Source organism: Schistosoma haematobium, chromosome ZW, assembly GCF_000699445.3.
Source record: "Schistosoma haematobium chromosome ZW, whole genome shotgun sequence".
NCBI lineage: Eukaryota > Metazoa > Platyhelminthes > Trematoda > Strigeidida > Schistosomatidae > Schistosoma > Schistosoma haematobium.
This window is the reverse complement of record NC_067195.1, coordinates 38,012,626-38,156,804: the sequence shown is the minus strand read 5'-3', so window position 1 is coordinate 38,156,804 and position 144,179 is coordinate 38,012,626. Positions and strand designations below refer to the sequence as shown.

The 144,179-nt window shown below is 39.0% G+C and overlaps 4 protein-coding genes across 11 annotated transcripts; 2 read left to right on the top strand and 2 right to left on the bottom strand.

The window, feature by feature from the left end:
* Positions 1-5,736: 5,736 nt before the first annotated feature.
* On the bottom strand, positions 5,737-25,987 carry CKL1 (Casein kinase 1-like protein 1). 2 transcript variants are annotated; one of them, XM_035732586.2, is made up of 4 exons: positions 25,385-25,987; positions 24,871-25,350; positions 13,108-16,166; positions 5,737-8,066 (listed from the first exon to the last, which is right to left on the bottom strand). In XM_035732586.2, the coding sequence occupies exons 1-3, from the start codon at positions 25,589-25,591 to the stop codon at positions 15,570-15,572; spliced, it is 1,284 nt and encodes a 427-aa protein (XP_035586943.2). In that variant the 5' UTR covers positions 25,592-25,987; the 3' UTR covers positions 5,737-8,066; positions 13,108-15,569. The 2 variants fall into 2 exon arrangements, with proteins under 2 accessions (XP_035586943.2, XP_051071345.1); XM_051211305.1 differs by having other exon boundaries at positions 13,108-13,240.
* A 19,146-nt stretch (positions 25,988-45,133) lies between these two features.
* FBXW9 (F-box/WD repeat-containing protein 9) lies at positions 45,134-83,929 on the top strand. Of its 2 annotated transcripts, XM_051211304.1 has the most exons (10): positions 45,134-45,371; positions 45,723-45,950; positions 50,965-51,208; positions 51,248-51,387; positions 51,425-51,544; positions 64,368-64,483; positions 64,936-65,512; positions 71,801-71,917; positions 72,700-72,870; positions 82,826-83,929. In XM_051211304.1, exons 3-10 carry the CDS (start codon positions 51,013-51,015, stop codon positions 82,925-82,927), a joined length of 1,539 nt encoding a protein of 512 aa, XP_051071344.1. In that variant the 5' UTR covers positions 45,134-45,371; positions 45,723-45,950; positions 50,965-51,012; the 3' UTR covers positions 82,928-83,929. The 2 variants fall into 2 exon arrangements, with proteins under 2 accessions (XP_051071344.1, XP_012801919.3); XM_012946465.3 differs by lacking the exons at positions 45,134-45,371; positions 45,723-45,950; positions 50,965-51,208; positions 51,248-51,387; positions 51,425-51,544 and adding an exon at positions 53,207-55,546.
* A 23,861-nt stretch (positions 83,930-107,790) lies between these two features.
* USP14_2 (Ubiquitin carboxyl-terminal hydrolase 14) lies at positions 107,791-116,483 on the top strand. 4 transcript variants are annotated; one of them, XM_051211301.1, is made up of 10 exons: positions 107,791-107,971; positions 108,007-108,093; positions 108,143-108,558; positions 109,769-109,875; positions 111,931-112,243; positions 112,614-112,770; positions 113,556-113,737; positions 114,200-114,359; positions 115,104-115,271; positions 116,023-116,483. In XM_051211301.1, the coding sequence occupies exons 5-10, from the start codon at positions 112,136-112,138 to the stop codon at positions 116,184-116,186; spliced, it is 939 nt and encodes a 312-aa protein (XP_051071340.1). In that variant the 5' UTR covers positions 107,791-107,971; positions 108,007-108,093; positions 108,143-108,558; positions 109,769-109,875; positions 111,931-112,135; the 3' UTR covers positions 116,187-116,483. The 4 variants fall into 4 exon arrangements, with proteins under 4 accessions (XP_051071340.1, XP_051071342.1, XP_051071341.1 ...); XM_051211303.1 differs by lacking the exon at positions 109,769-109,875 and having other exon boundaries at positions 107,791-108,093; positions 108,143-108,321; positions 108,356-108,558; XM_051211302.1 differs by lacking the exon at positions 109,769-109,875 and having other exon boundaries at positions 108,007-108,558.
* A 381-nt stretch (positions 116,484-116,864) lies between these two features.
* MS3_00003482 (uncharacterized protein) lies at positions 116,865-138,476 on the bottom strand. Of its 3 annotated transcripts, XM_051211298.1 has the most exons (10): positions 138,189-138,476; positions 132,619-132,707; positions 132,313-132,578; positions 130,877-131,194; positions 129,811-130,715; positions 129,072-129,133; positions 124,946-125,004; positions 119,229-119,366; positions 118,242-118,318; positions 116,865-117,532 (listed from the first exon to the last, which is right to left on the bottom strand). In XM_051211298.1, the coding sequence occupies exons 5-7, from the start codon at positions 130,655-130,657 to the stop codon at positions 125,002-125,004; spliced, it is 912 nt and encodes a 303-aa protein (XP_051071338.1). In that variant the 5' UTR covers positions 130,658-130,715; positions 130,877-131,194; positions 132,313-132,578; positions 132,619-132,707; positions 138,189-138,476; the 3' UTR covers positions 116,865-117,532; positions 118,242-118,318; positions 119,229-119,366; positions 124,946-125,001. The 3 variants fall into 3 exon arrangements, with proteins under 3 accessions (XP_051071338.1, XP_051071337.1, XP_051071339.1); XM_051211297.1 differs by lacking the exons at positions 124,946-125,004; positions 130,877-131,194 and having other exon boundaries at positions 116,865-117,419; positions 117,454-117,532; XM_051211299.1 differs by lacking the exons at positions 124,946-125,004; positions 132,313-132,578; positions 132,619-132,707; positions 138,189-138,476 and having other exon boundaries at positions 130,877-132,210.
* Positions 138,477-144,179: the final 5,703 nt, after the last annotated feature.

The window sequence follows — 144,179 nt, the reverse complement described above, 5'->3', positions numbered from 1 at the left end:
ATATTGGCTACTCTACCCCTCGTGTTTTCTTTTACTTGCTCCCTCTTTCAGCCCCCTTGTGATATGGAACGAAAGATTTTATCCTGCACCATCCTCAAAGCCTTAGACATTCCAAAGGGACATAAGGTTGCGACATTTAGAAGCTCCCACCTTCAATGGACCTATCCCTGACCATCAGTTGCACATTCGCAACGCAACTTTCGTGAAGCGCGCCAACTGTGATACTGATTAAAATCATCTACATTTATATCTTATAAATTATCAACCCAGTTATGGAATTTACTACAGTGGATATTGTATCATTTGTATAAATTTGATCTTGCCTGTAAACTGGCATGCCTCATGTAACAAACTGTTATTTGAGAATAAATTATTATTATTATTGCTATTATTAGCTTCTTTTGACTGACTGTCGGGACGTCACGAAAATCGATTACATGTCAACCCTAGGTAAAGTTTGTTATAGAGTTCTGACCTTTGTATTCCATATGGGTGACAAAAGTAAGCACGCGTCAGCTCAACTCAGACCTAACGTCTGAAAAGCAAATACGGAAGATCTTAATCACTAAGCATCTTAATTAAACTAGACTATGGAGCCAGAGTTTCCAAATTAAACAGCTTGGGATCTATTTAAAAATTTATAATTAAGGTTTACTGCACCCTGCATCCCTTGAACTACACCAAGGGATCTGAGAAACTCTCCACAATGTTTCTGTAGGGAGGTGTTACGGGAGAACTGAAGACATTTGGCAGATTAAAACCTTTTGTTGTACATTAATAATTAACTGTGATTTTGGATGTAATTGTTTTACTTAACTTTTGAACTTGTTTGTTTATATCATTATTTCGGACATTTTGGGTTTGGTAATTTGGTGTTCCCTTTGTCTTTGGTTTGGTATTTGGAAGTTTTGCTCCGGGAACCTACAAAATTGAAGAATGACATTTGGTCGATTATTTGTGAATTACAAATAAATTTGGTATCTAAGTTGGAACTTGGTTCTGTTGTTAATTTGGGTTCGTAATTTGCAAGTAGATCGATAGTCCGTACTTCAATAACTGGAACGAGCAAAACTTGGACGTAACAGGGAGGTTCACACTCTCCTCCGTTAGAGATAAATGTGGAAAGGATTTGGTTCGTTGTGTACTAGTGAAAGAAAATAATAATGCAGAAAAGCTCGAAATACTTGTACAAAGAAAAGTGTTAAGGAATATATAGATTGCCTTAAACGATTGTACTGGTATCCAAACCAAAGACTAAAAAAGGAGATATCCAAGCATTAAATGAAGATAGTTATGCTCTATCATTATTAGAGAACGACTAATGAAAATCTCATGTAATATCAAACCAGTTTAGTAATTTATATGCCGTAGAAAAATCCCTCACGTCAGTTCATAAAAATCCTACTCCACATACACTGGACAACGTGAGCACTAAAGAACTCGATGTCTTTGGCTTACTAAATAAACTCAACACAGGCAAATCCATGAGACTTAATGAAATGCGTCTCAGGTTACTTAAGTGACTAGCTAACTCCGTTCCAAGTCTTTAACTATAATGTTATAATCCATACGTAATCTAGAGTCGATTAAGAAAAACATGGAAGAACACCATAGTAAGTACCTTCTTCAAAACAGCAACGAGACAAAAACCTGAGAACTACTGACCTATTAGGCCAACTGGCACGGTTGTTACGATTTAAGAAAAGATTATTCAGAAGGAGATGCTTAAGTATTTTCATGAAATCCGGATCCTATCGGAAAATCAGCATGTCTTTATAGTAGGCCATTCCACCATCACTGGCTTATTAGTGGCTCGTGAAAGCTGATGTGCTCTTAAAGACCAAAAGTTATCTATAGACATAGCCTACACTGACTTCAGCAAACCTTAGACTCAGTTCCTCACAATCGTCATATAATTTAAAAGTTTCGGGGTTGAAGGCAATCTGTTGATATGGATATAAGACTTCTAGGTGGGCTCCATCAAACAGTACGGGCAAACTCATAGATATCCAGCAGGGAAGCTGTGTTTACCAGACTCCTTGGTTACAGGTTTAGGGCCAGTGTTATATATCTTGTGTGTAAATAAACTTTCTCGTTTCCTACAATCACCGGTCTTGTTGTATGCATTCTGTTTCATGATATGGACAGCGTTAAAAAGTAAAAGCGATAGTTGAGAAATTCAAAATTACCTAAAGAAATTATCAAAATGGACTCAAACTTGGCTGTTACCGACAAAATCTTCCAAGAGCACTGTGATGCATATTGTTTATCAAGATATAGATACGCACATGATAAATAACAATAAGCTACCTGCTGATCACGCCACTCAACGTTAGTCACGAATGCACACTGCCATGCAATAACCGGCAAATGTTTATGAACCAGATTGTCAATACGTAGAACTTTTAGCCATACTGACGCTCAAAACTTTTTGAATTTGTGTACAGTATTTGTGGGTTTCAAATTCCAGTACTGCATACAAGAAGCTAGTCTGCCGTGAACGAGGCAATGAGTTGTTGCGAAAGGTTCAAGGAACCACAACTAAGACGATCCCTGTAATAGCTAAGCTCCCGCATGATGCCCAACTAACTAAACTAAACCTATTTTGATTGTCATATCGAAGAAACAGAGGAGACCTGATTACAACTCTCAAATTGCTTGGCGATAAATTTGCATCTGTTATGCCCTCACTTTTCTCGTCTTCCAAAACAGAGGATTTACGGGAACAATCAAAAATTGTTCACAAGTTCAGAACAAGTTACTTATCATCTGAATATCGAATTTTCCGTAGAATCATCGACGAATGGAATTCATTACTTCAACACGTGATTGAAGCTACATTCGTTGACGTTTTCAAAAGGAAGTTGGACCAACTGAGAGATCACCATTGCCAGAACAGACGCAGAATACCTAGTCTCCTATCATTCCCCAAATGTAACTGAGGTAATGCGATTTAAGACACAAAGAACTGGTGAGCATAACGAACGCATTGTATTTAGAGTTCGAAATCAGGAAGTCATCAAATACAAGCTCAAACAAGTATCGCAAAGCCCCAAGATTCACGGTATTCTGGCATTCAGGTTTTTGAAGCCAAGGCGTCCGAGACCGGTGTGAGTGACACTGGTGACTCCCAGAACACCTCAAATGTCTGCTGCACAAACGCCTGTAATCTCAAAAATAAACTCTTCGAGATCATTCTGGTGGTGTATGAATTAAATTGTTACAGAGAGGTGGCTCACCGTAGATGTAAAATTCTTCTCAGTCATTGCGGGATGCATCCATAATAGAAGTGAGAGATCGGTACGTCGCGAAAGGGGAGAGGCATAATATTACATTTTGAGGATCACCTTCCTATGAAAAAGAGCATATCAGAGGCTAAGGACAACAGTGCAGGTGTGGTAGCTCGTCATAAATCAAATCAATCATGACAAAAAATAACGATGATGTCTTGGCTTATATCCGTACTTGAAGTGACGCGGACTGTTTTCTCGTCAATGCAGAGCACCCATTATTAACTGGATAGAGCCCACAAATTAAAGCGGATATTTTAACAGCAGCCTGTTATCAACCAATAATCGATGCGCATTTGCGTAACGTCTAAATAAGAGGCATGTTTTGACAAAGGGTGCAAAATGTTTTGTTTTCACACACCATGGTGATTACGTCACCAACATTCTGTACCTTACCCATGAAAAAGTGGATAAGAGATCTTCCCTGTGTCCAAAGACATAGGGTGAGAGCGAATGGGGCACTATCTGAGTTAAACCAGATAAAAGTGGAGTAATCAAAGCTACCAACTCATGTCCCCTATTTTGTCTTCTCTATTTAAATGAATTATCAAGATGTTTAAGTCGTCGATCCTTTTGTTTGCAGAGAACGCCAAAATTTGCGAAACAAGTGGTCAGGCTGATTATGTTGGTTTTCAAGCTAATCTAGAAAATAAGTAAAACGATCCCAAAGTTTGGGTTCCTAAATTAATTCTAGAGAGTTTGCTAATGCACATCGGACGCAGTAATAGCTACCATCATACACTTCCACGCATGCAGGTAAAGAATATAGTGATATTGGATCATGACTTGAAAACAACTACGCATTACAATGTAACAGCCGCCAAAAGCATTAGGGTGCTCTAGTCATTTAGTTGAGAGTCCAAATGTTTTGACGTAGATATGCTTTAAATTGTATACCCCACATGTGTGAGACCTCACTAAGAGTACTGCATTTGGGCATCCAGTCCATGTATTACTAGGTATACTATCACTTTTGAGCGTGTTCAACATGTGAGGACTAAGTAGAGTCAGGTATTCTCAGATTTCCTTGCTATGAAATCGCAAAACGCTGACAACTTTTACCCTTATGGCAGAACGTGAGGTAACGCCATACTGATACGTTGCATCCCAAATGACGAGTTGAGTGCTAACATGACCAACGTTTTTTCTCCCTCCAAGACCATTCATATCCAAGCCAATAAGGTTCAAAAAACATAAATCAAATAAACTGAGTGAGAATCCGTTTTCCTTATCGATAACTGAAACTCCCTAACAGAACATGCGGTGTCAGTTTTATCAGCTAACACTTTTGAGGAGAAGCTGGATTTTTAATGGGAAATAAGCAGCAAAGTTTGACACAAGTAAACTGACCTACAATCCTCATTACTGAAGACTGAAGATAACACACTAGGAATTAGAAGATTATAGAAGGACATAAGAGCTTTTGCTAAAAATAAACTTTTGCACAGTTATCTTTAATTTACAGATACAGAAAAATCAGATCATTTTCATAGCTATTTATTACGTACTTTTTGTATTTGGAACTGACCGCACTTGTGATTGATATATGGCTTGTTCCGTTGAAGCATTTGTTCCTAACAGCCCAAGGATTGAGTCGGTTGAATTATTATTGCGTCGAGCATTATATTGCTTTGACGTGGAGATGTTTCTTGTTGTATACCCGATTTACGCAAGATCAGTGCTTTGGTATTTAGTCCATGCGTTATTAGAGATTCTCACACAAGTGAATGTATAAGTGACTACTTATTGCCCATTCTTTACAATAGGCAGTTAGAATGTCAAATCCGTGAATTGACCATATATCAACATGTCTTTTTTAATAAACATTAGTTTTTCAATACATCCTAACTTTTTATTTCTTACAGTGTTGTTCATCACCGATAGCATTGCAAGAAAATTCAGAGGCTGCAATCTGATGATTATTGTGTTGGGTCTTATTTTTATCATCGACTACAAAATAACTGGAATGGATTATTCGAACAAGAGGTGTAATCCATCAGTTTTTCAAGCGGCTTTGTATGGTAAACCTCATAGTTCTGGAATTGAGTGAGTGGCTGCCCTCTGTAATTGTCCCAGGGTATCCGAGTAACCTTTTGAGCAGGGACTGACAGCCCGAACCATTTCTAAAACCTTATTATCTGAGATCCACTCCTTTTACATAATTAGGCTGTGACTCCGATGCTGCGTTCATATTCTGTAATTTATGTACGAGAGTATACTCTCTAGAGACTAGAGTCTCTTCGGCTCATAAGTCACAGATTGGGCCAACTTCTTTCGTAATCAACAAGCCTTAAAGACTGTTCTCTTACATAAATTTCGGAATGACAACGCAGCATTGGGTTCCCAAACCAGTCATGTAAAAGGAGTGGATCTCAGGAAATAGATGGTGATCAGGAAAAAGGAGAGGTTATAGCAAACTATCATCAAGAGGAAAGGTACTGAGGGGATCACATTTCATTAGAATCACTAAAACATCTTCAGTGACGATAACCCTACTCTACGTTTCTTTCCTTCATGACATTTGACCCCTGGTTTTGTTTTAGTTCACTGACATTCCGTATGCTTGAAGGTGACCGCCTGACACCATAGTAACTGGCTGTGCTAATTCGTTTCGCGTCTCATGTTCTATCCTGAACATCAAGTTCCCTCCAATCAGTCTCCACCCTGTGTTAGCCGTCATCTTTATTGTGCCGTGTGTAAATTGCTGTAGCTGATTTGAAAGCGGAATGCCTGTATTAGAGCATCTTTATCGTCTGTGTCCTTATAAGCACTGTAAAAGTCAGTTACCTTTTCTTATATATAAGAAAAGGTAACCGAACTTTACAGTGCTTTATGTTGAATATTCAACATAAATCACCGTTATCAACATTGATAGCATTCAACACTGAAATTTGGCTCTAGTCAACGTTTATGGCCTGTATCAGAGTGGATCGTTGTCCCAAGGTTTAGCGATGTGTTCATGATAGGGATGTATGGAGTGAAAAATAAACCGGCAGAAATGAACGAAATTTCTGCGGACAACATCTCTGAAATAAAAGAAATGACTAACATGGGTCTTCTTAGTGTGAAGTTTAATAAAGACATAACTATAATGTTGTCTTGTAAAATATGATGCACCTACTCGTTCTGATTTTAAGTTCACAGTTAATCGCAATGGAATGCAGGTTGCGACAGGTGTATTATAGTTGGTAGACAGCTTGACGGGAAGGTGACTTCTCCAAATGGTGAATATACGTTACGAACTGATGACGACTTTCGTCAGCAGACTCAATCTATTCACTATCAAGCCCATTCTGTTTAAGAAATGCTTCCAATTAATATGGTCTCAACTTTCCCAATAGATTCAGTGCATATTATGTACTTAGGTATCACAAAGAAACTGACCAATCTATAGATAGAATTTGCACACAAACAACTACGAAACCTGAGCGCGTGTGTAATTAATGACTAGTTGCGTGGCAAGTACTCTTTTCGACTATCAGCGTAAATGCAGCACATAAGACTTGCCATCAGTATGGAAAGCTTCAACGTGTCGATTGTTTCTTTTTTATTTAGGCCTCGTAATTCTGCAACAAACTATGTGTTTGATGTTATCGATTTATTTGCTAGCACATCCAAAACTACATGATAGCGTTACATAATCCGTCAGAATGGACTTAAGGAACTTTCTTAATGAATATGAATGGTATTATGGGTCTGGAAGCTTAGTTTATTATGTCCGTTTCTGCAGCACTTTCCTTAAGAATATGGACTGTAAATGTATTGCCATTAATTGTGTCCAATATTTAATTACTGTCCCATTGTTACATAATTTAATGTAAAAGTATTTTATTTCATTTGTGCCGAAGGTACGACCGTAAGCCATTTCCTTACCTTGTATGAAATATTTAGCCTGCTAAAGAACAATACGTCAGTGTAAACGCATCAAGCAAGAAGCAGCCTATGATAGCAGCCAAGCAATGCATTTGTAGTGTCGGTTATTATGTTAAGCCCATATACCTTATTCTAGCTTTCGGAAAGCCCATTCTATTCATTCTACTTGAGTCACATTCTGACCTTGTTATTTATTCGCTTATCAATCTTGGCTTACCAGCGATCTCCACTCTGCATCGTTTCTCTTCTATCTATTCCATTCACTACATATACAAAATATATGTATTCAAAAGTCCATTCCCGTTATTTTACTTATCTAAATCCGTTATTGAATAACGCGATTAAAGTTGGTGATTTTATACGAGGATAGGCGACATATATATTTCAATAACAGTCCTCATTACGATCAAATTGGAGTCAGATTTCGGGCCAATAAAGTGGAGAGCCCTTTCGACAACACCGTTTGATCTAAATGAGGACGAAATTACGGGCCTCACTAAACATTGTTGGTAAAGAACTTGTTTCTACCTGACGGAGCTTGTCGATATGCGCCGATTAAACGGTGACCATGAAGATGACAGTTGATCTCTGTAAAGTCATTCAAGGGTACGGTGAGTCACAAACGTAGATACGATCATTTGCAATAGATGATTTCCAGTGAGCAAAGGACTTGTTGGTTTCCTTCAAAAAATTAGGTGTATACCGTATAAACAGTTCAACGGAAGAAAACAGCTTGCCACCAAGCACTGAGAAGCCGAAGAGGTCAATACAATAATCCCACTAACATTTTGTAAAAGTGCATTAAAAAGTAAAGAAGGGTTTATTTACAATCCCGTTGAGATGCAGGCTGGAAATAGCCACGTCCGAAATCCCAAGCTTCGGTTGTTCTACAGTATTTATTTTCTTTGAACACAAATATTGGTACAAGAGGGCACCAAATATATATGCGCCACACAAAACAATGAGAAAAAAGAACAATAACGAACAGGTTAGTGTAAGGTAGTGTAATAATAATAGTAATAATAATAATAATAGAGGAAACTGAAAGGTACAATCAGAAGAAATCTTTCAGTTAAGGAAGATACAACCACTTTTTATGAAGGAAGTAAAAGAAGGTTACAGTAAAATCGCCACTGGCTTCTATTCTGAGCCATATCTGATAACGTCTCTAGCCAATGCGTTGCACCATCTCTCGGACCCCAACCAGAGAGTCGTGAAGGACCAACAGAAGCCAGTCCCGTATACCTTCCTTTCATACCACGACACCATGTCATAAAACCGAGTGTATGAACCTCTACTTAGTAAAACGATTTGTATTTCCTGTAATTATTTCTATGGTAACCGTTAATGTACGACTCAGCCCGTGTAAATCAGCTGGGCTACTGAATAGCAACGAATGGCGACTGGATTCTTATTAATCCATGTTATTCTTTAACATCTAAGCCTCTAAAATCTGAGGAATTAAATAAACTGAAGAACATATGTCCTACGTTTTTGAAAAAAATATTGAGGTGCTGAGAAGATTATGGATATTTGTAGAGCAATCAGTAGGAGTTGCTCAGAAAACCAGCCACTTATATTCCGAACATTACTGAGTCGAAATTCAAGCCTTTTCTGTGTAGCTTAAAGTCCATTTAAATATATTCCATTCGAAATAAGGGATTTTCCAAGAACCCATTTCACCATTAATTAATTATTTATTCACTTGAACACATAAATGTTGGTACAAGCGGGCACCAGATACATATGCGCCACACAATAATAATGAAAATGGGAAGAGATAAAGGATGTAAGGTGCGTGTACAAAGAAAAAAACAATAACGACCACAAATTGGTATACGGTAATGAAATAGTAGCAATAATAGGGGAAATAGAAAGGTACAACCAGAAAGAATTTTTCAGTTAAAGAAGTTACGGTCAATTTTTATGAAGAAAGTAAAAGAAGGTTACAACAGGATCACGTCTCTAACCACCGTGTTGCACCATCTCTCGGACCCCAACCAGAGAGTCGTGAAGGACAAACAGAAGCCAGCCCTTTGCAGCTTCCTTTCATACCACGACACCATGTCATGCACTGACCACCTCTCCGCATTTTCTGACCAGTCTCAGCGTCGTCAAGTAATGCACGACGTGGAATTCGCTAATACGACACTCGAAGAACATTTCCAAGCCACCGAAGTCAGTGTTTCAAGATAGTGACACCAATTGGATTATCGTCTCTGTGCCCGAACACATGATGCTGAATTTCTGCATTACTGACATGATGTTGCCACTGGCTGTCAGCAATCCTTCGGAGACAGCAATGATCGAACACAGATAGTCGTGTAACATCCTCAACTCGGAGAGACCAGGTTTCACAAGCATAGAGTAGAACTGCTCTCACCGACGCGTTGTAGATCCGACCGTTTACAGCCAGACTAACATCACGAAGGCGCCAAAGATGGACCAGATTGGCATAAGTCGCTCACACCCAGACTTCTTGATGCCTGTGGCTCGGATGAGTTGGAAGAGCTTCCGGTAGTTACCAGATGCAGCTGCTGCTTCCAAATCATTAGCACGCTACGACCACCAGGTTTCTCGGTCCTTACGCAAGCTTTACCTGATTTCATTACGTAATATCCTTCGTTTGTGGTCAAACTCACGGTCACCCGGAGTAGACCGACGGGCTTCAATGAGTTGTAAGGAACCTACAGAAACCCAGTGCTTATAAGCGGGACGTTTCGCGAAGCCGCAAGCGGCTTTACTCGCCATTTTCATGGCGTCATGCAATTGCAACCAATGCCCATCTATGCTTTTCAGTGGAATGGTAGCTAACCTAGAAGCTAGCTCGGCGCGATACTTAGTAGCAACAGAAGTTGCAACCAACTTGCTGACATCAATCCTTTGGTGGCGGTCACTTCGTTGGCCACTGAAAAGTAAGGTAAGATTGGCTCAGACCAGGACATGATCAGAGTCCAGATAGGTACTCCAAAAGGAGCGGCAGTCTTGTACACAACCACGCCAGCGGTAACTGATCGCGATGTGATCAATCTGAGTTCAGGCTTGAGATGCAGGGGGGGGCGCTAGGTGGCACATCGGTGATGACTGTGCCGAAAGTTAGTGCTAGCGAGAAACAGGTTGTGGTCTGTGCACAGTTGCAGTAGACGGTCCCGGTTATCTGTCCTGCGACCAACAAGTCCCCATCGGCCACCTAAACGACTGTCTTCTGTGCCTAGACGCCCGACCTGAGCATTCAAGTCTCCGGCTAGTACTACAATATCTGTCGAACGCACTTAGTGCTTAGTGCGACACCAACGCCAGCAAGACCAGACGAAGATGCCACAGGGTCCCCGGATAAACGCACGTGAAACAAGCTTTTGAAGCGACAGATGGAGAGCGAATTTGTAGTACTTCACCAGAGTCTTGAATACGGGTCTCGGATAGACAACAAACGTCGATATTAAGACTTTGCAAAGTTATAGCCAACCCTATCTGTTGTCCGACCTGCATAAGTGTGCGAACGTTGAAGGCAGCTAGTTTGAGTGGTGCATGTGGTTTCAGAAAAACTGCTTCAGTATTCGTATTTGGTGGTAGCATACAATTTTCCACCAGGTAGTGACTCGAGAATGTTTAGATAGAACCGAGTTTCCACCATAGGCGAGTTGCTGTATAAGTCGAAAAATAAGGATACATAAAGTGGGAATAAAAGAGAGTGGATAAGTGACGTGGTAAATAATAATAATGTGAATTGTTTGACTGTCAATTGAGGCGTGAATAGAATTTTCAGTAAATATAATCATTTTCACCTTCACTTTATTTGTGTGTGGGCTGTGATACTGCCCGGATGCCCAGACCGAAGCAGGTGGTTATCTTAGGGGGCCACTCCCCGAGCCTTTGACCTAAAGGTCTAATCTACAAGGCAGTGGAACATCGTGAGGAGATGCAGTCCCTTGGTGGCCGGTGACCAACGATTGGTTCATCACGTACGCTATTTGTTCCCCCAGGATACTGGAACCCATGAGCACCATTGATTTGGTTTGGGATCCGGTTAAAGCGCCGGGCATCACTTTTCGTCCTCTCATTTTCATAAACAGCACCCCCGCCCCGAGAAGGCAGTGAGTAGGACTTCCCTGGCAGAGGATGTATACGCGTGGCCGTTTGAGAGTATTTCGAGAGGGAGGGCGAACCCATCCCGCTCTCGGCCATAACAGGACATTTGTCTTATCGACTGCCAAGTAGGTTTGTTTACTTTTAAGATGTTAATTAACTAGTTCGACGCAATTAAATACGTCGCCATCAACGTACGAATATAGGCGTGTGGGCAGTGCGTTAGCGGACAATAAGTCACGTGTCCGATTGAGTTAAATTTTTAGGATTTAACAGACTGTATACTGTACTGCAGGATATATCATCGGGTATTTCTGACTTGAGTGTCAATATGAAGCAGTTACTGTCGAAGTTTTGTGAGCGTGAACACCCGCGGAAATTCGTTTGCGGACTTTCAAGTCAACAGTTCCCTTCGTAATCTGAAGAGGAACTGGAAACGTTAGACGCTTGTCTTCAGCAGTAAGACATAAGGGACAGATTGGTAAGTCAACATGACTAATTTGGTCATTTGTTCTTACTACAGATGGCTATATTGACGCGGCTAGTGAATGGGTACAGTCTTCACTGTTAGCGAACATAACCGTAATTAAAGCCTCATGTAGCTAATTGTGTAAAAAATGTCATTTAGATATCGCAATATTTTCTGTTCTTTAAATTTCAGAATTCACAAGATTATTTTGATTCACAATAGTCGAACAGACCTTACGAAAAAATAGCCAGTGGGATATTTCTCATATTCAGCTTCGTTCTCAATAAACATTTTTTAAACATGCGCTAACTTCCTTACTCCATGGGAAACTCTTTAACTAAGTGTTGAGAAGGCTTGTTTGATTTTAAATGCGCATCTCCTCACTATTTTCCAACGCTACCGGCTACCATGGGACTATATCTCCTCACGATGCTCCACTGCCTTGTGGGTCAGACCTTAAGGTCAAAGGCTCGGAGTGTGACCCCCTAAGAAGACCACCTGCTTCGGTCTGGGCACCCGGGCAGTATATCACAGCCCTTACACAAATCGGATGACTTATGTGGCGCATATGTATTTGGTGCCTCCTTGTACCAATGTTTATGTGTTTAAATAAATAAGTAAATTTCCCAACGCATTTTCTCCTTTATGGGTTGATTAGGTAGGTCCGTAAACACTGAACCTTTATTGCAAGATGCATAAGACTTATCCAACCTTTATTTCAACTCTTTCAAACATCGAATTTTCCGTAGAATTCGCTTCGCCCTTCTACATAAATTCCAGATAGCCATATCATTGTACAATCTACAAACTTCCACATCGAATTGGAAAACATAATAAATAACCCCTATTTTCTTCCTATGAATAATCATGACCTCTTTGTCCAATGATAAGATTTGATAATTACACACTTACCGAACAAAAAGCGAAGGAGACAATTTAGGTCACACATCAGTTAAAAGAAAAGCACAACGACCTATAACCCATATTTTCGGGATACCACGGTAATTTTTCCACCAGCAGGTTCAAACTATATCGACATTCAGAAGTAGGGAAATACTACGGCAGCAGCAACATTTTCCTGTCGTAATAAAAGATTAAAAACTGTAACCAGGAGGATATGTATGGTAGTTGTAAGTTGGAGTCGAACAGAAACAATTTCTCCCGATATTCTTCTATAATAAACTAGATTATTCAAGCATCTGTTAAGACACGTCTAGAGGGGATATAATGCGTCTGATCTCAACATGCATCCCTTTAGTCAAGACCGTAAATCAAAACCTACATGACGAAACATAATTAGTCTTTTTTGGAAAAATGTAGGTCGCGCAAACCATCTGATTACGAGTATTTATTGTGGGTGAAAACTAATTAGTTACTGCATGTACTTACCTTCATTCCACATAAACAAATAATTTCAAGTTCTAAGCTGTTTCTAAACCCTGAGCAAAAGATTTTCACTCGAACTACTGTTCTGATAACGCAGTGTTTCGTCACGCAAAAAGTATGGACTTTGTTGATTGAACTGAAATTCATAGAAACGAAAACGCAATGAACTTCTGATGTCAGTTTTACACGTAGAACAAAACAGTAAGTAGACAGTATATATATTTCAGTGTATGAAACTAACTAAACCTCGGCAAAATAATAATCACAATATAGAATACATAGTTGCAGCCTTATCTCAGCTTTATGTTTTTAAGTGGTCACATTTAGTCAAGCAAGAATATAATCACCACCGTAGTTGGACTTATACATACAGTAAACATTTGTAGAGCGTCTAAACCGCCGAAGCCGTCTTAAGCTAAAATGAGTAACAACTCTTGGAAACCCATTTTTAGATTCCATTCCTACTTATATTGTTGCCACTAGATATTAGGAATACTCCCGGCATCCCCATTTCCGAGAGATGGGAATCTCACTATCTCTCATTTCCGATAGCCAAACATCGCAACAGTGGTAAGCATAGACCTTTCACAGATTGATCTTACTTCTAAATGAACTGGATTAAATCCCCGTCGAGATGTCCCATTTACTATTGTAAAGACTTATTATTTAGTGAAGCGGATGTCAATGTATTGCATCAGCAAAGTATTGCCTGGATAAAGAGATTGAGATTGAAACGGATTATCTGAGAACGCGACTGGTGTAATTAACCTGGTGTTCAGTGATTGGAAGTCAGTGTAGCGATACACTACGGCAATGGGAGTAAGGTATTTTGCCTTGGTGTTGCAGGGATAATAACGAAGCCCGAGAGATCGCACTAACCTAGGTTGAATGCCTGCGACAATAATGGTTGTATCCTCCCGTTTTATTAAATTATGATCACCAAACAGATTGTGGTAGCACGATATTCGCTGTAAGTCCAGTACATGTGGGACTAAATGCAATCCAATCCTTGTCTATAGTTTGTTGTTATGGTGAATTAGTGCTGCCTCTTAAATGGTTCATCTACAACAGCCCATGAAGACGTTATTCCCAACAGGATGTCCGGTCATCTCAGAGAAATCTCAATGAGTCGAAGTATATAGTGTACTGCATATATATATATATATATATATAAACAATTGTCATCAGTGTACAATCGCTGACTGAAAGTGCAGTACATTTCATAACCAACAGGTAAACAGCCCACAGAAATGTAGTTAAATGCTTTACTTCATTACCCTTCGAGATGGAGGATTGTATATTCCATACCGAATCAGTTACTTTTGATTACATCCCTTAAGGAACTTGGTTAAATAAAAACGCTTTCCCTGAAAAAAATGCTAAACACATACAGTTGCTAATAGAACTGCCATATAAATAGTATTAAATTGTGGCATATGGACGTTTTTGTATGAGACGCACAACTTCAATTGTTTTCGTCTTATGGCTTTCTGATGATAATAATACTACCTGACAATTTAAAAACAAATTGATCACAATTTGACTGACGAACCGTAACTTATTAACTATCTTTGATTCCCATGCAGCTAACAACCTACTGAACATATAAACGTAAATCATTGACGAGCGGAATTCTTCGGAGTCATTTGAAGAATACATTACAACAAAGAAACTTGTCACAAATTGTAAGACTACTTTAATGTGGTATTGTGTGACAAATGTCCAATTTCAGGATGAATTCGGTAATCTCACTTGAGTGTTACATATCGTGTTGATAAATTTATTTTCTTGAGTGTCTAGAATTTATACTCGAACGGGTATACCACTAGATAAATAGCCTTAAGCAATGTGTATTACAAAAATGATCGAACACAACAGATATTAAGTGACAATAATAATACTGCAAGCAAATTGATTGACAGTTTGTGCCAAAATACTTTTGACAGAAAATTATATCAGTTCTGAAGTACCTGAGTAATATTGAAAACTGCTCACTACAAGAATTTGCTTGATACTGTTCTACAGCACGAAACCGTATGAACAAAAGATTATGCACTAAACTTCATTTAATATACCAATAAAACAATGAAGCGCAAGACAGCCTGTTCAAAGTGGACACCGGAATACAAGTACAGTCAACCAAGTTAACATTGGAAGATAGTGCTCTGTTCGAGCATGTTAATTTCACATAAACGTAATAGTATTGAGTACAGGTTTAATAAGTACCCAAATGAAATCAATTTAATAAAGCATTGAGTTGAGATGAGAGGTAGAGAAAGCGCATGAGAACTTTGTGGGAATCTAAATATTATTCACAAGTAAATAACGATGTTAATTGTCAGTGAGTAAACAAGTTGAAATTCCAATTAATGATGGCAGAAATGAAATTTGACAGCATAGAGTTTACTATCTCCACGCGCGATTAACTGAAAGTGGCAGAAGTTATTTGTATAATCCTGAAGGAATTAACGGCGCATTTCTGTGGGCATACAACGCATACCATACTCTACACTTGTGCCAGGAGCATTATACGCATTTGTTTGGGCGCCTGAATTTCCAGACTGACTAACGAATTGAGAATGAAATGTTGATTGCTGAACTCCTTCGCGGCTATGTGCATGTGGAAGCACTTGCTGAGGCTGTGATTGCTGGACAGGTATATTATGGTGGTTATGATTTCCATATACTTGAGGTGCTGGAAGCGCACATTGAGCTGCCCCCACTGTGTTATCGATTCCCTGACATTCTGTATTATTTTGATGCTGATTCGCATTATCTTCACACTCTGGATTAGCATTCATTATTGACTGATTAGTATTAGAAGAATTTGTACCCAGAAGTGCCCAATCATACACATAATCCAGAACAAAATTAAGGCTTTGAAACAAACGGCGGAAAATCCCTCTCAAGAATACATAGTCCGGAAGGCTGTCAAAAGCTAGACCACGAGCGAAATGCAAATATTTTTCGAATTCTACAGGATAACCTTTACATAGGGCTTCAGGTGACGTAGCTAATTTCTTCTCATATATACGTTCGTACTTTTGCTTTTTAGTATTTGCCTGAAAAATTAACATTTTGTGTAACAATTAGGACAAAAACACTATATGGATGAATTCGAATGATAACATCTAGTAACACTACAATAGACTGCATGACAGCTAAGAGGAAATTTCTAAAAATCTTCAGTTGGAAGAAAACAGTTTCCCACAACAAGGGACCTCAATGTGGTAGGGCCACAAATTTGCATAGCTACTGTTTTCAAGTGGATAGAGATCACTCAGTTAAGTTTAAATAATTTATTTTGTTCGGATTTAATTATATTTGAGTAAAGTATGATTTTTAGTATTCAATTGAACTTAAGGTTTTGATCGTTGATTTTTAAATAAATGACTGGCTACTCCTGAACACGCATGTTCAAACATTGCCCCAAATCTTGGAAACTCAGAAGTTATCTGTACTTCTCTAAACACAAACTTTTACACAAGTAGATCGACCTAGTTGTCACATAAAGTTTGTCCGATCAGCTGTATAAACACAACCATTTAGTTATGAATTAGGAACCAGTTTAAATGTGAGAACAGATATTAGCTGTATCTACCGATATAAATTGAAAAATTTACAAACAGCACAAAAATAAATCATTATATATATATATATATATATATATATATATATATATATATATATATATATATTCTGAGAGAAAACTTTTCAAAAAGATGAACTAAAGAATGTTTGTTAACAGATTCTATGCTAAATGTTAGCACTTTCAGCATTAGTCTGTTGGCGCTAATCGGTTGAAAGTTGATTAGTTGAGTTACAGCATTCGCTGTACAAACACCCAACTCCTAACACCCTGGATGTGAACGTACCGATCTGGGAACCTATAATTATTCCCTCTACTCATCTAAATTGTGCAACTGGCTCCCCAGACTACAATTTCTTTATGCGATTGAAAATGCACTGTTACTCATTCAGGGTAACACAATCAGGGCGAAAAAAACCGGAGTGTTGATAGCGGGAGTCATAGCGATAATTAAATATACAAGATCTAAGTGGAGGGAGAACATTTAAGTGATCACGAAATCAGGATAAAGTCAGTACTGTAATTGGTGCATTACTCGAACAAGTCGATTTCGCAGGAACATTATACTGAACCAAAATAGCGCTAACAGCTTTACCTAAGAATCTGTCGTATGACAAGGGTATATATACATATATAAGCTCATGTAATTAACACATTATTCAACTATTACAGTTAACTGCAAGTTGTTGATATACTTACGTCAGTTGTGACACAGAGCTATTAAACCATTCTAGTGAAGCATTTTGAATTAAGTCTAGTCGGAAGCAATTTTTTACGATGTAGTGCATGAAATCCTAGGTTTCAAACAAGCAAACACGTTATCTTCAATGTCATAAAATTTAATTGAATTTGTTTAACAAACAAGCGTTTTTCGTAAATATTATATGTTCATATTCTACATAGCTGGATGTGTAGCTTCGAAACCATTTAACTGTTTTTTGTCAAGCCATACACAGTCGTAAAACTGAAACGATCGGCCTCGAAAAAGTACACGTTACCTTGCCTGACGAATTTTCGTTGACGGTGATAAGGCCTTAAATGTATGCAATTTACGTATCGTGAATTACAATAAAAGTCATGAGTGATCCGAAAGTCACTCTAGCCGATCATCAGGAATACCACCTGATCCAGTTTCCTTTTCGGGCAACTCAGTAAGTATGCTTGCCGGATGTATACAACGGTGAATCGACAACACCCTGCATACCTATGACAGCACACGATTCAAAATCAATCTTCTATCCCCATTATCAACTTTGATGAACATCGGATCCAAAGAAGTAGTTACTTCAATGGTGGTAATATATAAAAGAAAGATTGCAATAAGGATAAAGAACAAGAAGTACGTATTAATTTGTAGAAAGAATGATATGAAGCGATTCTAATCTCTCAGTTTAAGGGAAGACAAATACTGTATACACCGACGCCATTGTGATCGATTCTGAGCCATGTCACCTAGAGTCTCCAACCACTGGTTACGATATTCGCGTGGACACCAACCAAGTAGTCTACATCTACCAACATGACTCAGACCAGAAGTTAGTGACTTCAAGCGCTGATGCCACGTTTTGCTTTGGCCGCCCCCAACTTTCTTCCAACCATCCCCAACACCGGTTAGCATTGCGCGTCGTGGTAATCGGTGTTCAGGCATACGCAACACGTGACCCAACCATCTCAGTCGATGAAGATTCACAACCTCATCAACTGATTTACCATCATTCCCCAATACCCTACGTCTAACCTCACTATTACTTACCCGGTGAGCCAAGCAGATACCAGTATTATTTCTAAAACATCTGTTGTCAAATACTAGTAGCTTACGAGAATCTTCTACCCTCAATGGTCGCGTTTCGCAGCCGTAAAGTAGAACAGATCGAACTGCTGCGCAGTATACTCGTCCCTTAATTGAGAGACGGATATCTCGCCTTCGCCATAGGTGACGTAAGTTGGCAAAAGCCAAGCGAGCTTTTCGAGTCTGTGCAGATTTCGTCGGACACCTACCCATTACGGCTGATCAGACTTTCAAGATAACCGAAGTTGTCAACGCGTTCGACTACTTCACTCCCTAGCCTTAGTTCAGGTGTTGACACGGACCAGTCCTGAAGCAACAATTCGCAATTAGAGCGAGAGAAACGCATCACAAACCTCCTGGGCATTTTATCAGCGTCTTCACCAAACCGAACTATATCATTGCGTATTCTAAGTCGATAAACGGACCTTCTGGTAGGAGATCAATTCCCGAAAATTCAGTCAACGAGAACATTGTTTCCATCAGTAGGTCTATGATGAAATTGAACAAAAATGGAGATAGTGGACAGCCTTGACGGACACCACTTGAGGTTGAAAAATCAGATGACAGTTCGCCATAACCTCTGACTAAACTGGTAGTGTTCGAGTAAAGAGCCTTCACAAGGTTTATGCACTTCTTAGTTACACCTTTCAATGACACACACTGCCACAGAACCTCTCGGTCTACAGAGTCAAATGCTGCTTTTAAGTCAAGAAAGACCACCATTGTCGGACGCTGATAAGCATGCCTGTGTTCTCAAACCTGACGAATGGTGAATATGTGGTCGATGCAGCCACGACCATGTCTGAAGCCAGCTTGATTCTCTCGTGTTTGCAGTTCACGAGTCTTAGCTAGGTGCCCGATAATTATCGAGGCTGGTATTTTAGATACTATATTAGTTAAACTAATCCCTCTATGGTTATCACAGGATGATTTTAACCCTCTCTTATGTATTGGGACAATCAGTGATTGCAACCAGTCAGATGCGATTACGTCCAACTCCCAGATTTTATCTAAAATATTACTCAGCCTAATCGCTAAAATTGAACTACCACACTTAAAGACCTCTGGAGCCAATCCATCTGGACCAACTGCTCTTCCTCGTTTCAGATTAGCTATAGCCTCTTGAACTTCAGCTAGAGTTGGGGGACCCACTTCAATGTTCCATTCAGGCTGTCTGGGAATGTTGAGTAGATGCACAGGGTAGCTGAGGACCAGCTAAACTGAGGTCAAGTGAATGACCACAGAATCCGGTACGCGTGTTTCGGAGAAACAACATACATAAATGGTACGAGATTCTAGAGTCTCAGTCAAGGAGGCCTGCCGGGCGATTTGACATAGTGTGCGTACGTTGAAGGCTCTAACGTGTAGTTTGGAGCGGTTTCAGGAAACTTGGGATAGCAATTCGCGCACTAGAATCATTGATCATGATGACAGTTGAGGAGGAAGTTTATAGTTGAAAGTCGACGCAGGAGGAATAACAGGAATTGAAGGGGGAGATTGATTATGAATACAGTAATCTCAAGTACTGCTAGAGATGTTTGAGGGAGGTTTTCACTTTCCGGTTGCCCACACCGTGGAAGGGATCTTCTAGAGGCACCTGAAAAGGGAATCGGGTTAGAAGTGGTATTAATGACCTGAGAGTGTGACCGCAGTACCCAAGGGACAACTGTTTGTGGCCGGTCACACACGATTTTGTCGTAATTTGCATGTTACCTCCGTACGTGTTGGAACCTGACTGCCGGAGACGGAAATCCGTGGGGTAAGGCGGGATGTGCATTTTCAGGATCGACCTTTTATATCCCCACTCTTCCTTTGTGAGAAGGCAGCATCGCCGTTATTCTCGTTGTCTGAAGGAAACATCTCACTGCCGTCACACCTCTGTACAGCCAGCAGTACGACTTTGCTCTACGGCCTTGTGTTTGTTGCTTTTAGTCTTACAGCTCTTCAAGGGACCACTTGGGTATAATAAGACATTGAGGAACGATTGTTCCGGCCAGTATAAGTCGAATGATTCATTTCGATAGGCCAGGCCCGACCACCACATTAAAGTAGCAACAACGGTCGGGTTCCCGACGTAGTGTTCTTTGGCTTTCCTCTTTTCCGCTTCGCTTTAGGATTTCTGGTTAGGGCTTCCCTTGTGATGCAGTTTGGTGATTTCCGTAATTTATGTCCTATCTACACTGTCAAACGCCTCATAGTCAATGAATTTGATGTATTATAATGAGTTCCACTCAGCTGATTGTTCAACGACGATCCATAGCGTCATAATTTGGTCTGTGCACGACCGATCCTCACGGAATTCAGCCTGTTTATCTTGTTTTGTCAAGATAGCCCCAGCTTCTACGTCTTTTATAATTAGGACGCGTATGTTGGCATGGGTTAGTTTGAAAATTTGCACCTAACTGACAAACCAGTCGAAGGTTACTTCAAGTACTGAGAAGACCCTATCATATATTTATACGTTGGCGCTATCGGCGTATGCGCAAAACATTAGCTGCGACAGAGCTTACTCTATAAACAGTTTAAGTAAAGTCGCTACACTAGGTACTATTGAGATGCATTTTTCGGCATTTCGCAGTTATGTATAGCAATGATTAGGGAACTCACTAACATCCCACCCATAGTGACAAAAAGCCAAGGTCGTTCCTAGAACGTATTAGCACTGGTTTTCCCGAGTTAAGTTTACATCGAAATTTATTTAAAGGTAACAACCCGAAAAATTAGAGTCGTCCAGTCTCAATAATTATCGAAATTAATTACCGAAATACTTTTTACGTCAACTATATGGTGTATTTCTTTGTCTATTAAGCGGACATCACACTCGACTGATTTGTTGAGAATACAATGCTAAAAATGACCAGTTAAAAACAGCCAATCTATGGCCTATAATGTGCTTATTGGTCCAAGTAAATGATAAAAAGCGTGGTTCAAGTTGTCATTCGACACGTGCGCAGTAAGACAAAAATAAAAGGATAAACGGTAAAAACAAGTTGGAATATTGAATGGCTGGAGGCAGCCAGTAGGAAACTTTGAACATAGGTTATAAGCTACTAGGGACTTGCTAGCAAGGCTTACCTGAAGTCTTGAAACAATCGGTAGGTGTTAGTAACACGACACAGACCTCAGTCAAAGATTTACAACCTAAACCAATATAAATCAGGTACCCTACGTCTGATTTTAGCGCTATATATTTAGTTATCCTACGGTAAGCGTCATGGTTTGGGGACAGTCAAATGCTAGTAACTCACACATAGCTCTCAATTAGTGCTGAACACCACTTATAGCTATTTCCATTCACAAACTACAGCAGCAGCATTTTCTAGTCAGAGAATTAAAAAGTACTAACTGAATACTATGAGAGCTTTCATTATAACTTCAGTTAAAAGTACATGACATCAAGCGCTACATACACTGGTTTATCTAAAGCTAAAGAGATTGGTAAGTAAGGAAGGGTGGATAACTAAGCCCTTAAAGTAAAATATTCACCTTGTAAGTCATAGATGTAATAATAAAGTGGACATCCTAGTTCTTTCAGTCAGTCAGTCAGTAACAACGTAGGACTTACGTACGTACATCAGTTAGAGTTGCCATACCACATTAACACAGAGATGCAGTTGTCGATTCAAATCCCGTAGTGGTAGAGGTAATAAGAGTATAAGCAGTAATCAGGAAAATTAGTGTTTGGAGATGTTATTTAAAGAGTATAATACAGTGAAGTAAATTTGGGGAGAGAAAACAAGAGACAAGGAGGAATAAGGAGATCAAAATTTGGGAGAACACAAAGAGTGGATGCACCTGCACCATTGCAAACGATTTTGAGCCATGTCATTCAGGGTCTCTAACCATCGGTTGCTATCATCTCGCGGTCCCCAATCAGGTAGTCTACACCTACCAACATGACTCAGTCCACTTGTCAGTGACTTCATGGACTTGTGCCATGTTTTGGTCTGGCCGCCCCTAGCTTTCTTCCAACCTACTCCTATACCACTGAACATCTCACGTCGAGGCAGTCGGTCGTTGGGCATACGTAACACGTGTCCCAGCCATTTCAACTGATGAAGTTTCGCCACTTCATCAATCGATTTGCCATCCTTACCTAGTACCCGTTTCCTTACAACTGCGTTACTTACTCGGTGGTCCTATGATATACGAGCAATGTTTCGAAGACACCTATGATCAAATACTAGTAACCTACGAATATCCTCTACTCTTACCGGCCATGTTTCACTGCCATAAAGTAGGATGGAACGAACTGCTGCGCAGTAAACACGTCCTTTGGTTGATAGACGGATATCTTGCCTACTCCATAAATGACGCAAGTTGGCAAAAGCTAGTCGAGCCTTCTGTATCTGTGCTGAGATTTCGTCACACACTAAACCACAAGGGCTGATGAGACTTCCAAGATAAGTGAAGCGGTCGACACGCTCAACTACTTCACTCCTTATCATTAGTTTGGGTGTCAATGCAACCCAATCCTGAAGCAACATTTTACATTTCGAGGGAGAGAATCGCATCCCGAACATGCTTGCATTGTTGCTTAGAGTGGTCAGAAGACTCGGCATTTTGTCAGCGTCTTCACCAAATAAAACTATGTCATCGGTATATTCCAAGTCAACAAGTGAACCTCCTGGTAGAAGTTCAAACTCTGGAAATTTAGATGAGGCAAGTGTTATCTCTAGAAGCACGTCAATGACAAAGTTGAACAAGAATGGAGAGTGGACAGCCCTGACGAACACCATTTGAGGTAATCAATTCTGATGACAGTTCGCCATAAGCTCTCACTCGACCAGTTGCGTTCGAGTAGAGAGCCTTTACAAGGTTAATGTACTTCTTTGGTACTCCTTTCAATGACAAACACTGCCATAGAACCTCACGATCAACAGAGTCGGATGCTGCCTTGAGGTCGATAAATACTACGATTGTGGGGCTTCTGAATATGTGTCTGTGTTCTAGAACCTGACGTAGTGTGAATATCTGGTCTATACAACCACGTCCAGGTCGAAAACCAGCCTGGTTTTCTCTAGTCTGTTCTTCACGAGCTTTAGTTAGGCGTCGAAGTATTATTGAAGCTAATATTTTAGACACTATATTAGTCAAACTGATTCCTCTGTGATTGTCACAAGAGGACTTTTGTCCTTTCTTATAGACTGGCACAATCAGTGATTGAGACTAGTCAGATGGGAATACGTCCAGTTCCCAAATTCTACCTAAGACCTCGGTTAATCTCATTGCTAATACTGGACCACCATCCTTAAAAATCTCAGGAGTGGACCTGTCAGGGCCTGCTGCTCTCCCTCGTTTCAGATTTCCTATGGCTTTTTCAACTTAGTAAACAGTCGGAGGACCTACATTAACTTTCCATTCAGGTTGACTAGAGATCGTGGGAAACCGAAGTGTGGCTGAAGGCCAGTTGAACTGATCCCTAGTGTTCTGCCCATCGATCCAATCTCCTGGATTGAGAATGTATAATATGTTCATCTTTCTCTGAGATTGTTTCGCTAACAGTCGGGTTCCTAATACCGGTTTCCCTAACGAGTCTGAACAATTGTCTGCTATTACCTATTGCCGCTGCCTTTTCCATCTCTCTTGCTTTCGCTACCCACCACTGTTCGCGATCATTGCGTAGGCTTCTTGTCAGCTTGCGCTTAAGCTGACTCCGCTCCTCATTATGTTCAGAGCCAGGTGGAATGAGTTTCCGAGCATCTATCAGTGCGATAGATGCTGCTGAGATCCAGTGTTGCTCCCTAACCTTACGGGTTACCGTACTAGCAGATATCACTGCTGTTTCCACAGCTTTTCGGATATCATTCCATGCTACCCTAGTTCTTTAGCATATTTATATAAGTAAAAATATTGCACTATCATTTCTGTTGATATCTCAGTGGTTAACCTAAACACGAGGCGATAGCTGTCACTTGCTCAGTTATGAGCCACAGGATTTTCGGTTACAATGTAACAAATCGAAAATGAAATATCTAAGTCTACTGAGAAATCTGAGATGTGGTCTCTCACTAAAAATAGAATTGGAACTAACTCGGGTTAAAAGTAAGCTAAACACTGGTTTTCCAGTGTGGTCTGCTTTTCAAACATTGATTCGCGGAGCAGGAATTCGGTGGGAGTTTAACGACGTAAACACTAATTGATCAGCAGGCAGGGAATTTTATGAAACCGGAAATTCATTGCTTTTAGTTAGACTAATAACATTTTCAGTGTTGCGGCTACTGGTTAGAGACGAAATAAAAGTGGACTATAAACTTGGTTAACCAGTTTATACATAGCATAGCCATAAATGTTTATCACACGCGGATAAAAATCTTGATTCCAGAGAACGATATGATAATTAGTTAGCCAAAAATTCTGGAAAACAAAACGTAAAATCTTACCGTACCTTTAGTCCCTGCCACGGAAGGTGTCCTCTGAGAAAATACATAAAAACATATCCAAGAGATTCAATATCATCACGTCTGGACTGCTCGATACCAGCATGCGCATTTATGCTAGCATAACGTGCTGTACCTGTCAAATTTTTGTCATCTCTATATGGAATATGGCATTTTGTTCTATGATCTCTGAATCTTTTGGCTAATCCAAAATCTACAATGAACACTCTGTTACAGTGTGGACCGATCCCCATTAAGAAGTTGTCAGGTTTGATGTCCCTATGAATAAGACCTCTGTAGTGAACACATTCGATGCGCCACAACATTTGCTCCGCAAGAGTTAACACTGTTTTTGCTGAAAATCTACGTCCACAAAAAGTAAATAAGTCTTCAAGACTTGGACCGAGTAAATCCATAACCATAGCTTTGTACCGATTGCTTACACCGTCAGGTCCAAACCAATAAACCCGCGGCACTCCTGATGAGTTCTGAGAATACTAGTGATGAATCTATTTGGCATACTTGTAAAACTCGATAAACTCGGCTCTCGTAAAGCAGCTGAGGGTGTCGGGCTGTCACAGGTTCTAATTTAATTGCAACTTCATCTCCAGTTAACATATTTTGTCCAAGATATATGTCACCGAACGATCCACCACCGATCTTTCGTACAAGTCTCCATTTGCCTCCAATCAAAGCATTAGCACTTAAAGACACCTTCCTCGACTCCATCTGTAAAAACTCGACCCAATAAATGCCTCCAAACGTCCAATGTCAGTGGCGCAAACGAATTGTCTGTTAAAACAAAATTATTTTGACACAACAATGATCATGAAAACAAAGAGAATATACGTGCTGATCTGCCCACAAAATTGCAACAAAAAAGAATTATATTTGGTATGTAGCACTAAGAGTAGTTTACAAACTCTGCAGAGGTTCGGTTTGTGTGGTTTGAGTGGATATTCAAAATGGACTTATTTTAAAACTAGTTATGTTAATTTGTACAATAACCGTTATTGAATGTAAGGCTATTGTTTAAAGAACCCGTGACCTTCATTCTTCCGTCTCATTTATCAACTCCTCTTGCATGACATGATGTTCATCGCTGACAAATACGCTTCTGTACACATATGCTTCTTGTCCTCGTTTATCCGCTGTTACGACAGGAGAACTCTGATATATATCTGTCTATGGTTACAGACCACATATGTATCCTTGTAACGGTAAATGAACCCTAAAAGCATTAGCGCTATAAGTCTTCGAAGTTTGATGCTGACCGCATTATTTTCACTGGACTCATCTAGCTGAATGCCAGATACTTGGGCAGCTTACACGCATTTTCTATAACGAATATGTGGAAATAGGCTGAGACCTTATCATTTTTAATATCTTTCCAGATCGTACACCAGCTTTCAGATTCCTCCCTGTAGTCTTTGAAGAACTAATTGCTTCAACCAGCGTTCAAATTTTGGAGAACTTACTCTACTGCAACGCCAGTGTTATAATGAGAAATAGTCGAATTCGGTACGCAAACCATTAATACTCAGAACCGTTTCTTTGGTCTTGTAATCCACCATTACAAATGGTTAGTAATTCCAACTATGATCACAATAATCTGAGATGTGTATCCATACTAATCACACAATAAGGATACAGATGCCACAAGTATTCAGGGTCCGATCATGTCTTAACCGGTAACTCCTTTATAATCGAGGTATACCAACCCAGTCAAATCAGAAGTCAATGATAAAGTTCGAAGATATACTCAAAAGGCTAGCTTATATCGAAGGAACGTTTGGTCCAAGCAATCTAGCAGTTGAAACGGATGTTCAGCACGGCCTTCTTACTCCTGATCTGGTGCGGATGCATGACCGAGCGCCTTCAGCTAGGTCAGTCCGGTAAAACTAGTGCGGTTAACATCAAACGTCGAAGACTTACAGCGCTATTGATTTTAGAAATTTATTTACCGCAACAATTTTAGAGTGAACGCTCAGTGGACTAAATCAGAACTACGAGGTCCAACTGCTCTGCTTCATGATCTTAATAAAAGCCTATTGCAGTTATTAGTCTGGTTTTTTCAGCATGTAAAACGAGCTCAAACAACTGGCACAACACTTTTAAGTCCAGCTCCGAGCACGCGAATTTCAGTCTTACTTGCATTGTTTAATTTTCATTAAGGTCAACCTGATATATTAACAAGCTTAGTTCTAATATAACTCTTACTGGAGCCCCTCCGTGGGCTGCCTCCGGACCCAAGCCCGGATAAAGGAGGAGGGTTGGGCATGGGGTTAGCGGCCCCATCCCGTAGAAAACTAACTCGCTAAAAAAATGATAACCAGAAAAAATTATTCAAACCTTTTAAACTCTGCTCTGGGAGTCAGAAGGTCTTCATTTAGAAGGATTATGACGCCTCATGATGAAAGCCGAGTTCCTTCAGAAGTCACGAGGCCGATGCCCCTTCTGACAACCAGAGCAACGATTTATTTAGGTTCATGGAATGCTCGTACAATGTGGGAGACTGAGAGAGTCTTCCAAATTGCTGCAGAAATGAGGAGATACAACCTAGAGGTGCTTGGGATCAGTGAAACGCATTGGACGCAAGTTGGACAACAACGACTAGCTTCAGAGGAGCTTCTGTTATACTCCGGTCATGATGAAGAAAATGCCCCACGTACACAAGGAGTTGCATTGATACTGTCCAAACAAACACAAAATGCACTTATGGGATGGGAATCTCATGGACCAAAAATCATCAAAGCCTCCTTCAAAACAAAGAAAGAGGACACTTCAATGAACGTCATCCATGCTATGCGCCTACCAACAAATACAATGAAGACGCTGAAGATCAAACAGGAACTGAAAGCAGACGTAGCGGTAACTGCAAGGATACTCCACATTCTCTTCAATAAGATTTGGGATGAGGAACAAGTACCAACAGACTGGAAAGAAGGACTTCTGGTCAAAATACAAAAGAAAGGCGATCTCAGCAACTGTGATAACTACAGGGGCATCACTCTTCTCTCAATACCTGGAAAAGTCTTCAACAGAGTATTGTTAAACAGAGTGAAGGACTCTGTAGGCGCCCAACTTCGAAACCAACAGGCTGGATTCCGTAAGGATCGATCGTGTACAGACCAAATCGCAACTCTACGGATCATTGTGGAACAATCAATTGAATGGAATTCATCACTCTACATCAACTTCATTGACTACGAGAAAGCATTTGATAGCGTGGACAGAACCACACCATGGAAGCTTTTTCGATACTACGGCGTGTCTCAGAAGTTAGTCGATATCATACGGAATTCCTATGATGGATTAAACTGCAAAATCGTGCATGGAGGACAATTGACAGGCTCGTTCGAAGTAAAGACCGGTGTCAGGCAAGGTTGCTTACTCTCGCCCTTTCTCTTTCTCCTGGTGATCGACTGGATCATGAAGACGTCAACATCTGAAGGGAAACACGGGACATAGTGGACATCTAGGATGTAGTTGGACGATCTAGGCTTCGCAGATGATCTGGCCCTCCTATCGCAAACGCAACAACAAATGCAGGAGAAGACGAACAGTGTAGCAACAGCCTCAGCAACAGTAGGTCTCAATATACACAAAGGGAAGAGCAAGGTTCTCCGATACAACGCAACATGCACCAATCCAATCACAATTGACGGAGAAGATTTGGAAGATGTAAAAACCTTTACTTATCTGAGCAGCATCATTGATGAACATGGTGGATTGAATGCAGATGTGAAGGCATGGATCGGCGAAGCAAGAGCAGCATATTTACAACTGAAGAACATCTGGAACTCAAAACAACTGTCAACCAACATCCAAGTCAGAATTTCGGATACAAATGTCAAGGCAGTTCTACTGTATGAGGCGGAAACTTGGAGAACTACGAAAGCCATCATTCCGAAGATACAAGTGTTTGTTAGCAGTTGTCTACGCAAAATACTTCGGATCCCTTGGCCAGACAACATCAGCAACAACCTACTGTGGGAAAGAACAAACCAGATCCCAGTGGAGGAAGAAATCAGGAAGAAACGCTGGAAGTGGACAGGATACACATTGAGCACCCAACTGCGTCACAAGACAAGCCCTCACTTGTAATCCTCAAGGTCAAAGAAGGAGAGGAAGACTAAAGAACACATTACGCCGAGAAATGGATATAGATATGAGAAAAATGAACAAGAATTGGATGGAATTAGAAAAGAAGGCCCAGGACAGAGTGGGTTGGAGAATGCTGTTCGGCGGCCTATGCTCCATTAGGAGTAACAGGCATAAGTAAGTAAGTAAATTCTAGTATAAATTTCATATGCATGTTTTTATCACACAGTATCCGAGTCGGGACTATATATTAATTTGTATATGTGATTACTAGACATATCTATACAACATGTCAGACTCAATACAGAGGGAAAACCAGGAAGTTGATGTAGAATCCAAACTACGGTTTGGATAGATGAATAGCCGTCCAGGTACGTTAGACACGCGCCCTTGCCCATCAAAATCAAAACAAGTAATCGGGTAAATAGCGGTTCTATAATTCATCATAAATTTAGATGTAAACCGTTACCTAAACAAATATTGCCACCCGGCTATTCAACCAATAATTGTTCAATTAATAAAATCTAAATTACAATAAATAAAGGAGTTGATGAAAGATGAGGGAAAATTACCAGTCACAACAAATGAACGTTATTCTATCCTGACTGGATAGAACACACAAAAGGAGCAAATCAGTATGGCTACCGCCAAGAACAAGTGTCAAGTAAAACAACACAGATGCAGTTCGGTAAGAAACGCAAACTTAGTGAATGCGTAAGAAAAACAAAAACTATAATAAAAATACAAGTAATAACAGTTCAAATGTAATCAAAAGACAACAATGTACAACTAAGGGGATCAATAGGAACAAAATACAAGTATATACATGGAGGGATTTTCACCAACACACAAAACATTCAAAATGGATCTTACAGTTGAGCATTATTTGTCACTGGTAAAGAGACAATGTGGCGACTAAGAAAGCCCTTCCCATAGAATTTGATCTTGAGGGCTCTGAGTTGTGGTTTACTTAGTTAGAGTGCTATTTAACGAGGCATAATATTGAATCCGAAGGAATCCGATATCGAGCTGTATGCTCTGTTCCCCCCTTTAGTGCCAAAATAATTCCGTGACTTAATTTTGAGTCTCCCAACGTCACAACCATATACCATTTTACGAAATGAGATAATGGACAGCTTTTCTCAATCAGATGGTCTATAATAGTAATAATAATATATCCTCAAATAACAATAAGGTACATTTATCACATAAACTGAGGCTACACTTTCAAAAATTAGTATCTTAATGTCAGAAAGGCCCTAATATTCATTGTAAGTGTTGGTGTGCATTGTGAGGGTTGAATTGTCATCAAACCTTAGAGCTGTTTACAATAGAAAGTAATGTGGTAAATACACAACCAATTAGTTAAAGTCGTCAACTTTAACATGTTATTTCGCGCTTCTTAGTCGTATTTCCAAAACATTTCGGAGGTATTAGTGATGGCTCACGAGGAAGTCGTATGTTTCACATATGTTTTCGGTTTCATACCACGAACGAGCTGGAGAAGAGAGGGAAAATGGGACGGTGAGAAGCAAAAATGGCTGTTCATGACTCGTGAAGTGCAGTCATTTCTGATAGCATAATTGAGGCACGACTACTTAGAACTATTTTTTTATGAGGCGATTTCTAAGCAAGTGTATTTCATCAGATAAAGAAAAGAAGCCAAAGTATAGCGGTTAATAAACAAAGGTTTATGTAAATGTGAGTGATTCAAAAGAGCCAAACGTTTAGGATTGTGTTTTTCGAATTAAGTAAAAACGGTGTCCAAATACCAACTGGCTTTTTTTGTCAAAATTGATATAACTCGTCTACATTGTTTTAATTTATGCAGCATCATCAGTAGACTCCTAATGAAATTTATTGCACAGTTTGTTTGTAGTAGTATCTCTCGATGGTAAGTTAAACCAATTCAAGGTTACAGACACGAGTCAAAAGGGTATTGGGCATAAAAAATCAACCTCGATACAGTTGGTTAGTTACATCTCACTAGACCATAAGGAGCCGTAATTTAACAAAATGTTCTGTCTTACAGACATGGTTTGATTGAGGTTATCTCCTCACCATCATGTTTTCTGGTTACTAACGTCACCCTCTCTTTTCGTGTGACGTTGGTCTCTTTTACGTCTTTGGTTTGTGAATCCAAAGGATTCCCCAAGGAGAAAAATTGGGATATTGGTCACCATCACAGTTCTGAAGTCACCTTCAAGTCTTAGTGGGTGGAAACACAGAGGGTGAAGTAGTCCTAAAACAAGGATGGATACAAACTCTCCTGTGTTACGTCCAGCACTTTCTATACACAAGACCTGAAACGTTATCTTACTTAGTGCGTATTGCAGATGGAATAATATAAAGAGGTCCTCCAGCTGGGTCAGTTATGATATATCACATATAAAAAGAAGAATTATCAAAAGACCCAGTCATAGCAGAACTCATTTCGAGTGTTAAAAGTCTAACAGAGGCCGTCACTAAAGTGCAAATTAGTTATAAAACACTAACAGTTCACCACAACGGCCGAGGTTCAAGTCACAGGATAGGTCACAAACATTCAAGCAATTTGGACAGTCGTACTGGTGTCCCTGAAAGTTAAGTGTCAACTCAACCAAGCGCAGCCAACCATAAGCCTGACCTAAACAAATTTCCACGAATATGGGAAACGAATAGCCTCTCAACAGGTCCCGGCGACTGAGGAGGGGTGCCCAAACAGTTGCTTGTTTGATTTTAGAGATGAAAATTCAGGCTTGAAATTCTTGGTTGATACTGGTGATGTCCTTAGTACCATTTCTATGAACGAAATTGACTTAGTCAGGGCATATCATAATATCTCGGTATCTGGGGTAGGTATACCTTTAGTAGTTTTTACTACATCTTTCGGAATGTCCGGATTTGTATGCATGTCATTCGGTCTGAGGAACGCGGTATAAACGCTTCAAAGGTTTATGAACAACCTATTCCGGGGTATGCCATTTGCACAGGAGTATATAGACGATTTGTTAATCGCCAATTCGGATTTGTAATCAGACGAACAACACGTGAAAGTATGGTTGAGAATGCTAGGTGGGTGTGATTTAACATACATTGAAGTGTGTTTTTGGTGTTTAAACTCTAGAATGTCTCAGACAAACAATAAGACCAGAAGGGGTTACATCGATCAAAGAAGAGGTAGACACAATCAGGCAATACCCCGCGCCAAGTTCTCCAATATAACGTAGGCATTTTCTAGGTCCAGTTAATTTTCATCGCAGATTTATGCCTGGTTGTGTACAACTAATGAAACCATTGACAGACTTCTTGAAGGGACAACTGAAAGATTTTGAGTCGCATTATGAGGCTGTAGAGGATAATAAACCGCTAAAGAATAAACTACCTCGGACATCTACGTTGATATATCCGAATTCCCTTTCCCAACATGCTTCCATGGTGAATGCCTCGGACAAAGCAGTAGGGGGTACCTTTAACCAACTTGTCGAAAACGCCTCAAAACCAATTGCTTTTTGTTATATCCTAGCGAAGATTAAATTACGAGTAACTTCTGAGACTTATTAATGAACCAATATTATATATATTCTTATGGTATAACTATTTAACAGCTAAATTATATGTATCTATATTCTCCTTATTATAAGCTTCATTTTGATCTATAAATTATTATTATACGATTTACTGTTCTTAAGCTATACTCAGTTTATTAACTAACGTCTCCCACGTTCACAGTCACTTCTTGGCTTGAACTTGTATAAATGTTATTTCCTGTTTTATGGTATGATACGGTCTGTTTGGTTGGTATATAAACCAAGTATGTTTAAATTAAATGATTCTCATAGTAGAAGCTGTTACTGATGTTCTGGACTCAACTGGAGGAACTGGGCAAACAAAAGGACCAATAAGGACTCTAGGCTGCTCATACCGGTCGAACGTCATTGGTTTAGCACTGTACTATGCTGAATAGTTTGTATTTCGATTAGCGAATAAATCACATGGTAAGTAGCCGGGCTCAAAGTCACGACAATGTCTACTTAACGTCTACTAAACCGTGTATGTGAAATCTTTTTCTCATACGTTCTTGTGATTGCTATCAAAAACGTTTGCCGTAAATTCCTAACGCTTTTTTGATAAATCCAATTTTCATTTTTGTTACCACCTAATTTCACCAGTCTTACATTAGTGAGAGTATGTCAAATAATGTTATTCATATATTTATTAAACCATTTGAAAAGGTCTGTCGTGATATTTTTAGTTTTGTAGGTAGTTTATTTAAATTCATTATCTAATTTTTATGTTGTATTTCATCAATAAACGTTATATAATCCACTTTTACTTGTCTGAATTCTACTCTTTCAAGTTATTTCGGTCTGCCACTGACTTAAAATACGTATAATGTTTGACGTTTGAATCTGATTTATTTAGGAGTTGTGAATATCCGAATGATGTGTCGTCCATCTTTATCTACTACTATGCTCTTTGGTTAATAACAAAATTTCAGTATTATTTTGGAGCTAAAGTCTGTGTAACGACCGAATAGCCAGTATTCGGCTGGAACGCCAGACTGACGAACCAAAATTTATTCGATGAAACCGGACTACGTTCCCCTATATAGCGTACAAAGCGTTTTTGAGATGCTCGTATTAAATTATATCAAAACACGAACTCTGTGCTCAATACAAACGGTTCTAATTTTGGAAATAGAACAAATGAGATCAGAAATACAAAATACATCAAACGGTACTGCCTGTGCTATACAGTCAGAAGTTTCTCTGACGCAAAGTAGCGTGCTAAACAATAAAAGAAACAGTTAATACTAAAGGGTACGATACCTGAGAATCAATAAAATATTCCCAACAAGACGGGATCAAATATCTGTCTGCAGGGATTCCAGCAATCCTCCCAAGCAGACAGTCAGAAGGTTAAGAGTCACACACCGAACCACGCCGTGACCTTGAGCTTAGTCAAACACGACCTCACTGTCAATAGTCCGGCAACATGCAATAGAAAATTAGGTAACAAAAGATATGTCTTTAATCAAAATCGCATAATAAAGGTTCAAAAGAGGAAGACTGATGAACAAAAGGTGTGGTTAAACGAGATCTGAACAAAGGTTAAAATACACGACAGGGAGAAGATACAAATAAATGGCAAAACTGTTCAACAAAGAAGCTGCAGAAGGATTTTCATCGTTCTCTTTCCGTTACAATCTGTTTGGTTGATATATGAACACAGTATGTCTAAAATTAGTGATTCGCATGGTGGTGGCTGTTATTGGCATTTTGGACTCAACTGGATGGGCTAGGCAATCAACGGACAATTAGGACACTAGGGTGATCCGGCCGGACGAACTTCACTGACTTAGTACAGTACGAGAGCGAATAAGTCGTATTTTGATTAGTGAATAAATTACATGATAACCAGCCAGACACAGCGCTTTCTTCTCAAAAAGACTCGCCCCACCAGATACAAGGTATTATACCTTAGAGCGAGAACTTCTTGCAATCTAACTAACCATTAAGTATTTCCAGCACATGTTGCATGGCAGGGGCTTCATAGTTTTTATGGATCACAATCCATTGACAGAAGCGTTAAAAGTGAGAGCCGATAAATACTCACCTCGAGAAGTTCGACATCTTTATCATATATCACAGTTCACAAATGATATCAGACATATCAATGGTCAGGAAACTCAGGCGGCAGATGCATTATCTGAACTAGAAATGAACATGATACAATAGTCCACATTAAATTTCCAGACGTTGAGAGAAACAAGAAGAGGGTCAAGAATTACGAAACCTACTTACAACAAACAAGTGTAGTCTCAAACAAAATCAGTTACCATCCCCTATTGACTGTATTCTGATTTACGGTGACACAACCAAGGTAATGTCGCGACCTTCCATCCTCAAAAGTAGGCGAACATTAATATTCAGTAACTTTCATTCATTGTCGCATCCTGAAGCAAAAGCTGCGACTAAGCTAGTCAATGTCAGATATATATGGCCAAATTTACAAAAGGATGTACACATATTGGTTAGAGAGTATTTGGTTTGTCAACAGTCAAAACTTGATCGTTACATAAATTCACCCATTGGAGTGTTCACACAACCAGATGCACGTTTCGCCCATATCGGCTAAGTATTAGTTTATAGCGTTCAAATGGTTTTAATTATCTGTTTACATGAATAGTTCGATTCGCTAGATTTACTATAGACATACCTATAACAGACATCACAGACGAATCAGTAGTCAACTTTTTCATGAAGAACTGGGTGACTTTTTTATACACCTATAACGATAACGACGGATAGAGGAGCTGAATTTTAACTTCAACTATCTAACAGCTTGTCTAAACTTCTAGGCTCCAGTAGAATACGTTACGCTATATATCACCCTCATGCTAATGGAATGGCAGAACGTTTCCACGAACAGCTGTCAAAACTGACTGACAGTGTTCAGCAGCAGAACTAGTTTTGGGGACGAATCTGAGACTACCGGGTGAGTTTATCAACGCCCATACCAGTAGTAAAAAGCTTGATTTAGAAAATTACGTAGACCAACTACGGGACCATATGTCCGAACTCGAACCATTTAATACACATGAACAATCTCAAACAACATGTGTACCTAAGGATCTAAGCAACTGCACGCACGTCTAGATAAGGTGTAACGAAATAGAAGCACCTCTAAGCCCTCCATTATAAGATCCTTTCAAAGTTATCCCAAAGAAATCTAAATATTTCGTGATGGAAAAACAAGGGAACATCGACTCCGTAAGTATTGATAGGTTAAAACCGGCTAATGTAGGTCATGAACCACCATATATGTTGTTGGACCGCTTGCCTGATAAAACAATCACCGAATCGACAAGTAAGAACGAGAATTCTGCACAAGTGGCTAGGTTAGATAGACAGCCGATTATTCGGGAAGAATATCCGCAGTTTCGTCTGCAGCCTAAAATGTAACCATGTGTCTACTAAGATCTTGTGTTTATTTAACTAACAATATTTTTCGTAAAGTTTCACCTCTATTGTTTATTTAACATGTAGTGGCATTGGGACCTACCACACAATCATCAAAGTTGAACACCAGACAATTGGGGAAATAAATATTGAACATTTGATGAGAGGAAAAACCCAACGCAGGGGAAGGCAGGAAGAATGAATTGAATTGGTTCGAAATGATCGAATGTCATGGATTGGCTTTGCAGGCGTGGTCATTAGTGAGTGTTAACATATACATTTCATCCACATCAAACATATTGTTCTATCTCTAGCCTAATTGTGTCCTTCATCGTATACTGATGACTGTTACGATGCAATGAGTTGGTATAGATAATAATGTGACTTCCACGTAAGATCCTATAGATTAGGCAGTTACATCATGACAAATCTAGAATTTTAGGATTAAGTCTATTACTAGAGCGGTACTTTTATTGAAGTAGATCATAATTCTACAAACTAAAACACTACCAAAAAAGTAGTCTGAAATATTATGCTACCCACACTCGTCAGATCTTTTACTTTTGATGTACGAACGTTATATTTATTTTTTAATGCTGAATACGTAAGCTATTTATCCGCAAACAGACGCTGAGTAATGTAAGGCAGAAGCATATCAAAAGGAGTAAGTCACAAAAGAAAGAAGAACCTTCGACTGAGATGAGTGATGTGAGAAAGCTTCGCCTACCGAATTAACAATTTTCTTAGATTTTGCCATTGATAACAGACAGTGAGAAAGTTGGACGGTAACATCGAACACATATCATAAACCCACACAATAAACCCTCGCAATAACGACAAATTCCGAAATAAACCAGGTTATCAGTTCATTCTGAAAGCCAACCACTTACGTGGAACCGAACAATTATCAGTCTATCTTCATGTATTTCCTTTTCGTACTTTCTTTTGTTATGAAGGTAGTGGAGCAGTTATTCAGGTTTGAATAGTTTTCGTCATTGCGCTTGAAGTAGATTCTTTTTTTCTTGAGGGTGACTCTAGCAGCATATGAGTATACAACTGATAGTCGGACAGAGCATGGAGAAATTGTACCTCACCAACGTGGTGTTGGGTAGCCCTCTCGTGGCACTTCCTCAGATATTCTTGTTTCATTTCCTCACCCTCTCTTCCCTTATAAGCTCTGATCACCATAAGGAGGGCACGTAGCATACCATCAGCAATAGTTGTCGAAGAAATTAAATGCTACAAGACAACAAGTTGGTAAAGGAAAAGACATTCATGGACTGTCATCAAATACTGACGGAGCTAGTCGTCATTGATTGAAAGTCAAACACGGAACGAGTTGGTAGTTCTCCCTTGGGATGCAGAAACAAACTGATATGTTCTTGGTAGATAGGTCGTTCCAACCGACGTTACTACGGAAGTCCATTCTAGAGAGAAGCCAATGTAACAACTTGGGTTGACTAGATAACAGTTGACCTCAAACAAGTGAGTATATGTCAAAACAATACATCCCAAGTATTCATTCACTTTTTTATTTTGTATAGACATTATATTTCGTATTATTTAACGACCATAATTGAGAGGCATACTGTGAGCCCAAAAATGTTGTAGTTTGTAGATCATGGCCTGTAAAAATGACGTGTACATGCCCTTGAAGAAATTTATTATTATCTTGTATTGAATGTTGAAGAGCTTTGTGTGTTTAACAGGTAATCTCCCGTTCGACTGTGAATGTCCCACACTCAAAATAAAGCGTGTCATATGTACCACACATTATGTCTTTGGAGCACTCTGGCGGTCTTACGTTTTCGCACCGTTCTTGCCTTCGAATAGTATACTTCGCAGTGCACCTTTTCACAAGACATTCGGTGACGACCAACTGTGAAACAGTGTGAAACTTCAGAACAACGTTGTTATTATTCATTAATTACTCAACTATGTTGGTCTGGCAAGTCAAGTGAATACCTACCATGTTTGCAAACGCGTGATAGATAGCTATTTTCTTCCTGTAGCTGAAACAAGCCATATATATGTTCCCATTTCCTTCGAACACCTTTACTTCTGTGTTTGACTGAACGTTATATAAAATATTTTTTTGACAGGTTTAATGTCTAAACTCAATCAATTAGAATGTTAGACAACCTGGTAACAACTGTGACTAAATTTTGGGAACATCGTCTTTAGCAAACTGTGTGCGTAACTTTCGAGAAACCAGACGTCGAATACTACGCATTGACGTATTATTAAACGAAAACGGTCTTAAGCACCATTGTCCACTCGACAACAACTCTCATCTCAAAGGATCTATAGAAATACATCCTTCTGCTCTGGCACAGTTGTGCGCAGTTTTAGAAGAGGTGTTTTTTAGCCCACCATTTACTGAACGGACCCGAAATCGAGATTGACAATGGCAATATTTAGACCTGAAGGATAAACTGATATGAAATGAAGCATATGTAGACGACCAACGTCGTCTTCTTTTTCTAGGCTATAGTGATAAATTGTATGTGCGTTTTTGGGAGGATTCTGATCACTTTCTTCATCTACATCCTGTAGACAAGCATCTGATTTCGTTACAGTGTGTTTACACCCATACGTATAAACCTATCTGATGAAAAATTACTTCAGAGTTTCATTTGGGAAATGATAGGAGACTAGGTATTCTGCGTCTGTTCTGGCAATGGTGATCTCTCAGTTGGTCCAACTTCCTTTTGAAAACGTCAACGAATGTAGCTTCAATCACGTGTTGAAGTAATGAATTCCATTCGTCGATGATTCTACGGAAAATTCGATATTCAGATGATAAGTAACTTGTTCTGAACTTGTGAACAATTTTTGATTGTTCCCGTAAATCCTCTGTTTTGGAAGACGAGAAAAGTGAGGGCATAACAGATGCAAATTTATCGCCAAGCAATTTGAGAGTTGTAATCAGGTCTCCTCTGTTTCTTCGATATGACAATCAAAATAGGTTTAGTTTAGTTAGTTGGGCATCATGCGGGAGCTTAGCTATTACAGGGATCGTCTTAGTTGTGGTTCCTTGAACCTTTCGCAACAACTCATTGCCTCGTTCACGGCAGACTAGCTTCTTGTATGCAGTACTGGAATTTGAAACCCACAAATACTGTATACAAATTCAAAAAGTTTTAAGCAGCGATATGGCTAAACCTGAAGACACCGGACAGCCGTCTCGTTTGATCATGGGACTCCTCAATAGTGAGCATCCAGGATGTCGCAAGCGGGACTTGTACCCACTACCTGCCGCCTCGCGCGCGAATGCTCAACTTCTAGACCACTGGGTCCAGTCATCTCCTTTTCTCTTACAAACCCATAGAACATGACTAGTCTGTGCAAACCGTACAAACAATGAATCTCAAGACTCTTATTGTAATACATAATGTATACCTTATTTACTTCTTTCAACCAGGTTTCTATTGAGGACGTTAGATCTCCAGAACTTACTTGGTAAATACCTTACTTTTGCAATCCTATTTTAAAAATTTGAATTTCTTTTTTCGCGCCGAAAGCACACATTTTCACCTCCATGTCGTATTTCCCGCTATTGGCCCGTTTCGCCTTTTAGTATGCTATTTTTCAACGCTACTCATGGACAATTCTCTGCCGTATATATACGTTTGGTTCCTGCGTGTTTTTATTGCTCGTGCTTCTGGCTGCTTGGGGGATGTATTTTCCTATTTCAAATATGGAGTTCTTTCTCTAGTTAGTGGGGCTGGGACGCATCAGAATAGCTAGCTTATGAGTCTTTGATCACAGAGTCTTTGTTCCGTTCTCAGATTAAGCGAACTCGTATTCGCTTCAAAATTACTACAACTTTTATCGTCGCTACGGTTTAATATCATTGAAGATTCACACTATATCAAGTGTATCTAAGACGGCAATACTTTCGTAACTTGAAGGACGGAAGCTCTCGGTGTGGTTGAGCTAACATCAAGTTTAAAACTGTCTCGAATTGACTGCTTCTGAAAAACCGACGGCGAGCTACAGAATCAGTTCAGGAACTCAAAGTCAAGCCTTATGAAGAGCGCCTCCAATCACTAAACATTTACCCATAAGAGTATAGGCGTCTTAGTTTACAGCATCCTAGACACTTATGGACTTCCCCTTAAACACCTACTTAAGTTAGGCTTCAACATATACATATGGGGTAATACCCAAAAACTGGAGTCACAACCCAGCAGAACAGACTATAGACACACCTTCTACCCCTCATGAGCAGCCAAGTGCTGGTATTTGCTACCGGCTGAGCTAGTTCAAGCGACTTCCCAGGAGTCCTTAAAGAGAAAACTTGACATATTCTTAAGGACGAGGACAGTGTCTTACTATGATCTGCCAAATTTTTTTCCTTTTAATCTATTATCGTTAGCCCACCTAGGTTCCTGCCTGAAGGTATTGGTGATTCACTGCTACTAGACACGGAAGCCCGTTAAGCGAAAGCTTCTTCTATTCCATCCAGAACCATTTGAAGAAGGCAGTACAAGAGAAGTTTAGTAAGATTTCAAACCTTAACCGAAATACTTCAAGTTAAAGTAGACCAAGAATGCTTTTTGATGCAACAAGTACATAAAAGGAAGGATAATCACAACAAGTACTAAATCACTGGCTCTTCTCGAAACGCGCTCTTATTTGGGTTGCCCCGGTGCAGTGACACTCAGATGTAAGTTCAAAATTCGGAAGCACACTTTTGGAGAATTATGTCAGGTGTTGGAAAACCACGAAACACAAGTGGCTGCCTACCGTCTAGAAGGGGAAGGGTTTGTCGACCGAACCAGTCGTACTTAAAACGCTGTCGGGAGCATTTGTTACCACGCTACTTAAAAAAGACAGTGGTATTTTCCCTCTCTGAGTAAACTTCATTGTTTTGATCGTTTATTATGTATCAAAACTACTGTTTTCACTTTAATTGAATTCATTTCAGTTAAAATATTCGACTAGAGCACCGTTTTTACCGTTCTTTCAATTAGTTTTGTCGTTGGTACTCTTGAGTACCTCATTTTCAATTGTATCTGTTAGTACTTTTGGTTCTAACAATCTACAGTTCTTCACTTTTTGGTCATTGATTATTTTTTTGTTCCTGAGCACCATCGCATCTCGTTCCTTTTTGAAAAAAATCCTTTTAAATGACCGGACAGTGTAAATAAAGCTGTTGCCAACGTCCGGGTTGTCGTTATCCCGTTGAAAGCGGTATGCAGTGCGACGAGTACAAAATCTGGTACCACGAAGTTTGCACGAACTTAACGGCTGCGGCTTTCAAACGGTTCAGTAAGAAGGGTTGCGTATGGCTTTATCAACAGTGCCGTTCGGATGCAAACAGCCTGTTAACCGAAGCCATCTCACTGGTTGATGCTTCAAAGAAGTGTTTTAGCAAGCGTAGTCGAGACACGTCACACAGCACTTGATCTGTCGACACACAAATCGACATGAAGCAAACTAAGCTTAGTTCGATAGTAGATGACTCACGCCGATCAAAAAAGGAAAAGCAGTCTCCAAATGGGCCTGGCTTAAACAAAAGCTCAAGAAAAGTAAGTTCTTCTGTTCCCCGTCTCCCAGATTGGATCCCACAGGAAACGCCTAGAAGCCGCAATTGCAAGGCTCGATCAGTTTCAAGCGGTAAGCATAACCTGACCTCTCAGGTCGTCGACAACCCTCCAGAATCGAACACTTGGTTTGACGCAACTGTTGTTGCTTCTCCTAGCACCGTTGACAAGTGGGTCAGGTTGTAAGGAAGAAAAAAAGTAGCGATATAAAAGGTAATCCTACCCCCGCGAAAGTAGTTGTAAAATCGAAAGCTGATCATAGCGACAGATCAGCTATTTTTCATAAAATCAAGGGGAGCGAGAGCTCTGAACCTAAAGCTCGTTTTGAGCATGACATTGTGCTGATTAAGCAGCTGCTTAATCAACTCATGCCTCAAAATATCACTGGGGTCACCTTGCTAAAGGTGTACAGACTAGGTAGTCTAGCGGACTTGAAACCAAATCATTCCAGACTGCTTAAAGTAGTATTCAACTCTTCGAACGAACGTGACCTAATTTTACAGAATGGACACAAATTAAAGGGTTCAGGAGTCTTTATACGAAAGGACTTACCGTTGGCAGACCGTGTAAAAAGACGGGAAGCCGAAAAAGAACTACAACTTAGGCTAGACGCCGGCGAAAAGGACCTAAAAATTGTAAATTTTCGGGTTTTAAGGCTTCGACAGAGAATGACGCCGAAGCCACTCTGGGTGAAGCACGAAGCCACTTAAATAGGCTTTTGATCTGCTACACTAATGCCCGGAGCTCGCTTAATAAGCGACCGGAACTAGGTGTACAGATTGACTCTACGAAGCCAGATATCGCAGTTACAGAAACCTGGCTGACACAGGCTATATATAGTATGGAACTTGACTTCGAGGGTTTTACGTTAGTAAGGGCCGACAGAATACAAAAGCGTAAAGGAGGGGGAGTAGCTCTATTCATTAGGAATGCTATCCCATTTGGCATTATCGACAGTGTATCCCATGAGAGTGGGACGTGTGAATTAGTTAGTTTCCGCTTGAAAGGCAAGGGACAAGAGCTGCTGATTGGTTTGGTCTATCGCAGTCCAAGCTATGAGGTAAATGAAGTCCTGCTAAGCAGTCTCAATACTTGGTCACAAAGTGGTCGATGTCTAATCCTAGGGGACTTTAATGCACCTATGGTAGACTGGGAAAATCTGCGAACTGAGTCGTCAGAAAATTCCTTCGGGCAGGAACTAGCTGATGCGGTTATCACGTGTGCTCTAGTGCAACATGTGAAAGAAGCGACTAGGTACGACCCGGACACTGAATCATCCTTACTAGATCTGACACACACCCACTATGAGGATGACGTTGCGAACCTCTATTATATGCCACCCCTAGGTAAAAGTGATCACGCAGTTTTAATTTTCGACTTCCATATAACTCAGTCACGAGCACGCGTCAGCCCAATCCAGACCTAACGTCTGGATATACCAGATATCATGCACTCAGCATCGTTAGTAGATTGGACAATAAACTCAGGGTCCTCAGTTGAAACGGCCTGAGACGCATTTCGAAATTCATACTTAAAAGTTATCACACCCCACATCCCTTGGACTATACCAAGGGGGCCGAGAAACTCCCCACCATGGTTCAGCAGGGAGGTCCGCATCCTTCTCCGTAAGAGAAGAAAAATGTGGGATAGATTTCGGTTACTGGGGACTGATGAAACTAAATCCCAGTATAGAAAAGTCCAGAATACCTGTGCCTCGACCCTCCGTAAGTCTAGAAAGTTGTACGAAGAAAAGATTGTTAAGGAATCCATAGAATGTCCTAAACGCTTGTATTCTTATATAAACCAAAGGACAAAGAGCAGAGGAAATATTCCTGCTCTCTGGGGAGACAGTGCTACCGCGTCACTAGTGGAGGACGACTTTGGTAAGGCTCAAGTGTTCTCAAACTACTTTAGCAATGTATACACCATAGAGGCACCCTTCCCATCGGCGCATACAAATCCCCCCACACATACACTGGATAGCGTGACCATTAAAGAACTCGATGTCTTTGGTCTACTAACTAAGCTTGACATAGGTAAATCCTCGTGGCCCGATGAATTGCATCCTAGGCTACCGAAGGAATTATCTAACTTCGTTGCGAACCCTTTAAGTATATGCTTTAACCTATCCGTAACGCAGGATCGTTTACCCAAAGACTGAAAAAACGCCATGGTAAGTCCTGTCTCCAAAACAGGTACGAAACACAAACCTGAGAATTACCGCCCCGTTAGCCTAACTAATGTGGCTGTTAAAATCATAGAAAAGATTATTCGGAAGGAGTTGTTTAAGTATCTCGATAAAAACCGGATTCTTTCGGAGAAGCAGCACGGTTTCAGAATAGGTTACTCTTGTCTCACTAACTTATTAGTGGCTCGTGAAAGCTGGTGCGCTCTTAAGGACCAAAAGTTACCTGTAGACGTAGTCTTCATTGATTTCAGCAAAGCTTTTGACAAGGTTCCGCACAACCGGCTGTTATATAAGTTAATAAATGTCGGGATTGGAGGCAATATATTTGTGTGGATAAAAGACTTCTTAGTTGGGCGTCAACAAAGAGTTCGGGTGAACTCAAAGTTACCTAGCTGGGGAATTGTGCTTAGTGGAGTGCCCCAGGGTACAGTTTTGGGGCCAATGCTATTTCTCTTGTATGTTAATGACCTTCCTCGTCTCCTATCATCATTGGTCTTGCTATATGCTGACGATGTCAAGATATGGAGAACGATACGATGTGAGGGTGATAGCTTAGAACTCCAAAATGACCTGAAGAAATTATCTGAATGGTCTCAAACCTGGCAGTTGCCGATAAATACTTCCAAGTGTGTTGCGATGCATATCGGTCATCAAGCCACAGATACATACACGCTAAATAACACTGAGCTACCTGTCGTCCAGACATATAATGACTTAGGAGTCATCGTTATCCAAGACTTAAAGACTACTGCACACTGCCGTGCAATAGCCGCCAAAGGTTTTAGAACGTTATGGTCAATACGTGGGGCTTTTAGTCATGTCGACGCCAAGACGTTTTTGACTTTGTATACAGTGTTCGTACGTCCTAAACTTGAGTACTGGATACAAGCGGCCAGCCCCTGCTTAAAAAAAGACAGTGAGCTTCTGGAAAAGGTTCAGAGAACGGCAACTAAGCTGATTCCCGGAATAGCGAAGCTTCCGTATGAAGCTCGACTGGCCAAGCTGAACCTTTTCCCGTTGTGATATCGCAGAACTAGAGGCGGCCTGATTGCAGTTTTCAAATTGCTTAGTGCCAAATTAGCACCTGATATGCCCTCATTTTTCTTGTCTTCCAAAACAGAGAATTCACGAGGACACTCCAAAAACGTTCACAAGCCAAGAACAAATTACTTTTCAGCTGACTATCGACTTTCCCATCGAATCATCAACGAGTGGAACTCATTACCTCAACACGTGGTTGAGGCTCCATCCGTCGATTCTTTCAAAAGAAAGTTGGATCAACTGAGGGACCACCATTGCCAGGACTGACACAGGCCATCAGGCCTCCTGTCCTTCCCAAACTGAAACTGAAACTAATCTGGAGGAATCCTAATCGTTGCACTTAGTAGTAAAGTCATGTTTACTGGCATATCGGGGCAATGTTCGTACGTCTACTAGAAACATCTTGTTTACTGCGGACAGGAAGTAGTCAGACTCCCGGCTAGTTTGTTGTCATCAGCAATGCACCACCCGAGCTCCCAATTCTGGGGAAAATTTGACATATTTTGGTGAAAGTTCGAAGAAGCCGACATAATAAACCTCGAGGCAAAGACACCAAAACCCAAAAATTTCCCTAGATCTGGGAAATTCCCCAATATTTCCTCAAACTTTGGTGAAGGTCATTTGACTTTGGAGGCTTCCCCAAACTTAAGGGATTTGGCAAGATCCCTTATTAGCATCAAGTATGGTTATAAAGTTCAGAGAGGATACAATAAGTTTTCATAATATGGCTCTAACACTTTTGGGGATGACACAAACATAAAAGGGAGTATTATGTATGTATGTTTAGAAACAAAAACCCACTGGCAGGGACAATTACTAAACTACACAGAGAATTAATGGACCCTTATGAAATAACCAGTGTTTTCAGAACATACACGTGAAATAAGAGACCATTCCCGACTACCTATGACAGTCCATTATAATCTCCAAAAACCGTCATATGACCCTAAATGATATTTGGCTTACTGAAGTTTATACATAAGTTATTGTTAAATTAATTTATGGTTATGTTCTGTTTAATTTCGTTTCAGATCCCGAAGTGTGGGAGGAAAATTAACTTGTATCCTGTTGTGATTTTGTGTTCCAGAACGCTTCAGTTTGCCATTGCTGTTAAATTACTACTGCACTCCTGCCGAACTATTACCACACTCCGGTAAGGTTGTTGCGTTCTTGGCAAAAAGGAAAATTTTCCTGTGGTGTTTCCTGAATGTGATTGGGGATACCGCTTAAAGGAGGAAAGCAGTGTAACATTAGCAACGGTAAGAAACAAATAAGCTTTTATTTTTATAAAATTGATTGGTTAAATCGATGTATTTGATTGAACGATTGTAGTTGGACGCTAATTAAGTGAACAATTTTCAGGATCTCCAATTGTAATTTCAACCAGCTGGTCGGATCAAACTTAATACTGTTTTTTCAACACTTACTGTGTCTTTGAAGAGCTTTGACTGTTCCGTACAAACTTGGGTTTATGAGGTCTGTTTTTGAGCTTTCCGATCATGGCTAATTCAATGAATAATTAATCATGCTAAGTTGAGTGAACCATTGTAATACATATGTGTTCCAGTGATCCATGTGTCTATGGTTTATGCAAATCATATTTCTGTAGAAGTAAAGTATATACACAGCCTTGAACCACTTTTCAGCCGAGTTAACATTGATCATAAAACAATTATGATAAAAAAGTAATACAATTGTGATTGATAGACAGTTTTGAAAGCAATTTTCAGCGAATGTATATGAATTATTAGGGTTTTCATCACGAACTGACAGAAACTAATGTTCAAGAATTGATTTCGCACCAAAATCTGCTAGGTTGGTCTATATATTTTGTGTATGCCATGTCAACATAACTCGTGTCACTTACTACAAAACAAAAAAACGAGTTTAAAAATTCTTTGTTTCTAAAAGAAGCAGACAAACCCCTTGACTCCTTAGTTGCTTTCTGCTAAATTTGGAGTTAATATGGTTGTTCTCAAAAGTAAGGTTTTGTACTCGACTTTGCAACACTTTGTAGGGGATTTTGATTTTATCCTATCTTTGAAACTATTTTAGAGTGGAGTTCGAACCTGTGACGTTTAGATTTAGTGATTACAGTAGCCATAATTACTATAGCTTTAGAATTAATTACTACAACCACTTATCCATACATCAAGTGCGTCTTGGTTTCCCTGGTTTATCTTGGAAACACTAGTTGAGCCTTACGTCACAAAGCTTAATACAGGTTGCCTGAAAAATCCTAAATAAATATTTATCAATAATCTTCAAAGTTTTCCGGAGGAATCACGATGTTCAAAAGCCCCAAGTAGTAGCTACTTCATTGTCTTTCGTATCTCAAAAATCCTTTGAAGGTGCTGTTGGAGTTTACAACTACCTACAAAAAAAATCACCAGATTAATCACTCCTGAATGTGTCTGTTATCATTAACTACTATTAACTTATCTGACGATAAGTTCATCTAAGCTTGGATGATTCTTTAATTTATTGTTATCTTCAGGTCGGCATTATACATGATCTTTACGATTTAGTCCATCTATAACTATCAGATGAACTTAAATTTTACTGCTTAGTAATTTCCTGAAGGGTATCTTATTATATATCACTTTGACTCGTTCGTCAAAAAACTATTTACTAAATCGTTATTTTATTTACTATTTATTTGAACACAAATATTGGTACAAGAGGGCACCAAATATATATGCGCCACACAAAACAATGAGAAAAAAGAACAATAACGAACAGGTTAGTGTAAGGTAGTGTAATAATAATAGTAATAATAATAATAATAGAGGAAACTGAAAGGTACAATCAGAAGAAATCTTTCAGTTAAGGAAGATACAACCACTTTTTATGAAGGAAGTAAAAGAAGGTTACAGTAAAATCGCCACTGGCTTCTATTCTGAGCCATATCTGATAACGTCTCTAGCCAATGCGTTGCACCATCTCTCGGACCCCAACCAGAGAGTCGTGAAGGACCAACAGAAGCCAGTCCCGTATACCTTCCTTTCATACCACGACACCATGTCATAAAACCGAGTGTATGAACCTCTACTTAGTAAAACGATTTGTATTTCCTGTAATTATTTCTATGGTAACCGTTAATGTACGACTCAGCCCGTGTAAATCAGCTGGGCTACTGAATAGCAACGAATGGCGACTGGATTCTTATTAATCCATGTTATTCTTTAACATCTAAGCCTCTAAAATCTGAGGAATTAAATAAACTGAAGAACATATGTCCTACGTTTTTGAAAAAAATATTGAGGTGCTGAGAAGATTATGGATATTTGTAGAGCAATCAGTAGGAGTTGCTCAGAAAACCAGCCACTTATATTCCGAACATTACTGAGTCGAAATTCAAGCCTTTTCTGTGTAGCTTAAAGTCCATTTAAATATATTCCATTCGAAATAAGGGATTTTCCAAGAACCCATTTCACCATTAATTAATTATTTATTCACTTGAACACATAAATGTTGGTACAAGCGGGCACCAGATACATATGCGCCACACAATAATAATGAAAATGGGAAGAGATAAAGGATGTAAGGTGCGTGTACAAAGAAAAAAACAATAACGACCACAAATTGGTATACGGTAATGAAATAGTAGCAATAATAGGGAAATAGAAAGGTACAACCAGAAAGAATTTTTCAGTTAAAGAAGTTACGGTCAATTTTTATGAAGAAAGTAAAAGAAGGTTACAACAGGATCACGTCTCTAACCACCGTGTTGCACCATCTCTCGGACCCCAACCAGAGAGTCGTGAAGGACAAACAGAAGCCAGCCCTTTGCAGCTTCCTTTCATACCATGACACCATGTCATGCACTGACCACCTCTCCGCATTTTCTGACCAGTCTCAGCGTCGTCAAGTAATGCACGACGTGGAATTCGCTAATACGACACTCGAAGAACATTTCCAAGCCACCGAAGTCAGTGTTTCAAGATAGTGACACCAATTGGATTATCGTCTCTGTGCCCGAACACATGATGCTGAATTTCTGCATTACTGACATGATGTTGCCACTGGCTGTCAGCAATCCTTCGGAGACAGCAATGATCGAACACAGATAGTCATGTAACATCCTCAACTCGGAGAGACCAGGTTTCACAAGCATAGAGTAGAACTGCTCTCACCGACGCGTTGTAGATCCGACCGTTTACAGCCAGACTAACATCACGAAGGCGCCAAAGATGGCCCAGATTGGCATAAGTCGCTCACACCCAGACTTCTTGATGCCTGTGGCTCGGATGAGTTGGAAGAGCTTCCGGTAGTTACCAGATGCAGCTGCTGCTTCCAAATCATTAGCACGCTACGACCACCAGGTTTCTCGGTCCTTACGCAAGCTTTACCTGATTTCATTACGTAATATCCTTCGTTTGTGGTCAAACTCACGGTCACCCGGAGTAGACCGACGGGCTTCAATGAGTTGTAAGGAGCCTGAAGAAACCCAGTGCTTATAAGCGGGACGTTTCGCGAAGCCGCAAGCGGCTTTACTCGCCATTTTCATGGCGTCATGCAATTGCAACCAATGCCCATCTATACTTTTCAGTGGAATGGTAGCTAACCTAGAAGCTAGCTCGGCGCGATACTTAGTAGCAACAGAAGTTGCAACCAACTTGCTGACATCAATCCTTTGGTGGCGGTCACTTCGTTGGCCACTGAAAAGTAAGGTAAGATTGGCTCAGACCAGGACATGATCAGAGTCCAGATAGGTACTCCAAAAGGAGCGGCAGTCTTGTACACAACCACGCCAGCGGTAACTGATCGCGATGTGATCAATCTGAGTTCAGGCTTGAGATGCAGGGGAGGACGCTAGGTGGCACATCGGTGATGACTGTGCCGAAAGTTAGTGCTAGCGAGAAACAGGTTGTGGTCTGTGCACAGTTGCAGTAGACGGTCCCGGTTATCTGTCCTGCGACCAACAAGTCCCCATCGGCCACCTAAACGACTGTCTTCTGTGCCTAGACGCCCGACCTGAGCATTCAAGTCTCCGGCTAGTACTACAATATCTGTCGAACGCACTTAGTGCTTAGTGCGACACCAACGCCAGCAAGACCAGACGAAGATGCCACAGGGTCCCCGGATAAACGCACGTGAAACAAGCTTTTTGAAGCGACAGATGGAGAGCGAATTTGTAGTACTTCACCAGAGTCTTGAATACGGGTCTCGGATAGACAACAAACGTCGATATTAAGACTTTGCAAAGTTATAGCCAACCCTATCTGTTGTCCGACCTGCATAAGTGTGCGAACGTTGAAGGCAGCTAGTTTGAGTGGTGCATGTGGTTTCAGAAAAACTGCTTCAGTATTCGTATTTGGTGGTAGCATACAATTTTCCACCAGGTAGTGACTCGAGAATGTTTAGATAGAACCGAGTTTCCACCATAGGCGAGTTGCTGTATAAGTCGAAAAATAAGGATACATAAAGTGGGAATAAAAGAGAGTGGATAAGTGACGTGGTAAATAATAATAATGTGAATTGTTTGACTGTCAATTGAGGCGTGAATAGAATTTTCAGTAAATATAATCATTTTCACCTTCACTTTATTTGTGTGTGGGCTGTGATACTGCCCGGATGCCCAGACCGAAGCAGGTGGTTATCTTAGGGGGCCACTCCCCGAGCCTTTGACCTAAAGGTCTAATCTACAAGGCAGTGGAACATCGTGAGGAGATGGAGTCCCTTGGTGGCCGGTGACCAACGATTGGTTCATCACGTACGCTATTTGTTCCCCCAGGATACTGGAACCCATGAGCACCATTGATTTGGTTTGGGATCCGGTTAAAGCGCCGGACATTCCCTTTTCGTCTTCTCATTTTCGTAAACGACACCCCATCGCAAGAAGGTAGTGAGTAGGAATTTCTGGCAGTAGCTGTCTATGTGAGGCCATGTGAAAGCATTTGTAGAGAGAACGCGATCTCTCCCCACCTTCAGTAGTACCAGGATTTCGGGGGCCAATTGAATTGTTAAAGATAGTGAAGTTACAAGCTTTATTTAGTATAGAGTACGTTATATCGTTACAATAAAGCTGGACATGCCATCAAGTTTAAAACAGGGTTACCCATCACTTCGTCGAAGAGTTGAAGCTAGGTTGTTTTATTGATATTATAACAATGAATAGAAGGTCTTGATGCCGTTTTCCGTGGTATTCGTTGTCTGGTTTAAGATGTATTTACCCATCCGTAACATTTGTTTTTATCCACATACTTTCATTAGGTTTTTCTATTGATCTGTTTTTACTGAAATGCGCTTTATGATTTACATTTGTTTCAGAGGTTACGTTATTTTGAATTGGAAATATTGACGCGCATTTAACTTTTGATGTGTTTGCAATCAATGGTTGAAATCAGAGATTTACCTCAGGATTTATTTTATCAGATTTGCTCTTATTTGCGGATTAACGATCTTATTGCACTATGTTCTGTGTGTACACAATTTTGTCACTGGTTACATCGGCAGTCGTATTGGAAATGGCGCTCGCAAAGTCTTTGGAATGGAACTTACCCTTGTTTACCAGGTTATTTGGTTTGTGTATTCTGATTTGTACCAAATGTAGAGAAGATCATAGACTGGGCATCGGCAAGTTTTGAACGAGAAAAGTGCTGTATAAACTTCGGGGAAAATTCAGTTGATTGCATTCGCCTATCCAAGTTGAACGTGGTCAGCCACGGGATAGACGCTTTACATATTCCCCTGGTATCCATTGAGATTTTTTTGATAATCTTAATTCCAGAAACATCCAGATTTACTTATAATGGGTGATAGAGGTCGAGTGGTGTCAATATTTTCATTCAAGGCTGGATTGTTTTCTAATTCATGGCTTCCTGTATTCACTGAATATCATAGTCATTCCGTAAGTTTTTTTTCAAGTAGTCATTATTTTGATTAATAATTCCATATGATTTAAGATACCTTACACAATCCAACAACTACTTGAAATATAAAATATTAGCTTTATTCTCTTCATGCGACTGAATAATTTAACGATGAGGCACATACACTGCTAAGCACTTATAAATATTATTCGATGTTTGATAGTTGAGTGAACTTCGTAGGAAAACACAGGTATATATTTCTTTTTTTACGTTGTCTTTAGTATGTGTTCAGAAAGTATAATTTAGTATTTTTTAAATCATCTGTAGTATTTATTTATTTATTTGGACACATAAATATTGGTACAAGAGAGCGCCAATATATATGCGCCACGCAAAACAATGAGAATTCGAAGAGAAATAGAAAAAAAAGAGAACAATAACGAAGAGATTGGTGTAAGGTAGTGTGGTAGTAATGAGGGAACGCAAAGTTACAATCGGAAGAAATCTTTCAGGTAAGGGAGACACAATCACTTTTTATGAAGAAAGTAAAAGAAGGTTACAGCAGGTCAAACTCACGGTCACCTGGAGTAAACCGACGGGCTTCAATGAGTTATAAGGAACCTACAGAAACCCAGTGCTTATAAGCGGGACGTTTCGCGAAGCCGCAAGCGGCTTTACTCGCCATTTTCATGGCGTCATGCAATTGCAACCAATGCCCATCTATACTTTTCAGTGGAATGGTAGCTAACCTAGAAGCTAGCTCGGCGCGATACTTAGTAGCAACAGAAGTTGCAACCAACTTGCTGACATCAATCCTTTGGTGGCGGTCACTTCGTTGGCCACTGAAAAGTAAGGTAAGATTGGCTCAGACCAGGACATGATCAGAGTCCAGATAGGTACTCCAAAAGGAGCGGCAGTCTTGTACACAACCACGCCAGCGGTAACTGATCGCGATGTGATCAATCTGAGTTCAGGCTTGAGATGCAGGGGGAGGACGCTAGGTGGCACATCGGTGATGACTGTGCCGAAAGTTAGTGCTAGCGAGAAACAGGTTGTGGTCTGTGCACAGTTGCAGTAGACGGTCCCCGTTATCTGTCCTGCGACCAACAAGTCCCCATCGGCCACCTAAACGACTCTCTTCTGTGCCTAGACGCCCGACCTGAGCATTCAAGTCTCCGGCTAGTACTACAATATCTGTCGAACGCACTTAGTGCTTAGTGCGACACCAACGCCAGCAAGACCAGACGAAGATGCCACAGGGTCCCCGGATAAACGCACGTGAAACAAGCTTTTTGAAGCGACAGATGGAGAGCGAATTTGTAGTACTTCACCAGAGTCTTGAATACGGGTCTCGGATAGACAACAAACGTCGATATTAAGACTTTGCAAAGTTATAGCCAACCCTATCTGTTGTCCGACCTGCATAAGTGTGCGAACGTTGAAGGCAGCTAGTTTGAGTGGTGCATGTGGTTTCAGAAAAACTGCTTCAGTATTCGTATTTGGTGGTAGCATACAATTTTCCACCAGGTAGTGACTCGAGAATGTTTAGATAGAACCGAGTTTCCACCAAAGACGAGCCGCTGTATAAGTGTAAAAGAGGGTGAATAATGTGGAAAATAATAATAATAATAATAGTAATAATAATAACGGCAATAATAGTAATAATAATATTATTAATAATGACAATAATTGTAATGATAATAATTTGAACCAATTGATTGTTTTCCGAAGCGAGAAAAGTAATTTCCATAGACATAGAGAGTTCATCATTTGTGTGTGGGATGTGATATTGCCCGGGTGCCCAAACCGAAGCAGGTGGTTATCTTATAGGGCCACTCTCCGGGCCTCTGACCTAAAGGTCTAACCCACAAGGCAGTGGAGCATCGTAAGGAGATGCAATCCTATGGTAGCCGGTGACCAGCGATTGGTTCATACGCCATTTGTTCCCGCAGCATACTGGAGCCCATGTGCACCATTGGTTTGTGATCCGGTTAAAGCGCTGGACATTCGCTTTTCGTCCTCTCATTTTCGTAAACAACACCCCCGCCACGAGAAGGCAATGAGTAGGACTTCCCTGGCAGAGGCTGTATACGCGCGGCCGTGTGAGAGTATTTCGAGAGGGAGAGCGGACTCTCCCTACTCTCGGCCGTACCAGGGTATTCGGGGGCATCATCTGTAGTAGTTAATTATGAAGAGACTGAGACCAAAGATTTGAGCATAATAACATCATTTCATTTCGTCAGCTTTTTACAACGTGTAATATTTACCACTGATCTACAAACACACTGTTCCCTTGAGCCCTATTTTGTCAATGATCGATTCGCCGTTTCATAAAGTTGTATGCTGACTAGCAGAGAAGTTAAAGCGAAAAGCAAATTCATTTAAATATTCATCATAATTTACTGACAGGCTAAATCACGCAAAAGTTTCTGGTAAGTCGATGGTTGCTTTTTACATAACATACTTGTTCACCAAAATATCACTTCTTAAAACCACTAACATAATTGGCCAACATTCTGAGCTACCGTTACCGGTGTCAATTCAAATGATTGCTAATTATATACACAAAAGGCGTTCAACTTTAGTTTAACAACACTATGTACCGTCAAAATGACGGTGTTGCAATGAGAATTTCAATTGTGGTAGATCTTTTTTGGGCTATCTTGAAAACATAGGACTTGAAAAAGCGGTGAGTACAATGACGGAATACTCGCGATATTTTAATAATAGGTTCATTGTTCGTGATTCTTCTGTTAGAACTTTTTAATGAGGCTCATCACAACAGATGACTTTCTACGAAGCACAAAAAGGACGACGTGCTTCACCTTCTTGGCATTATCATACTACAGACTGCAGGCGAGACAGTTCAATGTTCGGTTTATCGAAAAAGTACTTGGAATGGTCTATACTTGAATTCTGATAGTTTATGTCCAATCCGTTACAAGAAGGCATTGATCAGAATACTTTTATAGAGTAGAAATTGTATGTGTCACTGACAATCTGGAAGAAGAATTGGTTAACATCGAAAAGTGTCTCGAAGACAACTTGTGTCCATGGAAATTCATTGATAAATATAAAAAAAACTAAAGACAAGTTGGATGTTGCTATAGTCAATAAAAAACCTTTGTTTACTCATCTCAACTTGAAAGGTGATGACGCTGCAAGCACAACCAGCAGAAGGCCTAACGCTTCATTTGCCAGAACCTGCCCTGCAACCAAATTTTGTCCTGTATAAAATAACTTTCTCAGTAATTCAGTCTAAAGTCGACAAATACTCCACCGATTCTGTATATAAATGTACAGCTACATCGGCTAAACAGAATGGAGAGAATATCGCCAACGTTTTTTGGAATTGTTTCAAAAAGCCTTCGACCAAGAGGGAGGAATATGTTAAGTAGCGCAATCACCAAGCATCTCTTGGACATCAAGTTGATAACTTGAAATTTTTCAAGGTATTTGATAAACATCCAAGCTCCAGCCTTCCAAATTCTTCTGGAAGAATCGCTACTAGGCGCAAGAAACCTGATTTATATGTTTAGAAGGGCACGATTATTAATCTTTCTCTGCCTTGTTGACACAAATATCACTTCGTTATGACATGAAATATTATTAAAATCTCAATTGATTATATCATTGTTTCTCTTTCTAATCCTCTTCTAGATCAGTAGTTCCATTTAAACAATTGAGCTTTACTCAATTTATGTTTGCTTTTTATCAGTGTCCGATCATTGAGTAATAACTTTTCTCTAGCTCTTCAGTCTTTTGTTACTATAAACGTTGTAGAGAGCCCTTCCACATAAGATATATATTTGTTTTTTTTATATAATCTCCTAAGTTTTACATCCTTACTATTGTATACTGATGTGTGTTCAAAACTTCCAACCAAACTCATATACATAATTCCAATACATTTTGTAATTATGATTTGTGAACACTATAGGTTGTAAGCAGTTGACGAAAATCTAACGAGATAGAGTAAATTTATGTTCTGTTCAAATCTTTGTTCGTGGTCTCTTCACGATGATAAAGAAAAGCATGTGGTTAGTTTCCTCGAATACAATGGTTTTTATTTTAATAATAACTGATATCATCCATATTAAGTTCGTTTTAATTATGTAAAAACAGAAACTTCGTTTATAGTTACTTTGTAGCTTTAAAAATTCACATGGCTTTAGTTATCTTGTTAGCGGTCTGCACTCTATAATGTTCTTCCACCGAACATTTAGATGTAGCGATGGATGAAGTAGCTATTTATTTTGCAATGGACGCAGAAAAACCACACTAAGAAGACCCATTAGAATTGGACTCAGTCACGAGAAAGCTAAAAGTAGAATCCAGGAACAACTGAGGTCACACTTAAGTAGTCCTGAAAACGAGGCCGACCCAGATGTTGCTTAGGAAGATATACAAACAGCTGTGGAAACAACAGCAACATCTATTAGTAATTTAAACCAAAGGGTTATGGAAAACTAATGAATTTCTACTAGGTTTATTGCACTGATAGATTCTCGTAAACTCATCCCGTCAGGCTCTGAAGACAATGAAGAATGAGAACAAATCAGATCTACGTTAACCAAAAGTCTAAGGAACGACCGTGAGCAGTGGTGGGCAACGAAAGCAAAAAGATGGAATAGGCAGAGGCTGTAGGTAACACTAGACAGCTCTTCAGACTAATAAAAGAAACTAATTAAGAAGTCATGTGTAAGTGAGACGATCTCGAAAAAGACGACAATCTTATCTGCTCCCAGCCCAGACGTTTAGAATGGTGGGCGGAACACTAAGAAACAGTTCAGCTGGTCCTCAGCTACCCTGTGCATCTACTCAACATTCCCAGACAGCCTGAATGGAACATTGAAGTGGGTCCCCCAACTCTAGCTGAAGTTCAAGAGGCTATAGCTAATCTGAAACGAGGAAGAGCAGTTGGTCCAGATGGATTGGCTCCAGAGGTCTTTAAGTGTGGTAGTTCAATTTTAGCGATTAGGCTGAGTAATATTTTAGATAAAATCTGGGAGTTGGACGTAATCGCATCTGACTGGTTGCAATCACTGATTGTCCCAATACATAAGAGAGGGTTAAAATCATCCTGTGATAACCATAGAGGGATTAGTTTAACTAATATAGTATCTAAAATACCAGCCTCGATAATTATCGGGCACCTAGCTAAGACTCGTGAACTGCAAACACGAGAGAATCAAGCTGGCTTCAGACATGGTCGTGGCTGCATCGACCACATATTCACCATTCGTCAGGTTTGAGAACACAGGCATGCTTATCGGCGTCCGACAATGGTGGTCTTTCTTGACTTAAAAGCAGCATTTGACTCTGTAGACCGAGAGGTTCTGTGGCAGTGTGTGTCATTGAAAGGTGTAGCTAAGAAGTGCATATGTAGTGCGTGCTACTTATATTGATATAAGTAGTATATAACGTGAGTCAAAAGAACGTAACGTCTGGCAGCAGAAGATGGAGAAGATCAAGAAAAGAAGAGCGAGAAAACAATCGAATTTGTAAGAAATCGCATGAACAATGAAATGCGAGACAATGGATTGATGTTTACAAAAGCAACAGTCCGGTTTGATATGATAGAATAATATTTTGCAAATTAACGATTTACTATATGGTTTTTCTATTTTACCAAGTAATTCTGTAATTTGTCCTGAATACAATTTGGTTGTCCTCACCCGTGTTCTCCTTCACTACACATAAACCTTGTGAAGGCTCTTTACTCGAACACTACCAGTTTAGTCGGAGGTTATGGCGAACTGTCTTCTGATTTTTCAACCTCAAGTGGTGTCCGTCAAGGCTGTCCACTATCTCCATTTTTGTTCAATTTCATCATAGACCTACTGATGGAAACAATGTTCTCGTTGACTGAATTTTCGGGAATTGATCTCCTACCAGAAGGTCCGTTTATCGACTTAGAATACGCAATGATATAGTTCGGTTTGGTGAAGACGCTGATAAAATGCCCAGGAGGTTTGTGATGCGTTTCTCTCGCTCTAATTGCGAATTGTTGCTTCAGGACTGGTCCGTGTCAACACCTGAACTAAGGCTAGGGAGTGAAGTAGTCGAACGCGTTGACAACTTCGGTTATCTTGAAAGTCTGATCAGCCGTAATGGGTAGGTGTCCGACGAAATCTGCACAGACTCGAAAAGCTCGCTTGGCTTTTGCCAACTTACGTCACCTATGGCGAAGGCGAGATATCCGTCTCTCAATTAAGGGACGAGTATACTGCGCAGCAGTTCGATCTGTTCTACTTTACGGCTGCGAAACGCGACCATTGAGGGTAGAAGATTCTCGTAAGCTACTAATATATATCACTACCATTGAAGTAAGTACTATTAATCCGGTGTTAATCTTGCTGTGTTAATGAGGTGTGGCAACTTGAACCGATGCGTGTATGTGCGTGGTCCTACGTTGTAGCTGACTGACTGACTACCTAACATAAACAAATTCAGCATTTAATTGATATTGATCACAGAGATGTACATCCATGCATGCTAAGTCTATTCAGAAAGGCGATTGAACTAGTGGTTTAAAGAATTCATCATAACCACAATCCTTTACCAAAGGTTGAAAAATTTCATATCCTGGATTTTTTAATATTTATAATCTCTCTGTATATGTGTGTATGCATATATGTCTATCAATTTATTTATTTGTCCAATATTTCAACCTTGGTTTTCTCTACTGTTACTTTCCTCTTCTCAAATCTCCCACATACTCTGCAGAAGTACATTGTATATGCTGGTAATTGTTTGGGCCTAGGATCTCTTAGCATGTTTAAGTTATTACTTCTGTATTCCTTTCTCAGTTGTTCTTTATAGTGGTTTCATTTTCCTCTTATGGATTTTGTGAGACTTCTAACTTTTTTTTGAAAACTATGTTGAACGCGCTGTGTTTTGTTAGAATCTCGAAAACACGTGCGTCAAAACGACACTAACCGTGTGTTGACTCCTAAAGAATTTATTAACATTAAATCTCACGCATAAATCGTGGCTTAAAACCGAGTGTATGAACCTCTACTTAGTAAAACGATTTGTATTTCCTGTAATTATTTCTATGGTAACCGTTAATGTACGACTCAGCCCGTGTAAATCAGCTGGGCTACTGAATAGCAACGAATGGCGACTGGATTCTTATTAATCCATGTTATTCTTTAACATCTAAGCCTCTAAAATCTGAGGAATTAAATAAACTGAAGAACATATGTCCTACGTTTTTGAAAAAAATATTGAGGTGCTGAGAAGATTATGGATATTTGTAGAGCAATCAGTAGGAGTTGCTCAGAAAACCAGCCACTTATATTCCGAACATTACTGAGTCGAAATTCAAGCCTTTTCTGTGTAGCTTAAAGTCCATTTAAATATATTCCATTCGAAATAAGGGATTTTCCAAGAACCCATTTCACCATTAATTAATTATTTATTCACTTGAACACATAAATGTTGGTACAAGCGGGCACCAGATACATATGCGCCACACAATAATAATGAAAATGGGAAGAGATAAAGGATGTAAGGTGCGTGTACAAAGAAAAAAAAACAATAACGACCACAAATTGGTATACGGTAATGAAATAGTAGCAATAATAGGGGAAATAGAAAGGTACAACCAGAAAGAATTTTTTCAGTTAAAGAAGTTACGGTCAATTTTTATGAAGAAAGTAAAAGAAGGTTACAACAGGATCACGTCTCTAACCACCGTGTTGCACCATCTCTCGGACCCCAACCAGAGAGTCGTGAAGGACAAACAGAAGCCAGCCCTTTGCAGCTTCCTTTCATACCACGACACCATGTCATGCACTGACCACCTCTCCGCATTTTCTGACCAGTCTCAGCGTCGTCAAGTAATGCACGACGTGGAATTCGCTAATACGACACTCGAAGAACATTTCCAAGCCACCGAAGTCAGTGTTTCAAGATAGTGACACCAATTGGATTATCGTCTCTGTGCCCGAACACATGATGCTGAATTTCTGCATTACTGACATGATGTTGCCACTGGCTGTCAGCAATCCTTCGGAGACAGCAATGATCGAACACAGATAGTCATGTAACATCCTCAACTCGGAGAGACCAGGTTTCACAAGCATAGAGTAGAACTGCTCTCACCGACGCGTTGTAGATCCGACCGTTTACAGCCAGACTAACATCACGAAGGCGCCAAAGATGGCCCAGATTGGCATAAGTCGCTCACACCCAGACTTCTTGATGCCTGTGGCTCGGATGAGTTGGAAGAGCTTCCGGTAGTTACCAGATGCAGCTGCTGCTTCCAAATCATTAGCACGCTACGACCACCAGGTTTCTCGGTCCTTACGCAAGCTTTACCTGATTTCATTACGTAATATCCTTCGTTTGTGGTCAAACTCACGGTCACCCGGAGTAGACCGACGGGCTTCAATGAGTTGTAAGGAGCCTGAAGAAACCCAGTGCTTATAAGCGGGACGTTTCGCGAAGCCGCAAGCGGCTTTACTCGCCATTTTCATGGCGTCATGCAATTGCAACCAATGCCCATCTATACTTTTCAGTGGAATGGTAGCTAACCTAGAAGCTAGCTCGGCGCGATACTTAGTAGCAACAGAAGTTGCAACCAACTTGCTGACATCAATCCTTTGGTGGCGGTCACTTCGTTGGCCACTGAAAAGTAAGGTAAGATTGGCTCAGACCAGGACATGATCAGAGTCCAGATAGGTACTCCAAAAGGAGCGGCAGTCTTGTACACAACCACGCCAGCGGTAACTGATCGCGATGTGATCAATCTGAGTTCAGGCTTGAGATGCAGGGGAGGACGCTAGGTGGCACATCGGTGATGACTGTGCCGAAAGTTAGTGCTAGCGAGAAACAGGTTGTGGTCTGTGCACAGTTGCAGTAGACGGTCCCGGTTATCTGTCCTGCGACCAACAAGTCCCCATCGGCCACCTAAACGACTGTCTTCTGTGCCTAGACGCCCGACCTGAGCATTCAAGTCTCCGGCTAGTACTACAATATCTGTCGAACACACTTAGTGCTTAGTGCGACACCAACGCCAGCAAGACCAGACGAAGATGCCACAGGGTCCCCGGATAAACGCACGTGAAACAAGCTTTTTGAAGCGACAGATGGAGAGCGAATTTGTAGTACTTCACCAGAGTCTTGAATACGGGTCTCGGATAGACAACAAACGTCGATATTAAGACTTTGCAAAGTTATAGCCAACCCTATCTGTTGTCCGACCTGCATAAGTGTGCGAACGTTGAAGGCAACTAGTTTGACGAATAGGGAATGTCCGGCGCTTTAACCGGATCCTAAACCAAATCAATGGTGCTCATGGGTTCCAGTATCCTGGGGGAACAAATAGCGTACGTGATGAACCAATCGTTGGTCACCGGCCACCAAGGGACTCCATCTCCTCACGATGTTCCACTGCCTTGTAGATTAGACCTTTAGGTCAAAGGCTCGGGGAGTGGCCCCCTAAGATAACCACCTGCTTCGGTCTGGGCATCCGGGCAGTATCACAGCCCACACACAAATAAAGTGAAGGTGAAAATGATTATATTTACTGAAAATTCTATTCACGCCTCAATTGACAGTCAAACAATTCACATTATTATTATTTACCACGTCACTTATCCACTCTCTTTTATTCCCACTTTATGTATCCTTATTTTTCGACTTATACAGCAACTCGCCTATGGTGGAAACTCGGTTCTATCTAAACATTCTCGAGTCACTACCTGGTGGAAAATTGTATGCTACCACCAAATACGAATACTGAAGCAGTTTTTCTGAAACCACATGCACCACTCAAACTAGCTGCCTTCAACGTTCGCACACTTATGCAGGTCGGACAACAGATAGGGTTGGCTATAACTTTGCAAAGTCTTAATATCGACGTTTGTTGTCTATCCGAGACCCGTATTCAAGACTCTGGTGAAGTACTACAAATTCGCTCTCCATCTGTCGCTTCAAAAGCTTGTTTCACGTGCGTTTATCCGGGGACCCTGTGGCATCTTCGTCTGGTCTTGCTGGCGTTGGTGTCGCACTAAGCACTAAGTGCGTTCGACAGATATTGTAGTACTAGCCGGAGACTTGAATGCTCAGGTCGGGCGTCTAGGCACAGAAGACAGTCGTTTAGGTGGCCGATGGGGACTTGTTGGTCGCAGGACAGATAACCGGGACCGTCTACTGCAACTGTGCACAGACCACAACCTGTTTCTCGCTAGCACTAACTTTCGGCACAGTCATCACCGATGTGCCACCTAGCGTCCTCCCCCTGCATCTCAAGCCTGAACTCAGATTGATCACATCGCGATCAGTTACCGCTGGCGTGGTTGTGTACAAGACTGCCGCTCCTTTTGGAGTACCTATCTGGACTCTGATCATGTCCTGGTCTGAGCCAATCTTACCTTACTTTTCAGTGGCCAACGAAGTGACCGCCACCAAAGGATTGATGTCAGCAAGTTGGTTGCAACTTCTGTTGCTACTAAGTATCGCGCCGAGCTAGCTTCTAGGTTAGCTACCATTCCACTGAAAAGTATAGATGGGCATTGGTTGCAATTGCATGACGCCATGAAAATGGCGAGTAAAGCCGCTTGCGGCTTCGCGAAACGTCCCGCTTATAAGCACTGGGTTTCTTCAGGCTCCTTACAACTCATTGAAGCCCGTCGGTCTACTCCGGGTGACCGTGAGTTTGACCACAAACGAAGGATATTACGTAATGAAATCAGGTAAAGCTTGCGTAAGGACCGAGAAACCTGGTGGTCGTAGCGTGCTAATGATTTGGAAGCAGCAGCTGCATCTGGTAACTACCGGAAGCTCTTCCAACTCATCCGAGACACTTGCAGCAAGTAGTATGGTGTGAGTCAAACAATCTGCGAGGTTGATGGGATGCCAATCACTAACATTCTTGAACATCTTGGACGATAGGCAGAATTTTCTGAAGGGTAGTTCAACTGGCCTGCCGCTCCGGCAATATCGGTCAGACTGTGCTGCTCTCCATGGCCGGTGACGACTGATCCACCAAACGAGAAGGATGTCCGCAAGGAACTCCAACTCTTGAAGCGTTACAAGTCACCTGGCCCAGATGACTTACCTCCGGCTCTTTTTAAAGATGGTGGTGACTTTTTGACTAAGGAATTGACGACGTTGTTTACAAAGGTTTGGGAACTTGAGAGTGTGCCAACGTCATGGAATGAGTCGATAGTTCTCCCTATCTTTAAAAAGGGTTCACGTCGTTCCTGTAACAACTATCGGAGGATAAGTCTACTTCCGATTGCGTCCAAACTATTGGCTTCCGTCATACTTCGTAGATTGTTCAAAACCCGAGAAAGATTGACTCGCGAGGAGCAGGCTGGGTTTCGTTCTGGTCGAGGATGTATTGATCATATCTTCACCCTCCGCCAAATGTTAGAACACCGCCATACTTTTCAAAGGCCAACAATCGTAGTGTTTCTTGACATCAGGGCTGCCTTCGATTCGTTGGACAGGACTGTTCTCTGGGATTGTCTATTGAAGAAGGGTGTGCCTGGGAAGTTTATTAACATCCTAAAAGCCCTATATACAAACACCTCAGGCAGAGTGAGGGCATACAACCACCTTTCTCCATTGTTCCATTCGAGCAGTGGGGTTAGGCAGGGTTGCCCAATCTCACCATTCCTCTTCAACTTTGACATCGATGACATTCTGGAAACAGCTCTGATGAATGTAAGTAATGGTGGTGTGGATCTGTTACCTAGAGAAAGACTTCTCGACATTGAGTATGCGGACGATATTATCTTACTGTGCGATAATGCCCAAGGCATGCAATCCGCACTTAATCAGTTGACAATCAGTGTCCGTAGGTATGGTATGTGCTTTGCACCTTCGAAGTGCAAAGTACTTCTACAAGACTGGCAGGATTCCAATCCTGTACTCACCCTGGATGGTGAGCAGATAGACGTAGTCGAGAAGTTCGTGTATCTGGGTAGCTGCATAAGTGCTGGTGGGGGTGTGAGTGATGAGATCAATGCACGTATAGTGAAAGCCAGAGCGGCTTATGCCAATCTGGGCCATCTTTGGCGCCTTCGTGATGTTAGTCTGGCTGTAAACGGTCGGATCTACAACGCGTCGGTGAGAGCAGTTCTACTCTATGCTTGTGAAACCTGGTCTCTCCGAGTTGAGGATGTTACATGACTATCTGTGTTCGATCATTGCTGTCTCCGAAGGATTGCTGACAGCCAGTGGCAACATCATGTCAGTAATGCAGAAATTCAGCATCATGTGTTCGGGCACAGAGACGATAATCCAATTGGTGTCACTATCTTGAAACACTGACTTCGGTGGCTTGGAAATGTTCTTCGAGTGTCGTATTAGCGAATTCCACGTCGTGCATTACTTGACGACGCTGAGACTGGTCAGAAAATGCGGAGAGGTGGTCAGTGCATGACATGGTGTCATGGTATGAAAGGAAGCTGCAAAGGGCTGGCTTCTGTTTGTCCTTCACGACTCTCTGGTTGGGGTCCGAGAGATGGTGCAACACAGTGGCTAGAGACGCTATGAGAAATGACTCTGAATAGAAGGAGTGGCGATCTTGCTGTTACCTTCGTTTACTTCCTTCATAAAAAGTGGTTGTATCTTCTCTAACTGTGTGATTTCTTCTGATTGCACCTTTCCGTTTCCTCTATTATTATTATTATTATTATTATTATCATTTTTATTATTACACTACCTTATACTAATCTGTTCGTTATTGTTCTTGTTTTACTTTTACGCTCCTTACTTTCCTTTTTTTTCTCTTACGATTCTCATTGTTTTGTGTGGCGCATATATTTGGTGCCTACCTGGACAAATCTTCATGTGTTCAAATAAATAAATACTTCATTTAAGTTGATAATTATATTTCAGGGTTGGATATGGACTATCAATTCAACAGATGATTCTGTCATAACAGGTTCATGGGATGGTGCTTTAAGAGTTTGGAGGTTGACAAATTCTGGCCTCGCATTCCAATCAATTTATCAGTAAGTGCTACGAAAAGTAAATGATAATAGGTTGTTTTTTATAGTCACTTTGTTCCTTCATTATAATTTTTTTAGTTTTTTACATCATAAAAAGTCAGCTTGTGCATAGTACTTGAAGTCAGTGATAATCTAATCGTCTGAGTGCATTCTGTGTTTCGCTACTGTCAGATAAGTTTTTTTAATCCACTGTGCTTTATTATTGTTTATTCGATGCCAACACGTTTTGAAAGTATCACGTTTTGAAATTTATGATCTAAAAGTTATATTGCACAGATTGATTAATAAATGTTACTTGTTGGTTAGCACAATTGGGTTAATAGGAGTGTTTATTACCTTTTAAGATGAATATAACTGCTCATAAATTTGTATTATCCCCTATCATCGCATTACTGTTCTATTGAATCTTTGTAGTAGACGATAGTGCGTTTTGTCCATTCATTTACTACCTACAGATTAGGAACTCCTGTACTGTGTTCAAGCTTTTTGGATTCCAATACTTTGGCAGTTGGTACACATGATCGAAATGTTTATCTATTGGATATACGTTCGTTTGAACAAAATCCATCGAATCGTTTGTGTCATAAAAACGCTGTTCTTTGCATAGATGCTATATATGAAAATGGTTTGCGTTCAGCTGTTTCAAGAAGCTGTACTTCTTCTATGAAAAACTGTATTAGTGGTAGCGGTGATAACTGTGACCAGATATATGTAGAATATGATTATCATTCAGAGTTGTCATCTGTAACAGCAAGTGAAGAAAATTTTGAAGACTGTATGATTGATCCATTTGAAATGGAAACTGTTGTACTGGACAGTCGTGAACCCAGTCCTGTATCATTTCCCGCAAAGTGTAATTCAGACGAAATAAGTTGTGACCAACTGAATATACAAACTAATTCACCACCTACTGACCTAAACCATTCGCCAAAACAATCATTTTCTAACGTTCACCTAATCACTGGCAGCAGTGATCAATATATTGCTGGTTGGGATATGAGAAATTTTTCTCAACCGGTTCACAAACACAAGGTGAGAAATATCTTCCATTTCATCATAACAGTTTCTTTGCTATTGACTAGTTAAAAAACTTTCCTAATATGCTGTAATGGTAGCTCAGTTCGTGCACTTGATGTCGAACATCAGGTTCGCCATTTTAGTTACGAGTCAAATACTCTTAGAACAAAAATAGAAGTCCTAGTGATCAAATAAGATTCATTTTTATCTCAATAATTGAATGTTTTATCGTCGTGCCTTGCAAAGAAAACAGATTGGCTTTTTAATATAGTAAACGATTGATGTCACAAAAATCATTCAACCAGATTAAACCTGAAGGTTGATATTATATAAATTAATTCTCAGTCGCAGTAACACATGTACTGTGATTATTTTTATTTAATTCTAGATTTTAGAGTAGTGGTTAAATTATGTTGGGCTTATTAGGATGTTGATTACTTTTACATTCGGATTTCTATCCAGCATATTTTAGTTTTCATGCATCTGACAATTGAATAAGCATGAATTGGAATGACAAATTTCCATCACAAAACTTTGCCGAAATGATGTCATGATTTAATTGATGAGTGTCATGAAATCCTCATAATAAATTGACGCAGCGTAAGCCCGACCGATTCTACCTAATAAGCCGATAAAAAGAGTACACACAGTTGGGTAGAAATAAATGGTCGTTCTACAAGTGACAGCTAACATAACGCAGTACCAGTTGCGATTTATGCTAATTTCAAATATTAGTGAACACACTAACTAGGAGATGTTTATTGTGGATTCCACTTCTATTAGTCGAAACGATATTCTTTAATTTTACTAGACAGTTTATCTCAATGTTTCATTCACTTAAATTCATTCTCATTTCCTGTTGTTATTTTTTCCATGATCTCATGTTGTGTTGTTCATAACGATTTCCCATTATGAATAAGATCCACCAATCCTTTGGAGCCAGTCGCAACTTGGAACCTAGTACGTATTTACATCGTTTCAAATCCCTACTCCCCATTAGCCCAGCGAGATGAAATTATTAGAGTGAATTCTAGAAAAGTGGAGGTGGTAACATTATTATTGGTGATAGAAGTGGTCAGGCATCGAAAATATGATTCAAAAAAGTACAAATTAGGGGGGTCATGAGGAATTCAGAAGCTTAGAATCTGAGGGAAGACAAATAGTGGATGGACTTGTGTTATTTCCAACGATTTTGAGATATGTCGTTGAAAGTCTCTGACCACTGGTTGTGATTATCATGCAAATCCCAACTAGATAGTCTACACCCCGACCGAAGCTGCTACCTTGACGCGGTGGTCGGGCTTGCCTATCGTGATGACCCAACCGAGCTATATTGGCTGGAACATATGTTCCTGCAGGTTCTACCATGCCAGGCAGGTCGATTGGTGAACGGTAAGACTAAAAGCAGCAACTCAAGGTCTGAGGGCGAAGTCGTACTGCTGACTGCAGAGAGGTGTGACAGCAGTAAGGTGTTTCCCTCGGACGACCAGCATGACAGCGATGCTGCCTTCCCACAAGGAGGGGTGGGGTTAGAAAAGGTCGACCCTAAAAATGTCACACCTCACCTTACCTCATGGATTTCCGTCTCCGGCGGTAAGGCCCTTTGAAGAACGGAGCTAACACGTCAAAAACCTTCCACAAAAGGCCGTGTGCGACCGGCCTCAAGCAGTTGTCCCTTGGGCTCTGCGGTCACGCTCCCAGGTCGTCAAGACCAACACTAATCCAATTTCCTTTTCAGGTTCCTCAAGAAATACCCTTCCACGGTGTGGGCAGCCGGGAAGTGACACCAGCCCTCATACCCGTAACAGCACACGAGACCAAGTTGGTCACATTCAAATCCTTCCTACACCTCCTAATACCTCTCTTATCTCCCCGACTAACCCTCCTCACGTCTCTTTATCACCTCGCACCGCTAGGGCAAACGATTCGAGTACGTGGAAGGCTATTCCTGGTCTCCTGAAACCACGCTCTAAACTACACGTAGGAGCTTTTAACGTACGAACACTTTGCCAAATAGGACAGCAGGCTTCCTTAGCTAGGACTTTCGAATCTCGCGCCATCGATGTGTGCTGCGTCTCCGAAACGCGTATACAGGATCCGAGTAGCGTCATTCATTTAACCTCACCATGCCAAAATAAAGAACCGACTCGATTTACGCTTCGTGTATCTGGAAGCCCTGATTCTGCTTCCCGTGGCCTCGCCGGCGTAGGTATAGCATTGAGTTGTAGGGCAGAACTAGCTCTCTTAGACTGGTTACCAGTAGACAGTCGTTTGTGCGCTGTCCGACTAAACGGAAGTGTAAGGATCCGAAAAGATAGGGACACTCGTCGTTGGCTCTTCGTCGTTTCTGCCTATTCTCCCACTGACTGCAGCTCGGATGATGTAAAAGATGAGTTTTACAGAAAGCTCTCCGACCTTTTCCGAAAAGCTAGGCGCTCTGATGTAGTAATAATGACCGGTGACTTTAATGCTCAAGTAGGTAAACTAAGCGAAAGGGAAAGACACCTAGGCGGATCTTATGGTGTCGCGGCTCAAAGAACAGATAATGGCGACCATCTGTTGCAGCTATGCTCAGATAACCGCCTGTTCCTTGCAAATACTAACTTTAAGCATAAGGAAAAACATCTTTTAACATGGCGACCACCTAATTCGTCCCGACGTTGGACCCAAATAGATCACATCGCTATCAGCTACCGATGGAGGGGCTCGATAGAAGACAGTCGCTCATTCTGGAGCACATGCTTAGATTCAAATCATGCTCTAGTACGAGCGCGTATTTGTTTGCGTCTTACTGGACGTAGGAAAGACGCTGCAAGTAAACCTCTTAGAGGCCTACTTAATGATAGTCAAGCTAAGAGTATATTTCAGGAACAACTAGGAAAACAGTTAGGCAGCCATGTATGTGATGCCCACCCCGATGCAGCATGGAATGATATCCGAAAAGCTGTGGAAACATCAGTGATATCTGCTAGTAAGGTAAACCAGAAGGTTAGGAAGCAACACTGGATCTCAGCAGCATCTATCGCACTGATAGATGCTCGGAAACTCATTCCACCTGGCTCTGAACATAATGAAGAGCGGAGTCAGCTTAAGCGCAAGCTGACAAGAAGTCTACGCAATGATCGCGAACAGTGGTGGGTAGCGAAAGCAAGAGAGATGGAAAAGGCAGCGGCAATAGGTAATAGCAGACAATTGTTCAGACTCGTTAGGGAAACCGGTATTAGGAACCCGACTGTTAGCGAAACAATCTCAGAGAAAGATGAACATATTATACATTCTCAATCCAGGAGATTGGATCGATGGGCAGAACACTAGGGATCAGTTCAACTGGCCTTCAGCCACACTTCGGTTTCCCACGATCTCTAGTCAACCTGAATGGAAAGTTAATGTAGGTCCTCCGTCCCTTTACGAAGTTGAAAAAGCCATAGGAAATCTGAAACGAGGGAGAGCAGCAGGCCCTGACAGGTTTACTCCTGAGATTTTTAAGTATGGTGGTCCAGTATTAGCAATGAGATTAACCGAGGTCTTAGGTAGAATTTGGGAACTGGACGTATTCCCATCTGACTGGTCTCAATCACTGATTGTGCCAGTCTATAAGAAAGGACAAAAGTCCTCTTGTGACAATCACAGAGGAATCAGTTTGACTAATATAGTGTCTAAAATATTAGCCTCAATAATACTTCGACGCCTAACTAAAGCTCGTGAAGAACAGACTAGAGAAAACCAGGCTGGTTTTCGACCTGGACGTGGTTGTATAGACCAGATATTCACACTACGTCAGGTTCTAGAACACAGACACCCCACAATGGTAGTATTTATCGACCTCAAGGCGGCATTCGACTCTGTTGATCGTGAGGTTCTATGGCAGTTGTTGTCACTGAAAGGAGTACCAAAGAAGTACATTAACCTTGTAAAGGCTCTCTACTCGAACGCAACTGGTCGAGTGAGAGCTTATGGCGAACTGTCATCAGAATTGATTACCTCAAGTGGTGTTCGTCAGGGCTGTCCACTCTCCCCATTCTTGTTCAACTTTGTCATTGACGTACTTTTAGAGATAACACTTGCCTCATCTAAATTTACAGGGGTTGAACTTCTACCAGGAGGTTCACTTGTTGACTTGGAATATGCTGATGACATAGTTTTGTTTGGTGAAGACGCTGACAAAATGCAGAGTCTTCTGACCACTCTAAGCAACAATGCAAGCATGTTCGGGATGCGATTCTCTCCCTCGAAATGTAAAATGTTGCTTCGGGATTGGGTTACATCGACACACGGACTAGTGATAGGGAGTGAAGTAGTTGAGTGTGTCGACCGCTTCACTTATCTTGGAAGTCTCATCAGCCCTTGTGGTTTAGTGTGTGACGAAATCTCAGCATGGATACAGAAGGCTCGACTAGCTTTTGCCAACTTGCGTCATTTATAGCGTAGGCGAGATATCCGTCTATCAACTAAAGGATGTGTTTTTACTGCGCAGCAGTTCGTTCCATCCTACTTTATCGCTGTGAAACATGGCCGGTAAGAGTAGAGGATATCCGTAGGTTACTAGTATTTGATCATAGGTGGCACAAGTCCATGAAGTCACTGACAAGTGAGCTGAGTCATGTTGGTAGGTGTAAACTACCTGGTTGGGGACCGCGAGATGATAGCAACCGATGGTTAGAGACCCTGAATGACATGGCTCAAAATCGTTTGCAATGGCGCAGGTGCATCCACTCTCTGTGTTCTCCAAATTCTAATCTTCTGAATTCTTCATGTCCCTTTTTTCCTCTTCCCAAATTTACTTCACTGTATTATACTCTTTAAATAACATCTCCAAACACTAATTTTCCTGATTACTGCTTATACTCTTATTACCTCTACCACTACGGGATTTGAATCGACAAGTGCATCTCTGTGCTAATGTGGTGTGGCAACTCTAACTGATGTACGTACGTACGAAGTTCTACGTTGTTACTGACTGACTGACTGACTGACTGACTGACTGACTGAGGTGGTCTACACCCATTGATATGGCTCATTCCGATTGTCAGTGACTTCATGGACTGATAATATGTTTTGACTCGGCCGCCCCTAACTTTCTTCCAGCCTGCTTCTAGAAGAGAAAACACTCTCCGTCGAGATTGGGGATACGTAACACATGTCTCAAACACCTCATTTGATGAAGATTTACTAACCTATCTATTGATTTACTATGTTTATCTGGTGTCTTATTCCTAACCAGGTATTGTTTACTTAGGTGGTTCTGAAAATTCACGAGCAATGCTTCGTGTGACCTACGAATGTCCTCTCTTTTTAATGGTCATGTTTCACACTCATAAAGTAAAATAAATCAAACTGCTGCACAGTAAACTCATTCTTTAGTTGATATGTATTACTCCCCAACACCACATATGATAGAAGTTGGAAAAAGTCAATCGCGCTTTCTAAATCCATGTACAGATTTTGTTAGACACCGTGTCATTAGGACTGATAAGACTACCAAGACAAGTGAAGCTGTTGATACGCTCAAGTACTTCAATCAGCATTCACTAGAAGTTCTGCCAAAAACATCTAGAAAATGAAAAGTCGCATGCCGAGTTTCTGATTGGATAAATACTCATACTTCTACTATGTAAATAGCATTCCAGAATTTTCCGGAAACCCAAGGACATCTAAAATAATATAAAAACCCTAGATTTTCTGTACAAAAACGAACCTTTGGAGTAAAGCGTTTACTTCCATGTTTCGCGCTTTTTCTCTCGTGTTCGAGTCGCTGTGTAGATTTAGTCTGGGCGTTACTAGAAGAGCTTAAGAAGCGAATCTAGTGTTCAATTGGAAGAAATATCATTAATATACCTCTCTGATACACCTTTTAGCGTCAAACACTGCAACAGAATCTCACGATCAACGGAGTTGAACTCCATATGAAGATCAAGGAATACAACTATTATCAGACGTCGAAAAGTACCAATATTTCAGAACCTGCTGAAGGGTAAATGTTTGGTCTGTAAATCGACCTCTAGGTCTGAAGCCAACCTAGTTTCCTCGGGTTCGCTCTTCACGAACTCTAGTTAGGCATAGAAGTATTATTGAGGGTTATATTCCAGACATCATATTAGTTAAACTCTGTCATTCTATAGTACTTTTTATGTATAGATGTCAAATATTTCAGTACTATATCAGGTTAATTTCGGTACATCATGTGGTCTGATCTATTTTCTCCAATAATGTATTACTCTTTTGAGTACTTTATTTCACAAGACTAGATTTTACGCATTTATATATGATAGCCATAGTAACTTCTCATCCATCTTAACATTTCAGCTCAGTCGTTACCCAAGAAAGCTGTCTCTCTTGGATAAGTATGAATTATGGGTTGCTGAACCACCGAATCGAATTCACGTGTTCGACATTCGAAAAAACCAGTTCAACTGTGTATATGTAAGCTTTGACTAGTAGTGTCTCAATTATGAACATTACTAATGCACTTTTGTTGGTTTAACCAGATTCGTTGGGTGGCAAAAATTTAGATTTGTGTGCACGTATTGGTTTTGTTCAACTAAAGTTAAATACCTACTTGACCTTCCCGTAATCAGGTTCATTAGAAAATAATATCTTTGGTGGCCTCAAAGCGCCATCAGAGTGTAGTGAAACTATCTATTGACCTACTTTGAGGTCAGGTTTGTAGTGTTAACTTCGGAAAGATTGGAAGTTTGTGAGGTTTTAAACTTCTATCGACCCAGACAACTGTGGAGTGTTATACGATCGTCGAGTTGCTGATTCTTCGATACATCGCAGCTCAAGTAGTTTGAATGAATTTTTTAGGCGATCATATGAATAAGTAATACTGTAAATTGTATGACTTGCGCCAGCTGCATTGTAGGATATACTAAACTCACTGGATAGTCTCCGAAGATAGCTTAATTGCCTGAACAAAAAGTAGCGAATTTTCGCGAAGTTAATTAAATTCTGTCGTCTGTTTTCCCTATTTATGTCGACTATCTTGAATAATTGTATACCAAACGCTACATTACACCAATAAATAGATCAATACAATGGAAATATTGAGTTCAACTATAATTTTAAATTGATCATGTGTTAGAAAACAAAAACCACATGATATTGGCCATTGTGTTTGATCTTTATCAGCTAAAAATTCAATATGCTACTCCACTGTTCTTGTGCGTATATCACTTACTACTGAATTCTTTAATATTATTTAGACTAACCAACTTTCTGGATGGAATCGTGGTTTCGGCGGCCTCAAGGCTACACTAGGATGTATATTCGCTGCTGGTTTGCATGGTTCTGTGGAAGCATATCATCCAACCAATCCAGTGAAGCCATTGAGTAAACGACCTCTGGCTGAGAAAATTAATGCTCTTCCTACAAGTGTATGTAAAAATCTAATTTTTTATTCCGTATTCCATTTGTAATGTATACTAAAAGATAAATCGACCGACATTTTTGTTTTGTTGCCATCTTATATCTAAAATTTCACGTAAGCTAACGAAAAGTCGACTTCTCAGTTACACAAAGCTTCTGTTACAGTTTTTTTTCAAATGTTAATACAATAATTCGAAGTTTATTAAGTGATATCGATTTATAGCGATTTTGTCACACTTTATGAGTATCTACTTGATTACTCCAAAGTTTTCTTTCGGATGTGAATGTATAGTCTCAATTAAATAGTTTGTGAATGAGTTTAGGTTTTGTCATATATCTTGGTACAACTAATTTAGCATACTCGACTTGTTACTTGCTCATGCTCACGGACGTTCGTCTGTTAGCTACCTAACTTTTTGTTACACACCAAAGTAGCTTAAATCATTTTTATTTTGAAACATTACTATTCAACAAATAGAATAAATTAAAGCAGTGTTAATTTTTTATTATATGTTGACATGGTAATACTGTATACCAAAACATCTTCGTTTACCTGATTAGATGTTTCATCACCCAGTCAGTCACAACATAGGATCACGAAAACATATGCATCGGTCCACGTTGCCACACCTCATTAACACAGCAAGATTAACACCGGATTAATAGTACTTACTTCAATGGTAGTGATATATATTAGTAGCTTACGAGAATCTTCTACCCTCAATGGTCGCGTTTCGCAGCCGTAAAGTAGAACAGATCGAACTGCTGCGCAGTATACTCGTCCCTTAATTGAGAGACGGATATCTCGCCTTCGCCATAGGTGACGTAAGTTGGCAAAAGCCAAGCGAGCTTTTCGAGTCTGTGCAGATTTCGTCGGACACCTACCCATTACGGCTGATCAGACTTTCAAGATAACCGAAGTTGTCAACGCGTTCGACTACTTCACTCCCTAGCCTTAGTTCAGGTGTTGACACGGACCAGTCCTGAAGCAACAATTCGCAATTAGAGCGAGAGAAACGCATCACAAACCTCCTGGGCATTTTATCAGCGTCTTCACCAAACCGAACTATATCATTGCGTATTCTAAGTCGATAAACGGACCTTCTGGTAGGAGATCAATTCCCGAAAATTCAGTCAACGAGAACATTGTTTCCATCAGTAGGTCTATGATGAAATTGAACAAAAATGGAGATAGTGGACAGCCTTGACGGACACCACTTGAGGTTGAAAAATCAGAAGACAGTTCGCCATAACCTCCGACTAAACTGGTAGTGTTCGAGTAAAGAGCCTTCACAAGGTTTATGTGTAGTGAAGGAGAACACGGGTGAGGACAACCAAATTGTATTCAGGACAAATTACAGAATTACTTGGTAAAATAGAAAAACCATATAGTAAATCGTTAATTTGCAAAATATTATTCTATCATATCAAACCGGACTGTTGCTTTTGTAAACATCAATCCATTGTCTCGCATTTCATTGTTCATGCGATTTCTTACAAATTCGATTGTTTTCTCGCTCTTCTTTTCTTGATCTTCTCCATCTTCTGCTGCCAGACGTTACGTTCTTTTGACTCACATTATATACTACTTATATCAATATAAGTAGCACGCACTACATATGCACTTCTTAGCTACACCTTTCAATGACACACACTGCCACAGAACCTCTCGGTCTACAGAGTCAAATGCTGCTTTTAAGTCAAGAAAGACCACCATTGTCGGACGCCGATAAGCATGCCTGTGTTCTCAAACCTGACGAATGGTGAATATGTGGTCGATGCAGCCACGACCATGTCTGAAGCCAGCTTGATTCTCTCGTGTTTGCAGTTCACGAGTCTTAGCTAGGTGCCCGATAATTATCGAGGCTGGTATTTTAGATACTATATTAGTTAAACTAATCCCTCTATGGTTATCACAGGATGATTTTAACCCTCTCTTATGTATTGGGACAATCAGTGATTGCAACCAGTCAGATGCGATTACGTCCAACTCCCAGATTTTATCTAAAATATTACTCAGCCTAATCGCTAAAATTGAACTACCACACTTAAAGACCTCTGGAGCCAATCCATCTGGACCAACTGCTCTTCCTCGTTTCAGATTAGCTATAGCCTCTTGAACTTCAGCTAGAGTTGGGGACCCACTTCAATGTTCCATTCAGGCTGTCTGGGAATGTTGAGTAGATGCACAGGGTAGCTGAGGACCAGCTGAACTGTTTCTTAGTGTTCCGCCCACCATTCTAAACGTCTGGGCTGGGAGCAGATAAGATTGTCGTCTTTTTCGAGATCGTCTCACTTACACATGACTTCTTAATTAGTTTCTTTTATTAGTCTGAAGAGCTGTCTAGTGTTACCTACAGCCTCTGCCTATTCCATCTTTTTGCTTTCGTTGCCCACCACTGCTCACGGTCGTTCCTTAGACTTTTGGTTAACGTAGATCTGATTTGTTCTCATTCTTCATTGTCTTCAGAGCCTGACGGGATGAGTTTACGAGAATCTATCAGTGCAATAAACCTAGTAGAAATTCATTAGTTTTCCATAACCCTTTGGTTTAAATTACTAATAGATGTTGCTGTTGTTTCCACAGCTGTTTGTATATCTTCCTAAGCAACATCTGGGTCGGCCTCGTTTTCAGGACTACTTAAGTGTGACCTCAGTTGTTCCTGGATTCTACTTTTAGCTTTCTCGTGACTGAGTCCAATTCTAATGGGTCTTCTTAGTGTGGTTTTTCTGCGTCCATTGCAAAATAAATAGCTACTTCATCCATCGCTACATCTAAATGTTCGGTGGAAGAACATTATAGAGTGCAGACCGCTAACAAGATAACTAAAGCCATGTGAATTTTTAAAGCTACAAAGTAACTATAAACGAAGTTTCTGTTTTTACATAATTAAAACGAACTTAATATGGATGATATCAGTTATTATTAAAATAAAAACCATTGTATTCGAGGAAACTAACCACATGCTTTTCTTTATCATCGTGAAGAGACCACGAACAAAGATTTGAACAGAACATAAATTTACTCTATCTCGTTAGATTTTCGTCAACTGCTTACAACCTATAGTGTTCACAAATCATAATTACAAAATGTATTGGAATTATGTATATGAGTTTGGTTGGAAGTTTTGAACACACATCAGTATACAATAGTAAGGATGTAAAACTTAGGAGATTATATAAAAAAAACAAATATATATCTTATGTGGAAGGGCTCTCTACAACGTTTATAGTAACAAAAGACTGAAGAGCTAGAGAAAAGTTATTACTCAATGATCGGACACTGATAAAAAGCAAACATAAATTGAGTAAAGCTCAATTGTTCAAATGAAACTATTGATCGAAAGAGGGTTGCTCCACTGTCGTTTGGATCAGACGTTTAGTCCAAAGGCTCGAAGTAAGGTACCTTCTACGGTTTAGGTACTTGTGCAGTATCCTAGTCCTCACACAAATCAATGATATCCACGACTGGGAAAATTTTTATTGCTTCAACGCTTTTTCAGTCCAATTGTATTCTCAATCATCTGATAAGATGCGTTTTTATTTTCTTTGTGCTTCGTCACTTATATACTGCTTTTTATTCTCATTTCGCGCATTTTATTTTTTAACATACCCAGCAACTCGACGTGGGGTGCGTACGTTGAAGGCTCTAACGTGTAGTTTGGAGCGGTTTCAGAAAACCTGGGATAGCAATTCGCGCACTAGAATCATTGATTATGATGACAATTGAGGAGGAAGTTTATAGTTGAAAGTCGACGCAGGAGGAATAACAGGAATTGAAGGGGGAGATTGATTATGAATACAGTAATCTCAAGTACTGCTAGAGATGTTTGAGGGAGGTTTTCACTTTCCGGTTGCCCACACCGTGGAAGGGATCTTCTAGAGGCACCTGAAAAGGGAATCAGGTTAGAAGTGGTATTAATGATCTGAGAGTGTGACCGCAGTACCCAAGGGACAACTGTTTGTGGCCGGTCACACACGATTTTGTCGTAATTTGCATGTTACCTCCGTACGTGTTGGAACCTGACTGCCGGAGACGGAAATCCGTGGGGTAAGGCGGGATGTGCATTTTTAGGATCGACCTTTTATAACCCCACCCACGGTCGGGAGGTGTTTATAACCCTGATTTAATGAATTCTCAAAAAGTCGGATCGTAGGCCGTCATTTTTACTGAAAATTAGTAATTCGTGGTTTCTCAGTTGCAATTCATAAAAGATAATTTTATGGCTATGTAGCTGAGTCTACGAAAATAATCAATCATGTTTTCGTCACATTGTTTCAATCTATTTATCTACTGTTGTTAGGATAATTTACAATTTAGAGTATATGATTTGCCTTTAGTTTACAGACGCTAATTTATTTATTTTCAGTACGATATTGCGATCTCTGTTATTATCGCTTAACTATTTGTTTTAATCGATAAATAAAGTAGCTGTAATCAGTAATGGAATAACTTATGTATCGACTGTCGTCTTGATCTTGTTATTTGCTCGTCAACCTTAAATATTTCCCGTCATGTTTCAGTCTATCCATTGGAATTTCAAATCAGTACAAGGCTGTCCATTATTTTTTTGAACTGCGGTAATTGTTACCAGGATATAGTACTGGATTAAAGCGTGTTCTGTGTTGTATTGTGTTTAGGCACGCTGATTAGCTATTTCTTAATCCATCAGCACTAGTAGATACTTGGAGAATACTCTAGAATCTCCTTGTGTAAAAGTTATAAATATACTATTTTTCTTGTGATTTTTATTTCCATTTATTCTTGTTTACTTGGAATATAATTACGTTCCTGCTCAGCCTTGTTCTGCTTTGGGGACTTGTCGAATGCTTCGGTTCGGGCACCCGGGCAGTATCACAGCCCTCACACATATCGAATCAGATTTGTGTGGCGCATATGTATTTGGTGCCTCGTTGTACCAATATCTATGTGTTAAAATAAATAAATAAAATAAATAAGCTGCGTCGTAATATGAGAATTCAGAGCAGTAATATATCCGATATCCTAAAAATAGTAGTCATCCGCGGACCCTCTGATGTTTTCATTTACTCCATATCTCATTAAGTTATTCAATTTCTTTCACAACATCATTTCTTACTAACTGCTGCTACCTTGATGCGGTGGTCGGGCTTGCCTATCATGATGACCCAACCGAGCTATATTGGCTGGAACATATGTTCCTGCAGGTTCTACCATGCCAGGCAGGTCGATTGGTGAACGGTAAGACTAAAAGCAGCAACTCAAGGTCTGAGGGCGAAGTCGTACTGCTGACTGCAGAGAGGTGTGACAGCAGTAAGGTGTTTCCCTCGGACGACCAGCATGACAGCGATGCTGCCTTCCCACAAGGAGGGGTGGGGTTAGAAAAGGTCGACCCTAAAAATGTCACACCTCACCTTACCTCATGGATTTCCGTCTCCGGCGGTAAGGCCCTTTGAAGAACGGAGCTAACACGTCAAAAACCTTCCACAAAAAGGCCGTGTGCGACCGGCCTCAAGCAGTTGTCCCTTGGGCTCTGCGGTCACGCTCCCAGGTCGTCAAGACCAACACTAATCCAATTTCCTTTTCAGGTTCCTCAAGAAATACCCTTCCACGGTGTGGGCAGCCGGGAAGTGACACCAGCCCTCATACCCGTAACAGCACACGAGACCAAGTTGGTCACATTCAAATCCTTCCTACACCTCCTAATACCTCTCTTATCTCCCCGACTAACCCTCCTCACGTCTCTTTATCACCTCGCACCGCTAGGGCAAACGATTCGAGTACGTGGAAGGCTATTCCTGGTCTCCTGAAACCACGCTCTAAACTACACGTAGGAGCTTTTAACGTACGAACACTTTGCCAAATAGGACAGCAGGCTTCCTTAGCTAGGACTTTCGAATCTCGCGCCATCGATGTGTGCTGCGTCTCCGAAACGCGTATACAGGATCCGAGTAGCGTCATTCATTTAACCTCACCATGCCAAAATAAAGAACCGACTCGATTTACGCTTCGTGTATCTGGAAGCCCTGATTCTGCTTCCCGTGGCCTCGCCGGCGTAGGTATAGCATTGAGTTGTAGGGCAGAACTAGCTCTCTTAGACTGGTTACCAGTAGACAGTCGTTTGTGCGCTGTCCGACTAAACGGAAGTGTAAGGATCCGAAAAGATAGGGACACTCGTCGTTGGCTCTTCGTCGTTTCTGCCTATTCTCCCACTGACTGCAGCTCGGATGATGTAAAAGATGAGTTTTACAGAAAGCTCTCCGACCTTTTCCGAAAAGCTAGGCGCTCTGATGTAGTAATAATGACCGGTGACTTTAATGCTCAAGTAGGTAAACTAAGCGAAAGGGAAAGACACCTAGGCGGATCTTATGGTGTCGCGGCTCAAAGAACAGATAATGGCGACCATCTGTTGCAGCTATGCTCAGATAACCGCCTGTTCCTTGCAAATACTAACTTTAAGCATAAGGAAAAACATCTTTTAACATGGCGACCACCTAATTCGTCCCGACGTTGGACCCAAATAGATCACATCGCTATCAGCTACCGATGGAGGGGCTCGATAGAAGACAGTCGCTCATTCTGGAGCACATGCTTAGATTCAAATCATGCTCTAGTACGAGCGCGTATTTGTTTGCGTCTTACTGGACGTAGGAAAGACGCTGCAAGTAAACCTCTTAGAGGCCTACTTAATGATAGTCAAGCTAAGAGTATATTTCAGGAACAACTAGGAAAACAGTTAGGCAGCCATGTATGTGATGCCCACCCCGATGCAGCATGGAATGATATCCGAAAAGCTGTGGAAACATCAGTGATATCTGCTAGTAAGGTAAACCAGAAGGTTAGGAAGCAACACTGGATCTCAGCAGCATCTATCGCACTGATAGATGCTCGGAAACTCATTCCACCTGGCTCTGAACATAATGAAGAGCGGAGTCAGCTTAAGCGCAAGCTGACAAGAAGTCTACGCAATGATCGCGAACAGTGGTGGGTAGCGAAAGCAAGAGAGATGGAAAAGGCAGCGGCAATAGGTAATAGCAGACAATTGTTCAGACTCGTTAGGGAAACCGGTATTAGGAACCCGACTGTTAGCGAAACAATCTCAGAGAAAGATGAACATATTATACATTCTCAATCCAGGAGATTGGATCGATGGGCAGAACACTAGGGATCAGTTCAACTGGCCTTCAGCCACACTTCGGTTTCCCACGATCTCTAGTCAACCTGAATGGAAAGTTAATGTAGGTCCTCCGTCCCTTTACGAAGTTGAAAAAGCCATAGGAAATCTGAAACGAGGGAGAGCAGCAGGCCCTGACAGGTTTACTCCTGAGATTTTTAAGTATGGTGGTCCAGTATTAGCAATGAGATTAACCGAGGTCTTAGGTAGAATTTGGGAACTGGACGTATTCCCATCTGACTGGTCTCAATCACTGATTGTGCCAGTCTATAAGAAAGGACAAAAGTCCTCTTGTGACAATCACAGAGGAATCAGTTTGACTAATATAGTGTCTAAAATATTAGCCTCAATAATACTTCGACGCCTAACTAAAGCTCGTGAAGAACAGACTAGAGAAAACCAGGCTGGTTTTCGACCTGGACGTGGTTGTATAGACCAGATATTCACACTACGTCAGGTTCTAGAACACAGACACCCCACAATGGTAGTATTTATCGACCTCAAGGCGGCATTCGACTCTGTTGATCGTGAGGTTCTATGGCAGTTGTTGTCACTGAAAGGAGTACCAAAGAAGTACATTAACCTTGTAAAGGCTCTCTACTCGAACGCAACTGGTCGAGTGAGAGCTTATGGCGAACTGTCATCAGAATTGATTACCTCAAGTGGTGTTCGTCAGGGCTGTCCACTCTCCCCATTCTTGTTCAACTTTGTCATTGACGTACTTTTAGAGATAACACTTGCCTCATCTAAATTTACAGGGGTTGAACTTCTACCAGGAGGGTCACTTGTTGACTTGGAATATGCAGATGACATAGTTTTATTTGGTGAAGACGCTGACAAAATGCAGAGTCTTCTGACCACTCTAAGCAACAATGCAAGCATGTTCGGGATGCGATTCTCTCCCTCGAAATGTAAAATGTTGCTTCGGGATTGGGTTACATCGACACACGGACTAGTGATAGGGAGTGAAGTAGTTGAGTGTGTCGACCGCTTCACTTATCTTGGAAGTCTCATCAGCCCTTGTGGTTTAGTGTGTGACGAAATCTCAGCATGGATACAGAAGGCTCGACTAGCTTTTGCCAACTTGCGTCATTTATAGCGTAGGCGAGATATCCGTCTATCAACTAAAGGATGTGTTTTTACTGCGCAGCAGTTCGTTCCATCCTACTTTATCGCTGTGAAACATGGCCGGTAAGAGTAGAGGATATCCGTAGGTTACTAGTATTTGATCATAGGTGGCACAAGTCCATGAAGTCACTGACAAGTGAGCTGAGTCATGTTGGTAGGTGTAAACTACCTGGTTGGGGACCGCGAGATGATAGCAACCGATGGTTAGAGACCCTGAATGACATGGCTCAAAATCGTTTGCAATGGCGCAGGTGCATCCACTCTCTGTGTTCTCCAAATTCTAATCTTCTGAATTCTTCATGTCCCTTTTTTCCTCTTCCCAAATTTACTTCACTGTATTATACTCTTTAAATAACATCTCCAAACACTAATTTTCCTGATTACTGCTTATACTCTTATTACCTCTACCACTACGGGATTTGAATCGACAAGTGCATCTCTGTGCTAATGTGGTGTGGCAACTCTAACTGATGTACGTACGTACGAAGTTCTACGTTGTTACTGACTGACTGACTGACTGACCGACTGATGCTGACTAATGAAACTACACCCATCCTTCATCTGGGAAATTATCCGTGAATGCAAGTGAATAATGGTGTGCTTCCAGAAAATTAAATATTTACATATGATTGTTTACTAATTTCTCCATCTTCTCATTTAATTTTTTCTTCTGAATTATACTGATGTTTTATATAATATCAGGTGAAAATGTTATCTTAGCTGAGAGTAAGTTTATGTAGACAATATACAATGTACCAGTAAGTTATTTGTCCTAACTCCGAGGTTTTTCACATCTGTGTTTTATCATGATTGGTGTAACCCAAACAAGTAAACAGGTCTGTTCATGGCCCTATTGGATCGAGCTTAAAGTAAATTGTTAATGTACTGTACCCAACTCCTTGTTTAAAAAAATCTCAAAGATTGGCACGATTCCCTTCTGATGTCTGTTTCGAAAACAGCCTGTTTAGTGACGATTATAGTGAAATCGTTTAGCAAGTTGTTAGTATATAACAGACTGTCGTTGAGTTGTGGGTGTACGAGAAAATAAGTATCGTCAAGCACAAAAGTGTTTTTATGTTGGTCTTCACCGACCTTTTTTATCTCAGAATTCTCGTTATGTTTTTATTTTAGTAAGCTGACATGTCTTGACCACATTTTTCCATAACTTTGTCCCTTGTTTGTTTCACTTCGAGTATGACATATTTTTAGGTAGTCAAAAATATGTTCTTCACAGTGTTTATTCCCAATTACTGTGAATTCACACAGGTTTTTAAAGTTATCTTAGCCTAATCTGAGGACTGCATTTTTAGATGAATTATTCTTTGATAAGATTAAATAATCCAACTATGATAACTGTTAACACTATAGGGGCAAATGGTAAATGATCATCTAACGTGGTCTTAACTTTGTTGTTTTCTGGAGTACCGAACATATACAATCGATCATGTTTTTAACTATGTGATTTTAAGGAGTTATTAAAAATAAACAATGAATCGTTTCAGACACACTTTAATCTTATGATTTGAATTTACTGCTCTTCAATGATTGTGGAAAAAACTCATTATTAAGTCGCTGTGGTTTCACGGACTGAAGAGCAGATTCTTATTATTAATATGATCAGTTTTCAAACGACCCATAAGTCTTCTCATGAAAACAATTTCTTTTATTCACTTTTTTGCAGCTGGAATATCATAATGATGTTTTGGTGGTTGGTTCTGGGAATGGCTCAATTTATGTTTGGTCTTGTGTAGAGAGAATTAATTCACTGACTACTTCATACTAAGCCACGAATGTTAACGTTAATCGATCAACATGTTTTCTCTTGGAAACTAATATCATTTTTATGTTGAAGAATTTTTAGTGTTTTTATCTTTCATATGCTAATATAAATTTGAGTTTAGTTGTGCAGTAGCATGAGGCGATTTAAACTTTTTATATGGTGAGCACTTTGAATTAGTCTTTTTACAGACAATTTAGAACAACATATGTAAGCGAACAATATTGTTTTCGATTTGATCTTCATCAGGCTTTACTCCAATATACAGTATTATTTATATGTATATACGAAATTACTATCGTATTCCTACCAATTTTCCTTATGGGGTTCGATCTCATCTCTTACAAATTTCAGAAGCTATAGGAATTCGAGCTAACAATCCAAGTCTTTGTATTCATAAGCAATTTGTAACATTTTTGTCTCTCCCTTGGCCTTAAGTGGTTTTATTTGTGATTATTTTCCATACTCTTTGTTCGCTTATTTTTCTTCACCACCTCCCACCTTTTTTTATACACGCTTCATTGTTCAATTATCTGAACACTTATTACATAATCTTATAATTTCATGAATATTATTTCAGTGTCTACATTTTTCAATCATTGACCTATTTCTCATTATGAAACTTATTATTCTTATCACAACTAGTACACCTGTTATCACTATCACTTTGTACCTCTTACCTATTATGTATATTTATTACACTGTTATCATTGCCTCACAAACTACCTTGATTGGTTCAATAATTTCGTATATGCATATAAATATTACTGTATCTTAGAGTAAAGCCTGATGACGATCCAATCGAAAACAATATTGTTCGCTTATATATGGCGTCCTAATTTATCACATGGGAATTTTTCAAATATACAATTTATACCTCAAAGTTCTCGTGCTTCTTGAGTGTGAGCTGTAAAACATTGTCAATAGTGAGATGGTGGAGAAGATTTATAGCTCAGGTGGATGATTTTGGTGCTGTTTTCTTCTCTGAGCTGGATGGTTTGGTCGTGGAGCTTTCATCGTTCTTCTGAACGACATCATCAGCACAAACTTCAGATTGAAGTGAAGTGTTCGAATTTCTCCATATGTGTTTCACAGCTTGTTCTGTGCACCTCGATGTTGATTGGTTCTTGTTGACCTTAAATTTATCATTGTTTACTTCTTTGTTTTGGTTGTGTCTCCCATTGGTTTGATTTTTGTTCCTATATTTATGCATGATTTTCCTGATTGGTTGATAAATTGGATTGATTTCAATATGTTTGTTGATTGCTGATTGACCTGAGTGCCAAGCTTCTAAAAATTCTCTGGTGTTTTTGGAGTTTCCTCTGTCTAAGATTTCTACATTTTCCCAATCGAATGAATGTCCGTAGTTATCCACGTGTATTGATATAAGTGAAGAGATATCATGGCGTTTGACTGCTAATTGACGTTCGTGTAGGCGTAGGTGGAGGGGCGTCCGCTTTGTCCGATGTAGTGTTTGTCGCAGTTGGTACAATTTATTTTGTAGATGATGTTTGATTTGTTTTCCTTTGTTATTTCATCTTTTGGTTTGCATAGGATTGATTGTAATGATTTTGTTGGTTTGTGTGCCACACCTATCCCGAAGGTTTTCAGCAGTCTCGTTGTTACTTACTTACTTACTTACTTACGCCTGTTACTCCCAATGGAGCATAGGCCGCTGACCAGCATTCTCCAACCCACTCTATCCTGGGCCTTCTTTTCTAGTTCCATCCAATTCTTGTTCATTTTTCTCATGTCTATCTCCATTTTTCGGCGTAATGTGTTCTTTGGTCTTCCTCTTTTCCTTTGACCTTCAGGATTCCATGTGAGGGCTTGTCTTGTGACACAGTTGGGTGCTTTCCTCAATGTGTGTCCTATCCACTTCCAGCGCTTCTTCCTGATTTCTTCCTCCGCTGGGATCTGGTTTGTTCTCTCCCACAGTAGGTTGTTGCTAATAGTGTCCGGCCAATGGATCTGAAGTATTTTGCGTAGACAATTGTTAATAAACACCTGTATTTTCTGGATGATGGCTTTTGTAGTTCTCCAGGTTTCTGCCCCATACAGTAGAACTGTCTTGACATTTGTATTGAAAATCCTGACCTTGGTGTTGGTTGACAGTTGCTTTGAGTTCCAGATGTTCCTCAGTTGTAAATATGCTGCTCTTGCTTTGCCGATCCGCGCCTTCACATCTGCATCAGATCCACCCTGTTCATCAATGATGCTGCCCAAATACGTAAAGGTTTTTACATCTTCCAAATCTTCTCCGTCAATTGTGATTGCATTGGTGCATTCTGTGTTGTATCGGAGAATCCTGCTTTTCCCTTTGTGTATATTGAGACCTATTGCTGCTGAGGCTGCTGCCACACTGTTTGTCTTCTCCTGCATCTGTTGTTGCGTTTGGGATAGAAGGGCCAGATCGTCTGCGAAGTCTAGATCATCCAACTGCATCTTAGATGTCCATTGTATCCCGCACTTTCATTCAGACGTTGACGTCTTCATGATCCAGTCGATCACCAGGAGAAAGAGAAAGGGTGAGAGTAAGCAACCTTGCCTAACACCGGTCTTCACTTTGAATGACTTTGTCAACTGTCCTCCATGCACGATTTTGCAGTGTAATCCATCATATGAGTTCTGTATGATATTGACTATCTTCTGAGGCACGCCGTAGTGTCGAAGAAGTTTCCATAGTGTTGTTCTGTCCACGCTATCAAATGCCTTTTCGTAGTCAATGAAGTTGATGTAGAGTGATGAATTCCATTCAATTGATTGTTCCACAATGATCCGTAGAGTTGCGATTTGGTCTGTACACGATCTATCCTTACGGAATCCTGCCTGTTGGTCACGAAGTTGGGCGTCTACGCAGTCCTTCATCCTGTTTAACAATACCCTGTTGAAGAATTTTCCTGGTATTGAGAGAAGAGTGATACCCTGTAGTTATCACACTTGCTGAGATCGCCTTTCTTCGGTATCTTGATCAGAAGTCCTTCTTTCCAGTCTGTTGGTACTTGTTCCTCATCCCAAATCTTATTGAAGAGAATGTGGAGTATCCTTGCAGTTGCCGCTACGTCTGCTTTTAGTGCCTCTGCTGGGATGTTGTCCGGTCCTGCTGCTTTACCACTCTTGATTTGTCTGATGGCCATGCTGATTTCTTCAATTGTTGGTGGGCCAACATTAATTGGGAGGTCCGTGGGTGCTGCTTCGATGTTGGGTGGGTTCAGTGGAGCTGGTCGATTCAACAGTTCTTTGAAGTGTTCTACCCACCTGTTTTGTTGCTCTTCAATGTTGGTGATTACCTTGCCTTCCTTGCTTTTCACTGGTCGTTCTGGTTTGCGGCGATTTCCAGAGAGTTTCTTTGTCGTGTCATACAATTGTCTCATGTTTCCTTCTCTTGCAGCCTTTTCCGCCGTCGTTGCTAAATCTTCCACATATTTACGTTTGTCGGTTCTGATGCTCCTCTTCACTTGTTTGTTTATTTCCGTGTATTCAGCTTGTGCCTTGGCTTTTTCTGCTCTTGTTCGGCTGGTATTGATCGCTGCCTTCTTGTTCCTCCTTTCTAGAATCTTATCCAGTGTATCAACAGTGATCCATTCCTTGTGGTGGTGCTTCTTGTGACCCAGGACCTCATGACATGTTGAAGTGATTGCCTCTTTGATCCCCTTCCAGTTGCTCTCCACAGTAGTTCCTTCTCCATTGAGTAGATCATGAAAGGCCTGGAACTTGTTGCTGAGGTCTATCTTGAATTTGTTGAGTTTGTTAGTATCCTGGAGAAAGGCCGTGTTGAACTTTTGTGATACTGTCTGCCCCGTTGTCCAGTGCTTCTTGAGTTTCATTTTCATCTTGGCGACCAGTAAGTGATGATCTCGTTGTGGTTTCTGATATTCCTTGTATGTACGGTAGGGTGATCCTTTTGTTGATTTTTGTGCTTGACTTGGGTTCTGATGCTGTGTGCTGTTGGTGCTTTTTGATGAAGTTGATTGGGTAGCCGTTCTTTTGAAATATGTCCTTCAGGTATTTCTCTTCATTTTTTCGTGCTGCCAGTGTGTTGCAGTGTGTCCTCGCCCTCTTGAACAATGTGTGTACGCAGTTGATTTTGTGAGCTCTTGGGTTGTTGCTGTTGTAATTGAGGATTTGATCTGTATGAGTCGGTTTCCTATATACTTGAGTTTCCAGTTTTCCTGTATCGGTTCTAGTGATCAATATATCCAAGAATGCCAGTCGGTTGTTTGACTCCTGTTCCATTGTAAACTTGATGTCGTTGAAAACGTTGTTGATCAGTTTGTATGTGTTTTCCAGTTCATCCTTTTTGACGATGACAAAGGTGTCGTCTACGTAGCGAATCTAAATTTTTGGCTTGATCACTGGTAATATCGTGGCTTCTAGTCTTTGCATCACTGCTTCTGCGATCAGTCCTGATATTGGTGATCCCATTGGTGTCCCTTTTGTTTGTTCGTAGATTTTGTTGTTGAATTGAAAATATGTTGTTAGGCATAAATCGATGAGTTCCAGTATACTTTTAATTTGAAGCGTCGTGTATTTGGTGAGATTTGTGTCGTTGTTGAGTAGCAGGGATATAGTTTCTTTTGCTAGCTGTGGTTCAATTGAGGTGAACAGTGCTGTTACGTCGAAGGATATCATGAGTTCGTCGTTGTTGATTTGAATATCCTTAATTTGGTCCAGGAATTGTGTAGGGGATTTGATTGAGTGTTTGGCTGAATCTACTAGATGTCTCAGTATTCGTGAAATTTCTTTTGACAAATTGTATGTTGGCGTTCCGGGGAGTGCTACTATTGGACGTAGTGGAATGTTTGGTTTGTGTATTTTGGGTCTACCGTAGAATCGAGAGAGTACTGGTCCACTGGATTTCATTCTCCATTGGTCTTGTTTTGTTATTTCTCCTGCTTTGACTAGCTTGTTTAAAGTCTTTGAGATTTGATTGTCTAATTTTTTGACGGGATTTGTGTCCATCAGTTCGTATGTGCTCTTATCTTCGAGTAGTTCTTCGGCTTTGTTGATGTATTCTTTGTCCATGATTACTGTGGTGCATCCCTTGTCCGCTGGTATTATGATAATATCTTTTCTATTTCTGAGTTCTTTCGAGGCCTTTTGTTCTTGTGGAGTCAGTTGGTTGTTTTCTTTCACCTGTTGACAGATCTGTCAAAACAACCACTAACAAATACGGAAGAACACCTGCTCCAAAAAGGATTAAACTACAATACAAGCGACGCCTCAAAGCTACAGTTCTTCGCAGCACTAGAGTCATCACTCAAAACTTCCGGAATAAGTGAAGAAACACAACAAGAAATTAGGCAAACTATTGTACCGATAACTCAACATGTGAAAGAAAACAAACAAGTGAAGAGGAGCATCAGAACCGACAAACGTAAATATGTGGAAGATTTAGCAACGACGGCGGAAAAGGCTGCAAGAGAAGGAAACATGAGACAATTGTATGACACGACAAAGAAACTCTCTGGAAATCGCCGCAAACCAGAACGACCAGTGAAAAGCAAGGAAGGCAAGGTAATCACCAACATTGAAGAGCAACAAAACAGGTGGGTAGAACACTTCAAAGAACTGTTGAATCGACCAGCTCCACTGAACCCACCCAACATCGAAGCAGCACCCACGGACCTCCCAATTAATGTTGGCCCACCAACAATTGAAGAAATCAGCATGGCCATCAGACAAATCAAGAGTGGTAAAGCAGCAGGACCGGACAACATCCCAGCAGAGGCACTAAAAGCAGACGTAGCGGCAACTGCAAGGATACTCCACATTCTCTTCAATAAGATTTGGGATGAGGAACAAGTACCAACAGACTGGAAAGAAGGACTTCTGATCAAGATACCGAAGAAAGGCGATCTCAGCAAGTGTGATAACTACAGGGGTATCACTCTTCTCTCAATACCAGGAAAATTCTTCAACAGGGTATTGTTAAACAGGATGAAGGACTGCGTAGACGCCCAACTTCGTGACCAACAGGCAGGATTCCGTAAGGATAGATCGTGTACAGACCAAATCGCAACTCTACGGATCATTGTGGAACAATCAATTGAATGGAATTCATCACTCTACATCAACTTCATTGACTACGAAAAGGCATTTGATAGCGTGGACAGAACAACACTATGGAAACTTCTTCGACACTACGGCGTGCCTCAGAAGATAGTCAATATCATACAGAACTCATATGATGGATTACACTGCAAAATCGTGCATGGAGGACAGTTGACAAAGTCATTCAAAGTGAAGACCGGTGTTAGGCAAGGTTGCTTACTCTCACCCTTTCTCTTTCTCCTGGTGATCGACTGGATCATGAAGACGTCAACGTCTGAATGAAAGTGCGGGATACAATGGACATCTAAGATGCAGTTGGATGATCTAGACTTCGCAGACGATCTGGCCCTTCTATCCCAAACGCAACAACAGATGCAGGAGAAGACAAACAGTGTGGCAGCAGCCTCAGCAGCAATAGGTCTCAATATACACAAAGGGAAAAGCAGGATTCTCCGATACAACACAGAATGCACCAATGCAATCACAATTGACGGAGAAGATTTGGAAGATGTAAAAACCTTTACGTATTTGGGCAGCATCATTGATGAACAGGGTGGATCTGATGCAGATGTGAAGGCGCGGATCGGCAAAGCAAGAGCAGCATATTTACAACTGAGGAACATCTGGAACTCAAAGCAACTGTCAACCAACACCAAGGTCAGGATTTTCAATACAAATGTCAAGACAGTTCTACTGTATGGGGCAGAAACCTGGAGAACTACAAAAGCCATCATCCAGAAAATACAGGTGTTTATTAACAATTGTCTACGCAAAATACTTCAGATCCATTGGCCGGACACTATTAGCAACAACCTACTGTGGGAGAGAACAAACCAGATCCCAGCGGAGGAAGAAATCAGGAAGAAGCGCTGGAAGTGGATAGGACACACATTGAGGAAAGCACCCAACTGTGTCACAAGACAAGCCCTCACATGGAATCCTGAAGGTCAAAGGAAAAGAGGAAGACCAAAGAACACATTACGCCGAAAAATGGAGATAGACATGAGAAAAATGAACAAGAATTGGATGGAACTAGAAAAGAAGGCCCAGGATAGAGTGGGTTGGAGAATGCTGGTCAGCGGCCTATGCTCCATTGGGAGTAACAGGCGTAAGTAAGTAAGTAAGTAACAACGAGACTGCTGAAAACCTTCGGGATAGGTGTGGCACACAAACCAACAAAATCATTACAATCAATCCTATGCAAACCAAAAGATGAAATAACAAAGGAAAACAAATCAAACATCATCTACAAAATAAATTGTACCAACTGCGACAAACACTACATCGGACAAAGCGGACGCCCCCTCCACCTACGCCTACACGAACGTCAATTAGCAGTCAAACGCCATGATATCTCTTCACTTATATCAATACACGTGGATAACTACGGACATTCATTCGATTGGGAAAATGTAGAAATCTTAGACAGAGGAAACTCCAAAAACACCAGAGAATTTTTAGAAGCTTGGCACTCAGGTCAATCAGCAATCAACAAACATATTGAAATCAATCCAATTTATCAACCAATCAGGAAAATCATGCATAAATATAGGAACAAAAATCAAACCAATGGGAGACACAACCAAAACAAAGAAGTAAACAATGATAAATTTAAGGTCAACAAGAACCAATCAACATCGAGGTGCACAGAACAAGCTGTGAAACACATATGGAGAAATTCGAACACTTCACTTCAATCTGAAGTTTGTGCTGATGATGTCGTTCAGAAGAACGATGAAAGCTCCACGACCAAACCATCCAGCTCAGCGAACTAAACACCAGGAAAATTGGTCAATAGTGTTTTTCGACTAATTGATTGTCGGTAGTTTGTTACCATCATCAATCCAGTCACTGTTTATATCAAAGAAACCAACTTTTAAAAAATATGGTTATTGTACTGTTTCTTTGTTGATCTTAATCTTTCGCCATAAAATCTTCAGCGCGGTTCTCAATATAGTTGCAGGCGATTACTTAGCATATACTTCTGGTTTTCTATTCATAGCATATATATTTCATATTTCGTTACTTTGTAAAATGTTTGGGAACTGTAGCTTTCAATATCTGATGACAAAACACTAGTCAGTCAGCTACAACGTAGGACCAGGCACATATATGCATCGGTCACACTGGATTAGCACAGCAAGATTAAAGCCGGATTAATAGTACTTACTTCAATGGTAGTGATATATATTAGTACGTAGAAAGATATGAAGCGATTTGAATCTCTCATTTTAAGGGAAGACAAAGACTGTATACACCGACGCCATTGTGATCGATTCTGAGCCACGTCACCCAGTCTTCAACCGCTGGTTACGATATTTGCGTGGACACCAACCAAGTAGTCTACATCTACCAACATGACTCAGACCAGAAGTTAGTGACTTCAAGCGCTGATGCCTCGTTTTGCTTTGGCCGCCCCCAACTTTCTTCCAACCATCCCCAACACCGGTTAGCATTGCGCGTCGTGGTAATCGGTGTTCAGGCATACGCAACACGTGACCCAACCATCTCAGTCGATGAAGATTCACAACCTCATCAACTGATTTACCATCATTCCCCAATACCCTACGTCTAACCTCACTATTACTTACCCGGTGAGCCAAGCAGATACCAGTATTATTTCTAAAACATCTGTTGTCAAATACTAGTAGCTTACGAGTATCTTCTACCCTCAATGGTCGCGTTTCGCAGCCGTAAAGTAGAACAGATCGAACTGCTGCGCAGTATACTCGTCCCTTAATTGAGAGACGGATATCTCGCCTTCGCCATAGGTGACGTAAGTTGGCAAAAGCCAAGCGAGCTTTTCGAGTCTGTGCAGATTTCGTCGGACACCTACCCATTACGGCTGATCAGACTTTCAAGATAACCGAAGTTGTCAACGCGTTCGACTACTTCACTCCCTAGCCTTAGTTCAGGTGTTGACACGGACCAGTCCTGAAGCAACAATTCGCAATTAGAGCGAGAGAAACGCATCACAAACCTCCTGGGCATTTTATCAGCGTCTTCACCAAACCGAACTATATCATTGCGTATCCTAAGTCGATAAACGGACCTCCTGGTAGGAGATCAATTCCCGAAAATTCAGTCAACGAGAACATTGTTTCCATCAGTAGGTCTATGATGAAATTGAACAAAAATGGAGATAGTGGACAGCCTTGACGGACACCACTTGAGGTTGAAAAATCAGAAGACAGTTCGCCATAACCTCTGACTAAACTGGTAGTGTTCGAGTAAAGAGCCCTGAGTCAGTCAGGTTAAACGTGACTGTAAAACGTAGGATTTTAATAACATTTCTAGTATTATAGAAAAATGTTTGTAAGATCTCAACACTTAGAATCTGAAAATTCTAACATTTCATCAGCCAAGCTAATATAAAACTATTCAGGTTAATAAAGGAAGGCCGAACTGTGGCAAAATGATTTTGTATATGTGCCTGTAATTTAGCGGTGAAGCAGCCATAAAATTGCTGTTACTAAAGTTGCACAGAGCAACTCAAAAAATCTTTTAATGTCGGTAAATTACAATCATTGTTGTCTACACATCCGATATTGGAAGATATATTACTTAGACTAGCCGCCTCCAATATCAATCAGTTTAACTGCTATCGTAGAGCGAATTATATTGACAGGTGTCTCAAGAATTTGTATTTTCGTGCTCGCTAGTACCTCCCAGTAACGTTAAGCAAAGGTATAGTTAAAACTTTTGACAGCTTGATTTTAGCTCATTTAGTACAAAATTGAACAATCATTCATAATTATATATCGTAATGCCTAAATCCTCCAGATGGTTGTAGCAGTTGCTATTCGGTTAAAAATGTCGGAGCTTGGCGTCCAGAACAAGTATGTTCAACCGCAAATTTTACCTTGGCCAACTTCTGTCCTAATTAGTTAATAGTTATGGGGTGACGTAATTATATTATTGTTCATTTTCATATCCTGAACTTAATCACACATTTATTATTATTTGTCATTATTATTACCACCCTTGCTAGTCTTTTTGAGGTATTTATTCAACATCCACCCCTATCTAAAAATTGTCTAATTCATATTATTCTACGTATTGCGTAAGCTCCAATTTGTAATGACACTATCGTCTCTCTCCATAATAATTATATTTATTTTGAGCATTCATCTAACGTATAAATTTATCCAAATCAACACTTTATATTAGTCATCCTAACATGGACGAATTTTTTTGATATTAAAAACGATCTTAAATCAACATGCTATAATTTTAAATGATGTACAATGCCTTAGGCCTGGTCAATTTTATGGATATTAATTTGTATATATAATTTTGGAACCTGAAGAGAATTTATTGAAACGTTTATTCTTCGTTCGTATATCTGCGTCTTAATATGATAGGAATTTTCTACAAAGATAACTTCGGCAATTCCACTATTTGTGAGAATCTGGTTATGTGCGAGGACTGGTTTGTATTGAGATCACCTCATTTAAAATACGTTCTAGATTAACTTACTGTGGTGAAGCGATAAAACCACTTGGCATTTGTTCTGCTACTTCCCTCAAATTAAAAGAGCTCAAACTCAATATTGGTCACATGCTAGTCTACCGGGTAATTCCATTATTTATATCCCGTTAGTGCCCCGTGATTCGTTTTGTGTGGTCTGTCAATAATGTAAATGTTTCGATTGGTTATGTTTGAGTCAGGTTTAACAATACATTAGAAGCAAAAATATGTAAGTCATGGCAAGTGTGAATTTGTCAGTCATGTGTTTGATGACTAATAATCTAAGGATGGATAGCGAGCATAATAAGTTCTGTTTACTTGAAAATTACGGTCAGTGATTTATTTTATCACTCTCATATACGTGTGGACCATCTCAGACTAATGTTTGTAGTCGCTGAATATAATACCTGATGAAATCCCGTGTTTTCTATTTGTCGCTGTTATATGAGCCAAGCCCAATATTTTTGTCGAGACAGCGATATTTATACTCGCTTTCTTACTTGCATGGTCACATGAATCTCGTCATGTTATTCAGATTATGGTTATATGGTTTGAACACTGTAAACTGCATCACCAGATCCTGTCTTTTGTCAGTTAGCAGATCTTAGCAATCCTTCATTACGTTTGAAGTAGTATGATATCCTGTAGTACATATTATCTTGATTTCTGACTAAACAAGTACGTGGGGTCTACTTCGGGTAGGTGTGTAACAGTTAACTTGGAGATTGATCTATGAAATACCTGCCCTTAGTTATGATCTGATGAACTTAACGTAAGTTCCCTCCCTTACAAAGGTCATAGTAGTGTTGCATCATGTATGTGCTCCTGGATTTTCTCTGTTTAAACGTACTCGGAACAAAAAGGAAGTAGGTGTCAATAGTCATAAGAAACACTATGGTCAACTGCATACCGATAATGCACCTAAGTAAATAGCTAGTTGCATGAGGAGAGCTAAGTGCGAACTGTCAGGTGACTAACTGAGAGCCTTCGTTTGAGGGAGTGGTTAGCGTCTAACAGTCAGGATCTTTGTCAAACCATCAGTTCTGGAAGTCTACTGTCTATTTCTCAGTCAGTCATTAAGCGAATCAGTTCTCTAACTTAGTTGATTGGTGCCGTAGAGAGTCGTCGGCTTTATTTCCAGAACAGGTTTCTACAATGCATTGATCACAGCAGTTAAATCTCCCCGTGTTCAGTTGCTACTCATTGTTACCTTCACTGATATACCCTACATAACTACAACTCATCATCTTAACCCCTTGATACCTATTACTTGGGATATTATAGGCGCAGCAAACTGCCAATAGGCAATACCACTACTCCATCCCTAACATGGTTCTAATTCCAATAGACAATAGACAAATCTTAGGTTATTTATTGCGACTCATCAAGTTCATTAGTAAGCCAGGTATAAAATATCGACTAGGTGGCATTCATATAAACTACTCCCTCGTTGTGATTTTCATGTTACTGTAGTGTCGGTTATTATGTCAAACCTACATACCTTATTCTAGCTTTCGGACAGGCCAATCTATTCATTCTTCTGCGCTGCCTTGGGCAAGCTTATTGTCTTCTGTAAACTGAGACCTGTGGTCCAATTGTTTAGCTTGCTGACTACGGAGTTGCGTATGAATCGTCCAGATAAGCTAAGATGCTAAATCTCATCGGTCGATAAGCTGTCAGATGTAACGTTTCTTATGTACGCGAAAGCAAGGTTCAGTCCCCTAGTTTTTCATCCATAAAGCGTTTAAATATCTGAGTAGTGATTTTAATTCCACTGGCATTTAAAACAATTCAAATTAACATTTATAATGTTTGCCATCTTTTAAATATCTTCGAAATTTTTATCAGATCAGTGATTTGCCTAAAGTTTGTGCTGATGATGCCGTTCAGAAGAACGATGAAAGCTTCATGACCAAACCATCCAGCTTAAAAAACAAAACTCCACCAAAATCATCCACATGAACTACAAATCTTAACTATCATCTCAAAACCAACTGTTTTGAATGACTGTCCAACGGATGTGAAACGCGAAGTAAAGAATAGATCATATGACATCTAACTTTTTATTAATTTTGCTGATTTGGGAGATCACATAAACTAATGCATTTGATTCAGTTTACCAACAGCGATATCTCAAAATTTAGTTTTCTGTTGTAATGATCTTTTTTTTATAAAGAGAACGCGATTGGTATAATGGAAACAATTATTATTATTATAACCAACTGTGACAGTGATTGTTCTAATGTACCTGTTTGTCTAAGTGTACCGCAGAACACTCTTCTGTTATTTGCGACCTTGTGCGGACTCGTACGCTCGATGGTCTCGCTCGTAGATTTTGTCACGATCTCGGTATTATCTCGATACCACAAGATAAACAAATACACTTTGTCTACAACCTTCAAGTGCCTTCAGATATTTGGTCCACGGAGGGGTCTAACCTGTAATTGGCACGTAGTGTTCCTGTAGTGGTGGTCATAGTCAATCGCGACTTGACGCCTACTACGCTGTTCTCATGTGAGCCTTAGGCATTACGGATCAGATGAAAGGTAGTTCAATTTGTATCCGAGTTCAGTTTCTTGGTTTGAATACTATCGTTTTTAAACAGTCGGTTCTTAGTTGGGCATTAGAATGTTCAATACTCAGGCATTCGAAAGACATATCTCACCCACCTTAATTGATTGGTTCGTAATCAGATAAGTCAGACTACTAATTTCGTCAAGCACTCTTCTCCTGACTTACGACCAGATTATTGTTCTCAACTACCTGGTGATGATTATTTCCCGGTAATCCAGATAAATTTTTACATAGGATGATGAATTGAGTGTCACTCTGGTGTTTGATAGAGTTTACGGACCTAGATTCCAGTTGGTTCTTTTCTATGTTCACAGTAGTATATCGTTAAGATTGTAGAATTGCAAGGACCAGATGCTGTAGATGTTTTTAATTTTAGGCGTGATATATGGCAGAAAAATTATATATGGTTTGACAAGGATGTGAAATCTATAGGCAATGCTGATGAATTAGTAGAATGTTTTCTCAGAGTTTCTTAGTTTGAACGGTGTACTCAAATATCCAACTCCGCCTGTAGCTCTTCTAGAGTTACTGCCGGTCCCGAGCCCGGGTAAAGGAGGAGGGTTGGGCATAGGGTTAGCGTCCCCATCCCGTAGAAATCTAACTCGCTAAAAAAACGCTTACCAGAAAAAATAATTCAAACCATTTTAGCTCTGGTCTGAGAGTTAGAAGGTCTTCATTCAGAAGAATTATGACGCTTCATAGTGAAAGCCGAGTTCCTTCGGAAGCCACGAGGCCGATGCCCCTTCTAACAACCAGGGCAAAAATTATTATAGGTACATGGAACGTTCGAACAATGTGGGGAACCGGGAAGACCAGTCAAATAGCAATGGAAATGAGGAGATACAACTTAGCAGTACTGGGAATCAGCGAAACCCACTGGACCCAAGCTGGACAGAAAAGGCTAGCTACGGGAGAGATGCTGCTATACTCCGGTCACGAAGAGGAAAATACTCCACACACTCAGGGAGTCGCTCTAATGCTGTCCAAAGTAGCACGAAATGCACTTGTAGGATGGGAATCTCACAGATCCAGAATCATCAAAGCATCATTCAAAACAAAGAAGGAGGGGATCACAATGAATATTATCCAATGTTATGCACCCACCAATGATAGCAACGACGAAATTAAAGATCAATTCTACGAGCGGCTGCAGTCAGTCATAGAGAAATGCCAAAGAAAGGACCTCACCATTCTAATGGGAGATCTAAATGCCAAATTCGGAATAGACAACATCGGATATGAAGATATGATGGGACGACATGGACTGGGAGAGAGAAACGAAAATGAAGAAAGATTTGCAAATTTGTGTGCATTCAACAAATTAGTCATAGGAGGCACAATATTTCCACACAAGCGTATACACAAAGCTACATGGATCTCACTGGACCACACCACAGAGAACCAGATAGATCATATTTGCATCAACAAAAAACTCCGAAGGACAATGGAAGATGTGAGAACCAGGAGAGGTGTTGACGTAGCTTCAGATCACCACCTAGTTGTAGTCAATTTAAAACTGAAGCTAAAAAAAGAACTGGACAAACAGCACTACAAAGGTTCAATACAGCCTTCCTTTGAGATACTGACAGACTCAATAAATTCAAGATAGCTCTTAACAACAGGTTCCAAGCCTTACAGGATCTACTGAAGGAAGAAGAAACTAGTATGGAGGATAACTGGAAAGGCATCAAAGAAGCATTAACTTCAACGTGTCAAGAGGTTCTGGGCTCAAGGAAACACCATCATAAGGAGTGGATCTCTATAGAAACTCTAGACAAGATCAAGGAAAGGAAGAAGAAAAAGGCAGTAATTAACAACAGCCGAACACGAGCAGAGAAATTCCAAGCACAAGCTGAATACATAGAAGCAAACAAGCAAGTGAAGAGGAGCATTAGAGCCGATAGGAAGGAATACGTGGAAGAATTAGCAACGACGGCAGAAGAAGCTTTTAGAGAAGGAAATATGAAACAACTTTACGATACAACGAAGAAACTAGTAGGGAAATACAGTAAACCAGAGAGGCCGCTCAAAGACAAAGAAGGCAATCCAATCACTGAAATTCAACAACAGCGTAGCAGATGGGTAGAATACTTCGAGGAACTCCTGAATAGGCCGGCTCCAATGAATCCACCGGACATCGAGGCAGCACACAAAGACCTTCCTACAGATGTCAACCCACCAACGACGGAAGAAATTAGAATGGCCGTCAGACAAATCAAGAACAAGAAAGCAGCAGGACCCGACAACATACCAGCTGAAGCACCGAAATCAGAAGTCGAAGTAACCACAAACATGCTTTACCCTCTATTCAAAAAGATTTGGGAGGAGGAATAAGTGCCAATGGAATGGAAAGAAGGACACCTAGTCAAGATTTCAACGAAAGGAGATCTGAGCAAATGTGAAAACTACAGAGGCATTACACTACTGTCAATACCAGGGAAAGTCTTCAACAGAGTTTTGCTGAACCAGATGAAGGATGCAGTAGACGCCCAACTTTGAGATCAACAAGCTGGATTCCGTAAGGATCGGTCGTGCACAGACCAAATTGCAGCACTACGGATCATCGTCGAACAATCAGTTGAGTGGAACTCGTCACTATACATCAGCTTCATTGATTATGAAAAGGCATTCGACAGTGTGGATAGGAGGGTATTATGGAAACTTCTTCGACACTACGGAGTTCCCGAGAAGATTGTCAATATTATCCAGAACTCATACGACGGACTACAGTGCAAGGTCGTGCATGGAGGACAGCTGACAGATGCATTCCAAGTAAGGACCGGAGTCAGACAAGGCTGTTTACTCTCTCCCTTCCTCTTTCTTCTGGTGGTCGACTGGATTATGAAGACCTCAACATCTGAAGGGAAACACGGAAAACAATGGACAGCTCAGAATCAATTAGACGATTTGGACTTTGCAGATGACCTAGCCCTCCTATCGCATACACACGAACAAAATGCAGATAATAACAGCCAGCGTGGCAGCAGTCTCTGCATTAGTAGGCCTCAACATACACAAGGGGAAAACCAAGGTCCTCAAATTCAAAACAGAGAACAGCAATCCAGTCACTCTTGATGGCGAAACTCTGGAAGATGTAGAGTCCTTCACATACCTGGGAAGCATCATCGATTAACAAGGAGGTCCAGGTTCAGATGTAAAGGCGAGGATTGGCAAAGCATAGACAGCATTCCTACAGTTGAAGAACATATGGAACTGAAAACAACTTTCAACCAATGTCAAAGTGAGAATCTTCAATACGAACGTCAAGACAGTTCTACTGCATGGAGCTGAAACTTGGAGAACTACAACAACCACCATCAAGAAGGTACAAGTATTTATAAATGGTTGTTTAAGCAAGATACTCAACATCCATTGGGCGGATACCATCAGCAATAGCCTTCTGTGAGAGAGAACAAACCAACTTCCAGCTGAAGAAGAAATTAGGAAAGGACGATGGAAATGGATAGGACATACATTACGCAAATCGTCAAAGTGCATCACGAGGCAAGCCCTAACTTGGAATCCTGAAGGGAAGCGGAAAAGAGGAAGGCCAAAGAACACATTACATCGGATAATAGAAGCAGAAATGAAAAAGATGAATTACAACTGGAAGGAGCTATGAAGGATTGCCCAGGACAGGGTTGGATGGAGAATGCTGGTGAGCGGCCTATGCTCCTTCACGAGGAGTAACGGGCGTAAGTAAGTAAGTAACTCAAATATCCGTTAAAACTAGAGAGAGTTACGATGGCTATTTAGAAAAATCGCTGTTTTTTATAAAAATCTAACTTTGTGTCTAGACTAAATCTTCCTTTGAAAGGACAGAAATCGATTTCATGAGAGTTGTCAAGTCGCGAAGGTGTAGTAAAAATTTTCACACTGAAATTCAGTCTATGTGAAGCCGTCGTTATTCACCAGTAGGTTTCATTTATTACTGACGCTATTAGAATCCATGTGTATTGAGGAAGCTCGTGGGTCGATTCTGTGAGGGACGTTACCCTGTTTCAATATCGAGTAGATAGTGAACATTTTTCGTAGTACCTGTGGTACATAGTTGTTTACAAATCCCACGACTAAGGTGACGTTTGGAAGTGTCAACGAGTGAATTTGTCGAGGTAATAATAATGGCAGTTTAGAGATTTTTCCATGCGTTTTGCGGTTTCTGTAACAATCAAAACTTTCTCCTATTCATACAGCTCGGTGTATTTTTGGTGTGAAGACCTGCTTGTGGAATTCGGTACTGTCTGCTTATATTATAACGACTTTAACAAGAAGGGTTCTACAATTTTTTATTTCAATAGGTATCTCTATGCATTCAGACAATGAAATTCTTGCTCTCACCACGTACGAGGATGTTCGAACAATTTTCACGGAAACGTTCTGGAAGTCTATTAAATAAAAAGAAATTTATATTTTCTTGCATAGTTGTATTTTCCTGTATGTAGAGGTGATAAATGTACTGCTTCTTAGATGGTTAGTTATAGTAGGAGATATATTTAAGAATAATAACGAACATGCCTTCGAGTGCATGCTTGTTCTGGTATCTCTAGATAATGATGACTTTCATTAAAATAAAATGTTCACTATCAATGCAGAATGTTCACTAAGCGATTTTCAATTTGTGAATCAGAGAAGTAAAATGAGTAAATATTTTATTGTGACACATCTTTAAGATGGGTACTGTTTTCATTAAGATTATTCGACACCGTCTCTTAGTGTGGTGTGTGTTACTGTCGTCGATGGATATGAATACTTTGTATCATCAATCGAAAGTGAAATGCATGGCGGCAGAATGTTAAGGTCGTAAGAAAGAAAATGAGAATAGAGAAGATTGCTGTAAAGAAAAGAAACAGAGAAGTTTGAGACAATTGATTGACATTTTGCAAATGAAATATTTATTGTATAGTTCTCAGATTCAATCAAGGCGTTCTGTAATTTGTGAGTTCAAATACATTCGATTGTCTCCATTTGTGTTCTCATTTACCATATTAGAGCTAAGTTGAACGTGATGACAGCTTAGTCTTCAGTCCTCATTAAAAAGGATAGTAGGTTGGTGAACCTGTGTTAATCCTGACAGATTGCCTCCCAGTGAAGGTCCAGGTTCTCCTTGAAAATATTCACTGATGGGGCTGATACTACTTGTTCGGGTAAGGCGTTCCAATCATTGACTACTCGATGAGAAAAACGAGACCCCACTTTAAGTTTATTAGATCGTGGTTTATAAACCTTCTCGCTATGACCTAGGAGATTACTAGTGCTGGAGGGAGCAAAAAGATAGAAGCTACTAACACCCAAATCATAATTAAAGATACGAAATACCAGTATAAGGTCACCTCGCGTCCTAAGATACGACAAAAGGAAAAGGTTTAGGCGTTTTAAACTCTCATTGTAAGGGAGTTTAGAAAGACCCTTCCCTAGTTTCGTCCCACACGCTGGACACGCTCAAGGGAGTTAGTATCCTTCACCAGACATGGGCTAGCTGCTTGGATACAGTACTCTAAATGTTGTCTAACATATATGGGATATAAAATTCGAAATATTTCCTCGTCAAAAGATTTGAACGCTCGACGAAGTGACTATAACGCACGAAAACCTTCGACAGCGGTTGCGTTGCAATGCGCAGTTGTTTTTAAGTCATGACTTATTATCACTCCTAAGTCTTTATGTTCTTGAACTCATGGAAGAGATTTACCATCAATAGTATGATGTTAACTATTACCGTGACCGATGTGCATTAGCGCACTCTTCCTAGAATTGATTTCTAAGCCCCGAGCTCGAGCCCATATAACGAAATCGTCTAAGTCAGCTTGAAAATCCAGATGATCAGCTGCACTTTTTATTGTCCTCCAGATCTTTACGTCATCCGCAAACAATAATGTCGAAGATCTAAGCAACAGTAGTAACACATTAACGCAGAGAAGGAAGAACAGAGGGCCTAAGATGGTGCCTTGGAGTACACCACTTTTGACCGGCTTCCAATCGGATAGCGTCCCATTGACCCTTACTCTCTGTCTGCAGTCACATAAGAAGTCACCTAACCACTCCTGTACAGTACATATTATTCCGAGGCTCGTGAGCTTCTGCATAAGACTTACGTGTGAAGCCTTGAAAAATACTTTGCCAAAGTCTATGAATATCACATCGACAGACAGACCTTTATCTAAGGCTACTGTCCAATCCTCTCTCGCAATAAGTAAGTTAGTCAAACATGAAGGCTTGTTACGAAATCCATGTTGCTCAGAAGCTGACAGATTGTGTGAAAATATATGGCTTAGCAACCTAACCCGAATCATCTTTTCAAGTTACTTAACGACAATGCTAGTTAGACTGACAGGCCGGTAGTTAGATACGATCTGTCTCTGGCCATCCTTAAATACAGGACTGACTATAGAGTCTTTCCAATCTCTAGGGAGTTGTGCGAGTGAAAGGAACATGTTGAAGTGTCGCGAGCGGTTTTGAAATAATGTCCGCAAGAGATGACAGCAACCGTGGATGTAACCCGTCAGGGCCCGGTATCTTACCAGGTTTGAGGTTAGTTATCAACGGAAGGACAGTTTCCCCAGTCACCTGTACAGATTCAATGGTTGGTATCTCGGTGTGAATGGGACAAGTATTTGTTACGATGAACGTAGAGAAGACTTTGCTAAAATAGTTTGAAAAAGTCTCAGCCTTTGCTCGATCTGATTCAGCTAGTAAATCTGAATTTTCGTGTAACGGGGGAATACCACCACTACGTTTCATTCGCCGTTTAGCATACGAAAACAATCGTTTCGGACAAGTACGGCTATCACATACCAACTGTCGTTCTTGAGTAGTACGGGATTAAGCTATGGTTTTCTTACAGATATTCCGGAATTTTCGGTACTCACGCTTAAATGACGCATGACCTGTCAACAAGAGTGAGTCCCAGAAGTGTTTCCTACGCTTTAACAGCTTCCAGGTTTTCTTATTAATCCATGGAGGGCAATGTGATAGCTTACGTGCTGACCATGGGATGAACGGTGAAGTTACGGACTCGAATGTACAAGTGCACACTGAACAACGGTTGATAAAAGGTCGCTATCGAAACCTCCACCTGGAGCTGTAAGCTCTATCCAGTTGACATGCAATGCGTTGAAGTCCCCAATGATGAGACAACATTCTGCCATACTCCAAGAACAGATGTGTCTTAAGATAAAGTCGTAAGCAAGACAACACGGACTACGATATATCCCCCTTATGTCACTAACCCATTTCTGGATTTAATCTTACAACATGCTACCTCACATGTACCACTGACATGAGCCTCCGATATGATTTATTGTATACGAAAATGATCTCTAACGTATAACATTATGCCTCCTCTTGCGAATTAAAACTCTATCACTTCTAATACAGATATAGCCTGCAATGGTTGGAGAACATACTATATCTACGGTGAACCAAGTTTCCGTAACAACAATTATATCAGGACTTAATTCATCCACCATCAGACTTAGCTCGGACGTTTTATTTCTAAAACTACGGGTGTTCGTGTAGCACACACTTAAGGTGTTTTGGTAATCATTCGTTTTACCCATACACGCCTCAGAAGCATTGGCTTCCAAGACCTGAATACCCGGAAACCCTTAATGGTAAGGTTAGTCTCACCACTTAACTTGCGAGTTCTCAACTCCGTAAGAGCATTCTCCCACTTGACTCGATCCTCATGCGGCCAATCTGGTCGGATACGAATATTTGAATCAAGGGTTTTTTGTGCGTTTTCCAATAATATATCTCTTTCTTCAGAATTCCCGAGAACCAGCTTCAAGATCCTTCTTGGTTGGGTCTCGCCTCAAACCCATTTACCGAGTCGTATTACTTTCGTGATATATGCACCTGGAACCTCTTCAGGTAATTCATATCTTATCACAGATTCCACTAACTGCAGATCATGTGCATGTCTCTTAGCAGCGTCATTGTCTTTCGACCCCTCTTGATTCCAAATAATTAAACTGGGAAGGGGTTTAGCTTCTTTTGAAATCGTGTTCACAGCTTTCAATCGTGACGATAGGTCCTGTATATTAACTACTGGTATCTTACGATTAGTTTTTATTGTAAAAGAGTCATGGGAGTCGAGCGAGTGACTCACAACAATGTTTGACGAGGCCTTACTTTTGGACTTTGGCTGAGTGATCTGAGAGTCCACCAAGGACTTATCAAGTAAACGGTCATTAGTTTTAGCTGTCTTCCCTACTCTTCTGCGTTTCCGCGTCATCCATATTCCATCAGTCGTAGCATCTACCTTAGAACTACTCGGGACAGTAGTTGTTTTATCTGGATCACTGGTTGCTGCTGTAGCGACATGGCCACCAATATACAATGAGGGGTCACTCATTGATTGTTTCGGGGTAGAAGGTTTAATTGCGGGTTGCACAGTTAGATGCTTGGCTTGCGCCGTAACAGCATTCTGGCACTAACGCAATCTTCTCCATCAGTACCAGTAATACCAGTACAGCCCTCATCAACCTTTTTATTAGCCAATACCAGGAGGCTAATTGCTCACTAGATGAGTAATGTTTTGCTCAAGCAACAAAAACTACAAAGCCGACGAGAGTTGGGCTTTGAGCACCCTTTATATACAGTGGGGCTTAAACGGGTTCTCATCTTATGGAACCACTTATAACACTCATCACATTGCACCCTTTCCTCCACGGGGAATAAGCAATATAGTTGTCCATATTTATGAGCAGAGCTGGCCATCTTTAAAATCGACTAAAATGGTGACTTAAACAGGACATTTAAAAGAATTCTCAAACCTTAACTAAATAAGTCAAAGAAAAGTCGACCAAGTATGCTTCGATGCAATAAATACATAGAAGCAAAATCGAAACACTCAATGCAATAACACTTTCACTGAAGTAGATTCAATCAAAGTGTAGACAGTAGTTTTGATGCATAATTTACGATCAAAACAGTTAAGTAATTCAACGAGAAACAATGTCACGGACTAAACGTTAGGTCCCTTCGAATGTGCCCGCCCTTTCGTTTCAACGACCTTGAACGGCCTGACTAGAGGCAGTTATTCCGTATTTCAATTGCCGTGGGTTGGTTGGATTGTATGAGTATCAAGTTTTTTCATATATAAGTCATCTTATGCTGCATAAAAAGCACGATATAAATACCAAAAGCATTAATTTAGCATTCTCTGTTTTATAGTGTACACTTTGGCTCTGTTGTTGCTTTGTAATTGATCTGTGATCCCAACAACTGTGGTAAAGCTCAACGAAATGTCAAGTCACAGGGAAATCCTAAGTATTTGTAGTATTTCCTTGGGTCAATTTTGTTGCAAGGAATAACTTTTTAATAATTATTCATGTCTGTTTTTAGTGCTTCATACTCAAGTGACATTTCAGTCGACCTTACCGATGCCTTTCGAAGTATGATACTGAACGAGCGTTTCGTGTTCTGGGATGATTTTGATAACGCCTTAAAAGAGTTCCAAAAAGTATGGAATAGTAATTTTATCGCTTCTCAGAATACTTATACTCGTTACATCCACACGGAAAGCAGGTTGCTGAAGGATGTCAGGTTCAAATACCTGTGTGTAACGTTTAGTTGTACGTTTGGTCGTAAACGGAAATCGGAAGGTTTGAAAGTGGATCAAAAATCGTAAGATCTTTAACTAATATCTGATGTTTAAGGTCTTAATTCCGTAATTGTTAATCTAAATTCCATGTAAGACTAGAGGAGCAAGGATATGTCATCAAATACTACAACATGCTCCACAATCATCCATGTAGTAGTTCATGGATGGTATGTGATCCATGGACAAGGAGATTATCATCAGAAGAAAAAGAGAACTTGAAACCAGTAATACTGCAATCTGAGTCAGCAGATGAAGTTATCGAAAGTATTAAGGACAGAACTGGTAAGTAAGTAACCGCTGCCGATGTCATAGGTATGAAAGCTACACTCTCCACTGGTAAGTGTATATAAATATATTTCAGGTTGGACTCGAAAGCAGGTAATGCACATGATGCGACAAAACGGTGAAGTTAGAGAGCATGTAGAAAATGGATGTATTACGGCGATATGCTTCAGCAGTTATGAACAGATACGGTTGTACAATCAATATCCCGAAGTCGTGTGTATTGATTCTACTTATAAAACTAATAATAAAAAGTGAATATGATTTTCGTTTTGTTCTACTATGTAGATATTCATTATTCCAGTTAGTTGTGACAGACAATTTGGGTCGAGGACGAACTGTTATGTTTGCGTAGACACGAAAAGAAAAGCGTGCCGATGTGATATTGATTTTAGATAAATTCAAAGAGATGATGGGTAACACAACAATAACAGAAACATTTTTGATGGATTGCGCACGATCTGAAAGCGCGGCTGTCCGTATAACACACGAGCATGCAAACATCATTTTGTGCGCCTTTCATGTAATTCGCGCTTTCCGGAAAAAGGTACACCAATAGTTGCTTACATAAAATTTCCCTTAGACAAATGATAAAATACTAAAGACCTACTTGACTCGATTAGTAACTGCAGAAGCGGTCGGAAGGTAATTTTTAATGTATTTATTCACAAGATTTAAACAATATAACAGAATAATAAACCGGAGAGACAGTGATAGGCCAGTACGATTCGCGAAACAGGTGGAGAGAAAAGTCTACAATTTTTACTTAAGAATTATAAACAACTAGACAACACGTTTACGATGAAAAGTTCTTTATGGCTTTATTTTTGACTCCACTATTTATACAACTTGTAAACTTATCTTTCCACTTTAGTAGTCATGAAAAATCAATAAACATTTTCTCATTTTTTATTTTCGTCTTCATACCTTCATGGGGAGGTATACCAATCGTTTTAACGAATAATTGTGCGTGAGAATTAAGAACTTGTACTACTGCATTAGTTTAGAATTGTTGTAAGAACTTAGTGTCATATCGTTGTTCACTATCAACGTCAGTTGTTACTCACATATTTTTTTTCAGATACGTTACATAATAATATGTCACTTCAGTACAAAATGATGGTACCTCTAATGGATATAACTTTTTATGTCTAAATACAAATAAGTTATATAATATTCACAATTATGTTAACGCTTAATTGCTTCTTTTTACATTTTATAAACAACTACCGACATCCATGTTCACCGTCACCACAATCAAGGAGGTGAACCATATGTAATGGATTTTACGGCTTAATTTCATGAAAACTCAATCTGTGATCTACTTTTTGACTAGAAACATAGTGAAATTTACTTGCTTGAGTTTGTATTGTTACAAATAACTATATTACGCTAACTACAGATTTACTTACGTGGTGAGCAAGAAATACGTCAAACTGCTAATAAATTGGAATAAAAACTTTGTAACAAGCACAAGCATTACGGAAATTGATGTGTGATGAAAAAAAGCCTGCAAATAACTGATAAATAACGACAGAAAAAATCCACGACAATATGTTACATGTGCGCGAATACCCGTGACTTAACACGCATAGTGTGCCGAAACAATACCACTGTCCTTTTAGATAGCGTGCGTCTTTCACAAAAACAGGCGAAGATTCTCGAAGTATTTCTGAGGGTCGTGAAATTCGCCGTTAAAAAAATGGAGATGAGGTTGCCTGCCTATTCTTAAAAAAAGATTTAGGCTCTGGACCGAGCAGGTGGGTACTGAGAAGAAAAACTCTACAAGGTGATTCTTATCAACACAACTGAGTAATCTTTCTTTTCTCGAATCGATAAGTAGTAAAGAAGAATATGATTTCTTAAATATTGTTTAACTTTATACCATAATACAGTAATATATACAACGAGTTGCCTGTTTGTTATTTCGTTTACATATAACCAGAGGTTTAAAAGGATAGCGCCTAAACTAAACAGTTGCGTGCTTGGCGAAGTCATATGTACTGGGCTGTATACGTTTAGGATATGAGTAATCACTAGGTTATTTGCATTAGCTGGCAACCAACGTAAGTCGTCATATCTCGCTTGACATTTTTCGAAGATTTTCTTTATTTTTGTTATAGTTTGGTCTTTAAACATTTCCTGATTACCTGGTTCACGTTATTTATTCTAATGCCGGTTTACAAAGGTTTGAACAATGCAAAATAACATTTCAAATTAATGGGTTTTGTGAACAGTGAATATAAAGTGGCAGAAGAATAAGTACTCAAATGTGGAATGTAACACCGATGAGTGTCCCGAGTTATTCAAGGCGTTACTTTTCTCGCTTACTGGTGTTCCTCCCGACCGTCAGAAAATTATGATGCCTGGGGGAATATTAGGCGATAAAAACTACAATGGCATTAAACTAAAGGATGTAAGGATCTTATATCCTGATGTTTATCATTAAGGGAATTAACGTCATGCTTGTTGGGTCTGTTGACGAAGTACCGATTTCCGAAACCCCTTGTTTGGATGATTCAAAAGTTGCTCATTACACAGAAGACACTATAAAACTACCGCCTGGCCTCGTTAATCTTGGCAACACTTGTTATATGAATGCAGCTGTGCAATTGCTTTTCTCGATCCCAGAATTGCGTTTAGCTTTGCAGGTGTAAGTTCATATAAATACTTTTAATTTCAAACTTTTATCCAATATCTTGGTATCTGTATAAGTCGGGTATTACGACAATAAACAAATATGCTTTTATAACGATAGCGCAACTGCTAGTATGTAGTGTACTACAGTATCCCCATATCTGCAGTTCAAATGGTTGTGGACGGAATATAAGCTTTCGTGTCTAGTCGCAATGGATCACCAGAACCTCCAGGCAGAAATTTAGGTATACTTACGATAATAGAAAAAATTGGTTAATCATAATATGTTATCCTTAGTCCTTAAAGACTAATATTCGCTATACTCTTACCGTTTCACACAAACTTGTTAGTCAATGGTTGTAATTGTTTTTAAGTATTCACTATGATGATCTTCGAAACTGACTTGTTCAGATAGCTTTGTTTAATCTGTGTTTATGACAGCCCCCAAATGCCATGACACATTCGAGAGTCTGATGAGTCAACTCTCTCGAAATGCTCTCACATGGCCTCGTACATACTACCACTGTCAGGAAAGTCCTACTCACTGCCTTCTCGCGTCGGGGGCGTCCTTTACGAAACTGAAAAAACGAATAGGGAATATCTGTCGCTTTAACTGGGTTGGAAAACCCTGACTCTAAACCAATGGTGTACATGGGCTCCGGGATTTTGAGGAAATAAATGGTGTATAAACCTATTGTTGGTCACCGGCTACCATGGTATTACATCTCCTTAGGTTGCCTGACTGTCTTGTGGATTAGGCCTTTAGGTCGAAGGCTTGGGGTGTGGCTCCATGAGAAAACTCACTGCTTCGTTTTGGGCACCCAATCAGTGTCCCAGCCCTCACACAAACTAAATGATCTGTGTGGTGCCTGCTTGTACTATTGTGTTTAATAAATAATAAAGTTGGTTGGAATATTCCACTCAATTCCATAAAGAATGTTTTGGGAGTCAGTTTGCTGGTAAGTATTTTACGTTGGGTTTTGAACACCGACTGGCCATATTTTGAAGCTGAGCTATATTAGTTTTGATGGTTTGTCCAGTTTCATGCATCATTCTCAGTGAAAATTTTAATTCCAAATCAACATGCCACTCAAGTCTCGAACTTGTCACTAAGAACTTATAATAATTCATTATCCCAAAAGAGAATCTTTTTGGCCATAAACTTATTTAAAAGATCAGTTTGGTTTCGTTATCGAGTAAAAATACTTTTATAATTATTTTGTCAGTTTTAAAAATATTTGCCCAAGCTGTGGGAGCTCGACGAAATATCCCAAGACAATTTTTCGAGAACAAGTTAGATGTAACTCCTGTCCTTCCGGCCAGTTTGTTCAAAGCAAGTACCTATTATTCGGTTCGTTTGTAATGACATGATAATAATAATAATGAAGAGACAAATTCATTTTGAATTATGTATTGGATATAATATTCATCAGGAGTAAGCATTTCGTGTAATTTTGCTTTCACATTTACTTTACACTAGATAGACCTTCACAACTGCACTAGACAGATGTGCTTTCAAAGCTACTCATACGATGATTGCTGGGATTTTTTTGTATTATATTCAGAAACTTACTCTCAAGATGCTGGTCTGTTAAATAGTTACATTTTCTTTTACATGGTGTGGTTCACATCCAGCTAAATCAACCTTGACTTCAAAAATCTTTTTGTCTGCTATTTTATGTAATGTGGTTTTGTGCCCGTAATTCATATCCTGTAAATGTACCATATCTATCCTAAACTTATGACGTATTGGTTCAAATGCTAATATACGAAGCTAATGATAATTTCATGAAAATTCTGTCAACCTTAGTAACTCGAATTTCGCGACTTTAACGGGCCGTTGATTTGAATACGATTATGCAATCATCAGAATGACTTTCAGTTCATTACTTGGGGTATAAGCAAACATTTTTATAGGTTTGGGAATCTCCTGGTTAGTTGTCATCCTTTTGTGCAGTGATAAAAATATTAAAGTAATGTAAGATTGTGCCGGACGAGGTCAGTCGATGTATAAAACCACTCACATTGAAATAAGTTGCATACTAATTGGAACAGTGATTATATGTTCGATTAACAACATATTTGGACGACTTCCATTAAGCAAGTTTCGCCCTCCAACGGTAGGTTTGAGTCCTAAAAATACCATGAAGTTATTGCACAAATTAACTAACTACTGGTTTCCTCAGTGGGTAGGAGTGAAGTAGCTGAGCGTGTCGACCGCTTCACTTATCTTGGAAGTCTCATCAGCCCTTGTGGTCTGGTGTGTGACGAAATCTCAGCACGGATACAGAAGGCTCGACTAGCTTCTGCCAACTTGCGTCATTTATGGAGTAGGCAAGATATCCGTCTATCAACCAAAGGACGTGTTTTTACTGCACAGCAGTTTGTTCCATCCTACTTTATCGCTGTGAAACATGGCCGGTAAGAGTAGAGGATATTCGTAGGTTCCTAGTATTCGATCATAGGTATCTTCGAAACATTGCTCGTATATCCTCGGACCATCGAGTAAGTAACACAGTTGTTAGGAAACGGGTACTAGGTAAAGATGGCAAATCGATTGATGAAGTGGTGGAACTTTATCAGTTAAAATGGCTGGGACGTGTTTCGTATGCCCAACGACCGACTGCCTCGACGTGCGATGTTCAGTGGTATATGAGTAGGTTGGAAGAAAGCTAGGGGCGGCCAGACCAAAACATGGCACAAGTCCATGAAGTCACTGACAAGTGGACTGAGTCATGTTGGTAGGTGTAGACTACCTGATTGGGGACCGCGAGATGATAGCAACCGATGGTTAGAGACTCTGAATGACATGGCTCAAAATCGTTTGCAATGGTGCAGGTGCATCCACTCTTTATGTTCTCCCAAATTTTGATCTCCTTATTCCTCCTTGTCTCTTGTTTTCTCTTCCCAAATTTAATTCACTGTATTATACTCTTTAAATAACATCTCCAAACCCTAATCTTCCCGATTACTGCTTATACTCTTATTACCTCTACCACTACGGGATTTGAATCGACAAGTGCATCTCTATGCTAATGTGGTGTGGCAACTCTAACTGATGTACGTACGTACGAAGTTCTACGTTGTTACTGACTGAGTGAGTAGGAACGTGGTATTTTTGGCCAAGGTTCTTATTTGTCTTATGCTTTTAAAATGATATGCCATTTGTTTTCGAAGTTTTCATTGCTGTTATGATCAATTAACCAAGAAGCAGTTGAGTTAAATTCTTATGATGACTCAGCTGACTGATGCATAGCTTTAGTATTTTTAAACTGTACTATTATTAAGTTTGCTCTTAGTCCTTAATAGCTGTATAAATAAAAGAAGTCTGGTAATCTTAATAACAGTGAAAACATTGTGTGTATGAAACTTTTTTTCCTTCACACAGATGCCGTTTTCCCCAAACTTCACTGAATTCGCCGAATCTTGATTCCCTATGCGAAAGCTTGAAGTTTTTGTTCAATTCCCTAAGCAAAACTGAAAAACCGGTTACTCCTCTGCTCTTCTTGACTTGTTTGCACAGTGTTTGTCCGCAGTTCGCCTCACGTGCATCGTCTTCTGATGCAAGTAAATCCGCTCCAGGTGCTCTATCTATGATTACTCATGGCTTCGAACAACAAGATGCTAGTGAATGTTGGACAGAGCTAATCAGAGCATTACAAAGTAGCAAGATTGATCCTCAAGTTTATGCGTCAACAGTGGTAACTTTTCTATGTTGTTCATATTTCATTATTTTTGAATATTTCGCTGCTGGTTTATAATCTTATAATAACCATACATTAAGACAACTTAATAACGGCGCGACAAGGGGTTTTCATTATTCGTTACCAAGCACAAACTTAATTATATTGTATCTGCTGCAGTTTGAAAATGTATAGGGTTCATTGTAAAAGCAGTGAAAAGCTGTATGGGTTAGAATAAAGTATTTTCAAAAGTCATCAAATCAATACCTTACGGGGACTGACTTCACAAATCGTGCCCTTTACAACTATAAATGTTCCTATAGATGATATTCTATGATAACCTCAGGTTCACAAAATATTCACACCTCTTTCTATGTTTAAAATTTAGAATTTGCCTCAAAGTTTTCGTACAACATCCCAATGGAATCCTGTAGAAAGATTTCTTACTGGTCAGTTATCTTGCAAACTTACATGTACTGAATCAGATGAACCCGAGACAGATAGTCTAGAGACGTTTACTCAACTTTCTTGCTTCATGCATCAAGGTAAGATTTTAATTATCGTCATTAAATTGAATCTTTTCAGTACATAAAATATATTTTATTTTATACAATGCTTAGTGTCTGGCAGCACGCTTAAAACCAGTATGTTCAGTTTTCTAAGTTAAAAGTCAATTATGTTACCGTACTTTATATTTATGTCTCGTATAAATTCTGGTATAATTGAGTACCAAAACTATCACTGATAAAAGGATAACAATAATAAATATTGAAGAGAAGGTTCCACGTTTTCCATCAAAAACAACCACACCAGTACTCAACACTGCCAGTTTAACGCTTTTCAACCTGTTTAAATCTAAATCAAAAATTACTAGTTTCATTGTCTAAGCTAATGCTGTTTAGTAACTAGATCATCTTACTAATTACGTTTAACGAGGCTAAATTAATGGGATGCTGAGTAAGATTCATTACATATATGATTTGTTAAATAGACGTGATGAGTAACTTACTAGGCTTAAGCTTATGATATTTATTCCAAACATTTCCAGTGAAATTGTTTCCTGAAATGGTACTCATTTGTCCGCTTGTAAACATGAAGGTAGTTGTTAACTGTCTAGAATTTTGCATGATACTAGATATGTTTAGAAGAGGTACCAGGTGCTGTTTCGCGATTGCTAAATCTGCTATGTGCATGTTGAAGTGGTTAAGTGATGATATCGAAGCTCCTATTAATTTTCCTATGTATGAATGATTCTTAACGCCAAATCTATTTGATTCCCATCAAAATAGATTGCTTTGATTTATATAATATTATTTGTTAATTACTGCAGATGTAAAATATTTGCTCACTGGTATTCGAAATGGATTAACGGGAAATCTAACTAAGCATTCATCTTTGCTGGATCGAAATGCAGTTTATAAACGTCTATCTCTTATTAGTCGGCTTCCAGCTTACTTATGTATTCATTTTGTTCGCTTCTTCTACAAGGAAGATAAACAGATTAATGCTAAGGTACGTCAGTAAGTGTATTGTAATAATGGCTATAAATGTCCGGTTTATGTATAAATTACAACTTTAATGGAAAACGAATAATTACTGTTGCCAGTCCGAAATGTTCCTGCTTGGAGATAACTAACAGTCATGTTCGTAGAAAATACTCGGAGATCCTCTCTAAATTATCCCGTTGTATTAGCTGCAAATTCTGATTATTGTTACGTATATTTCAGCTTTGTGGTTCGTCAATTTAAACTAACTACATTTTTTATAATAAAAGTTGTTGATCTCAAAAGACAGTTTTCGTATAAAATTGACGCTTATGAAAATCCTTGTGATGCAAAGTAAAAGGTCTGAGGAGCGTCGTTGGTACATTTTTACTAAAAGATGTATCTCGTAGTTCCAAATGATCAATCTTTATTCTGAAGGTCGTAAAGCTTTTAAAAAATTCGTGATACTATTATGCGTATTATTTTATAGATTTTAAAGGATGTGAAATTTCCACTAACATTGGATATGCACGAATTTTGTACGCCTGAGTTGCAGCAGAAATTACTACCCATGCGTGAAAAACAGCGCCTCAAAGAAGATGAAGTGGTTAATCCCTCAAGTCAAACAAATACTTTCAAAAGTAAACCAGGTTTGTATTACTGATGAGTGGTTATGTAACGTAATTTTAAACGTTGTTTTAACGTTACGTTATTTTTGGGTTTTATTATTTATAGACAATAAAAGCAAGTAAGTTTTTTTAAGACTTTCGAAGTTCGAAAAAGTAGCAACGGTCATCGTTCAAAGAGCATATACTAAATCCGACTGACAAAGCCATCACTTAGTTATTTTTAGGGTAAGTATAATATTTGTTGCGACTACACTGAATGTTTTCCAGTGAACGCTGTCTACATGACAAGTGAAACAAAACGGTGAAATTTCCAGCAATGATATGTTGACTAAATTTAATACTTTTCAGAAACAATACTCCAAGTGTGATCAACACTAAGACAGATATAAACGATGACAGTCGGCAAATAATAATGATAGGGTGATGTTCTTAGAACATATCCGAGTCATCGAACTCAGTATATCAAGATGACGACCAATATTAAAATATGGTGAGATACATTCCTGAACCTTGTAATTAACAACATGGTTTATCTATAGGGTCAGGACAACTAAACAGCGACCGGACATTCAGTTTATCAGGCGTCCCATTTTTACAACCGTAGGTCAGAACTATTTTTGGTGATTGCAATTGCCAGATAAATATTACGAATGCCATAAGTTAACTAAAAGTGGGTTTAGCCAAATGTTCCACCTGTGATGATTTCAAATATTTACGGATATGTTCATATTCACGTAAACTAATTCATTGATACATTTCTTCCAGATTCTGTACGACCTGATCCATTCCAAAATCCTGACTTGTACGAACCTAACTTTTTCGCTGATGATCCCGGTTCGAATAACTCTGGGTACTACGATCTTCAAGGTGTTTTGAGCCACCAAGGTAGGACAAGTACCAGTGGGCATTATGTTGCTTGGGTGAAAAAACAAGGTATGCTTTACGAGGTATAAACATGTAATAAGTATTTCATATTTCAAAATCTTTTCATAAAGAGAGATAGACTAAACGAAAAATGAATTTAGATCAGCAAGAAACGTTGCACACAAGATATCCAGACAGCAAAATGGCCACTAATATTCAAACCACTTTCAAGGTTGTTACAAACAATACCTAATCATCAGTCTTCTATGATTTTCGTTTAATTACACCCCCCAATTAGTGTAAGCATAAACTGGAATCTAGCACGTCATACCTAACATTTTAGATCTCATGAACCCTTGTATCTGTACTATTCCTTGTCATTCTAGACTAGCTAGACATTTATTCTAGAAAAAACTACAATTTTTTGGCAAAACATTCTAACTCCTCAGTAAAAATTTTGATACTCATTAAGCATATGTTAAACCTAGTTCTAATACATTTTTAAGGAATGACACCATATAATTCATTGTCTCTTTAAGCTCATAGAGAACAGAGTATTAAAGAATCTTGATTATTACCAGCCGCAAACATATTCTAAACATCATATACATTTCCCTTAGCAGAATGTTGGGTTTTTGTTTGAATGACACTTCAAAAACCTTTATGCACTCTACATGATTCATTGTAGAAAAAATAATTTGGTGTCACTATAAGCAGCTGTTTGTCAAGCAAGTTCATATTAAACTGCAAATAAAAAACAACTACCATTTTGCTCCTAAAGTTCATGTTCCACTTTTTATTCATTTTAATCACTATGTAGGAATGTGGTTTAAATTTGATGACGATCGTGTCAGCCAAGTGACCTCAGAAGATATTTTGCGCTTATCTGGAGGGGGTGATTGGCATTGTGCATATATTCTGTTATATGGGCCTCATTTCATAGAGAAGAATGCATGTAAGGATCCTTCTGGGAGTACCGTATGAAGTTCATAAATGCACAGCCTAGAAAAATTGACAATTTCTGTTGAATAAACCCGTTTTTTAAACCTGAAATTTTTATAGAACGCCGTTCGTTATGAACGTTTGTCATTATTTTCTTTTCATGAAATTGTGATAATTTGTCTTATAAAATCGCCGTGTTTGCTAGTTGTTAATGTTTTTCAGCTCTTATAACCATCCAGACTTCTGAGCGACTCATTTAACTGCGAAATTGCTTTTCTTGATTCAGCATTGTTTGTGTGGTCAGAAATTTGGCAAATAAAATATGCTGTTGGGCTTTCATTATTGTTTGTTTATCGACTGGTATAGAATATTCGACATCGGATTAATCACCACTGAGCTATGTGATAAATAATTAGCTAACATGTACTGTCATTTAAAGTTTAGTCGAAATGCACAAATCTTCAAATAAGCATAATTGTGAGCAAAAGAATTCGCTAAGCATTAGGTTTTGTCATCCAAAAATGTTTCGTGAATCGAGCGGTGCATTATACGCTTATAAATATTATTCTTTGAAAAGCAATATTCACCTTTCGGTCAGATGCTTCCACGTCTTAATGTACACAAACCTGCATAAGTCTAACATCTGTACGAGAAGAAACTGGCAGTTCACCTGGTCTCTGAGATGAAATTATAAAAGCAGTTTATTTATTTTAAATTGTATATAACTATTTGAAAAGTGCAAGATCCACGATTTTAGCGCATAAATATGCATTCTTTTTTTGTCAACTGCTAGCTAACTTTGCAATGAAAATAAACTTCATTATCACTTAAATTCAACAGGGAAGCTGTTCCGAAAATGTTTTCTGTATTCCACTTGGTTGATTTGATGAGTGGTACTAATTCTTTCATACGCCAAGTTTAGACAAATTGGTTTCTAAAAGTTTAACCGTCTGAGTCGAGATTCTTATCATCTGGCCACAAGGATGTTGCTAATTATCCATCCTTCTTGATAGATAGTCTGACTTCCCTTAGCTATCTTTGTCAAATGGTACACAAGGTTTCATGTAAAAGACCCAAAATTGGTCAAGTTAGTTTTTGTATTTGTAACCTATTATTATAATCACAGTGAAATGAAAGAGTTAAACTATACAATAATCAATAATAAAGTGAGCCATAAAATTTGGAAAGTCAATATAAAATTTCATTTTTGACAGGTCATTACACTATGTACAATTGTTCGGTCTCCGAATGTGTCAGGTTATTTTTAGAAATAAACTAGATTTAGCTTCAAAAATAACTACAAACGTACAGTTTCTATAACGAAGTGAACGGCAGTCGCTGAATTATTTTGCACGATGCGGAAGACAGGCATCTATGGTTTGTGATATCTATAAAAATACAAATGAGGATTGTTTATATAATGGATAAACTACGGTAGTTATCGTAACGTAAAACACATGTTAGTTTATATTACCAACCGTTTATACACATTCTGTGTTAAGTATAAACCTCAATATGTAATGGTGGACTATTGGTAAAAAGGGAATCGACATAAAAGATTTAGGGAATCTTGAGGGAGTTTGAATCAGGTTTAGAAGACAAACACAAGTTAAAATAAGTAGCTCATCAGATCGTAACTCATGCACGATCAGAAGATATCTTTTTTGGTTTGCTTTGAGAAAAGATTCACAAGTAGATTGCACATCACTTTAATCAAGGTGTTAAACTCTTCTGGCATTCGTGTTTACACAACTTTTATTACAGACATTGATGTCTGCACTATGGTTTTGAAAATATCTCTTATCTTTGCGTGAGTTCATGCTCATCTCTATTGTAGTTACTCATCTTAATATAAATACGTCAAAACAAAACTGCTAGATTTGTGTTTATCAGATTACACAGTGGCGTGTATACCGTAGTTACAATCTTGCCTAGCTAACAACTATATTTCTTAGCTGCTATGAATGAGCGGAAGCCACTATTATTTATATGTATGGGAACACCAAATCATTGGATCTGTGTTGGTGCAATGGTAGCTAAAATTGATGGAAATATATTACAAAACAGAATAAAATTTGCTAGCAAATTAATACTCACCGAGTGTGATGTCGACTATCAGCATGAACATCCATTTCAGTTGCTTTGAATTCGTTTAATTCTTTTCTAATATCAGCCTAGAAATAATGTTTAGACGGTTATATCATATTATTGATTTTACATTTACGGTTATGAAACGACTCCTAATTTGTTATTTGATAAAAGGATATCCACCAAAATGTACTTTCTAGCTCTACAGCTTGCAAAGTTTTTCGATAAGTTTGGTTGTGTCTCTCATTCCGATATAAGAATGTCGTGAGTGTTAAAGCGAAATGTTAATCGTTGCTACTAGGTATGTATAATAGTGAAGAACACTATTAAATCTAAGTTTGTAGTATCAGAAATGTATATATAAGGTTAAACTACAAGTACTTTTTCGAGTTATAACTGACGAGCAAAGCATAGAACGGAGTGAGTTTTAGCCTGAGTGAATATATGTTGACAGTTTATGGTTTTTTCGCATATGTCGGCATGATACGTTTCATTCACTTCACTAACCACCATCTGAGATTTGATAATTTTTTTATAATTGCCATAAAATAGCACGAAAATATTCTCTTACAGAATTCCATTATCTGAATTTTGTTATAATATGTAAATGAATAAGTTCTGAAACCTTTCAGTAATAAGGGATTAGTAACCCATTTAGTCGCAATCTAGAAGTGTTAGCGTATATTGTTTAGGAAATAAGGTATATTGTGTTGTTGCTAAGGGTTTGGTGGCAAGAATTAAAAAAAGTAGTGTTAGCTGCTACTTTATCTATTAGTAAAACTACCGATTCACCCTTGATTTGAATAAATAATAAGTGAATTAACAGTGTACGTAGCATGAAGTTTTGTAATGAAAATAAACGTTCACTGTATTGTAATTCGTTGGTTCGACGAGATCGCTTACCATTTGCAGCATGAAAACACATGATTATGGTAAAGGTGCATTTAGAAAATACTAATGGTTAGCTTTCTCCAGATGAAAATTGTAGGAACTTACTTTATCACGTAGAGTTAGACGAGTCCATGGTTTATCAGCTCGACGATCATAGGCATCTGCTTCACTAACTTCAACATAATCATTAAAACGAATAATTTTACGTCGACGCAGCTCTTCAACAGTTGGTCGAAATGATAGCTGAAAACGAAATTTTTAGCCGTAATTAGAAGAAAATTACCTATAGCTAATACGTTCATTATACAGATCGGTCAGGCTCGGACAGTAGTAGTATATCACTCGTGTCTTTTATCTATCACACAAAATTTTCATCAAACAATGTCGCATAACAAGAAGCAAGCTTCATTTGATGTTTGCAATTGCTAATGAAAATTTATACGCAAATCGCTCCGAGCAAGACTCATACCTCTGATCATCCATTGTAACTACATCACGGTTAAAAACGTCATGAAAGTATGAAACAATTTTGAAGAAAATGTCCCTGTGACAATGAAAAAGAATGATTTCAATGCTTGAGCCTGCAGAGGTAGACCTTAAAAACAACACGACGTCGCTTGCTCCATGGATTCTCAGAACTAAGGTTTGGAAAATATGTAAATGACAAAAATACTATGTAATTAACGGTATGTTAATGGCTCCAAGCAGCATTCTTATATGTCATATACTCACTTTACGGTCAATCTCAATCAAAAGCCAAATACTCAGGAATAATATTTATACCAGGTAATTTTAGTACACAACTAGATGACTTGTAAGGTTGAAAGATACAGGTCGGGAATTCGGTGTTACAGTTCAGCAGACAGTGACAGTCAGTTATATCAAAAGAACCTTTCATCCTAAAAAGCACCGATTTCACACATAGCAAAATATTTAGTGAACGCGATGGGAAAATTTGGATATAGGAAAATATCAAGCATTTGTTTCTTCTGCTAAATAAACATTACTTGAAGACTGATGTTTATAGATCTCGAATTTAAGAGACAAGAGTTCGACGAAGATTACTTAATGACTATTCCTCCACATCCAACCTACTATCTGAAGTTCAATCTTGGGATGAAGAATTACGTATGACTTACATTAAAGTCTGTGCGGTCATCCTGTCATCAATATTTTACAGATGCAATAAAATAATCGTTATCAAAAAACATCATTGCTAATTAGGTATCGTAGCTTTTATTATAAGGTGCACAAAAATAGTAATAAAAATCACATGGTAGATTAAAGATATATATGACAAATTGAGTTGATAATTCAGTGAATTTTACGCACATGACTCCATACACTGAGTGCATGTAAATGACCTAGTGTTTAAATGTAAGATAATTATACGAAATTAACATGTCAAGAAGTCATTGAAATAAAAAATTACTTTAAGTTGAAATTTTTGTTGTGAAACATACAAGGCTGACAAATGTTGATAAATTACACTCGTTTTCTAGAAGTTACGTGCAATAATTGCCGACTAGTTACCTATGACTGAAATAAGTGTAAGCGAAGTCTGAGTACGTTTTTTTAATAAATTAGGTTTTGTTTCCAGTAACAAACTAGTCAACAAGAAACAATTTAATGATGGACGGACATTAATATTCTACTTTTGAAGCATCCTATGGACTGAATACAAAACAGTCAGTTTACTTCATTAGTTACCTAGTTTAATTCCGCTGAGGAAGTACTTAGGAAAGCTAATTGATTGGTGAGGAAGTGAAACATTAACGACTGAGATAGTTAGGACATGTATTACGCATGGCTATCCTCAGTGTGCCGCTATGGCTGTTGTTAGAGTAGGTTGTAAGTTTGTTGGGGGTAGCCAAACCAAGCCATAGGTCCAATTCATGAAGATACTGACTGTTGAACTGAACAGCGTAGGTAGGTTCAAACTACGTAGTAGGGGTTCATGTGATTATCGTAACTAATAGTGACATGGCTGAAATCGCAATGGCGCAAGTGAATTCAATCTTTGTCGAACATAGTTTTATGATCATTTATTTACCAGAGGCAAATAATAAAGAAATTTGATATTGGCAGTTTAGGATAACACGTATCTGAAGTTAGAGTTATCAGATATTTACAAATTATCTTAAATTGAACAATGGGAACAAACTATAGGATAATGACACTAAAAAGTTAGAATATTCAAAAACTGAGCCGAGTTCTATTTATTAATCACTTAGCAAAATTATATTAGGGACTGCAAGTCAGATGATAATATAGTTGTTTTTTATCGAGAAGCATTAAAAAGGAGAGACTACAATATTATCACCTAATTCTTCGCAGACATTAGTTGTCAGATTAACCTACTGTAAGAAGAACAGAGATTAAGGGGTTTATTGTACTTAAACACTATAATAAGCCGGTTCTTTGTTTGAAATATGAATCTGAACAGAGAGTACCTAATAGTTTCACATGAGATTACTAAACAAATTAATATTTTTATTAATATTATTGAAAATAAATGCTTTCGACTTGTCACAAACACCTAAACTTGAACACATATAAACACGTCTAATATGAACTTTTGTCAAATGACGCAAGAATGAGTAAGATTCTTAGTTTTAAAATCATTCTATTCAATTCAATTACAAACAAAAAGTTCTAGGTTTCGAAAAAACAATACATATATATAGAATTAATATTTTGTTACTTTGTGGACACTTAAGAGAATTTAGAGAAGGAAAGGACATCTTTTTTTCACAGAAAAGAGAAGTGAACAAATATTTCTGATAAACCATTGACAAAATGTATTAACTTCATATCAACTAAACTAGATAAATTAACCTGGAATACATATCCAGCAGAAAGACGAAACATTTTATAATTACCTGTCAAATAATAAGAATTATTTTATATTCGATTGCAATAAAAAATAGTTTCATTAATGTTATACTTGTGTTTAGATAATTCAGTTAACAAATACAAACAGAAAAAATACTTCAAGTATTAAATGCAACGTGTAAAGCATATATGTCACCTAAAGTTGGAATTATACAGAAAGCAAGCAGTTGTATTAATGTAATTTATACCAGTTACCTAAATATAATGCGTTATTATTAAGGGGTGATGAGGTCGAAGATAATTTAGGAATGAATTTTGTAGTAGTCATATGGAAAAGATTTCAACGACCAAGTATTGATAAAATGATAAATTAGATTGTTTTTGTAACCACATAATATTCTTATTAAACAAGTATCAATACTAAGGTTGGACATAATAGTTTCGAATAGATTGAACATTGGCTAGCGAGTTAATAATAAATATATTTTTGTTATATCTCAATGAGTAGTTAAATTGTATTTCTGACGTTTAGTGACTTAACGTAAGACATTTCGTCAGAAGCAATTAACACGAGTTCAAAGCGTGTTTTAATTTAATGTCGGCTATTTATTAACTCTGAAGAAGTAGCTTAGATAAAGCCACAAAACGTTAGAAGTACAATTTTTCTACTTATCGGGATATAACAAAAATATATTTATAATACTTGTTAAACATTGAAGAGAAGTGGGTAGAAAGTTGTATAACAGGGTATCGGACAGTGAGAACATAAATTCTATGCAAAGGTGTTGAATCGAATTTTAAAACAACTTATTCTGAAGAAACAATGCATAAAACGATTAGAGCACTTTTACTAGCAATTCTATGAGCTGATTAAGCAGCCATTTTTCATTGAACTTACAGACATACACGTATCTCTTCTTTACTTTGTGTCCGGATTATTGTTATTCTTTATAAGCAAGAAACTTTAACACAACATAACTGACAAGTATGTATTTAAATAAAAGTAATTCAGTGAAGAAAATTCTCTTTTTTAATTTTATCACTTTTTCAGATTGCCTACAAAAGAACAAGTCAGGAGGGGTCAAGTGATGATTTCATCACAACTCCATCAGTTCGTCCACAGAAAGCATTATTAAATCTAAATTGTACGTAGAGAGTACATTTCAGAAGTAGCTTTCCTTGCTAGTATCACGGGGAAGCAAATATCAAGGTTGTTTTTCTCGTTATAGTCATACAAAAACATATGGTCTCCACAAAATAAACATGTAGAGAGTGAAAAAACTTGGATGAATCCATAGTGTTGCATACAATGGTATCACATCTGAAGGGTTGAAAGATTTATGCTAACCCCTCAGTAATCAATAATTGGTAAGAAAAGTTATTCATTTTCATGGGAAATAAAAGAAAATTCTTAAAAAATTTGGAAGGATTTTCGTAGAGTTCGAAGTTGATGACAGAGTCATCTTTCAAGAGGCTCCTTCAGAGAATTTGTCAGCATCTGATAAAATGGAAAATCTGCCCGGAGACATCTAGGGTTACTACCAGTAACGAGCTCGGTTAAACGAAAAATGATGGATACAGTGTTATCAACAATACCTCGTCAAAAAACGCAAACAAGAAGAAATCATCTAAACCCTTTAAACTCTGCCCTGTGAAGAAAAGGGTTTCGTCACACAGAAAATTTATGATGTGTCATGATGAAAGTCAAGATTCTTCGGGAACCACAAGACTGATGAGCATTCTGACAACCGAAGCAACAACCTCTGTAGGTACGTGGAATGTTCAAATAACCGCCGACATGAGTACAAACTGACTCTGCTCCAAATAAATGAAACCCATTAAATACAACATGGACAGATAAGACTGACTTCGGCAGAGGTGTTATTATATTCCGATTACGGAGAAAATGCCGTAGACAAAGATTTGCTTTGACGCTGTCCAAAGAAGCACGAAAAGCACTCCTGGATGGAAAATTCAAGCAACCTTTAAGACGAAGAAGTTAGGGATCATAATGCATGTAGTTAAGTACTGCACCCACCAACAATATCATCTAAGATTATAACGACAGCTTTTCCCCGTCATTACAGTTGATTGTGAAGAAATAATCAGGAAAACCCTGATCATCTTGATAAAGGGACTAAATACGAGCAGTCTCTTATCTTCAAAAGACTTAACACCCCTTGAAGGACACTTTTCTTTACATGACATCTTACTTATGAACATGTAATCAGATGTTATTACCCTCTTAAAATTCTTCATAATTATTATTCAACTATTGATATTACCTCTGTGTCCTTCCTTTTTTCCTCATATCTATCTCCCATATTTTTGTTCTGCAAATTATTCTCGTCTTGCTATGTTCCTTTAACATATAGATCATTACACAACCTTCATTTGACACTTACAAACCGCCAAACACTGTGATAAATGTGAGTTTTTTTTATTTTTTCTGCAGATGCATACATTTATTAATTCACTGCGATTGCATAGCCTTAGTACATGATATTGTCGAAAAGAGAATTATCTTCGCAGAAATACCTTTATACTTTCTTCAATGACACAATGGGTTTCTTTTGTTATTTGAATATATATATATTTATCTGATCATCAACTTGTATTTTTTCTATAAAATATTAACATTGGTAATAGACAGAGATTAACTTCAATGAAATTGGATTGACACAGTAAATAAATATTGTATTTCTATTTTACAACAAGAGAAACTGATATGTTCTAAAACGTTAAGATAAGCTGTGAGGGTTATCGTTTATATTAATGTCTTTTGTATTTTTTCCTGTGACGCTGTTAAAAATTCTCTTTTAATTTACCATTTTCCTTCAAACGTAAACCTAATAACTCAGATTGAAACATATGCACGTACAATTAATAATGAATCAAACAAATAACAATGATAATAATAGTTTATTCGCAAGATTATCTATCCTTTGATTGGAAGATGTAAGAGAACTACGTGTCGCATGACTTACTGTGATAAAAAATCAATCCTGTATAATTGCGTCAGATGACTGTGATATGTTCTTCCTTACTGAGAGAAAGAAAATTCACGAGATAAGAGAATGATGATGATAGTAGAATTGGTAATGTGTGTAATGTATCAATTCTATTCATTTAAATTTAGGTTGATATCGAATGATGATTATTTATCAAAGAGAAACAATTCCAACTGTACTGCGAACAGTGCTTTCGTAATACGACTCAACTATTCCATATGACCTTAAACTGATCAAAATATTTTTTAACTTATTCAGGGATTGATATTATACATGTTTGGCATCTATGGATACCAGTAAGTTCAACTTTCAGTATGGACTATGCATAGAGAATGATGTTGGTTGGGATAAAAATGGATAAATTTCTTGATTTTTAGTATTGATAGACATAGTTTGCTTTAGAAGAAAAACAAAGACAAATAAGCGAAGAATATTTTATTTTTGATGTCACAATGGATTACTTTAACTATAGAATCCTTCATAAAATGTAATGCAGGCGCTTTATTAGATAGATTCCTATGCCATGATTTTCGTGACAACACTAGTTTCTTAATTTTTCTATTCACTTTACATCCCGAAAGCTAATAAATGCAATTCGGAATCAGAAATATATAAGCCCACCTGACATAAATATTTAAAAATGTTTTATGGAGAATAGTGTCTTTTGTGAAGAAATCTACTTCAGTCAACAACTACGATACTCCTGTAGTTCGGTTTTGTTGTTATTGTTTATTTATCTCAAGTACCTTGCCTTTATACGAAATAGTACCAGTGGTAAATAGGTAATAGGTCAGAACCACTTATAATGATCAGAAACTGCTTTTTATTAACTATGCAACCACGAACGACATTGAAAAAAGTACTGAAGTCGTCTAATCTAGCTCAAGTTATTTGTAATCAAGACAGAACCTTTTCGTCCATTTTAAATAACCATATTTTGTTTCCTAAGAAGACTACAAATACAGTTACTACTATTTCAACACTAGTTTTATATCTGGTCATAATAAGCTATTCTATATAAGCAAACATTTCGCACCTTTCGTTTATTCAAATAAAAAATCGAGTTAGGTTCAAAGCAAACTAGCAACACATATAAGAAGGATAGATGATCATTGGTTGTTTTTGCATGACACCATGAAAATGGTGAGTTAGGGTATTTTCGGCTTTACAAGTGCTCCACTTTTAAGCACTAGGTCTCTGCAGGTTCCTAACAACTCCTTGGGACCAGCGTTACTGGAGCCACCGAACATCGGAAGAGCACACACAAAACTACACATAAATGTTACACTAGCGACAGTCGGAGAAAATAGCAAGGAAATCAGACAAACCGAGTAAGGAATAGAGGAGGACGAAAAAGCAATCTAGCTGAAGCACTGCATTTAGATTTAGAGGTAACTGCAAGGATATTTCACATACTTTTTCAGAAGGATTTGGTAGGAAAAACAATACCAACAGACTGGGAATAGGGATATCTCAGCAAGATTTCAAAGAAAGGTTTCAGTAAATGTGAAATAAATACAGGTGCTATCGTCAGTACCTGACAAAGTTCTCGACAGATTGTAGGTATATCGAACAAAAAACTAAGTAAATGTCAAAAGTCGAGATCGACAATCTGAGTTTTGTAAGGAAAGTCTAGTACAGAGCTGGTCGTAGATACCTCATCAGAAATCTATGACCCAGGAACAACAGTAGGGTTAAAATTTACTATAAATCATTTTAAAAATTTACTCATCCACGAGGTACTTTGGCATGAGCCAAACTCTAAATATGAGGGTCAATTAAACCACTCAGTTGCCCAAACCAAAGTAGATGGAGGTGGGTTCGAAGCTGAATGTTAAATGCCTTAATCACTAAGCCACTGCGGAAAGTACTTATTGTTTATGAATGCTAGAGCAATTTTGTTTTCATGACGGATTGTAAAATGAAAATTTCTTATGATCAAATAATAACGGTGGAGATATACTTAGTTAACAAGCACTCGAAAATAGGACTATATATAACTGTATACCAAGAATTACATGATGACAAACGGAGGATGCCATGATTCGAGTCTTCAAAAAGCACTCATATAAGCATAATTCAGAAACATGAGCATTTAGCTAAATTATTTTGATGGGGTTTTTTCTCTGAGTTGGTTGGTTTGGTCGTGGAGATTCCATCGTTCTTCTGAACGACATCATTAGCACAAAATTGAGGTAGAAGTGAAGTGTTCGAATTCCTCCACATGTGGCTCACAGCTTTACATCCACCTAAGCTACAGATCTTCTCCACCATCTCAGCTAAATTATTTTTGTCTTACATTCATTTCAGTCAAAGTCTCCAAGGGGTCAAACACTAAAACAAAATGAATCGAACCAACATACAAATCTCACTAAGTGTCAGGAACAAATTTTACGAGAAATTTTGTCTAAATTTTAACAAATAGTTAGGCTCTGAGTTTATGAAAGATGTTAAGAAGGAAATTATACTTGTGAACAATCTGAGTGGTTGAAATTCTAATATGGACCCAATGTTTCTCTCGGTTGTCCAATCCAAGTTTCTTCAGTAGGAATAATCAAACATCAAAATTATCGAATATAAATGTTTTGTTCACAAACTGACTTTGAATTAAAAGAATTGTTCAATTACTAAGTTCATCAGATGGGTCGGATCCGCTGGCCTCAAACTATCATTTTTTTGACTGTTTGGTTAAAAGGAAACAACTTTTTGAAAATTAATATATTCTGAAAGCCAATACCTAGATTGCAGGTCACCACATGCCCTATCCACTAAGGTGAATTTCTAAGAATCTGCGACTCGTCACAGAACTGGAAGACGGATAAGCTGAGTAATATTTGGATTTTTCTACTTTGATGATGAATAATTATCCTATTGACTTTATAAGTAGAATTATTAATATATTAGGAAATATAAGCAAAAAAAGAATGCATTAAAGTGGTGATGGTCCCAAATCTCAAAGGAACTTGGGCAGAAATCAGAAGAATCCTGAATTATCACAATATAAGAGCATTTTTCCGAAGGAACAGTACTCTTAACTGTACACCAGCAAGTCAAAAACACAATATTAAGAGAAGAACAATTGTATTGTGTCTATGCGGTCAAATTTAATGACTAATGCTACATATATAGGTAAAACATCACAGCAGGTGAGTGTGAGAATGACGGGATACGGACTTTGCTTGAAGCATATTCCTAAATCCTTAGAACTTTAAAAACTAGAAAGCATTTAAGATGATAGCACTACATTCAACAGAATCTGAACATACGGTTGACTTCAATGGGACAAGAGTTCTTTACAAAGCTTTTGGTTAGTATAAAGGAAGTTTGACAACTGAGATCCCCTGCGTATAAACGGAACCTCAAATGATATGAATAGAAGAGATGGAAAACAATTATCTGTACCACGGCAACTGGTAACTACCAAATAGATCTGAATTTGATCTAACTGTTGCTAATTCGTTTCATGTTTTGCAGACAACAACGGTATACTTTCATTTGTTCCAATCAGTTAATATGTTTGGATATAAAATGAACGACCAGCTCGTTCAGCATAATAACACAAACCTACATGAATTTATTATGAGAAGTTTAGTTGATTACAATATCTGTTAGATTGTTTAATTATATCAACGATCATAGGGTAAGGCCATATATGGTTAATAATTTTTTTCTCACGTCAAATTTACGTACATACACATATACTACTTATCTTACCGAAATTTCTCTATAATTCACACCACATGACTGATACTTATACTGCAACAAACTCTCAGTATTATTAACAATGCTTAGACAATTTGTTTAGTACAAAATCAATTTGTAAACGCAATGTTTATATTCGATAATTTTGATGTTTGATTATTTCTACTGAAGAAAGATTAGACAGCTGAAAGAAACATTGGGTCCATATTTGGACTTCAACTGCTGAAATTGTTTACAAATATAACTTCCTTTCTAATGTTCATCAAGAAGAAATTTCAAAGTTCTGTAACAATATAAACAATATTTAGATTATAACAAGAATTCGATAGTCAAAAACCATTGTATGGGATACTCTTTCATACTAGAAAACATTCGACAAAAATATACAAGTAGGGTTTACCTTGCGAGTTAAAATTTGCTTTCGTTCTTCTTTAATCTTATTACGCACCTCTTCGGTGTCCACTGAAAGGCAAAGTAACAATTAACTTGGTCAGTGGAAGAGTAGTTAAGAAAACGAAAACATTTGTATGCATTCTTAATAACAGAATCCTTATTGAATAAACCGAATGTTTGCACAAACAAGTACATGAAAAGTCATGTTGATTGATTAGGATAAACATATTTAAAAGATAAAATTAGTGAGTATGTTTGAACATGTTACAGTAATGAAGACTAATTACTGACATAAACATAACATTCCAAATGAGTGTAAATATATAAATAAATATTAAAGTATAAATATTCGCCTAAGAGTTCAGACTAAAAGACGAGATCTCCACTGAGTCATTTGGTCTGTTTACTAGTCATAGTTGTCAAATTTCTAAACAGTAGCAACACACAATATTAATGAATGTTATCAAACTATGAAGTACAGAGGTTTTTCGAACACCAATAGTTGGGCATGATTTACGCCAACGCGCATCTTCAAGTTAGATCCAAAAAAAGTGACGAGTCCCGCACGGAGACGAAACGACTTTTCAACGCCCTCTGTTTTCCAATGTTTGTCTAGTTAAAGTCTCTCTCTCTCTCTCTCTCTCTCTCTATATATATATATATATATATATATATATATATATATATATATATATATATCCTATCAAGCATGAAAGTTCCTGTAATCAAAGACACATGAAAATTACCATGAAGGATGTTTTTCTGTTTCAATTCATCAGTTGTAGGACGCTGATTAAGTCGACGCTCAAGTGACGCTTCAATATCAATCCGCAGTTCAGTACGTGCTTCTAAAGTGGTACTGGGAATTATATTTTTAGATATCAGGTCTTCACGACAAGGTCTACAGGCTAAAAAGCGATTGATGCGATCAGCTCGCTTTGTCCACATATCTTTATGCGCTTGACGAGCCTTGATAAGTAAAGTGATAGTTTGGCAAGGTGCAGATAAATTGTAAGCATCTTCTTCATCACTATCAGAATTGTAAAAAACAAAACGACAATCTTTGCCAAAAGGATAAGCACGGTTAGATAAATGTGAGTATTTCAATGTCTGACTAACAGTAGGTATGGTCTCAGCTGCTTTAGTATCGTTGGTTGGACTTGGTGATGACGATGATAAATGAGTAATTTTTGAAGTTGACAAGATTGGTGAAGGATTGAATGTAATAATTTCAACCGAATCCGAAGAACAAATACCATCAGTTTCACATTCAGCCACTTTATTACGATCAATAAGAGTCGCGCACGTTTCAGCGGTAGAATTTTCAGGTTTTGGGAATTTACCATCCTTTTGAAAAGAATGCATGAAAGATTGTGAGTTTTTTGAGCATTTACTGGGAGATCTGTACATACACAACATTGAGTTTGGACAATGTTTCATATTATTGGAGGAAACGTAAAGATCCGAAGCTGGTGAGTCGCAATGGAGATTGTCCGTAGAATCTGATGAAAATACAGACTTAGAATATGTCTCACCGTTCACAAGACGTCCTGCCAAATACAAATCTGATTTAGATATGGGCACAACCATCATATTGCAAGCGGGGGACGAAGTCTTCACATTTCTCTTATTGTAACAAACTGCATTTATTCTAAAAGCGTACAAGACAGTAATGCAATGAATAATGTACAAAGTATTATTTAAAAGGTACTGAGATACGGAGTATCGTAAACGATGAAGCATTGATTTAGGATTCTCTATCACATGAAGGTTAAGATATAGTAGAAATATCCAGTTAATTTAAAAACTCACACTACTTCTGTCAAGTGCTTAGACAGTTATGAATGATAGATAGATTACTATCCACAGAGTTCTAGAATTGGGCATCGAGGTAAGTGCGATATCATAATCAACATGATTGCGCGAATGAAGGCTTCAAACACTTAGAAAATTCTCAGAGTGATGTTGATAAGGACGTATTCCAGCATGGCAGAAAGCATTGCAAACCATAGGATAGTAAGCAGTTTTGAGATTCTGAATACTGAAGTCATATTATTCCACATGAAATAAAGCTGCTTTCATTAAAATGAAGTCATTGTGAAAGCGACAGAGTCTTGAGGTTTGAGTAACCTATGGATAACATATAGAGGTCAATACGATGGTTTAAATACCTGAAGTATTAAGTGAAAATTTAGTCCCGAGCATATAAAAAATCATATTGAAAACCTTTTAATAACTCTAACAACCATATGGAAGCAGTGCTGAACGTAAATTACACTGAGTTAAATACCTCATCATAACCTATTCACTTGAAAATTTTCAGCGTTCAAAGTACTAGACTTTCAACAAATAGGACACTGATTTAAAGGTTATTCCCCTTCATATCTAAATAATACTGTATCTAAATCTCAGAAGAAACAGTAAAATCTGAATGCTGGTACATTCACCTAACGAGTTCCAAGTAAGACAAGATGTACATCCCGGTTTCAAATACGTAAGAAAAACAATTGAAATCATAAAGCGATCTGAGTTAGACCACCAATGAAAGCCTAGAAGCACCGGATGGCCATATCATCCTAGCATGTGACTCCTTAGGGGTGAGCATTCACGATCCCACACGCGTAAATCGAACCCAACACCTTCGATTTTGCACGCGAACGCTTAACACATAGACCACTGAGCCGGTATTCAGTGGTGTAAAAGTCTAATTTCAACCGGTCACTGGCATCGCACGAATATCTTCCACTGTATAAGGTAGGTAACTACCTCACACCCGACACGGATTAGTTTCATCGGTCACGGCTTTTCACTAGAACTCCGGAAATTTCTTCTGACAGCTAGTCACTAGTAAGCACATTATGATTTTCTGTATGGGGTTGTGAAGGTTATTGAATTTGATTGTTGGTGGTCTAACTAGGAACGGTTTATGATTTCAGTGACATTCAACAATATCCACAACCCCATACCGAAAATTTGTAAGAAAAATTTTAATTTATAAAAGACTAATTATAGTCTATCAAAACAAAATCACCATTATGTTTCAGGAAAAACCCAGTATAATTATGACAACAGCATATAAATCATAATGACTTCAAAATGATTGTAATGATTGAGAATATTACTTGAATAATATTAGTCTAATTTTTTTATGAAAACATATAAACGAGCATATAACTTAGTTAAATATAAATTTACCATAATAAACAACCTAAAAAACTTGAAAAATAGTAAGAAAACAGCTTAATTACTTGGATTTATCGATATTTGTTTGGTTAGATATTTCAGAAATGCGAGTTAAAACATTTCGGCTAACCGGTGTCAATTGAGGATAGGTTACTTGGTGACTTGTTATATATTTTTTTATTCTATTTAACTTTTTAAGAGGTTGAGATGATTGAGTCATTAAGCGTTGCTTGATACTCGAAGCTAATTCAGTAGTCTGCTCTCCGACATAAGTATTCAATTCACTCATAGGATTATCGGCTTCGGTGAAGTGGGATTGAGTTACAGAAGTCTGAATAACATATCATAATCGAACCAAAAATAGGGCTTACAGAATAACAAGGACTAACATGTGGTTCAAGATGAACTATTGGAATAGAGCATTTTTCTGGTTGGTAGTTGCTTTCAAGAGAACATGATTCTAGAAAAAAAAAAAGAAAAATCACTCACATCGTATTATTCTACAGAATGTGATACATAACCAACAAGAACTTTTCACCGACGAGGAAACTTGATGATCATTTATTTGTTGTAAGTCAGTCACTGGGAACAAAAGTCCATAACAAACATCAACACGTAGATTCATGCAAAAGGTTGTGAACTTAATCTATTAGGTAAGGGTTACTGATACTTCGATATCTGAATAGATCGGTTTAGGAACCATGATCCAATGGTAGAAAGTTGATTAACTAGACATGTGAGTTGAAGCTTATCAAAATTAACAAGTGGGAGAAGATAACACAAAGATAATTATCATTATTAGGCCCACTCAACTTATAATAAATTTTAGGAAGGTTGTATAAAGTATCTCTGCTGAGGAAACCACTATTTATATAAAGTTTTTCACCAGAAAGAGAAGCTCCTAATCAAGAGATTAGTTAACACCTCTTGAAATAAACCCTTTAAAAAAAAATACTTAGATCATTTTATTATGACAACTGAAAAGACGAAGTCATGCAAATTCTATTCACCAGAATCCTACATAATTCATCTTCAGCAGAGATTCAATCCAAAAACTTTTATGCACGTACAGCACATAAGTTGTAACAAATTATCAACAAAAAGCGACGTAATAATAGTGTAGTGAACGAGAACGCAAGTAGGGACAACCGAATGTATTTGAACACACAGTTACATAACATCTTAGTAAAATCTAAGAACGATACAGTAAATACTTAGTTTGCGAAATGTCAATCAGTCGTCTCAGACTTCATTGTTTCTTCGCTTACACAGCAATTATTTTCTGTTCTTTTTCCTTTTTTCGCCGATCTTCTTAACCTTCTGCCGCCAGGCATTTCACTTTCGATTAATGATACATACTACTTATATCTGTCGACATCAGTAACACACATCACAATAGCATCAAGAGTACAAATATTATTACCAATATACCCAGTGGTATGATATAAAACTAATTGTAAAATCCAAGATTTTTTCATAAAAGGAAACTATGATTAGAAGGCAAAGCAGTACACTACAAATATATTTTTTCATATTAAATTATCAATGAACATGGGATAATACATTCAGCAAAAAAAGTTATTCGCTTGTAAAAGTGCACAATAAATCTACAGTTTAACTCATAAGTGAACCCAATATAATACAATAAAACGAGTGTTTTAAGTTATCCAGCATGAACCAAAAAAATGTATTTTCTTTAGATTGAATTTCAACTCACAATAACAATATATAAAAATTATTTTAAAAAAATCCGACTAATAATAATGAAGTAACCGATTAACTCAGCTCGAAGAAGATTGACCGATTTAAGAGCTGGGTTAAACTAGTACAAGTATCTTGGGCTTTTATCACGACCTTATAAGAAGACTAAAATTATACATACCACGCGGTTTTTTAGAACCGTAAACTGATTATGTTGATGCGATTCTTCGCGAGCAAATTAATTAGTTAACATATTTAGTCAACATGACACTTTTCTAACGAAATGACACATATGAAAAACAATATTGAAGACAGATTCTCATTATAGTATATTGAAAACAAATACGAAAAGATATTATATATATATATATTGCCCTAGGTGACTAAAAGGATGCACATTTGATTGAAATTAACTGACAAGAATATGTTGTCTGTATACCCTTATGTTATGAATTTATGGTTATGATGAAAGAATTATTGTTTTTTGTCACAAGTAAATCAACGACAGATGATGTGGAGTCACTTAACTTGATCACCTCACAGCATATTCCCAAGTGATTGTATTTGCACACAGTTTCACCAATAACATTTACTAGTTTAGTACAATTCTGTTAAGAAACTCTGGGACAAGAATTGTTCAATGGGACAAAACATACCCTATATGTCGAGGAATAAAGTGAATTAAGGCCTGTTAAGTAATCATTTGTGTCATAATTTGACACAGAATGAAGATATAACCAGAAACTTTTTAGTTGAACTGGAAGGATATCTAGTACTCACTTGGGACTCAAAGACTTTTAATTCTAAAGTTTCAAATAATCTATCAAACAAGCAAATTCGTACTTGATCACTGTATGATCAAGGCTGACTTTCATACTTCAATTATCACTTTAATCTATATAATAATCCTCAGTCAATGATTTCCGGATAATACATACAACGAAATTTACTAGAAACGAATTTCGGAAAGATATCGAAAGCTGAAAGCAAAGAAATTGCTTATCCGATTAGCCATTTCAAGAATCAGGGAGAAACGTCTTGTCGTTCAAAAAAGGAGAACATCCAGAACGAGAAGAAATACAGGTCAGTATATTCATCAAGGTTTTTCATCTATGGGAGACGAATGTTTTCAGGATTTTGGGTAGGTTTTGTGATTTTAAACATATTCTAAGTATATTTGACAGAATCCTGAACTAAGACAGCTATTAAATTTAGAATAGGATAGATTCCCTAATACAGAGGCATGTCTTGTAATTTGTGTGGATTATACTTCACTTATATATTTATTAAAACTAATAAGGTTGCAAGTCAAAAGGGTGGTGAAAATTAAAAAAATGATGTTCTTCCTGAAACATCCTGCAGTTTCACAAACTAAGGGTTAAATAAAAATTGTATGATATTGAAACGTGATGTATTGAGTTGTGACGTCCGGGAGAAGTAAATTCGATCACCGGCTGAAGTGTTGCAGTTCAACTTTAACTATTAGCAGTTTGAAACCAAGAAACATTTGCAACTGCAGTAGGAGTAAAATATCTTATTCTTAGACACGTGAGAAAGCAGGATTTAAAGCAGATTAGGGTTATAACTTCGTGTAGCTGTATGTTTTTGAATAACTTACACAACATATTTCACTTTCACTTACTATACCAAAACTGTTTGATATTAAAAAATTAGTCATACAAGACAAAATTTCGACATATTAATTAGACAAAATAATAATAGTACAAACACATACAATTAAAATAACAGCGATTCCGCTCAAGATGGGAACGCTTAATGTCATGACCTCTACTGTACGGAAACACGTCGCTTAACATCGATGCTGCTTAAAAAGTATTATCATCGGATTCGAGTAGTCCTTTGTGGACAGAGATAGTACAATAGAGGCGTTAAATATATTCAGCGGAAAGATTTCACGCGCCACAAGAATAAAGGAAAAATGATTGAACAAAAGCGCTGAACATCAATTGTGTGATATCCTTAGTGTGATGGGTACAAGAGGTCTGCATGCTAATTAATGACACCTAGTTTCCCATACATTTTTCTAAATGTCGCTCATGTCCTTGAGAACAGACACAGTAAACCATGAGATTAGATATCTTGCGGTGTTTTAGGACTAAAGCTTGTTTGTGCACATCCACCACAAAATGAACTAGGGTTCGTTGGCTGAGGAATTCGGTCGCAGTGGCTAAATGAGTGAGCTTGAAGTCATCCATACATCGTTTTTCACCTATTTGAGGACCTTCACTATGCCAAATTAAATTCAAAGTTTGGGTAAAGCTAAAATTCTTGATACCAGTAATTTATATGAGCTAAAGTAACTCATAAAAATTGACCAGACTCAATTACTTATTAGTGCATTGTAAATCCAGCTAATGGTCAACTGGGCTTTCTAGTAAATCAACAACACTGAAAATAGCTCGATATAAAGCTTGGTTTCATCGCTTGATGAGGTCTTGGAAGACGGCCTTGAGACAATAGATTCACTTAACCACTTTAGTCAAAACTTCCTCTCATTTCATATTCATAATGTTGAGGATGGAAAGTCTCGTCTAAGATTGCTTTGATCACCAAGACACGGCACTTGTTTTAAAACTAGTTCCTTTTTCGAGTTTTATTCGATGTCTATTTATATAGAGATACCGAATGAGAAAAAATTTGTACAGTGCATTGACACTATTAAGTCTTAGTTACAGGTACTTGCAAATAAAAAGATCTCATACCTTCTTAAAAAAGAATTTCAAAGTATATATTTCCATTTATAACAAAAACACACTGCGATACTTGTGAATTTTGAAGAAATCACTATCTGACATCAAAATAGATCTGATAAACATGATTGAGTAACTTCAAGGTAAAAATTCACTAAGTGGATTCTAAATAAATGAAACACTCAACTAGGATTTGAAGTACCAGTCCTTCAAAAAAACGAAACTCAAAAGCACGATCAAACGATTACAGTTCTTATTTGCATTCACTGTAATAATATTACAGATTTTAAACAATAGTATGACTGGATTTAGTTCTTGAGAATTAAGAAACCTACTTAAAGCAGTTCTTGTTCAACTTTGTCATTGACGTACTTTTAGAGATAACACTTGCCTCGTCTAAATTTCCAAGGGTTGAACTTCTACCGGGAGGTTCACTTGTTGACTTAGAATATGCTGATGACATAGTTCTATTTGGTGAAGACGCTGACAAAATGCCGAGTCTTCTGACCACTCTAAACAATAATACAGGGATGTTCGGGATGCGATTCTCTCCCTCGAAATGCAAAATGTTGCTTCAGGACTGGGTTGCATTGACACCCGAACTAATGATAAGGAGTGAAGTAGTTGGGCGTGTTGATCGCTTCACTTATCTTGGAAGTCTCATCAGCCCTTGTGGTCTGGTGTGTGACGAAATCTCAGCACGGATACAGAAGGCTCGACTAGCTTTTGCCGACTTGCGTCATTTATGGCGTAGGCTGGGACAATTGTTACGTATGCCCAACGACCGACTGCCTCGACGTGCTATGTTTTATGGTGTAGGAGTAGGTGAGAAGAAATCTAGGGGTGGCCAGACCAAAACATGGCACAAGTCCACGAAGTCACTGACAAGTGGACTGAGTCATACTGGTAGGTGTAGACTACCTGATTGGGGACCGCGAGATGATAGCAACCGATGGTTAGAGACTCTGAATGACATGGCTCAAAATCGTTTGCAATGGTGCAGGTGCATCCACTCTTTATGTTCTCCCAAATTTCGATCTCCTTATTCCTCCTTGTCTCTTGTTTTCTCTTCCCAAATTTAATTCACTGTATTATACTCTTTAAATAACATCTCCAAAAACTAGTTTTCCTGATTACTGCTTATACTCTTATTACCTCTACCACTACGGGATTTGAATCGACAAGTGCATCTCTGTACTAATGTGGTGTGGCAACTCTAACTGATGAGATGGTGGAGAAGATTTGTAGCTCAGGTGGATGATTTTGGTGTACGTACGTACGAAGTTCTACGTTGTTATTGACTGACTGACTGACTGACTTAAAGCAATGACCAGAGTGCGATTCATGCGGTTTGTTGATGCTTGTGATGAGGCAAGAAGTTAACATACACCGTAATAAGTTTCTATGCATATTTACCATCAACTAGGAGTGAGCTCTTTTGAACTAAAACAAAAAGGCCAAATATTGTGAAACTTGAGTAAGCTGATAAAATTAAACTTAAGAGTCGAGGTATAATGTGAAGTACTAACCTGAATTGGAGCATGCGGAATCTGGGAGGATTTCAAGACCACCATTTGTGTTTAAATCAACCCTACAACTACCTACCAGTTCAGCAGAAGGCGAATGTTTATCCGGACGTTTCTTGCCATTTTGATTGAGACGCCTAAATGGACTAAGAAACATATGCGCCAAGCGTTTTTGCTTTGTAGAAATATTTGATACACGACTATCGGAATGAAAGACTGTGTGCGCTGCCATAGTCTAGTAAAGAGAAACAGTAACGCTACTTTCGCAAATAGATACTAGGTCGCTTTTTATGTCCAATTTATTTGTGAAATGACTTGGGTGTACCTATTCATGATCTAAAGATAATGTTTGACTGATCACATTCAGCCAAGGTTTGTCAGTGAAACCAATGATATCATCATTAGTTGTAAAGAACTATTTATTTCAAGTATTTGGGAGGTAGGGTGTATCATACTAGCATTCCAAAGTCAATCGGAATGAAGCAGAAACCATCATTTTCTCCATTTTTCCAAGCATTGACGTTCGACTTTCTTTGCTCTGTGTTTTTCTGCCGGCTTTTAAGTGTCTGTGCAGTAGTTGATCTTTCGGGGTGTCAACATCATGTAATTTATGTGGTGATCTAAATAATCACTTTTCCGAAGAGGTTTGTTTTTTCGGCTTTCATTGCAATTAATACTCAGGTCAGTGTATTCCTCCCGGAGAGTTTACGTGTTTTACATTACAGAACTTTAATACATCTTGTTTTGAGTATTTTCTTGTAGATATCAAACATAAGCGCGATTGTTTTTCCCCTATGATCAATGTTGCTGCCACATGAGATTTTCTAACTGTCCGCATGCATATTTCTAAGTGCTGCTTATCGAAGACCTCGAAAGTAAAAGACGTCCTGTCTGCTATTTCTCTTAATATTGTGAACAAACCCCTCCGTTAGGGTCGAACAAATACTGAGTGTTCAGTTTTGGGTCCCAGATATAAATTCTGAAGGTTTGAAAGACCCAATGATCTAACAAACTTAGACCAAGTCAGAGATGCTGTGCATCACTTGAAGAAGGTTGGTTATTGAAAATATATCAACCAACATTTTTACATGGACTGGACACAGCACGTGTCACATGAAGGCAAGTTAAACGACGAAGGTTCAGAGAGCCGCTATCATTATGGGTTGGTTCGTTTTTTAGTCCGTAGGAGGAAGCCGGAAAATCCCGGTCGTGGAGTGAAACCGTAAATAATAATTGTTTACTTCTTCATATATAAAGGTTTGGCGGTTTTCAAGTCATGTTTCGCTCGATGTGTGAGATATATCATCGTAGATGATCTGTGTTGGATGGTTGGGGTCTACATAAGTTAGACGAGAATAATGTGAACAATAGCTAACTTCGAAGTCACACCTCATGGCTAGTACCTATCGTGGACTACGCGTTCGTCGTGTTCAGGTACTATGACTACTTTGATGGTCTATTAGACAAACGATGTTATTACAGAAATGTGTCAGCACGAGTGGGTTCAAGAAACGGAGTGCGTACACCACCTCATGAACCAGTCCATCGCATTCAGTTAACTGGCCCACGTTGGTTGTCCTTGACAACGATGAAATCGGTGACCTGTTCAACATCCAGTGACATAACTGATGGGTAAATTGGCTGGGTCCCATTGACTTTTCACTGGCGCTACAATGTTATCTGGTACACAATAGCTTCATATATATTGTTTCACAAACATTCTCGCAACATAAAGTATTTAACAAAATTTTCAGTTGTCAGTTGTTTGTCAAGATTTGTCCGCACTTAACATTGCACTTACTCAGGAAGTTTGCGTTTGGTGAGGCAAACAGGCATTTCAGGTTTAGTGTTATGCGAAACAACCTTTAGAATTCGTCCTTCTTCATTTCAAATTATATTTTTTGGGTGAAGTCCATACAATTTCATTGGTTACTAGGTCCTGTAACTGGAGATTTCGATAAAATCAAATTTAACATTATTCAAGCTCATATTTTTCTTTTAAACCGACACGAAACTGCCAAGATAATATTCTTATACCATACTTTAGGCAGTCAATGAAAACAATTCACATAATCTTCATCTGCTGTATATCATCCCTTTGCTCCGATTTTTTAACTGGAATGTGTTCTACTTATGAAAAATAAGAGCACTATATTATATTCAGAAAATATTTGCTACAAAGATGGTGGCCTTTGCACTCTTATTAGAACTGCCGTCGTATGTTCACTGACAAACTAAGCGAACGCGTGGACAGGTTCTCTCAGCCGATATAATATGACTTGCCGTCAACACCTCTAAGTTGCAAACTGGGCAGTGGGCCTCAGCGTAACAGGCCTTTTTACACGCTGACTAACAGAAACGACCTGATAACTGATCACTCCAACCACCCACTAAAGCCTAAAACCATTACTAAGAGTGGTTTTATCAGGCTTTTCACCTCACACCCCATCTACATTTCCCAGGATCAGAATTGTAATTACTCTCAGAAAGGAAAAATTTTGGAATACGACCCCTAGTGACACCTCTGTTGAAGCATATAGCCCGTCATTTCAAACCACATGCAAAACACAAACTTGCTTCCCCCGTACAGTTTCTATCAGAGAGTTCTCCCACCCTTCCCCCTAGGTAAACTCCCCAATCAACTTCACTAGCCCATTTGATACATCTCCCACTAAGTCTAGCTATCAAGATACCGAGCTAGTGAAGAACATTCAGTCCCTCACTTTAAACCCACATCACACCCGCTAACGTTGCGACAACTTTATTCGAGATACTCTCAGTCATTTTAACTTAATAGGGCATTTGGTTAATATATGTCTTAACAACGCTAGATTGATCTTCAATAAGAAGACGGACTTGGCCCTGTTTGTATCCATATATCAGCCATCACTTATAATGATATTTGAAGCATGGACTAACAGTGATATTTCCGACCGAAGTATATCTCTTGATAACTATTTCCTGCATGTAAATGATAGATTGAAAGGACGAGGCAGAGGATGCCTTATTTACACTCACTCTAGCTTAAACTCACTACTATGTGATATGCCTGAACTAAACAAACTAAAGGATTGGGTTTGGATTGTTTTAAAGCCGTCGAATTCCATTACCTTACTGTTCGGCTGTATCTACCATCTACCTAACGCATCAGTAGGTGAAATAGTATTATCGGACGTATACATACTAGCGTCATCCTCTCCATTCACAGGCAAGCTTATTTGTGGTGACTTCAATATGCCCGAAATTTCTTGGTTCCCAGTCAAGGCGCCGAAACGTTATGAATCGTTTGTTGAATGTTCAGAGCTTGAAAAGTGGACTCAGTATGTCAATAGCCCTACCAGATATCAAAATATCTTGGACTTAGTCCTTACCAGTGGCCTCACCCTCAATACTGTGTATATTGGAAAAAATTTTTCAGGTAGTGATCACAACATTGCCATATGTAGCCTTAATATAAAAACCACAACCGGCGAACGTGAAAGCGTAACACTTCGTAGAAACTATCGCAAGGTTGATTGGAATAACTTCTACAATTACCTAGGAAGCACTGATCGGGGAACTTTCTTTACTGCAAACAATATTGACACACTAACCATTATATTTTACCTCAACATCAGAAGTATCGTCAACAAAACCGCACCTTTAGAATGCTGGAGACCTACGTCCTCTAAAGATCTGTATATACCGGTCGGTACACGAAGACGTCTTCAAAGACACTGTACTCGATTCCACAACTTAAATGACTTTTCCTCTTTAATAACCATGACAGAAATATTTGTCCGAATAGAGGCAGTACGTACACAAAAAAACAGTCATACATGAAAAACGTGCTGTCGAACTTAATTGAAAGGTTCCGAGAAACATAATGAATGGTAGCTTTGGGATCCTTTTATAGATCAATACTAAACGTATATTTTTATCGTATAATTGTTAAATAACTAAACTGTTCACATTCATGTTCCTCCTATTAAAAGTTTTGTTTTGACCTATGGACCATTATCATATTTTTTATCATTCTTGAATTATGCCCTGTCTACTAGTCACTGCCTCCCACATTCACAGCCACATATGGCCAAATTTTTTACATGTTATTTTCTATTTAATGATACGTTGTGGCCAGTTTGACTGGTATATAAACTCAGTATATTTGAAATATAATGATTCATATTGCAGAGGCTGAGACCGGTGTTCTGCACTTTCCTGGCTGGGCTAGACGGAAAGCAGGAACAATCAGGACTCTAGGCTGCTCGCACATGTTTTACGCGGCCTTGGTCCGATCGATAATTTGCTGCTTCTGATTGGCAGCTTTGTGGTATAACATTAATAACTTATCTGTGCTCACTATACTCCTTCAAACTAAGGTAAACGTTCTAAATCGAGATATGACGCGCAAGAAAAACGCGCTATCGAACTTATTAATAACTCCTCCGCACTTATCAAGCCCCCTCAAAATAAACCTAAACGTATTTATTATGGACAAACAAGTTTATGAAGATCCTAAACATTTTACGGAACTATTTAGTGAACACTTTTGTTTCTCACTAACTAACGAAAAACCAATTAATGATTCAGAACCAATCCTAGTGCCTTCCTGTGAAATTACTAATGTAGACTTCAATGTACAAAATACCTCTAAGACAATTAGTACATTGAAACACTCCTACAGTGATGGACCAGATTGTATTCCAGCTAAAATATCGAGGTGATGATATGTGTGTTTTGCTTCTCAAACTATTTGCTATATCACTCTCTACAGCATGTTAACCTACTGTCTGGAAAACTGCACATAACATTCTCAAAATTAAAACAGGACCTGAAGCAAATGTTGACAAACACTGGCCCATACACATAACTGCAGTGGTATCTAGTGGTGTAAAAAGTAGTTAAGGCGGCTGTAGTCCAACATCTACTTACTAATAATCTCATCTCGACCTCCCAGCAATGGGTGTTTTAGGTCCACATCATGCGATACATGCCTAGTAGACTACCTGAATGACACAACTCTGAAGCGAGACAACAGGAAGCCTGAACTTTGAAGAACATGCCTCCTCTACTATTTCTAAATGTAAACGGCTAATTGGTTGCATAACGAGAAATTTCTTCACAACAGAGGTTAAGCTTACTCTCTACAAAATATGTGTACGACCTTTCCTTGAATACTGCTTTTTTATCATCGCTAATATGAGTACCACAGGCAAGATAAGAGTAGAAAATGTTTAAAGACGCTTCACACGCCAACTGCTAGGAAGTGACTACAATCTCGATTACACAGATAGATTATTCCTTCACGAACACTGTCTGTTCCGCTTCTCATCCCTTCTTTTTCTTGCAACCTTTTTCAGCCCCCATGAGATATGCCACCGAAAACAGATATGGAACGGGTGATTTCGTCCTGCACCATCATTAAAGCCTCATATACTCCGGAGGGATATAAGGTTGCGATTTCTAGAGGCCCCCAACTTCACATGGATCTATTCTCGACTATCAGTCGCTCGTCGCAACACAACCTTCATAAAGCGTGACAACTGTGATGCTGACTAAAACCATCTACATTCATATCTGCGAAATTTACTGCAGTAAAAATTGTATCATTTGTAACAATTTGATCCTGTCTGTAAACTGGCATGCCTCATGAAACAAACTGTTATTTGAGAACAAATTATCATTATTTTTATTGGTGTACTTTACCTGGCCGATTATAAGTGGATTTGAGGCACTGCATGCATATTATAGGACATTGAAGTTAGCAGCTGGGAGATTAGACAATGAGTACTCCTTAAATGTGGCATCTTTATAGATGAAGATGATTGGGAAACGTATTACGCATGTTGATCTACCGACTGCCGTGACGTACCGTTATGGTCCCTACAGGTTGTTAGGAGACTATGAGTTCATTGGTCTGTTTTACATAATATATGCATGGACTCTGTTTTGCGACGTGTACCTAAACCGGTTCCTGGCAAACCGAAAAACATATACATTTTGTACAACTTT

Coding starts and splice junctions, on each gene's coding strand:
- CKL1 (XM_035732586.2), bottom strand. CDS start 25,591: ATGGAGTCGAGGAAGGTGTCTTTAAGTGCTAATGCTTTGATTGGAGGC. Junction 25,351..25,384: donor GAGTTTATCGAGTTTTACAA/GTATGCCAAATA, acceptor TAGTATTCTCAG/AACTCATCAGGAGTGCCGCG. Junction 16,167..24,870: donor TTCCGTGGCAGGGACTAAAG/GTACGGTAAGAT, acceptor TTAATTTTTCAG/GCAAATACTAAAAAGCAAAA.
- FBXW9 (XM_051211304.1), top strand. CDS start 51,013: ATGTGTTTGCAATCAATGGTTGAAATCAGAGATTTACCTCAGGATTTA. Junction 51,388..51,424: donor ACGCTTTACATATTCCCCTG/GTATCCATTGAG, acceptor TCTTAATTCCAG/AAACATCCAGATTTACTTAT. Junction 71,918..72,699: donor ACCAGTTCAACTGTGTATAT/GTAAGCTTTGAC, acceptor AATATTATTTAG/ACTAACCAACTTTCTGGATG.
- USP14_2 (XM_051211303.1), top strand. Junction 108,559..111,930: donor TTGCGTTTAGCTTTGCAGGT/GTAAGTTCATAT, acceptor TCCTTCACACAG/ATGCCGTTTTCCCCAAACTT. Junction 115,272..116,022: donor TGCTTGGGTGAAAAAACAAG/GTATGCTTTACG, acceptor ATCACTATGTAG/GAATGTGGTTTAAATTTGAT.
- MS3_00003482 (XM_051211297.1), bottom strand. CDS start 138,417: ATGGCAGCGCACACAGTCTTTCATTCCGATAGTCGTGTATCAAATATT. Junction 132,708..138,188: donor TTCCGCATGCTCCAATTCAG/GTTAGTACTTCA, acceptor TTTTTTTTCTAG/AATCATGTTCTCTTGAAAGC. Junction 119,367..129,071: donor AGCAAATTTTAACTCGCAAG/GTAAACCCTACT, acceptor TTTCGTTTTCAG/CTATCATTTCGACCAACTGT.